This window comes from Ranitomeya imitator, chromosome 1 (genome assembly GCF_032444005.1).
Source record: "Ranitomeya imitator isolate aRanImi1 chromosome 1, aRanImi1.pri, whole genome shotgun sequence".
NCBI classification, from domain to species: Eukaryota; Metazoa; Chordata; class Amphibia; order Anura; family Dendrobatidae; genus Ranitomeya; species Ranitomeya imitator.
The window spans coordinates 1,145,618,750-1,145,728,631 of NC_091282.1; the positions used below are offsets into that span (position 1 = coordinate 1,145,618,750).

The 109,882-nt window shown below is 43.6% G+C and overlaps 1 protein-coding gene across 1 annotated transcript; it reads left to right on the plus strand.

The window, feature by feature from the left end:
- Positions 1-347: 347 nt before the first annotated feature.
- Positions 348-62,422, plus strand: KLB (klotho beta). The gene is made up of 5 exons (XM_069744599.1): positions 348-1,260; positions 53,510-54,020; positions 55,328-55,596; positions 56,784-57,927; positions 60,398-62,422. The coding sequence occupies exons 1-5, from the start codon at positions 526-528 to the stop codon at positions 60,802-60,804; spliced, it is 3,066 nt and encodes a 1,021-aa protein (XP_069600700.1). The 5' UTR covers positions 348-525; the 3' UTR covers positions 60,805-62,422.
- Positions 62,423-109,882: the final 47,460 nt, after the last annotated feature.

Genomic DNA, 109,882 nt, shown 5'->3' on the forward strand with positions numbered 1-109,882 from the left:
GATGAACAAAGTTAAAATCCCCCCAAAACCACTGTGTTTCATGTGGCTATATCACTCTTACTCTTAGCATAATTGGTGGGAATGCTATCAGCATAAGGCAGTGGTGTTCTGTGCAGAATGCACACTATATATACCTTGAATTGTGTGCACACAGTCTCATCGTCATTTTGCATACTGAGTCTTTTGGCATTTATAAGGTTAAGCATATGTAGGTATAGGAAAGTAGTGAAATATAGGTAACATCTTCCCCAGAAATATGAAAGCAAATGAGGTTGTGAAGGGCTGGTGCAAGGACACACCACCCCCTCCTTCAGCGACCCCTCCTGAGCTCACAGTTCAAGCTAATCATTGACAGGACTTTTACAATCCAGTTCTATAGAGCAGCTGAGATAAGACAGTCCTGCGCTTGGAGCAGAGGACAGCAGAGGGATCTCAGCTATTCTCTGCAGCAACTGAATGGAAGTCTCTCCATCCCTACACATTAAAGGAGCCCCACTATAACCAGGAGATCTGGAGTGGGGCACAATGGCTGAATTTTGGCTGAAGTGCTACTACTGGATCTTATTAGTTTTGACTAAAGAAGCCATCGGAAATCCTGGAGAAGGCATACAAGTCTGGCAAAGGCTGAGTCAAGTAAACCCTTTAAATGAAAGTCAGCTTTTCACCCATGGAACATTCCCTCCTGACTTTCTTTGGGGTGTTGGAAGCTCATCATTGCAGATAGAAGATGATCACTTCAGCAGGGGACCTTCTGTGTGGGATCAGTTTATGAAGAACCACCAGTCTTTGAGAGGCATGCCTTCCATGGACCTGCCTGCAGCCACCTCAGGCAGCTTCTCCAGCAAAGAGATGCCAGCTCTGGAATTTTTAGGGGTGAATTTTTACCATTTTTCAATTTCTTGGCCAAGACTGTTCCCACAAGGAAATGATGTCCCAAGTGAGCAGGGTGTGCGCTACTACAACAGCATCATAAGTTTGCTGATCAGGAAGGGCATTCAACCAGTGATCACCCTTTACCACTGGGACTTACCTGTACCCATACAGGAAAAATATGGTGGCTGGGCAAATGAGAGTGTCATCCACCTTTTTAATGATTATGCCAAGTTCTGCTTCCTAAAGTTTGGCGATCGGGTCAAGTATTGGATCACCATACACAACCCTTATTTAATTGCCTGGCATGGCTATGGCACAGGGACCAATGCCCCTTTTATTAGAGGAGACGATGCAGCTGTGTCTGCAGTGGCACATAACCTCATCAAGGTAAATTCCTGTATAAATGCAATAGTTCAATGTTTCTGTGCTTCTTACTGATCTCTACAGAGATGCTGCATTAATAGTAATAAAACTATATATATATATATATATATATATATATATATATATATATATATACCGTATATATATTAGGGTGATATGTGACAATGGAATTATATTCAGTTGAAGCTGTGTCCAGAACACATCTGAATTTCCACATCTGGTCATTTTCCATTACTACTATCTAGTGCACTTGTAAAAACCAAGTTATGGGAATATAAATTCGCACAAAATAGTTTTAGAAATGGTGCAGCATTATATATACATATATATATATATATATATATATATCTTTCGAATTAATCCAAAATGTAAAAAGGATGAGATTGGATTAACCAAAATTATTACTTCTATGTCAAGTTGATTTTATGTTTGTATACACGTCTTTCTGGTGAAATATGTAGTAAGACAACATGACAACCAATTGCAAAATATGTATTTTTATAATTGTGGTCTATTATAGTTTATTAGTATCCCCAAAAAATAATTTGCATAAGGGTATGTTCGCAGATGATGAATACACTTTTGAAGTTTCTGGATTTGTTAGCAGAAAGTGTGCAACAGTAGCAGCAAGAGTAGATGACATTTGACCAAGTCTCTTGCACAGGCAGCTAAAGAATCTGCAGTGAAAAGCTGCTGAGATCTACAGTCCACATCATGTCAGTTTATGGAGAGGATTCCCAGCAGACTTATGAGGGTAAAATCCTATGCAAATCCTCATTACAATCTGTGACAGATCCTCATGTAACACAAACTGATTTTGAGATGGATTGTGATAAGACTCTTGGCAAAATATGCTTTGGAAAATTAATTAGTTTGAAAGTATCCTAACATTTACTATATACTTGCCTTTGTCTTTTTTTGGGGGCTTAAAAGTATTTATATACTTTTTGTTAATTAATGAATGGCCGCAACTAGAGATGATAAATCTTTTGACATTTAAATTTGCCCGGTTTGACAAATGTTTCCCCTAAATTGTTTTACAGAAAATCAAATTGCCATGAACCTTAATATTTCAAAGCCTACGTGTAACACTCCCCAGGTCTCCTAGAACTGTATCCAACCTATTTTTAATTCTTTAACACAAACACAGCCTTAGTAATGTCAAAGTGACTTTACCATAGAAACAGATGGTAAGCTAGTAGCAATCAACAGCTCATTAATAACGCAATGAAATGGGAAACATTCCCAATTTTTACAAATTAAAAAGAAATGGTCTAAAAATTATCCCTCTTTGTCATTTGAAATCAGGCAGACCGTTATGAGCAGAAAACTGACAGTGTTGCTGTCAGAGGTAACATCATACTGCTGTGAATCAGACGAGTGCCATGCTATGTAGTCCATACTATCCTATGGTTCCTCATCACTGATACATTCATCAGAGGTAAAGAAGGACTATTGTGACCTGTGGTTGGTAGTACTCCTGCATGGATGACTGGTGGTTGTTCTGATTCTGCTCCTGATAGTGGCTCACACATTTTTAGTGGTGATGTTTTTTTTTTCTTTTACCATACATTTTGCATAACACTATAATTAACTGTATTGGTCTGGCATTTGCAGATGTAAAATTTGACTAGGAACATAGATCTGTAAAAAAAAAAATTGTTTATAACACACACACTTTGTGAGGTAGACAGTCTCAGTTAAATGTCTGGATTATGGGGAATTATTAGTTTACAAAAAAAAAAAAAATGAAAAAGTAATGGAAAATCTCAATACATATATTAGCACCCCCCCCAAATGTGTAGATATTGAGGAGAAAGGAGGATCCATTGCAAACAAAATACGGTATGTTTAAACATTAGCTTTTTAATGAGTTAAATATATATAATTTAGAGTTTTAAAAATTCAAGCAGATAGAACAAAAATAATCACAAAAGTAGTGCGCTGACATATATAATTAAGTTAATCAATGTTGTGAGAGTATTGATACCAGAAAACAAAATAAATATTAAATATTAGGTGACCAGAAAGACTCCTAAAGTGTTCAATTCAGGTTGTGCTAAATTTGGGGGTGTGCTAATATATGTAAATACAGAGGTGTTTTGCCTCTAACCTTCTTCATAGACAGTGTTTTAAGAAAACTCAATACAGTCACTTGTGAAAAACAAGAACACTGTCTCTAACACTGATTTCAGATTTTTTTCTGGAAAAATATTGTGTTTCCCCACTGCTGCTTTCTAAAACATTAAGAACTAAGAAAAAAATGTATAATTGTAATTTAAATGCAAGAGGACAGATGCCAGTTATACAATATACCTGATCAGTCACACTGAGTCTTGCACTGCAATTAGCACTTCTCCTGTCACTCCCCCTTTCAATTAAATGTGTATTATTCACAGACGAAAACACTCATCTGCTGTTGGACAACACATTGTTGTCTGGAATATTTGTCCAATATTTTAGATCTTTCTATCTCTATTGCTGAGCTGTGAGCTCTGATCTCCTCTCACTATCGTAGCGGCTGCTGCATTCCTTGCCTCAGCTTTTATACAGGCTATGATAGTCCCGCCTGTTGGCTTCGCTATACCATATGATGTGCATATGCAAAGCTTTATGGTGAAGCCTGCATGATCATGCCTGAGGTCATGTGAACTTTCTGTGGCTGATGCAATCTTCTACACTGTGCAAAATTGATTTTTTGGCGTGATTTGAGCAAATCAACTCACACATTGATCAAATTTGATGGGAATTGTGAATTTAATAAAATTAAATACAAATTCTATTCACGTCAAATTGAATCCCTCATATGTATCTGCAATCATTGAAATCTGCTTTATTAGCTGGAGTACACATTAGGCTACTTTCACACTAGCGTCGTGCACGGCAATATGGAACGGTTATCACAAGATCGTCCATCTCTCAGGCACATATGGCCATTGTTTCATTGGCCCTTGTTTCTATCGGATGTTTAGCATGAATGCCAGATGGAAACTGATTTTTTGCAATGGAGTTGTTCTCAATTGTCCGTTGTATTAGTTTTTGTGCTAGATACGTGCAGGTACCGATACAAGGGCTGGATCACAATATTTCGTGTAACATCATGATCTGATTCTGTGACACCGCTGGGGAGTAAATAAGGGGAAACTGATGGTTACTAAGCCTGATGCATCGGATAAATGTGACCCAGCCTAATCGGTATTTTTTACATGCAGCTCACATAAGATATGCGGGTAGGTAAACTGCTTTGATCATGTGGCCGTGCAAATTTTTTGGGGAGGTAATATTTATTCCCTGTGTTAACCCACAGCTTATTTAGGGCTTATACACACAGTATTATTACGCTTTGTGGACGCGCACATTATCCTGAACATATTTACATTGCATATTTACAAAGCTTAGTATCTGCATATGCAAAGTCCATTTTGCAGCATGACTTTAACCTTTAATTAGGGAATCATAGCACTATTTATTGTCTGTATATTAGTATTACAGAAAATAGAGGAGTGTCCTGATAGCATAGATCCAAATACACTATAAGGGCCCCTTTCCACTTGTGTGAGAAAAAAAACAGTCCGATTTACGGACCGAAAAATCAGATGTAAAGTGTGCGATTGTCATGCGAGTGTCATGCGAGTGTAATGCGATTTTTTAATCGCATCATCCGTTTTTACATCCGTATGCAATCCGTTTTTTTTCTCTGCAACTATTTTTATACAGTCATTTACAGGACTATTTACAGTGTTCTGTGCCACAGAATGGTAAGGTATCCGTAAAAAACGGATGGAATACGGATGGTCCGTATTCCATGCGTTTTTTTTCTCGCACCCATTGACTTGCATTGGTGAGTCTCGTCCGGTAATCTCAGCAATACGCAGCATGCTGCGATTTTTTCTCAGCCGACACAGATTTTTCTCAGTCCGATTTCGGCTGGGAAAAAAATCGCAAATGGAATGTCACCTATTGAAAAACATTGGTCCAAGTGCAATCCGATTTTTTATCGGATTGCACTCGTCCGTTTTTCTCACAAGTGGAAAGGGGCCCTTATTCTGATCATTATTATTATGGGTGGCTCAGTGATTAGCACTGCATCCTTGCAGTGTCGGAGTCCTGGGTTCAAATCCAACCAAGGACAACATCTGCAAGGAGGTATGTTCTACTCATGTTTGCATGGGTTTCCTCCCACACTCCAAGGACATACTGATGCGGGATCTAGATTGTGAGCCCCAATGGGGACAGCGATGATGATGTCTGTAAAGCGCTGTGGAATTAATGGTGCTATAAAAGTGAGTAAAATAAAAATGAATATTTTCATTAGTGATGAGCGAGTATACTCGTTACTCGAGATTTCCCGAGGACACTCGGGGTTCCTCAGAGTATTTTTTAGTGCTCGGAGATTTAGTTTTTCTTGCCGCAGCTGATTGATTTACATCTGTTAGCCAGCATAAGTACATGCGGGGATTCCTCAGCAACCAGGCAACCCCCACATGTACTTGTGCTGGCTAAGGATACGTTCACATTTGCGTTGTGCGATGTTGCGTTGGAGACGCAACGCACAACGCAAACAAAAACGCAACAAAACGCACGCTAAAACGCAGCGTTTTGCGACGCATGCATCCTTTTTTGCAGAATTTTGGATGCAAAAAAAATGCAACTTGCTGCGTCCTCTGCGCCCTACGCTTGCGGCAAAAAAAACGCATGCGTCGCAAAACGCAGCACAACGCATGTCCATGCGCCCCCTATGTTAAATATAGGGGCGCATGACGCATGCGTCGCCTCAGTTGCGCCCGATGCAGCGCAAATGTGAACGTAGCCTAACAGATGTAAATCATTCAGCTGCGGCGCTAAAAACTAAATCTCCGAACACTAAAAAATACTCAGAGGACCCCCGAGTGTGCTCGAGAAATCTCGAGTAACGAGTATATTCGCTCATCACTAATCTTTATAAATCACAACTCTCAGATCACTAGTTGGTGTTGTCCCTCATTGCACATAGAGTTCTCTCAAAATATCTAGGATGTTGTAATGTATCGACATAGTACTTGCGTCGATCCAAGCTGCTTTCTGCAGTTTATTGATGGTAGTTTTGTTGTTTTGATTGTTATTATAAAAACTATTATTATATACTAATCAGCCATAACATTATAACCAAGCTAGGAAAAATTTGTAAATTTGTAAATGTAAAAATCTGAGCAATTTTGCCACGGGCCAAATTCTGATCTTTAGATGACTGGGTAAGAGCATCTTCAAAACACCAGATTTTTTGGGTCTTCCCAGTATGCAGCAGTACAAAATAACAGATCTTTTGGGTCTTCCCAGTATGCAGCGATCAGTAGCTACCAAAAGGGATTCTAGTAAAGACAAGCTCGTGAACTTACAACAGGAACATAAACGGCCAACATTGTTGTAACCACCCATAAATTCCAGGACAGTCCGTAAAAATTGGACACTTTTTTTTTCCCCGTCCTTACATTTTTTTTAAGACGTCCGTGATTTTTGTGAATATGAACAAGCTAAAACAGATTATTTTGACTGTTGTTATCATCCTTCTACAGTTCTCAGTGAATGCAGCTGATGTCATATCAGAATTATCGGCTGCATAATGTATCACTTGTGATCATGATCATTTATCATGGTTTTCCAATGTGTCCATAAAAACTATTTTATGTCCATAATTTTTTATAAAATCCGGAAAAAATGAATGTCAACCTGACAATCCTGGCGGCCAAGGCTCGCTGATACATAGGGGGAGGTAGGGGTAGCTGGTGTGCTCCAATCCCATAGAAGAGCGTTGATACCAAATCTGTAAGGAAGAGAAGAAGTTTGACTTTCCGTTAAATTTCCGCTGACTCTAGCAGCCACTCCTGAAGCAAAATACTGATCAAATCTGCAATGTATGATAATGAGGGTTATGCGTTGTCATCTCTGCTTACAGTGCAATTGATTATTAATCTTTGTAACACCCACTGACTTTTGTATCCTTGACTTTTTGATCTTATGTGTGTTGTGCTTACTTCAGATTCTCAGTCCTTGTTGACTTTGTTAGAGCCAGTAATGACCAGTCTCACCGAATAGTAATGGTGATCTATGGAAACTGTTAAACAAGACTTGGTTTTTTTTTTCATCATACCGTTATCTAGTTGTTGTTTTTTTTCAGAATTGATGACCATCTAATATACTGTATATCAATGATCTGAAAATATTTGACTCTCCAGCGCTTGCAATGCTGGGAGTTGTAGGTTCACAACCATGATACCGGCTTATTTCCAGGATCTAGTATGTGTGAAGACTTCTTTTTCTTCTACATTTTTTCTTATCTCCGCTATTTACATGTTAAGACAAAGATCTTGTTTTTATCAGGAGGGGGTTACAAAATTGTTCATCCTGATTTTCCTGGTTCATAAATAGAAGGGCAGAGCCACAGTGGAGAGGCAAATACAGAAAAAGAGGAAAGAGTAGCTGCTTTTGTAACTCAAAGTAGATACATACGATGTTCACAAACCAGAGTCACATGCTGACGAGCTGCTCTTCATAATTCTTTCAATTTTCTGTAAAAAACTGAGAGAAGCAGGAGAATGTTGTCTCTAAATAATTTTTGAGTTTTAGTCGGCAGGAAGTGGAAAGTGCTTGGATACGTGGTTTCAAGGAGAGATCAGAGTCAAGGATTACCCCCAAGGCACCGAGCTTGCGGGACTGGGGAGAGTGAGCAGCCATTTACTTTGATGGATAGGTCAGTTAGTGGGGTCGATTGAGATCGGGGATAGATGATGAATTCTGTTTTATCCATGTGAAGTTTTAGAAATCTAGCAGAGAAGAAAGATGAAATAGTGGACAGACATTGTGGGATTCTGGTTAGTAGGGAGGTGATATAGGGTCCAGAGAGGTAGATCTGTGTGTCATCAGCATAGAGGTGATACTGAAAGCCATGAAACTCAATGAGGTGTCCCAGGCCGAAGGATAAGAGCAGGGGCCCTAGAACTGAACCTTGGGGGACATCGAGAAAGGGGTGAGATAATGAGGTGGTGTGTGAATGGAAGATGCTGAATGTCCGGTCTGTTAGATATTATGAGATCCAGGATAGGGCCAAGTCTGTGATGCCAAGAGATGAGAGCATCTGTAGTAAGAGTGAATGGTCCACTGTGTCGAAGGCAGAGGACAGTACCAGGAGAAGTAGGACAGAGTAGTGTCGCTTGTATATGGAAGTTAGTAGGTCATTGGTGAGTTTAGTCAGGGCAGTTTCAGTGGAATGATACGGTCGTAATCCAAATTGTAAGGGGTTGATGAGGGAGTGGGAGGACAGTTTTAAATGGACGTGTTGTTCCAGTAGTTTTGAAGCATAGGGGAGAAGTGATATGGGGCGATAGCTAGACAGAGAGGATGAGTCAAGAAAGTTCTTTTGAGGATGGGTGTGATTGACGCATGGGAAGACACAAGTTGTTAGTGACAGGTTGAAGAGATGGGTTAGGGTTGGGATGAAGACTGTGGTGAGGTTTGGGATCAGGTGGGACAGGACAGGTGGGACAGGATATGACAGGATCGGGTCAAGTGCACAGGTGGTGAGACGTGATCTGGAAAGTAGAGGGGAAAGTTGATCTTCCCTAATGGAGAAGTTGGTTTTCAAGGAGGAGGGCTGAGTAGTTATGAGGAGGGGCTGTGGGGACTTTAGGCAAGATCTTTGTCTGATGTTATGACTCTTCTGCCTGAAGAATGAGGCAAAGTCTTCAGCTGATATAAGAGAAGAGGGAGGGGATGCTGGGGTTGGAGGAGAGAATTGAAAGTGTTGAATAGCTGTTTAGGGTTGTGAAACAGGGAAAATATGAGAGATGAGAAGTATGTTTGTTTTGCTTCAAAGTAGTGCTGGACTTAAAAATAGTGAGGGACTGTTTGAATTCAATGAAGGGCTCATTGTAATGGGATCTTTTCCATCTCTGCTTAGCAACCCTGGAAGCCCACCCCTTCTTTAGTCAAAGCAAACAAAAACCTCAGTTGCATGCCATATGCAGGGTAGTACCACACAATGGTGGTCTGCCCGCAATAAAGATGCACACCAACTCCAAGAAAGTAGAGAAATATAGGAGAATACGGACTACACCAGTGAATAAAAAAAAAAAGTTTCAATTTTTATTAAAGTAGTTCATAACAATTGGAATACAACATGACACCTTTCGGAAAACAACAAGACCCATGGAGAGACTACTCACAAATCCATCAATATTGCACAAATCTCATGCATACTGTGATGCTAAAAAGTGCAAGAGTGCTGATAGATAAGTCAAGGTAAAAAACCACCTAGTAACATTCTTGAATAGAAAGGTAAATAGAAAGCCGAAATTGGGCAGGTTCTTTCCCAGACAAGATGTGTAGAGCCCCTGGCCAGGCGGTAATGCATATATGTTTATATGTATATATGTTTTGCGTGGGTTTCCATCAGGTTCTCTGGATTCCTCCCACACTCCAAACACATACTGATAGGGAATCTAGATTGTATGCTGCAGTGGGGACAACATCGATAATGTCTGTAAAGCGCCTTGGAATTAATAGTGCTATATAAGTGAGTAAAATAAAATAAATAAATAAGTTGTTCAGTATTATAAATAAATAATCTTTATTTTTATATAGCGCTAACATATTCCGCAGCGCTTTACAGGTTGCACACATTATCGTTGCTGTCCCCGTTGGGGCTCACAATCTAATGTCCCTATCAGTATGTCTTTGTAATGTGGGAGGAAACCGGAGTACCCGGAGGAAACCCACGCAAACACGGAGAGAACATACAAACTCTTTGCAGATGTTGTCCTTAGTGGGGCTTGAACCCAGGACTCCAGCGCTGCAAGGCTGCTGTGCTATCCACTGCGCCACCGTATTGATTATAAGCGACACATGCAGAAATCCCCACACTTACATACCTTGCATACTATCAATGAGGTTATTAATAGTTGCCTGAGGAATGTTGTGCCATGCTGAATGCGCTTGGGCACACAAATCTTCTAAATCCAGTGCTGGCAGCTCCCTTTGCAATTGCTGACCAATAACATCTCGGATGTGTTCAATTTAGACTTTTTGTATTGGACTGAAAATGAGCTCACTAATTGGAGCCAGTGTAGCATAGAGAGGGGATTGGTGGACTTCTATGCTACAACCCCGCACCACTGCTGCTCCCCTACCCGGTAAGCTACATAAACTGCAAGACGCACCTGTGACCCCCCTGACATGCTTGATCCTCTTGATAGGTTAACATTTATTACATTATTTTTTTTCTTATTTACCTCTTCTAAACTTGTGGTGAGTCTTATGGGCCATAAAATACAGTAGTTCCTAGATGCTTTGGAATGACAGAAAATTAGGCTGCTGGTAAATAATTTCTCAAGATATCTAATTCCACGGGAAGCCCAAAACGGCCGATCCACCATAGTTTTACACATGTGGATAGTTAGTTTTGCGCCAAAGTGGAGTTTTAGGAGAGATTGAGAAATTCCTCTCTAGCTTTTAGAAAATCACCTTCCAAGTGGTAGATACTGCCCTAACAGACATCTTAGGGCAGACCTGGGCAAGATGCAGCCTGCGGGCCGCATCCGGCCCGCCTGATGATTTTAAACGGCCCGCCAGCTAGCTGTCACTTGTGACAGGTGCCCCCGCACCGCTCGGCCAGCCGCCAGATGCTTCTGAGGAGGACCCCTGGCAGCTGGAGTGAAGGCCCCGAGCTCATACGCATCGACCCTGTACGTCACGTGCAATGTGAGCAGCAGAACCGGGTTGATCACCGGTTTATTGGTGGCGGCAGCCATCTTCCCGAGGCCGCGCTTGCGCAGATGGAGTGCTCTGCTTCACGGGGCTTCAGGAAAATGGCCATGGGAGGCCGCACGTGCATAGATGGAGATCGCGGCGGCCATTTTCCTGCAGATTTAGATCTCGGCTTCAGGAAAATGGCCGCAGTGATCTTCATCTGCGCATGCGCGGCCTCCCGCGGCTGTTTTCCTGAAGCCCCATGAAGCAAAGCACTCCATCTGCGCACGCGCCGCCTCGGGAAGATGGCTGCCGCCACCAATATTCAACCTGGCTCTGCTGCTCACATTGCATTCTGTGCCGATGCATGGAAGGGACCCTGCGCACACCATACCACACCTCTGCCATCGCCACACCACTGCTACAACCCCCCCGTGGACACCAGGCCGTGGCGTCGTCCACCTAAGCAGGAAGGGACCCTGCTCAGGTGCACGCCACACCGCATAACCCCACCTCTGCCGACACCATGCCTCCTGTGACCCTGCTCTGCCACCGCCAGCCCTCAGGTAAGATACTGTAAATTCGGACAATAAGACGGACCCCCATCTTATAAAAAAATATTTTTTTCTGCAATTTTCACCCCAAATTTGAGGTGCGCCTTATGGTCCGATGCATCTTATAGTCCGAAAAATACGGTAATTATATTAGTCCAGCCCTCTAAAACCATCCCAATTTCTCATGCGGGTCCCTCATAGGACCCGCAAGAACCCTATACATGGTTGTTCCTGCATTGCTAAAGTCAGTGTCTAACAACTAATAGGATGCTTCAAAGTAGTTGCACATATTATTTTTTTTTTTTTTTTTTTTAAATAGATTTTTATTGAAAGCGAATATGAACAATACAATTTATGCATTTTCCAGTATATTACAAAATTTTACATTTTCCAAACCCCCAACAATCCCAACAAAACCCAAACCTCCCCCTCCCCTGACAGCTCATACCCAGTTATACTTTGTTACCAGTATTGATGGCTCTTTGAGCCATTTGAATCACTTATGTCCGCTTGTTCTTTAGCACTCTCTTCCTTTCAGAGGCCCTCATCCTCCCATTACCCATACCTACTATCCCAGCTCGAGCCACGGAGACCACATTTTATCAAACGTTTCTATTTTCCCACGTCTTTTGTATACCCCCTTTTCCAAATTGAGACCATGTTTAACATATTTCAGGAATTCACCCCTTGTAGGCGGCTCATCCTTGATCCAGTTCCTTGCTATTACCTTCCTTGCCATATATAATAGCCTAGCTATTGCTATCTTCCAGATGTTATCCACTCTAATTTCCTCCACATATCCCAGTAGGCACACCATCGGATCTCTCGGCACTCTGCATTTATACGCCCCTTCCACACGGCTCATTACCACCAACCAGAAAGCAACCAGTCTTGGACATGTCCACATCATGTGATATATTCCTGCATTCTCAGTCCTACATCTCGGGCATTCAGAGTCAGCACGCAACCCCGCTCTGTGCAACACTTCCGGTGATTTATAGACTCTGTGCAAGATGTACAGCTGCGATAGTCTATACGGCTCGCTCAGTGACACTCGTGGAACCCACTCCAACACCGACTCCCAGGTTTCATCCTCCATTGGGCCTAAATCTCTTTCCCATTTCGCTCTCGCTTTTAGAGGGAAGTCTAGTAAATATGCATGTAGAAGGTCCTTATAAAGGGTGGTAATGACTCCCCTTGTGGACCCTTCCCCACATACGTATTCCAGAACTATGTCCTCCTGGATCTCAATACCACCGCCCTTGTTTTGCGCTTTAAAGGCATGTTTCATCTGAGCATATTGATACTCCCCAGTCGGTCTCAATCCAAACTCCCCCTGCAGCTGCGAAAAGGACTTTAATCCTTGTTGTTGAATTATCTGAGCCACCAAGTGGATTCCTTTGGCCTGCCACTCCGCCAGCACTCCAAGAGCCGCAAACTCAACCAAATTATTATTAAGCCATATCGGTGTAAATTTAGTCAGCCCCGTAACCCCCCGAATATGTCGCAGTCTGGTCCATAATTTATGTATCAAAAACATAGTTGGGTATAATTTCCCCAATACTCCCAAGGAGCCATCCTCCAGACACTGCGCCACCGGTCTTCGGTTTGTCACCCTCTCCATCAAGTGTTGTACCGCACTGGTAGACGCTCCCCGCGCCCAGCCCTTCAAATGCTGGCTCTGGGCTGCAAGAAAATATAACTCAGGATTGGGTAAAGCCAATCCTCCATCTTCCTTGGGTCGCTGAAGCGTCTCCAGGCGAATACGTGGGTACCGCCTCCCCCATATCAGGCTTCTAAAAAGAGCATTAATCTGCCGGAATTTCCCACGTGGAATCCAAACTGGCGCATTATGTAGGACGTAAAGTAATTTGGGCATCAGAACCATTTTAATGAGATTAACCCTACCCACCACCGATAGGTGTAATTTATTCCACGCATCCACTTTTGCTTTAAGGGCGCCCATGAGAGGAGTCAAATTCCTATACAAAAACTCTGTAACTGGGATCGAGATCCATATTCCCAGGTATTTGAAAAGGGATGCCACCTTAAGCCGCCCCTCTCCCAATGGCTCACTTCTGCTCTCCTCCACCCCATCCACCTCGAAGAGGACCGATTTATCCCAATTTATCCTCAATCCCGACAAGGCTCCAAATTTCCCAATGATCTCGATAGCCCCATTCAAGGCTTCATCCGGGTCCGCCAGGAACAGTAAGATGTCATCTGCATATAACGCGATCTTCTCCTCAACACTCCCATATCTGAACCCAGGAACCTCATCCGATTGTCGGATCTTAGCGGCCAGTGGCTCCACAGCTAAGGCAAACAGAAGGGGCGACAGTGGGCAACCCTGCCTCGTACCTCTGGCCAACTTTATAGGCTGAGAAAGTTCCCCATTCACTCTAATTCTAGCTGTTGGTAGTGAATATAACAGTTGAGTCCATGCCACAAATTGCGGACCAATACCCATACACTTCAACACCCGCCAGAGATATCCCCACTCCACACTGTCAAACGCCTTATGGGCATCCAAGGATGCAATAACCCTTCGGCCACAGTTGTCAGACTTCAGCTGTAGGTTCATATGCAGCCTCCGCAGATTAACCGCTGTAGACCTGTCAGGCATAAAACCAGACTGATCCGGATGTACAAGGCTAGCAATGACGCTGGACAAACGGGTAGCTAACACCTTGGCCAAGAGCTTGACATCGATGGTTAACAGAGAGATTGGTCGATATGACTCAGGCTTCCCCAGATCCTTATCTTCCTTCGGAATAACCACTATAATAGCCTCCCTCATAGATGCTGGGAGATACCCTTGGCATCCAGCCTCCTCCAGTACTAACTTTAATCTGGGAATCAGCACTTCCTCCAAACTTTTATAGATTTCGGCTGGTAACCCATCAACCCCAGGTGCCTTCCCATTAGCCATAGACTTCAGCGCCCGACTCAGTTCCTCCTCGGTGATAGGGGCATCGAGGCTCACCCTATCCTCCTCACTCAATTTCGGAAGACCCAGACTCTCAAGGAAAGTCTCCGTATCTCCGGCTGACTCATTGACCCTGGAGGAATATAAGTCCGCGTAAAAGTCCGCAAAGACCTTTATAATTTCAGGTGTTTCAGATACCCTGCTCCCCCCATCTGAAACCAACGAATGTACATACGAGGTACCACGCTGAGCCGCGGCTACCACCGATAGCATGTGTCCCACTGTTTCTCCCTCCTGAAAATAAGCCACCCTCTGAAACTCCCGCTTCCTTTCAGCTTTTCCCAGCAGAATCTTTTCCATACAATTTTGCGCTGTTCTCAACCTTTTCTCTGCCTCAGAAGTCCCCAGCACTACCATCTCGTCCTCTGCGGCTTTCAGCTCCTCCATCGCCACTCTCTCCGCCTCCCTTGTCCTCCTCTTACACCTACTAATGTCTCTAAATAGTAACCCTCTCAGGTACGCTTTCATTGCATCCCAAACAGTTAGAGCATCTGTACTCCCATCATTTAAAGCAAAGAATTCCGTCACCTCCTTCCCTATACCGTCCAAATCAATACTCTGTAACCAGTTAGGATGGATCTTCCATTCTCTCCCACTTGTGGTCCGTGTCCCCAACAACCTAACCTCCACCTCAATTGGACTGTGATCCGAAAAGGCCCTCGGCAGATAACGCACCTCTCCCACCATTGTGTCCAACAGGCGGTTACCCAGTGCCATATCAATTCTGGATAGCGTAGCATGAGCCGGCGAGTAGCACGAGTACCCTCTCTCCCCAACATGTCTAACTCTCCATAGATCAATCATGCCTATTTCACGCACATAGGTACCAAATGTTGTAGTGTGCCCCTCCGACCTATTCTGGGTGTTCTTATTTTTATCCCAAAAGTCATCACAGATATTGTTCAAATCCCCAATAATTAAGAGTGGTAGTGGTTCCCATCGTTGCACCTTCTCCAACACCTCCCTGATCTTCTTACTTGAATATGGAGGTGGAATATACATTGCCGCCACACACAATCTCACTCCATACAATATACATTGTATCACCACATACTGACCCTCAGCATCCACGCATACTTTCACCTCTTCATACTGCACTCCCACCGGCACCAACACTGACACACCTCTTGAGTACGTCGAAAAGGTAGAATGATACCCTTTCTGTATCCAACGTCTATTCAGTACGTCCACTTTCTCCTGTATCAAGTGCGTCTCTAGCAAGCATATCATAGAAGCCCGCTGATCCTTCGCATACTGCAAGCTCGCAGCTCTCCTAGATTTATCCGCCAGACCTCTCACATTCCAACTCAAAATCTTAAAGCGGTCCCCTATTATGTGACTCATCATCCTTAGTTATGTCAATACTCCCGGTTCTGAGCTGTCTAACTTCCCTCCCCACCCTCACCCCTACCCCCCCTCCCCCACACCCCCCAATACTATACATTCTACCTCTTATCAAGAGTGGGGCACCATCACCCATTGCGAACACTCTTGTTAACGTAACCTTCTCCTTCCGCCTCCCGCTACCGTTTATAACAGAATTCGGCGCAATTCTTAGAAGAACAATATAATTCAACCTGTATTAAATTACAACTGCAAGAAACTAAATAAACTTTTAGTACGCTGCACACCCTTCCTCCCTCGTACTTCTCCGCCGCATCAGCACACCCAGTACATTCCCTGAATAATACCCAGCTCCACCCTCCAACCTTCACATTTCAATTACCAATGTACTGTCAGTCCATCTCTTTTTCCCCTTTTTGAAAGAATTAAAATACCTCCCGACTAACCCACCCCACATTTTCAATCTCCTTTCCCTTTAAGCTTTTTAGCGTTAAGATCTATCCACTGGGTAGCGTCCTCCGGCGTCTGGAAAAAATGAATCTTATCCAGCGCTACCACTCTCAGTCGTGCCGGAAACATCATGGAGTATTGCACTCCCAGTTCTCTCAGCCGTCTCTTGATACCCGTGAACATCATCCGTTGTTTCTGTACCAGGGCGGAATAGTCAGGGTAAATAGCAACTCTTTGACCTCCAATTGTCAGATCCGTCATGTCTCTAGCTTTCCTCAGGATAATGTCTCTGTCTCTGTAGTTTAGGATTTTGGCAAGCATGGTACGGGGATTTGCTCCAGGGACAGGTGGTTTCGGTGGGACCCTGTGGGCTCTTTCTACCGCAAATACTTTTGTCAGTGCTGCATCACCAAAGGTCTCAAGGAGCCAGCTTTCAATATACTCCGTGGGATTCCTCCCCTCAATTTTTTCAGGGACACCCACTATACGAATGTTATTTCTTCTGGACCTATTCTCCAGATCCTCATTTTTTGCAGCCAGCTCCGATATTGCCTGAGTAAACTTCCTCTCCGCTTTCTGCAGCTGCACTATATGGTCTTCTGCCGTGCTCACTCTTTCCTCCACAGCCCCCACACGTTTGTCAATCTTCTGCAGGGCTGCATTTATCTGGGCTGTATCCCCCTTGACCTCCTGTAGCTGCTGGGTGAGGGATTGTTTGCATGCTGATACCAGTGCAAAAACATCTCTAAGAGTGGGCTCTGCTCCTGACTCCTTATCTTCAGATCCCCCTACTACCACTGCCATGTCACCATCCCTGCTCCCCTGTTGTACCTCCTGCTCCTCTGCTGGGCTTTCCTCCTCTCCTTCTGTGTCTGTGTCCACTCCGTCGTCCTCCTCTGCTTTTCCTGTGTTCCCTGCGGCTTCCACTCTAGCAAACTGCTGGAGCTTTGCCGCCGCCGACATTCTCTTCTGGCATGCCGCGTTGTCCTTCTCCGCCTTCTCCCTGGCGTCGGCGCCATCTTGGCCGGTCCCTGCCTCGCCGGCTCCGGCGTCTCTTTGTCTCCTCCTGGTCATGTTTGCCGATCTCGGGGCCGCCGCTATTCACCGCCGCACTCCCGGGACTCTCCTGCAGCCGGTAAGCGCTGTGAATCGCCGCTCAGCTGCGGCTTATAAGGATAAATTGAGCGTTAGCAGCGGGAGCGCTCTGTCACACGTCCGCTCACATGGACGTTCAGGCCACGCCCCGCACATATTATTTTAGATTTTTTATTTTTTTTGCATTAGTTCCATGAGCTATGAAAAAGGTTTGTAAAGCTACTTACAGAACAAACATGAGGTTAAAAACTCCCTCTTGAGACATCAGTGGGCTGCAAGCAAGATATCTCCTATCGGTGAACCTTGAGCGCACACCTGTTGTGTAAGAGCAGTTCTCATTGTAGTAAGCTCTACTTTTAACCATAGCTTATACATTGGCTCCAGAGGGCAATATCTACTACCTTAACCTTCTCTAGGTTTCCTGATTAAACTTTTTTAGATGAATGTTCTGGACAGGCTCATGAAGTGCCATTTTGATGCAGTATTTGGCTTAAAAGGTTATTCTCATCCTGATAAAAGGTTGAAATTGCAAAACAACCAACTTTCCAATTTTACTTTTGATTATAAATCTTCTCCATCCTCAAGAACAGACATTCACTGCAATCGGTGGCTAGTCTCTTAGGCTTGGAGTGCAGCGCTTGCAAGCTCTTTGCTATAAAGCAGCTTGTAACTCGACAGCCACATGTGTTTCACGGGCCTGTGATGTGTGGCTTGTGGCTGTGTGCCAGCTTGGTGCATTAGCACCAGGTGTAGCAAATGACTACAAAGCATTGATCTCTAGATGGTTACTTTTGTGTGTAGCCCTGCACAGAAGTGCAGATCTGAATGGGGTAAGATAGGAAACCTTGGTGTGATTTCAGTGGAAAAGCTTTGGCTGTCATTAAACCGGTAATGTGGGTTCTGATTGTCACTACTGTGAGTGGGACAGGTGCTGGATGTGGCTCACGACCCTCTTCCACAGCTGAATGTGGCTCTCAAGGTCAGAAAGGTGGGTGACCTGTGCTATAGAGCATGCAAGTGCTTCTCTGAAGCTGGGAAGATATCTGTACCAGTGCCCCTGCAATCATCCAATGCTGCAGAGACAAAGTTGCCTCTGCTTGTAGCTTTGGAGAGGGTACGTTATTGGCCAGCGGCACTGGTCTGAACTGTCAATCAGTAGTGCATTGCACACAGCAAAGAGGAAGCTGGGAGGCAAGGGAGCGATGTGCTCCTGAAGAATGTCCTGTGTGACCAAACCATGCCTTGCGAATCTATGATTCAGTCTTTCGACTATTTGATGAGTCTGAGAATTCTGGTGACTTTTGGGCTGAATCTCTGTTCTAATGACGATACACATGAAGTTCAACTAGTTTTCATGAAGCCACAAACATTATATATTTGTCATGCTAATCTCATTGATTCCAATAGGTTTCAATGTGAATGGGGTCTGTCAGACAGTCCCACAACATAGAATGAGGAAAGTTAGATTTTCTTTTTGATTTCCATATCTGGAAGTGTGCATGAGAGTTTTGGGGAAAATTATCATTCATTTAGTAGCCCTTTTTTTTTTATAACAGATCCTAACATTTGTACTGGATAAGTGATTAATGTCTGATCACTGAGTGGCCCACGACTGAGAATGGAGACACTGTCCAGCATACTACAATCGTGTAATCATGGCCAATTATACATTTATACAAGTACTAGATGGTGGCCCAATTCTAACGTATCGGGTATTCTAGAATATGCATGGCCACGTAGTATATTGCCCAGCCACGTAGTATATTGCCCAGCCACGTAGTATATTGTCCAGTCATATAGTATATTGCCCAGCCACATAGTATATTGCCCAGCCACGTAGTATATTGACCAGCCACATAGTATATTGCCCAGTCACATAGTATATTGCCCAGCCACATAGTATATTGCCCAGCCCATGTAGTATATTGCCCAGCCCACGTAGTATATAGCAATGTGGGCATCATATTCCTGTAAAAAAAAAAAAGAATTAAAATAAAAAATCGTTATATACTCACCCTCCGTCGGCCCCTCGGATCCACAACAGGCCTTTCCCGCTTGCGCCGCTCCGGTAACCGGTCCATGCTGCGGTCTCGCGAGATGATGACGCTGCGGTCTCGCGAGATGATGACGTAGCGGTCTCGCGAGACCGCCACATCATCATCTCGCAAGATCGCAGGATGGACCGGTTACCGGAGCGTCGCGAGTGGGAAAGGCCTGTTGTAGATCCGAGGGGCCGACAGACGGTGAGTATGTAACTATTTTTTATTTTTTTATTATTTTTAACATTAGATCTTTTTACTATTCATGCTGCATAGGCAGCATGAATAGTAAAAAATTGGTCACACAGGGTTAATAGCAGCGTTAACCGAGTGCGTTACACCACGGTCAACGCTGCCATTAACCCTGTGTGAGCGCTGACCGGAGGGGAGTATGCGTGCGCCGGGCACTGACTGTGGGGAGTAAGGAGCGGCCATTTTTTTCCGGACTGTGCGCATCGCTGATTGGTCGTGGCTGTTTTGCCACTACCAATCAGCGACTTGGATTTCCATGACAGACAGAGGCCGCGACCAATGAATATCTGTGACAGACAGACGGAAGTGACCCTTAGACAATTATATAGTAGATTTGCTGGGAAAACCTTTATAACCATACCTTGTACATAGATCACGCCAAGTTTGGTACATCTACGTGCTCCATAAAAATAGATAAATAGTACCATGTGCATTATTAATAATGATTATTATTGCATACCAGTAACATTATTATGTTACTGTGCAGATTACCTCTTCAGAGAGGGAGAGGACTTAAACTCTAGTGCCATCTATTGGAAGTAGTGATCCTAAACCAGAATCTCTATTTGCAGACACATGTTTCGGGGTGTTGCCCCTCCTCAGTGCAAAGCATGAGATCTGATTTGGCTGTTTGAGAGGTCTCTGACTGGTGTCTAAAGCGTAAAGTTTTTGTGGAGAGTGACATGTCTGACATACCAGCGTAAGGAGACTTATAGGCCATGCAATGCTCCTATGTTATGTTCCTATATTATGTTACTTTAATTAGTCCTCAGTGCTTCATTATCAAATAGACTAAACTTGATGTCCATTTGCACTGCGCAGTGGGCAACCTTTCACAACTGCTGACCGGCAACATGTTTTTAATAACCTTTTTACTGTACATAGCCGTACTGCTATCATTCAATGCACATATGCTGCCATTGTGCACATGATCTGCTGCATTTTTACACTGCGTAATAATCTTTAAACGAGCATTCCAAGGAATACTCCATCATGGTAATCGTGCAGTGTTACGGGCACCTTTAAGCAACATGCATTAGCAGAAAACATTCCCTAAGGCTGGGTTCACATTGCGCTAGGTGTGTCCGTCTAACGGACTCGTTTTTAAGTAGTAAAAACGCAATGTAACGCACATACTAACGCGCCCATAGACTTGCATTGCCTAACGCATCGTGACGCATCCCTAAATTGGTATGCGTTTGTCACATAACGTTTTTTTTCTGACGGACCTTCAACGCGGCTTGCAGCGTTCTCGGGTCCGGCCAAGCTAACGCACTACTAACGGAAGCGTTCATTCTGCCATAGAAGGCTATGGCAAACGCAGTCAGACGCAAATCATGAAAAATTTCCAAATAGGACCACACGTTTTAATAGCGTTTGAGGGTGGTCACATGTGGTCATTAATTTAAGATTCTTGTATGACTTTAACTTTTAACACAACATAACTTTTTACACGACATAAGGTAACTTTTTACACGACATCAGGTTAAACAACTTTTTACACGACATAAGGTAACTTTTTACACGACATCAGGTTAAACAACATAACTTTTTACACGACATCAGGAAGACTTTAAAATATTTTCACACGTATCTGTCTTGCCATGGAACCTGGCCTTCATGTGTGAAGTAATGTGCAAATTGATCACGAATCCTCATTATTTGTGATGTAGACCGAACTACATTCAATTCAATGCTACTGAGGTTCGACTCACAATCATCGGGGTCTACCACCTGGGGTTCATGTCTCGCCACAAAATTATGCAGACAGATGCACGCCTTCACAACACGGTCCACATTTTCTGGTTGCAGTTGCATGCAGGTTAGTAAAATCCGCCATTTTAATGTCAAAATCCCAAAGGCACACTCCACATAACGTCTAGCCCGGCTCAAGCGATAATTAAAAATGCGCCTGCTGGAGTCTAGACTACGGCTTGAGTAGGGCTTGAGGAGATTTTGTCCTAGTTGGAAGGCCTCATCACCAACTAAAACATAGGACAAACTTGGGCCTTCGGTCCCCAGAAGAGGTCGTGATGAGGGTATGTTTAAACTTTGGCTGTACAAACATCGGCCCATGTTGGAGTCTCTGAATACTCTGGAATCGTTAGTCCGGCCATAAGCACCAATATCCACAGCAACAAAACGGTACCTGGCATCCGCAATCGCCATCAATACTATAAACTGCATGCTAAACTGCATGCTCGCAAACGCCAGAAGCCTGACAAACAAGATGGAAGAACTAGAAGCAGAAATATCTACAGGTAACTTTGACATAGTGGGAATAACCGAGACATGGTTAGATGAAAGCTATGACTGGGCAGTTAACTTACAGGGTTACAGTCTGTTTAGAAAGGATCGTAAAAATCGGAGAGGAGGAGGGGTTTGTCTCTATGTAAAGTCTTGTCTAAAGTCCACTTTAAGGGAGGATATTAGCGAAGGAAATGAGGATGTCGAGTCCATATGGGTCGAAATTCATGGAGGGAAAAATGGTAACAAAATTCTCATTGGGGTCTGTTACAAACCCCCAAATATAACAGAAACCAAGGAAAGTCTACTTCTAAAGCAGATAGATGAAGCTGCAACCCATAATGAGGTCCTGGTTATGGGGGACTTTAACTACCCGGATATTAACTGGGAAACAGAAACCTGTGAAACCCATAAAGGCAACAGGTTTCTGCTAATAACCAAGAAAAATTATCTTTCACAATTGGTGCAGAATCCAACCAGAGGAGCAGCACTTTTAGACCTAATACTATCTAATAGACCTGACAGAATAACAAATCTGCAGGTGGTCGGGCAGCTAGGAAATAGCGACCACAATATTGTACAGTTTCACCTGTCTTTCACTAGGGGGAATTGTCAGGGAGTCACAAAAACACTGAACTTTAGGAAGGCAAAGTTTGACAAGCTTAGAGATGCCCTTAATCTGGTAGACTGGGACAATATCCTCAGAAATAAGAATACAGATAATAAATGGAAAATGTTTAAGAACATCCTAAATAGGCAGTGTAAGCGGTTTATACCTTGTGGGAATAAAAGGACTAGAAATAGGAAAAACCCAATGTGGCTAAACAAAGAAGTAAGACAGGCAATTAACAGTAAAAAGAAAGCATTTGCACTACTAAAGCAGGATGGCACCATTGAAGCTCTAAAAAACTATAGGGAGAAAAATACTTTATCTAAAAAACTAATTAAAGCTGCCAAAAAGGAAACAGAGAAGCACATTGCTAAGGGAAGTAAAACTAATCCCAAACTGTTCTTCAACTATATCAATAGTAAAAGAATAAAAACTGAAAATGTAGGCCCCTTAAAAAATAGTGAGGAAAGAATGGTTGTAGATGACGAGGAAAAGGCTAACATATTAAACACCTTCTTCTCCACGGTATTCACGGTGGAAAATGAAATGCTAGGTGAAATCCCAAGAAACAATGAAAACCCTATATTAAGGGTCACCAATCTAACCCAAGAAGAGGTGCGAAACCGGCTAAATAAGATTAAAATAGATAAATCTCCGGGTCCGGATGGCATACACCCACGAGTACTAAGAGAACTAAGTAATGTAATAGATAAACCATTATTTCTTATGTTTAGGGACTCTATAGCGACAGGGTCTGTTCCGCAGGATTGGCGCATAGCAAATGTGGTGCCAATATTCAAAAAGGGCTCTAAAAGTGAACCTGGAAATTATAGGCCAGTAAGTCTAACCTCTATTGTTGGTAAAATATTTGAAGGGTTTCTGAGGGATGTTATTCTGGATTATCTCAATGAGAATAACTGTTTAACTCCATATCAGCATGGGTTTATGAGAAATCGCTCCTGTCAAACCAATCTAATCAGTTTTTATGAAGAGGTAAGCTATAGGCTGGACCACGGTGAGTCATTGGACGTGGTATATCTCGATTTTTCCAAAGCGTTTGATACCGTGCCGCACAAGAGGTTGGTACACAAAATGAGAATGCTTGGTCTGGGGGAAAATGTGTGTAAATGGGTTAGTAACTGGCTTAGTGATAGAAAGCAGAGGGTGGTTATAAATGGTATAGTCTCTAACTGGGTCGCTGTGACCAGTGGGTACCGCAGGGGTCAGTATTGGGACCTGTTCTCTTCAACATATTCATTAATGATCTGGTAGAAGGTTTACACAGTAAAATATCGATATTTGCAGATGATACAAAACTATGTAAAGCAGTTAATACAAGAGAAGATAGTATTCTGCTACAGATGGATCTGGATAAGTTGGAAACTTGGGCTGAAAGGTGGCAGATGAGGTTTAACAATGATAAATGTAAGGTTATACACATGGGAAGAAGGAATCAATGTCACCATTACACACTGAATGGGAAACCACTGGGTAAATCTGACAGGGAGAAGGACTTGGGGATCCTAGTTAATGATAAACTTACCTGGAGCAGCCAGTGCTAGGCAGCAGCTGCCAAGGCAAACAGGATCATGGGGTGCATTAAAAGAGGTCTGGATACACATGATGAGAGCATTATACTGCCTCTGTACAAATCCCTAGTTAGACCGCACATGGAGTACTGTGTCCAGTTTTGGGCACCGGTGCTCAGGAAGGATATAATGGAACTAGAGAGAGTACAAAGGAGGGCAACAAAATTAATAAAGGGGATGGGAGAACTACAATACCCAGATAGATTAGCGAAATTAGGATTATTTAGTCTAGAAAAAAGACGACTGAGGGGCGATCTAATAACCATGTATAAGTATATAAGGGGACAATACAAATATCTCACGGAGGATCTGTTTATACCAAGGAAGGTGACGGGCACAAGGGGGCATTCTTTGCGTCTGGAGGAGAGAAGGTTTTTCCACCAACATAGAAGAGGATTCTTTACTGTTAGGGCAGTGAGAATCTGGAATTGCTTGCCTGAGGAGGTGGTGATGGCGAACTCAGTCGAGGGGTTCAAGAGAGGCCTGGATGTCTTCCTGGAGCAGAACAATATTGTATCATACAATTAGGTTCTGTAGAAGGAAGTAGATCTGGGGATTTATTATGATGGAATATAGGCTGAACTGGATGGACAAATGTCTTTTTTCGGCCTTACTAACTATGTTACTATGTTACTATAGAAAAGTATTTCTTATAGTTATACAAAAGGGAAAAAAAAAGAACAACTTTATTGACAGTGACAAACGCAGACAAACGGATACTTCGTAAACGGACATCAAAATGAAAAAACGCGATCACATGCGTTAACGCTAGCGTTACCGTGACAACGAATTTCACATATTTTTGCTCCTTTTCTGTACATGCGTTTAACGCATCCGTTTAACGCCATGCACTTGACGCAATGTGAACCTAGCCTAACAGTTTACATGGCTTTACCACTTGTATACAGACCAGGCTCCATATGTGTTTCTTCGCTGCAGTTTTTACTTTCTTATCTGAAGAAGGCTGTTATTTTTCTTTGTAATTAGTAGCAGGAACAAAGTGCAGATAACAAACTGTGAGGGTTTTGGTGTAAGAATTTACAGCTTGTGTCCCATTGAAGTTCATTTTGCCAGAGTTTACCAGAGAGATAAGATGCCACATTTTCTTTGCTCTCTTTTTTTCCCTGACCTGCATACCTTCCAGGGTCCCAGCTGTCAGATCCATGCATCATTGTGGCCATATCTAGGATCTTGTCAGTGAGCAATGTGCTAGTGCTACCATAGCTGGCATTTCCCTTGCGGCTATGTGTGGCAGAAACAAGCCTCTGAGCCAGTGAGCGGAGTAGGGCTTGTTCACACAAGTGTATTACACTTTTTTTTCTCATGCTGATTCAACATGAGAAAACAATCGCAGCTCGCTTCAAATGCATTTGATAACTGGATCACGCGCATCCATACAAATCTATGGGTGCTTGTGAATCTTTGGTCTGCACCCGGATGTCATCTGAGTGCAGTCCGATTACCGTGGACAGAGACAATGGAGAAATTAAGTTCTTAGTCTTCTCCTCACCTGTGATACAATTCTCTAATATGAGAACATTGGATCACACTATGGTGACACTTGGTTCAAAGTGTGACAGCGTTTGATCTGAGTGACATTAGGATAATCAGCCCAAGAGAATTGACGGCCATGTGACTTCAGCATAATGCTGGCTTTATGTACACTGCGTGATCTGCGGCTGAAAAAGCCGATACGTTTGTCAATTTGCGCCTGTTAATAACCTGTTTGGATAGGTCGACCACGATTACAATATGCACAGAGCGATCAGTAATAGATTGTTCTGTGCACATTGACTGTCATTGTCCTCGGTAGCACGTCCTAGTTACACAGAATAATGTGCTGCCAAGAATGATGATTTTAAGCAAGCTTATTCGTCGGGTGATTGGCAGCCTGTTTTCACTGGTTGATTAGGAAGCAATCATTTCTAGGAACGCTCGCAACAATCAACAAAGTGTAAATGCACCTCTAAAACTTTTGTGTATTACCAAAATTCCATGCTATACTATTTTTTGGACTATAAGACTCAGCGGATCATAAGACGCACGCACCTAGGTTTTAGAGGAGAAAAATAGAAAATAATTTGAAACAAAAAATGTGCTTAATTCTATACTTCTATCCCCCATCCTAGTATTTATATGTCCCCTATGCAGGTATACACACCCCCTATTTTCCTCCAAATTTTGGGGTGAAAAAAGTACATTTTATAGTCTGAAAAAAACTGTATATTAAAATTTGAGAGTCCTCAGTGTGGAATACACGTGTCCATGGTGTCTCATTGGCCCAACCAGTGTACCTACAGCAGGGAAAATGTCAGCTGTAATGGTAATGTCACAAGAGATCCAGGTTCTTTGAGGAAGGTAAACATTTAGCTTTGATAAAGAAAAGCAACATGATACTGATTATATATAGAATTTACTTTTTCTTTTTATATTCTCTTTCCTTATTTAAATAAAATCTATTTACTGAAACTTTGCATGCTTCATCATTATGCAGAAATGTAGCATAGGATAAGATAAGGGAGTACATTATAGAAAGTTTACCATAATTGTAAAAAGAAAAAGGAGATTGACTACTTGTGCAAATATTCTACATTGATCTTCAGTCGCTAAACTAAATGTTTCAAATTTGAACTCGTTGTTCTTAGTTAGCAATTTGATCGAAGTGTATAAGCCCACTGCCACGTCATGGTGATCTTTTTAAGTAGGTCCCTGTATTCTAAACTGTAACGCTCAGCTGGACATACAATGTAATAGTGGCTGCATATTTCACCTCTATGTTGGACTTAATTAAAGTTAACTCATTAAGTGCCAAATACTTTGATTGCTAATATCTCCGCAATGGAGAGGCGAAATAAAAAAAAAAAAAAACAACCACAAAGTTTTAATGCATCTAAAGAAGAAGAGATATATTATCACAATAATAATAATCTTTATTTTTTTATATTTCTTCTTCTTTAGATGGTGGCACTTTAACTTTACTTTTTATATTTCAGAATGAACTGTGTTAACAGTCAATGGTTTCTGGAAGTATTCCTGAGCCTGTGCGGTGATTTGCACAACCGGCCTATTTTTAATGCAGTGCCGCCTGAGGACCCGCAGATCACGGGGATCCAAAATTGTTTGTTGCTCTTGTACCTTGTGTATATGGATTTTTTGAGAATCTCTGAATCTTTTGATGATATTATGTTCTGTAGATGGTGGCATATACAAGGTTTTTGCAATCTTACATTGAGAAACATTTGTCTGAAATTATTCCACAATTTTTACACACAGTTGTAAAATTGATTGGTGAACCTCTGACTATCTCTCCCTAAAGGGAACGTCAAGTAAAGTACAGACAGTGTCAGGTCGGCGCTGTTATACTGATTAAAATGATACCTTGGTTGATGAAATCCGTCTTGTGGTTGTTGTCTAATTTTTATTTGCAGTTTTCAGTTAATGATATGCTCGTGCTCTGGAGTGACCTGTGGGGCGGCCTGTGGGTGAGACTTTATGTGGTGCTCTACTTACATATGTATCTGTATGGGTTTATGACAGGTTACTAAAACTTCAGTGACCTACCTCCTGTTTTACATACTGCACACATGTGTGGAGACTTTGTAAAAAAAATGTAACTACAGCAAAATGGCGCAAGAGGCAGCGCATGCGCAGTAGCATCGATTGCATGCCGATAGATGCTACTGCACAAGCATCACTACTAGCGCCATTTTGCTGGAGGATCAGTGACCTGTCATAAGCCCATAATGATGAATATGTAAGCAGAGCACCACATGAAGCCCCCCACAGGCTGCCCAGAAGCAAGATAATATCATTATCTGAAAACTAAAAATAAAGATTAAACAACAACCACAAGACAGATTTCTTCACCCCAGGTATCATTTTAATCAGTGTAACAGCGCCAACCTGACTGTGTCTGCAGTTTACTTAGCAAAATCCTGCTGACAGGTTCGCTTTAAGGGAGATACTGTTTGTATAATGTGCTCTTTTCATACACAGTCATTTAACTTAATTCAAAATTGACCCTCCAGTTGATTTTTCTTAGTGCCACTTACTTTTGCCAGTCTTTTGTTAACCTTGTCCCAACTTTTTAAAGATGCGCTGTTGCCATCAATTTCTAAATAGTTTTTTCTAAATTAAACTTCACTTCCACTACCTTCGGACAGGCCCTACAGCTAATGTCACGCAAGCCCCGGGAGGCCAGGTGCCGACATTGCCTGCACTGGAGCTGAGTAAATATATTATTATTTTACGTGGGGGAGATATAGAGATTGAGACGGGGTTGTCCGAGCAGTGGACATCCCCATTAAGGTATAATTACGTTATCTATATGTATAAAACTCAAGCATGAAGATCAGTGAACAGCCATGTGCGTGACATCACACAAACTTCATGTTATAAAGAGCTGTCACTATATTGGGCCTTCACATGGCAATATATTATAGCGAATATTCTCCTTTAGAAGCAATACTTTTAAGGGACAGTAATGCATCTAACGGATAAATCTTATTTATGTAGGAATACAATTTTATATCAGAAGTATGGCTCCATAGACTTCTAGGGGTGTTGTGATGCAATGAGTGACAACTTATTGTGTCATCAGGATATAATATTAATAGACATAAGCCTCTTACAAAAAATACCTTCCTCACTAGTATATTACATTGTTAAATCATGTGATTTTAATCTCCCAAGTTTTATAACATAAGTAATGTAACAATGCAAAATGAAGTAAGAGTCTTATTTTCCATTCGTTAAGGCATCACAGCGGTTTGCTGATAAGCCATTTCTAATGACCAACACGGAAGGTAATCTTCCTTAATTAAGCCTAGTGATTGTTGTTTTTTTCCTGGAACAATAAAAATCAGATTTCTCATAATGCCGTACCACCATGACATTTGCCAAATATTTTGGTTGTTATTTCTCTTTTAAAACACAGGTTTCATTTTCTTCTTTAGACTTATCATTAAAAACATATGCAATTATTCACCCATTCATCTGTGAATACACTTGTATTAGCCCAATAATATGCACACAGCTGCATTACAGATACTTGGTGTATAAATTCATAAATTGCTGCAGCGCACTGTATGTGCCAAGATGTATGCAATACTTGAATACGTGAAGTGGAAGCTGCTTAACTGTTATACAGCTCTGGCAAAAATGAAGAGACCACTGCACAGTTTTATGAAAATCAGCTTCTCTACATGTCTGACAGCCATTCCCTTCCAGTGTCAGTTGAATTCCAACCAGAGTACACCTCATTCTACTTAATGTGCTTCTGATTAAGTGATCACCTGAACCAAATCTTATTTAATGAAGGAAAGTCTAAAAAAAACCTGCTGTGGTTTTCACAATCCTCTTGCAATAGGACAAGCTGGATGGCAAAACAAGTGCTAGTAATATCCCCAAAGTAATAGAAATGAAAAAATAACTTTTATTCATGCTAAAGGAGTTGAAAAGACAAGTCTTCAGTGAGGAAAAGAAGGGCTCAATTCTGGCTTTACTAGCAGAAGGACACAGTGAGCGTCATGTTGCCTCCATCCTTAACATTTCTAAGACGGCAGACCATTACAACAAGGTCAAGCAGCAGACATTGGGGACAACAAAGCTACAGACTGGCAGAGGGAGAAAACGACTCTCCACTGACCGGGATGACCGTCATCTTATTCAAATGTCACTCAGCAACCGCAGGATGACATCAAGTGACTTACAAAAGGAATGGAAAATGGCAGCTACAGTGAAGTGCACGGCAAGAACAGTTCGTAACAGGCTCCTAGAGGCAGGACTCAAGTCATGTAAAAGGTAGAAAAAAGCCTTTCATCAATGAAAAGCAAAGGAGAGCCAGGCTGAAGTTTGCCAAAGACCATAAGGATTGGGCCATAGAGGACTGAAGTAAGGTAATTTTCTCTGACGAGTCTAATTTTTATCTTTGCCCAACACCTGGTTGTCTAATGGTTAGATGGAGACCTGGAGAGGCGAACAAGCCACAGTGTCTTGCACCCACTGTGAAATTTGGTGGAGGATCGATGATGATCTGGGGATGCTTCAGCAAGGATGGAATTGGGTAGGTTAATCTAAATCAAGCCACATACAAGGTTATCCTGGAAAAGCAGTTGATTCCTTCTGCTCAGGCAATGTTCCCCAACTCTGAGGACTGGTTTTTCCAGCAGGACAATGCACCATACCACACAGCTAGGTCAATCAAGGTGTGGATGAAGGACCACCACATCAAATCCCTGTCATGGCCAGCCCAAACTCCAGACCTGAACCCCATTGAAAACCTCTGGAATGTAATCAAGAGGAAGATGGATAGTTACAAGCCATCAAACAAAGAAGAACTGCTTAAATTTTTGTACCAGGGCTGGCATAAGGTCACCCAAAAGCAGTGTGAAAGACTGGTGGAAAGCATGCCAAGACGCATGAAAGCTGTGATTAAAAGTCATAGTTATTTCACAAAATATTGATTTCTGAACTCTTCCTGAGTTAAAACATTAGTATTGTTATTTCTAAATGATTATGAACTTGTTTTTTTGCATTATTTGAGGTCTGCAAGCAATGCATTTTTTTTGTTATTTTGACCATTTCTCATTTTCAGAAAATAAATACAAAATGTATTGCTTTGAACTTCGGAGACATGTTGTCAGTAGTTTCTAGAATAAAAGAACAATTTACATTTTACTCAAAAATATACCTACAAAGAGAAAAATCAAACAAACTGAAAATTTTGCAGTGGTCTCTTAATTTTTGGCCGAGCTGTATATAGAATATAGTTATGTGACACCCCAAGAATCCGGTAGTCACAGTGGTATTGCCCGCCTCCAAGGGAGGGTGATGCCATGCCTGGAAGTGAGAAGGAGTCCCCTTAGTAGGTAACACTAGCATACAACACTTTCCTGACTCCAGGCCAGAAGGGGGAGCTCTAGACCCAGTTTCAGGGTAGCTTCCCTATAAGTTCTGGTCTGGAGGAGGAGTTAGAGGTCATTCTGTGTGAGACAGTGAAGGGAGAGGAAGCGAGAGAGAAACTGGGAGTGGAGCTGCGATTGAGTTCACTCCCAGGATAAAGCGCAAGAAACCGGACATAGGAGTCCAAGGTTGTGTGGGAATTGTATGCCCTGTAGCAGAAACCGGAGGGCAGGAGATTGCAGGTCTTCTAGCAACAACTGACAACCGAAGGCACATCAGCGGATTAGAGCCCGGAGTCACCACGAGAATGGGACACTTGTAAAAAGGCTCAAGCTGCCTGCCATGAGGGTAGAGTTCCACCTAAGGGACAGATTGAGAGAGAGACTTGAGGAAAGCTAATGCATCAAGAACCTAGAATTCAACGCAGAAAGGAAGGCTTCCAACCTTACCTGGCTAGGGGGATTCCGAACCACTTCCAGGCTGCCCGGATTTCAAAGGTCACCTGTGACCTGTGCCCTGAACTGCAATTTCACCAGTAAAAGGTAAAGAGACTGCAAATCCTGTGTCCTCCAATTATTTCCTGCACCCCAACATCTACAACCCCTCATAGACTGTCCTGATAGCCCTGGGGCCTTCGCTCCACCTGTGGGGAGCAAAACCATATAAACTGCATTGCCATCGGCCCAAGGGGATCCCTTTAAGCAGAGTCGGCCATCCCTGGCCGAGTACCACAGGTGGAGTAACGAACATTACTACAATAGACTTTATTTGCCACTACACATCATCCCCTTTAGCTGGACCCCCAGGGCCACGGACTGGGTCACTGCCGCCGTGACTTCCCCTTTAAGAACTGTGCCGACCCAGTACCAAATAACCCACGGTCCTAGTAGGTGCTCCAGTTATAAAATGAAGGTACTTAGAGCACAAATTGACCATTTCATGAGACCCCACCAGCCATGACAGAAAAAAGTTTTTGATGGCACTCTAACCAGCTATCAGATTTGTTCAACTTGTCATGGCCGGTGGGAACACACGAAGTGGCTAATTTGTGTGCAAAGGAACTTCATTTTATATATAAGTATGTTCTATATAGCAGTTTAAATGTCACATATTCAATGTTTCCATAAATCTTAGCACATACAGTGTGATGCTGCACTGGTTTGTATATACAGCTCTGGCAAAAATTAAGAGACCACTGCAAAATGTTCAGTTTGTCTGATTTTTCTCTTTACAGTTATATTTTTGAGTAAAATGTAAATTGTTCTTTTATTCTATTAACTTCTGACAACATGTCTCTGAATTTCCAAGCAATAAATTTTTATTTTTTTTCTGAAAAAGAAAAACGGTAAAAATTAGAAAAAAAAAACCCAGTGCTTTCAGACTTCAAATAATGCAAAGAAAACAAGTTCATAATAATTTGGAAACAACAATACTAATGTTTTAACTCAGAAAGAGTTCAGAAATCAATATTTTGTGGAATAACTATGATTTTTAATCACAGCTTTCATGCGTCTTGGCATGCTTTCCACCAGTCTTTCACACTGCTTCTGGCGCAAAAATTTAAGCAGTTCTTCTTTGATGACTTGTGACTATCCATCATCCTCTTGATTACATTCCAGAGGTTTTCAGCGGGGTTCAGGTCTGGAGATTGGGCTGCCCATGACAGGGATTTGATGTGGTGGTCTCTTAATTTTTGCCAGAGGTGTACTTTATAGTCACAGAATCTTGCATCTGTTCATACTTGCTTCATCCTGTTACATTTGTGCTGGTCTTTTTTTTTAGATCTATAATTTAACTCGCATGAAAATCTATGGGTCCGTACTTCTCCATATGCCTCCAATTTCATATGTAGGTTTTAAAAATTGCCTTTCGGTAGTAACACGGCTTGCTTTGCATGTAACACCACAGATAACACAGTGATACAGTAGCTCTCTAAGCATATAAAATATACTAGATGTAAGGTCAATTTACACTACAAGATTATCATGAATAAGTGTTCCTAGGAATGTGCGTTTTACCATAATTTTGCCATCTAAACAGGCTATCGATCACCCAATGAATGTTTGTTCGTCAGGTGAAATTATCTTTTGTGGTGCACAACAGATCAAAGTTCTCGGCAGCGCATCATATTTGTGTAAACAGAATTTGCTCTGCCGATAACAGTGGCAGCTTTTGCGCACTGAACGATCTGTTACAGATTGTTAAGCGCTGTCTGCCTGTGTAAAAAGATAATTATATGACCGCCGATAGATAAATATTTACCGACTGGCGGTCGTTCAAGGCGACATTCCCACAATGAGTTACATAGTAACATAGTAACATAGTTAGTAAGGCCGAAAAAAGACATTTGTCCATCCAGTTCAGCCTATATTCCATCATCATAAATCCCCAGATCTACGTCCTTCTACAGAACCTAATTGTATGATACAATATTGTTCTGCTCCAGGAAGACATCCAGGCCTCTCTTGAACCCCTCGACTGAGTTCGCCATCACCACCTCCTCAGGCAAGCAATTCCAGATTCTCACTGCCCTAACAGTAAAGAATCCTCTTCTATGTTGGTGGAAAAACCTTCTCTCCTCCAGACGCAAAGAATGCCCCCTTGTGCCCGTCACCTTCCTTGGTATAAACAGATCCTCAGCGAGATATTTGTATTGTCCCCTTATATACTTATACATGGTTATTAGATCGCCCCTCAGTCGTCTTTTTTCTAGACTAAATAATCCTAATTTCGCTAATCTATCTGGGTATTGTAGTTCTCCCATCCCCTTTATTAATTTTGTTGCCCTCCTTTGTACTCTCTCTAGTTCCATTATATCCTTCCTGAGCACCGGTGCCCAAAACTGGACACAGTACTCCATGTGCGGTCTAACTAGGGATTTGTACAGAGGCAGTATAATGCTCTCATCATGTGTATCCAGACCTCTTTTAATGCACCCCATGATCCTGTTTGCCTTGGCAGCTGCTGCCTGGCACTGGCTGCTCCAGTTCTTTGTGAGTTTTGTATGCTGCTTATTTTTTTAAAAAATGCAAGTAACCTATTTTAGTTAATGGGTTCAGAAATGGTGCAGAAAATTTGTAACATCAAAAACTCATCAAAAGCTCATAGGCTAAAGCTGCAAATACAGTGATGTAGCCTTCCCTTAAGGCTCAGTGACGGTGTAATTATCATCCGTTTATAACAGCTCCAGGAGTATAAAAAATGGAAACCGACTGTTACAATCTGTTTCCTATAGCCTTCAATGTTTCAAAAAAATAGATGATCAATTTGCTGTTTGTTTTTTTTGCATAAATGTTGTATAGACTGCATTTTTTTTCTGGCTAAAAAGCATCAGATGGAAAGGAGGCAAATGGAATTTTTTTTATTGACTCTTTGTTTCCATTTAAAGGGAAACTGTCACCTTGGACATTTTTAAGCTATTAATATGGGCATACAGGTGATAGAATTGCTCAAGTCGTCCTACCTGTATGCCTCATAGCTGCGGTCTTGTTGTTGAGACATCATCTTTTAATCCTGTATGTTAATGAGTTCTTCCAGGCTCCAGGGCTTGCGGTGGCTGGACTAACAACTCTGCCTCCGGTGTCCATTTGCGTAGCTCCCCCTTCCCATTAGCGTCACAGGGTCCTGTGACGTGTACTGGTGGCCTGCACCCTGTAATGGCGCGATTATGCATACCTTTTCTGTCCTTCCATGGACACTTTCTTCATTGTTCTTCTGCGCAGGCGACTCACTGCTACTGTAGCAGCAATGACCCGCCTGAGCAGAAGAACACTGAAGCCATGGGGTGACAGATTCCTTTTAAATAAACCGAATGATTCCAAAAATGGAAATAGCTACAGGACATGTGAACACAGCCTTACTTGCAGTCCTATGTAACACCACAGATGACACACATTGATAATTCTCCAAGTAACATCAGGCAAGATTCACATAGGTGTACACTACCAAAATTAGGTATACAACATATACAAAAATCAATTAACCATACATCTGTGGAGATATACAGGTGCTTCTCACGAAATTAGAATATTGGGGCAGCATGGTGGCACAGTGGTTAGCACTGCAGCCTTGCAGCGCTGGGGTCCTGGGTTCTAATCCCACCCAGGACAACATCTGCAAAGAGTTTGTATGTTCTCTCCGTGTTTGCGTGGGTTTCCTCCGGGCACTCCGGTTTCCTCCCACATTCCAAAGACATACTGATAGGGATTCTAGATTGTGAGCCCCTTCAGGGACAGTGAAAATAATGTGTGCAAAATTGTAAAGCGCTGCGGAATATGTTAGCGCTATATAAAAATAAAGATTATTATTATTATTATTAATATCATCAAAAAGTTAATTTATTTCAGTTCTTCAATACAAAAAGTGAATCTCATATTATATAGAGTCATTACAAACAGAGTGATCTATTTCAAGTGTTTATTTCCGTCTACCAGGAAATTTTAGAACACTTCATGCTTCCCTCTGCCAACAAGCTTTTTGGAGATGGAAATTTCATTCACCAGCAGGACTTGGCACCTGTCCACACTGCTACAAGTACCAATACCTGGTTTACAGACAACAGTGTCACTGTGCTTGATTGGCCAGCAAACTTGCCTGACCTTAACCCCATAGAGAATCTATAGGGTATTGTCAAGAGGAAGATGAGAGACACCAGAACCAACAATGCAGACGAGCTGAAGGCTGCTATTGAAGCAACCTGGGCTTCCATAACACCTCAGCAGTGCCACAGGCTGATCGCCTCCATGCCACGCCGCATTGATGCAGTAATTGATGCAGAAGGAGCCCCGACCAAGTATTGAGTGCATTTACTGAACATACATTTCAGTAGGCCAACATTTCAGATTTTAAAATCATTTTTCAAGCTGGTGTTATACAGTATTCTAATTTACTGAGATAATGACTTTTGGGTTTTACTGGCCGTAAGCCATAATCATTAATAATAAACACTTGAAATAGATCACTCTGTTTGTGATTAGTTCATTTTTACTCCCATTGACTCCAATGACGTTCAGCTGTGTTTGGCGAATATTGCAAAAACAATATTCACAGCAGATCGTAATCTGAACCAAATTTTGAAAAATTTTCTCAACTCTAATTATAAGCACCAAGGTGATCCACTAGGTCTCGATTGATCGATGAGCTCAGAGTTAAATTGAATTTGAATGAGATGGAATCCCAACCGCTGTCCCTAAAATTAAAGGCTGGAGTCCAATTTCATTACAAGGCACTATTAAATCATTGTAAGTAAAAAACTAGGTGTTATCCGCACCATTGTTGTACCATCACACCATGATATATCTGGATCCCTGTGTCGGAAAAAATGTTATGGTCAATGGCCTATGTTTAGTTATTGAACAAAGGACTTGTGATGTTGAATAAACCTATATTAGAAACCTGCAGAAATTGACAATGTATCCTCATTGTGGGGTATACAATGAATTAAACACCCTAGTGGTGTATTAGAATTAATCAATCTTCAATTTGTGAAGACACCCTCATGGCATATTAGAGTCCATAATTCAAGCTAAAGGATACATAAGATTGGAGATTGTCGGCACTTCCTCTCCGTCGCTGTGTAGTGTTTGCGGCTTAGAGCAGGAGCGGCTAGATTGAATAACAGCTGCCGGTCGATTAACATGCAGTCAGAGGGAGAGACAGCGCGCTTACCGATCAAGCACACTGACTCCCTAGGGTTCCCTGCCCATGTCTCACAGTTAGAGACCATGCTGGGATCAGACTAGTGTGGTGTGAGTAAGTAATAGTGTGCTGATATCACGCTGAGATTAGGTTCATCTCTGGACTACACGCGTTTCGCCAAGGGAACCGGCTTTCTCTAAGGTACAGATAATGTGTTAACGGTACCTTCAGTCCTTTTTGCCTTCAGAAGATAATAATGCCCTTCTTGTGGCTAAAAACAGTACAGTTTGTCGGGATCACACTCAGTCGGAGCAGCCTTTGGAAGTGGGGAATCACCAGAAATAAATACACAAGACACGTCTTGTATAGTGTATCACTGGGAAGTCTCTGAAGCACGCCTGCCTTCAAGGTGCTACCCCTTCTTTATATAGTTGTTTCAGTAGGTTTAGTGGTTATACAAGTTTTGCATGTTTAAACAAAGAGACAAAACAGGAAAGAAAGAAAAGAAAAGAAAACAGTTTCGTGGGCGGCAGTTTCACAACAAACAGTACAAAGGCAATTCCACAGACAAGAAAAACAGGATTTCATACTATAGCTAAAATGTCCTTGAATGGACAGGTCAATATTTATCACAAATTCTTTTTTTTTATTTTTGTTCATTGAGGTAATCATTTTTGTTCTGCTCTTCACAATCCCCCCTTTGACATATTCCATTCAAAACCTTGTAGATCATTTTAGTCATTCTTTTTGTGATATTACAAAAAAAAAACTTTATATTCTCGCATCCATTACACAAAATTTATTTGTGCATACCGAGATACCCTTGAGTACAACCTTGAATAATACATATATAATTACAATAACCATAACTGTATGTATTAGGCTTTGCATAATCCCGGTAACCCACCCACCGATCCCTCTGAACCAATTGGCCGGGTTAAGAAAAGAAAAGGTATCTGACCACCAGCTATCCTTATTTTGGTCATTGTCTTTGTCATACTGATCCCTGAGTCGTTGTACGTCTTTTAATTTAAATCTCATACTCATAGTACTATTCGGGTCTATATAATGACAGCAGGTGGGTCCGATGATTTGACACATACCCCCTTGTGAGGCAGTTAGGTAATCCAATACCAGGGTATGTTGGTTAGTGACTATTATAAGCTGATTCTGTACAGCTATACTAGTATTTAATATGTCCAATATATCCCAAATCTGATCATCTAGATAATCCGTGGCTCTAACTAATTTATCCCACATCTGTGTTAACATAGGATAAATAAAAAATGGTACTAGCAATTTTGTTGGGAATTCCCATTTGTACTATATGCGGCCTCCCCGAGGGACGTGGTGAGTTATCTGCAGCTCTTTTATACAGTGTGTGCTTGGGCACGGCTTGCATATTCACTTGTTTATTTGAAATTATGAAAGTAGCCGGGGTTAGGCGTCCTAATGTACAAGTACCCTTTATACCTACGGGAAGCCATTTATATGCTCCTTCTCCGCATATCCAAAATGTACCCTCAGGCAGATCCCACAAAGCTGAGTGCTGCAATACCAATCTGTGAGCCAAATCCACAAAACTAGATACATTCTGAAGCATACACCAAGAGGGTTTTTGTCCCAAGGGGCTACAGTACCCGGCTGCGGGATTCCCACATACATGCATTCCGTTGACATACTCATTGGATTCATTACAAACCAGGTTCCCCGGCTTACTTGTACAACTGTTTGCATCACCTTGGGGGAACAACTCAGAATGTTCCCATTTTCTATTATGTATGTATCTTTCCAATACTGTAGGTTTGAAAGCATCAGAGGAAGGGGTGGTTGTACTGAAACTGAGCTGTAGATTTTCAGTGGGGACCTGTCCTAAATCAGTTAATCCAGTCTTATTCCTAGGTACCCATTTTCCTCCCTTGAATGCTAAATATTGTAAGTTGTCTATTTTTCCTGTAAGATTGCCCTGCCACCAAGGAAATTCTACCCATCCCACAATTGGTATGGCGATTGTAGTATTCCATAGTCTAGTATTTCCAGGTTGGTTGTTGGCCAGGTTGTCTGAACAATTAGGCCAAGCGAATATTTCTTCAGCTGACACGGGAACTGCTAGAAAAGGTATACTTGTGGCTGATACTGGTGAATGGGTACAGATCCAACAATCTGCCAGGGTTGCGTATTATTTAACAAGTCATGCACTAATTTTCTATGATGTTGTACGAATTTATTGTTCAAAGGGGCTAGAGAATTCAGTCTTTCCCATGCCTCCGTTGAGGTTAACATTATTAACATCAATATCATGAGTCTTATACTGCTTTTTTGCAATGGCTTGCATGTATCCATGATGCCTTTCCTTCAAGCTTGACTGCTGTTGGAGTTGTTAACAGGACTTGGAAAGGTCCGTCAAATCTCGGTTCCAGAGTCTTTCTGGTGTGTCTTTTCCCGTAGACTTGATCACCAGGTTCCAACTTGTGGCCTCCTTCGAGATTTTCTGGATCTGGAAGGGAAGCAAAAACATGCGAATGCACTTTAGTTAAACGTTTTTGTAATTCTTGTACATAAGCAGTTAAAGTCTCAGTATTCAACATCAGTTGTTGTGGAAAATAACAACCCAAATTTGCTGCTCTACCAAAAAGAATCTCATGTGGTGACAGCTTAGCCTTCCCCCTTGGGGTGTTTCGGATGGAATACAGGGCAAGTGGTAGACACTCGGTCCAAGGCTTTCCTGTTTCTGCCATGGCCTTCTGGATTTTTAATTTTATTGTCCCATTTAATCTTCCCACTTTACCTGAACTCTGTGGATGATATGGAGTGTGAAACTGGTTTTCTACTCCCAACATTTTCATAACATTCTGGAATATTTCCCCAGTAAAATGGGTACCCCTATCTGACTCGATCACCTCAGGCATGCCGTAACGGGGTATCAGTTCATGTGCTATTTTAATGGCAGTAGTTTTTGCTGAGGCTTTACGAACTGGATAAGCCTCTGGCCACCCTGAGAACATGTCCACACACACAAGCACATATTCGTATCCATTGTACCTAGGAAGTTGGATGTAGTCGATCTGGAGTCTTTGAAAGGGATACAGTGGTCTTACATGATGCTTGGTTGGGGTTTTAATGGCCTGACCTGGATTGTGTGCCAGGCATATAGCGCATGCAGCACACATGTTCCGAGCAAAATTACCAAAGCCTGGAGCCAACCACCTTTCTTTTACCTTGAGCGTCATACCATTTGCCGACACATGCGTGGGTAGGTGGAGGTCACTTGCCACTGCGGGGTACCAGGCTCTGGGTAAACACAACAAAGTTCCTTTTTTCCATAATCCTTGCTGATCTTCTGCCCCTTTTTTCTGCCACTGCCCTCGTTCTTCGTCGTCTACCTGTTTCTGAGCTTCCTTCAATCTTTCCTCATCATCTTCAGAGCTATCTAGTGTGTGGGCATGATGTAAGGGTTTACGTGCTGCCTGTTTTGCTGCCTTATCGGCTTTATCGTTACCCCTGGCTTCCTCGGTGTTGAGTCTCACATGTGCAGCTACCTTTATCACCGCTATTTCTTTAGTTTCTTGTGCTGCCTCCAGAATCTGTCTAATGAGGGAGGCATGTTTAACAGGTTGGCCTGAAGCAGTCATATAACCTCTGGCTCTCCATATTACGCCAAAATCGAAAATAATGCCATGTGCATATCTAGAATCAGTGTATATGTTTGCTGTCTGATCTTTGGCTATTTTTAGAGCTTCAACTAATGCCGTAAGTTCTGCTTCTTGTGCAGACTGATTAGCAGGGAGAGGTTCTGCTTTCAGCACTTCATGCTGAGTTACTACCGCATAACCTGTATGAAATTGTCCATTCATATCTGCATATCTACTGCCATCTATGAAAAGTTCAAATGTAGCATTACAGAGTGGCTTGTCACGTACATTACATAAGCCCTGAGTCTCTTGTTCCATTAATTGTACACAATCATGCATTGACTTTGATGGGTCAAAGGAGTTGGAGAGTGCAGTTTCAAAGGAGTTGGAGAGTGCAGTTTCCTCAGGTATGGTACCCCCCTCAGACTCTAAAGGGAGCAAAGACGCGAGTTTAAGAGTCTGAATCCTGGCAAAGGAAATGTTGGGCGGCAGTAGTAGGGAACATTGGAGACGGAGGTGTCTGGCCATTGAAATATGTTTAGGTTGGACCTGGTTAAGAATGCCATGTACATCATGAGTGGTCTGAACTAGAAGTGGGTGATCAAGAACAATCTCAGAAGCTTTATCTAATAACAGTGAAATTGCGGCTACTACTCTTACACAAGAAGGTGCGGCTCTAGCTACAGGGTCCAGATGAGCTGATATGTATGCCACAGGTCTCTGTTTGTTTCCATGTTTTTGTGTGAGCACCCCTGTAGCATGTGAGGATATCTCAGCTGCCATCAATTGAAAAGGTTTAGTGTAGTCTGGGAGTCCCAAAGCCGGAGCTGATACCAGTGCTGTTTTCAAAGAGGAAAATGACTTTAGCCTCTTCACTGAGTGAATATATGGTGTGTTGGCAATACAGTCATATAAAGGCTGCATGAGTTGACTTGCATGTGTGGCACCCCTAGGGGTATTTGCCACAAAAATAGTTACTGACACGAAACACAAATATTAAGATAGCAAAACTGCACTACCACCTCCGGCCAGAAGGGGGAGCTCCAGAGACTCCCCTTAATCCATTCTGGTCTGAGAGAAGAAATGGCAGTTGGGCTAAGGAGCTGAAAGTGAGAGGTCATACAGTTAAATCTCTAACAGCCCTATGACGGTTTCCAGGCCCAAATCACCGGCCTGAGGAGAAGAGGGACAGAGAAAAGGGACATTGTGAGAACCGGGTAGCATTAATCACTACCCAGAACAGGCGCAAAGACGGATACCGGATCCGTGGCTGTATTCATTATATATAATACAGCAACTGGAAAAACGTGAGGTGATATCAGCTTCACTAGGGCCGGACGCAGCAACAGATACAGAGTTCAGCGGTACTCCCAGAGGGGGTAAACCGATAAAAGGACTCGGGTTGCCCGTCGAACCAGGACCCGGAGGGGACAGATTGGGCCGGCAGCCAGTTCACATACAGCAGCAGGGCCACACAGAAATTGCGCACAATAAGAGGCGAAGACCCCGGCAGGGTCAAAGTAACTCAGAGTTCCCATACAGACTCCGGTGACAGGACTGGTTGTAAATCCTTTTATGTTAAAGTAAACTGGTTAAACGTTTCAGTGCCTCAGTCTTTCATTTGGACAATAGCCATCTATCCAGGATCGGGATCGTCACCACTGGGAGAACCTGCTGCTGATCAAGTAAGTGCCTGTCCCCTCACGATACCCCTTACACTGTGCATTGCCTGAGGCCACAGCACCGGGTCAAGCCACCTGTGACATCCCCCTCAAGAGACATACCCTATTGGTCCGGTGATGGGTATCCCGGTCTCCTGGGCGTCACAATTGGCGTCACGAACAGGATCTAGCCAGCCCGTATACCGGGTATTGTGTGCCGTGATTGGAGCCCAAAACTGTGAAAACTTGGATGAAAAATCTTGAAAATTGACTTTATTAAAGAAAAATCCATTCCCCATTGAAAACTATTGAAAGTGACTTTTCCCCATTGGTTATAATGGAGTAAAGATGGCCGCCATCCCCTGAGGTAATCACCTCCTAACCGTTAGGCACGAGACTGTTAATTGAGCTACGCCATCACCTGAGCCCCAGTCTAACTGAAAAACTTCAGAATCCACCATTACAGAGCGCGCGGCCGACAGGAGCAGCAGGGGGCGTGTCATTGTGGGCGGCACCAAGCTGAGCGCTCTGACATCAGAGCACGGGGAAAATCGATCCTGCTGCACAGCGGAACGAATCTACACTATCCCGACGGAAGCGGAGGACCGGAAGGGTCCGGATTAACTAAGGGGGCACAGTATGTCGCAGCATGGAGACGCCGCAGCATCCGGCGACGCTAATGCAGCTGAAAGACAGAGTGTCGATAGAGAGTCCGGTAGCACAGCGGTGCAAGGAGTGGCGCCCATCATGCCGGTGCTGATGCCATATACCCCGGGTGGCCCATGGCTTCCAATGTATGAAGGTGAGCCTAATACCCTTGACGATTTCAGAGAAAAGATGCTGGCCCATTTTGACATGTTCCCCGTGGGTGAAGTTCAGCGTGTTAGTCTCCTGATGATGCAGTTAAGTGGCCATGCTAAGCGAGAAGTCACAGCATGGGCAGCTGATCTAAAAGGCACTGTTGAACGCATATTTGCTGGATTAAAAGCTACATTTGAAACCACTGCTGGCAGCAAAGCTAAAGTACGATTCTTTAATTGCAAACAAAAAGTTAATGAGGGCGTGAGAGACTTTGCCTTAAACCTGCAGGAAGCCCTTAAATCACTTACACTGGCTGAACCCATTTTTAACACCGGAGCGGATAAACTGCTAAGAGATCAATTTATTGAGGGACTCTACACCCCTTCTCACCGGGGGCATGTGAGCATGCTTGTTTTTAAGAACCCTGAATTGACATTTGCCCAATTAAAGGAGAGCGTTATACGTCTCCAGCTGGCAGAGGCACCTCGGGATCAGGAGCCTGCGCAACTCATGGCAGAGGCTCCTCAACAACATGGAGTACCAGTGACATCAGCTATGTCCGGGGCCATTGCTAAGCCCCTGGAGCCCAGTACTAATGAGGCTTTTCAACAAAAGCTTGACTCTTTAACTGATGTTGTTGCTTCAATGGCTAAAACCATGCAGGAGATGAGAGGACCCAAGATGGAGTTGTCAAACCGTAGAGAAGGTGTTCCATGGATGAGACCCCGGAGATACCCGACATGGAGAGGACGACCCCGCGACCGCTACCAACAGGATGGACAGCCCATTTGCCGCCGTTGCCAGCAGCCAGGCCACTTTGCACGAGATTGTGATTTAAACGGGAATCCCCTGGGAATGCGGGCCGCTTTGCAGGAATGAACTTTCAAGGCCCAACACCCTGGCACGACAGGTACATCGGAGGACGACCCATTATCCCTATCGTGCTGGACGGAATGCCCCTCAACGCTTTGCTGGACACAGGTTCCCAGATTTCATCTATACCGTATATCCTTTATAAGAGGTACTGGGCTGATGCAGATATTGATAAAGGGCCCTCTGATGTTGAACTAGATATATGGGCCAGTAATGGTAAGTTGGTACCGAAACTAGGATTCAGGGAGATGACCATAAAGATTGGTAAAGTAGAATTGAAGAAACATGGTATAATTGTTGTTGATGTTGACCGGCGGAACTGTGAACCAACTGTATTGATAGGAATGAATGTGTTAGAGAACTGCTTTTCCGAAGTCATTTCTGTCTTACAGCAGATTGCTGAAACTGCCCAATCCTGCCAGCAGAGAGTTCTCCATAGGGAAATAAAAGTATTGATGTTAAGGCAACAGGTAGAAGTTGCAGGTGGAGAAATCGGCAGTGTGAGGGTAAGTGATCCAACGTCTATTGTAATCCCACCAAAAACAGAAATGCTGGTATGGTGTAGAGCAGCCATTGGTACTAAGGGACGAGATTATCAAGCCTTAATAGAACCAGTGTACACCGACAGCAGGCCCACTATACTCACAGCACGAGGGATAGTCGAGGTACACCGGGGACGAGTGCCAGTACGACTTTTGAACTGTGGAGAGGAAGAGGTCACTTTGCCAAGGTATGCTACAATGGCAAAGCTATATACTGTTGACAACAATGCCATCACAACCATTGAGCCCTTAGAACCAACCTGTCAGGTGGAAGGCAATGGCTCAGACGGAGAATTGGAGGATTGGTGCCAACAGCTACAAGTGGGCATAAATTCAACACCTACCCATCAAAAACAAGGGGTGTATAGGCTAGTGACGGAATATGAACAAGTCTTCAGTAAACACCCATTGGACTTCGGACGGATAGAAGGGGTAGAACACACAATCCCCACCGGTGACCATCCCCCAATAAAAGAAAGATATAGACCCATACCGCCCGCTCACTATCAGTGTGCAAAAGATATGCTGAGGGAGATGAAACAGGCCGGGGTAATAAGAGACAGCTGTAGCCCCTGGGCGGCCCCTCTAGTGATTGTCAAAAAAAAGGACGGAACCATGAGAATGTGCGTAGACTACCGGAAGATTAATAACATCACCCATAAAGACGCCTACCCCTTGCCTAGGATAGAAGAGTCCTTAACTGCTTTGAAATCTGCTAATTATTTTTCCACCTTAGACTTAACAAGCGGGTATTGGCAAGTCCCTGTGGCTGAGAGAGATAAGGAAAAGACGGCATTCACCACACCAATGGGTCTATGTGAATTTAATCGCATGCCGTTCGGACTCTGCAACGCATCCGGTACCTTCCAGCGGCTGATGGAATGCTGCCTCGGACACAAGAACTTCGAGACCGTCCTCCTGTACCTAGATGATGTGATCGTCTACTCAAAGACTTACGAACAACACTTAATAGACCTGGCAGAAGTGTTCGAAGCCTTATCCAGATATGGCATGAAAGTCAAGCCATCCAAATGTCACCTTCTCAAGCCAAAGGTACAGTACCTGGGACACATCGTGAGTTCGGAGGGAGTAGCACCAGATCCCGAGAAAATAAGCGCCATAAGGGATTGGCCAAGACCTACCAGCGCAAAAGAAGTGAGACAATTCCTGGGATTGGTGGGTTACTATCGCAGATTTATAAAAGGATTTACCAAGTTGGCAGCACCCTTGCAAGACACCTTGGTAGGGCAGAGGAAGAAACCTTCAAACCGAAACCCTCCTTTTCAGTGGAACGACGAAAGGGAAGACTCCTTTGAACAACTAAAGAAGGCACTAACCGGAGAAGAGGTTCTGGCATACCCAGATTACCATCAACCTTTCATCCTCTACACCGATGCCAGTAATGTGGGACTAGGAGCGGTGCTGTCACAAAAGCAAGAAGGTCGGGAGAAAGTCATCGCCTTTGCAAGTAGAAAGCTCCGGCCTACTGAAAGAAATCCAGAAAATTATAGCTCCTTCAAATTGGAACTACTGGCAGTAGTTTGGGCTGTGACTGAACGTTTCAAACACTATCTGGCCGCTGCAGAATTTATTGTCTATACTGACAACAATCCGTTGACCCACCTGGACACAGCCAAATTAGGTGCGTTAGAACAGCGATGGATAGCCCGGTTATCTAATTACAACTTCAAGATCAAGTATCGAGCAGGTCGCAAGAATGGAAATGCCGATGCCCTATCCCGGATGCCACACTTGAGAGATGTAGAAGAAGAAACGGGGGAGCTTGAAGAAATTGAACTACCAGCCTTCCATCATCCCAAGGCAAAACATCATCAGTCAAGTACCTATCAGAAACAACAAGAGGTGAATTTTAATCCGTTAGCACACCATAGATGGGCTGACACCCAAGACAGCAATCCGGCTGTGAAGTTGGTGAAGGAACTGTTAACTGAGCAAAGTGCATATCCCGATGAGGATGCCCCAGAAGAGACGCATCAACTCTGGAAAGAGAGAGGCAAAATGTTCCTGTATCAAGGGAAGCTCTGTAGAAGGTACACCAATCCGAAAACACATGAATTGGTTTGGCAGATTATCGTGCCTAAACAAGATGTCAAGATGGTCCTCGAAGCTTACCATAATGGTGCTGGTCACTTTGGTTGGAAAAAGTTAGAAGTACTTCTAAGAGAAAGATTTTATTGGGTCGGGATGAGAAAATCAATCGAACAGTGGTGCAGAAATTGTGGCCCGTGCAACCTCAGAAGAAACGATCAAAAGAACCAAAGAGCACCACTGCAGCCCATAATCACCAAACAACCACTTGAACTTGTAGCCATAGACCACGTGAAGTTGACACCAAGCCGGTCCGGCTATGTCTATGCCTTGACCATCGTGGACCATTATTCACGCTTCTTGGTAGTAGTACCCGTAAAAGATCTGACAGCAAAAACAGCAGCCAAAGCGTTCCAAACATACTTTTGTAGACCCCATGGATATCCGGAACAGGTTCTCACCGACCAAGGTACAGCCTTTGAATCAGAGATCTTCAGAGAATTCTGTAATATGTATGGTTGCAAAAAGATCCGGACGACGGCCTATCATCCACAAACAAACGGCTTATGCGAGAAGATGAACCATATTGTAATAGAACTACTAAAGACTTTACCTGAGACAGAAAGGAATCAATGGCCAGAGAAATTGCCTGACTTGGTGGATCTGTATAATCATGTCCCGGTGAGCTCCACCAATTGCACCTCAGCTTACCTTATGCGTGCAAGACCCGGCCAATTACCAATCGATCTAGAAATGGGAATTCTGAAACCAGACGCAGAAGTCCAAGACTCCAATTGGGATATCATACGGCAAAAGCAGTATCGCCAAGTGCAAGAGAGTGTGGAAAGAAGCCTTCAGCAAACTAGAGAAAGACAAGAGCGAACTTTCAACCAGAATGCTCTAGCGACCCCATTAAGACCGGGTGACCAAGTGCTCAAGAGAAATCGTCGAACCAATAAACTAGACAATCAGTGGGAAACCGTACCCTACACAATTTTACCAACAAGAATGGATAATCCTAAAATGTGTCTCATTAGCAAAAACGGGGGCTTAACATCTGTACTAGTGTCAAGAGACAATCTTAAATTATGTCCAGAAGCATTGAAAGAGCCAGAAGTTGTCCAGCCAGAACCAGAAGTTATTCAACCCATACAGGTTCAACTAGTAAAGGAAAAAGAAGAGGAAATGTATCACACCTGTATAGGAGACTTTCCCAGAACCCTACTAACATACCATGGTGCAGTAGTGGTTCCCATGGTGGCCTTTTACCCAACACCAGAAGTCCCAAGACAGGAAGAGGCTGACCCCGTACTACAGGAGATTCCAGGCCAGGAAGAACAGATTCCTGATCAGAGTGATCCCATTCACGGTGGACTTGCCAACTCCATAGTCGTGGAATTATCTTTAGCAGAGCGGGCAGATACTACATCCGCAGTAGACAGTAGTACACCACATGAAGAGATACCGTTATTACGTAGATCACAGCGTAGTACCCAGGGCCAATTACCGGCCAGGTATGCAGATTACCAACTATAAAGCTCATAATGTGAATTGTATATATGTTATGCCATATATAGTTAAACAGAAAATGTAGTATAGTCATTGTTATCAGTCTGCAACGTTTAAGCCCAGTACCTACATAGACTTGTCTGTATGAACTTATTGCATATTCTTGAACTTTTTATCAGCCCGGAGGCACTAAATCAAAGCTCCGGAAAGACTGCTTTTTGAACTTTGCTTTTTGCTCTTTTTGAACTTTCTTTAGACTTTATATTGGTAACTCCGTTGGAAAAATGGAACTAAATTCTTGGACACAAAGTGCAGTGCCTTTCCTAGTACCTTCAAGGATAGAACTGTATTAATGGACGCTATTTGAAGTGACTTTTTACAGAACTCTATTTTTGTTTCCTTGAGTGGTTTTTGTAACTTTTCATTTTTAAGACTCTGTACATATTAATTGTTATTTCAAAATGTTATCGTCCCACAGTCCCGGAGTACTGTTCTTAACTAAGGGGGAATGTGGCACCCCTATGGGTATTTGCCACAAAAATAGTTACTGACACGAAACACAAATATTAAGATAGCAAAACTGCACTACCACCTCCGGCCAGAAGGGGGAGCTCCAGAGACTCCCCTTAATCCATTCTGGTCTGAGAGAAGAAATGGCAGTTGGGCTAAGGAGCTGATAGTGAGAGGTCATACAGCTGAATTTCTAACAGCCCTATGACGGTTTCCAGGCCCAAATCACCGGCCTGAGGAGAAGAGGGACAGAGAAAAGGGACATTGTGAGAACCGGGTAGCATTAATCACTACCCAGAACAGGCGCAAAGACGGATACCGGATCCGTGGCTGTATTCATTATATATAATACAGCAACCGGAAAAACGTGAGGTGATATCAGCTTCACTAGGGCCGGACGCAGCAACAGATACAGAGTTCAGCGGTACTCCCAGAGGGGGTAAACCGATAAAAGGACTCGGGTTGCCCGTCGAACCAGGACCCGGAGGGGACAGATTGGGCCGGCAGCCAGTTCACATACAGCAGCAGGGCCACACAGAAATTGCGCACAATAAGAGGCGAAGACCCCGGCAGGGTCAAAGTAACTCAGAGTTCCCATACAGACTCCGGTGACAGGACTGGTTGTAAATCCTTTTATGTTAAAGTAAACTGGTTAAACGTTTCAGTGCCTCAGTCTTTCATTTGGACAATAGCCATCTATCCAGGATCGGGATCGTCACCGCTGGGAGAACCTGCTGCTGATCAAGTAAGTGCCTGTCCCCTCACGATACCCCTTACACTGTGCATTGCCTGAGGCCACAGCACCGGGTCAAGCCACCTGTGACATCCCCCTCAAGAGACATACCCTATTGGTCCGGTGCTGGGTATCCCGGTCTCCTGGGCGTCACACATGTATGATCCACTGTCTACAGTGTGAAACAATACCTAGGAAAGCACGCAGCTGTTTGTGATTCCTGGGTTCAAGCATGTTACGTATGGCTTCCGTACGTTGAGGTGTGAGGTGTCTGATGCCCTGTGATATGCAGTGACCTAAAAACACGACTGTTTGTTGACAAGCCTGGAGTTTCTGTCTATTTACTTTACAGCCTTCTTGCGCTAGGAAAATTAAGAAATTAACAGTTGAGGTAACTGCCGTCTGCTCATCAGGGCAACAAATAAGTAAGTCATCTACATACTGTAGAATGACTACTCCTGGTTCTGGGATGAAATTTTTTAGCACGATCTGCATTGCTTCAGAGTACAAAGTTGGTGAGTGTACCATACCTTGTGGCAATCTTGTCCATGCTAATTGTTTACCCTTGAATGTAAAGGCAAACAAATGCCAACAGTTCTTATGTAGTGGCACAGAAAAAAATGCGTTTGATAAGTCAATTACCGTAAAATATGCAGCAGTGCTGGGAATTTGAGACAGTAAAGTATGAGGATTCGGTACCACAGGGGTGACCGGTGCCAAAACCTTACTGATTTCCCGTAAGTCGTGCACCATGCGATATTTCACCATAGTTTCTTTGGAGGACACTTTCTTTTTAACAGGATATAAGGGTGTATTGGCGGGTGACCTGATTTCTACCAAAACACCTTGTAACACATAATCCTGAATTTGTTGAGAAATCGCCTGTTCTTGCTGGGCGCTGATGGGGTATTGCCTAAGCTGAGGTAATATAGTTCCGGGGCAGTTTCTAACAGTATAGGAGCTACTGATAAAAATCCTACATCAGTGTCTCCTTTTGCCCTTAGGCTGTCAGGAACCCGAGACAAGTCAATTTTTGCTTGTTGAGTGTAAATTTCGGGAAAATCCTCCATTGCCTGTATTCTAACATATGGTTCCAGAGTTTCTGCATCTTCAGGGATGGTCAGCATAACTGTGCCATCTTCTCTAAAATGGATGTTTGCATGCATTTTACTTAAGACATCAGTACCCAACAAGCAGGTAGGTGCACCTTTAGCAAATAAAAATTTGGATACAAAAGTTTTAGGGCCAAAGCTCACATTTAAAGGTTTTGTAAAGGGCAACGCCTGAATTTTACCATCATACCCTTCTGCATATGTAACCTTTGAGGATATATTGTCAGGATATGGTAAAAAGTCCTGATTTAAAATGGAGGATGTTGCTCCCGTATCTATCAGAAAAGGTACATTTTTACCCTCAACTTCAACTTGTATTATTGGTCTTCTAGAAGGAAGAGAGACCTGCATAACTTTCAGTCATTCTGAGCTGTCTGTTTGATCAGGCACTGGGTTATTTATCCTATTTTTGGGTACAAAGGTTCCTGAATCTATATCTGCTTTTCTCTTCCTACATTCCCTTTGGAAATGTCCTGGCTTCTTACAGTAATGACAAGTAAACTTTTGATTAGCAGAGCCAGTATTAGCCTGTGCAATTCTTACTGGCTTAGAATTTTCTCTTAAGTCCATTTCTATCCCTACAGCTTTCTGTCTAGCCAGGTGTGGGTCTTCCAAGGTTCTCCAATCAGGGGTTGCGGCCTTAAGCTTTTCCTTCACTTTTGGAGACAATCCATCTATAAAGGTTTTTGTAACTAACCTCATCATTCCTGGAGCGGTTAGATCCATGCCTTCATCTCTGAAATTATTTTCTACACTTAGATAATATTCGTCTACTGATTGTCCAGATTTCTGAGCCACCACTCCCGTTGTTCCTCTCTGCCTCTGTCTCTCCCTCATGAAAACCATTAAGTGATCTACAAATTGTGTACCTGATTCTATAGTTTGTAAGGCACCATCTCCTGCTTGGGGCCTATGTACCTGTAGATTTGCTAATAGCTCCTGGAAGAGTCCAGGAGTCATTTTCATTCTACATAATTCTTCTCCATCTGCCCAAACTCCAGCGTGAGTCTGCATAATTTGCTGTATATATTGTGCAAATCTAACTGGACACTGGGTGGGATCTGGTGCGTTATGCAAGAGAGACATGCCTTCAGCGGGGGACCAAGGGAAATATTGTCGAGTTTGGTGATATCTAGTTCCCATTACTCCGTCAGCACCAGGTTCCCTAAAGGGTCTTGGTACTACCCTAACAGGGGCAAGTACAGCGCCATGTCTAGGTGTACCACAGGCTAGGCAATCATTTCTCCAGTCTGGATTTTGTTGTCCATAGTGCGGACATACCCATCCTCCTGGTCCGGCTAAACTTTGAGGTGGTGTTTGGAGAAAAGATGGGGCATGTGGGTTAAGGTATGGGGGTGGGGTATTTTTAGATTCCACATTTTGTTTTTCTCCACAGCCTGTGGGTCTAATACACCACTTTTTACTCTGTTGATTATATGTCCATCCCTCATTTTCTGCTACCCTAGAGACATCAATCAATGCTTGGATCTGATCTATCCATTTCTTGTCTCTGATTATGCCTTTTTTCCTTTCCTGAATTCCTTCCCATAGTTTTCTACTAAAAGCTTCTGCCCTAGTAACTCCAAACTTACTAAAAATCTTTTTCAGCCCCTTAGTGGCATCTTCACCACTTCTCTCCTTTATGATAGTATAGATATCTAATTCTTCTGGTTCCGACTTTGTTTGCTTATTCCCCATTTTCTTATCCTGAGCTTTCTTGCCCTAGGTGGCGTTTGGGTATGAGAATACCTCGTTACCTTCTTCCTAAGGAGCTAGGATGTCTTTTTCTTGCCCTAGGTGGCGTTTGGGTATGAGAATACCTCGTTACCTTCTTCCTAAGGAGCTAGGATGTTTAAACTGTGTTGATGTAAGAAAATCCTGATTCCTACACCTATAGCAAACAACACAAATGCAACCAGACAGAAAAAGAAAAAGAACATACAACGTATCTTGTCCCAGGCTAATTTATCTGTCCTGGGCTTATACTATCACATACAACGTATTCTTGTCCCAGGCTAATTTATCTGTCCTGGGCTCATACTATCATACACTTATCCGTCACCAGGTTTTTGTCAAAGACAGGATCAGAGATTGAACATAGGCGCGGAGGTCTCCCCGAAAGGACGCAACCACGTTGCCCAGTGGGACAGTCACTTCTTCTGTTTCAACCCCCTGGGCGGCTTATAGGGCTATTCCCAACTTCCACACACCTTCTATTCACATTCACTCTCATTCAATGCCGTACTCCGTGAGGTGATCAATTCCTAAATAGTTCAAGAACCCGAGCTATAGGTATCCTCCTCTACTAGAACTACCCGCTAAAGAACACGACACAGAAAATCTTACGGACAGTGCAGGGCAGATATAAGAGATCTAACAGTGTCTCTTACCTGGCCAGGTTTTTGTTCATCTGCCGTCCATTATCCCAGATTCTCTTTTCGTTCGTATTCTGCCGGTGTTCTTGCAGGAATACACAGACCTCGGGTCCCTGTTCAGGCGCCAGGAAATGTCGGGATCACACTCAGTCGGAGCAGCCTTTGGAAGTGGGGAATCACCAGAAATAAATACACAAGACACGTCTTGTATAGTGTATCACTGGGAAGTCTCTGAAGCACGCCTGCCTTCAAGGTGCTACCCCTTCTTTATATAGTTGTTTCAGTAGGTTTAGTGGTTATACAAGTTTTGCATGTTTAAACAAAGAGACAAAACAGGAAAGAAAGAAAAGAAAAGAAAACAGTTTCGTGGGCGGCAGTTTCACAACAAACAGTACAAAGGCAATTCCACAGACAAGAAAAACAGGATTTCATACTATAGCTAAAATGTCCTTGAATGGACAGGTCAATATTTATCACAAATTCTTTTTTTTTATTTTTGTTCATTGAGGTAATCATTTTTGTTCTGCTCTTCACAAGTTTGACGTCCTCCATCGCACCAGACTTTTACAGGATAAGCACAGAGAGCTTTATCAAGCCTTACAACATGATTGCATAACCAGGTTCTTCTCCATAATGAAAAGATACTCATCTATAGATTGCTGTTTTTCTTTCTTCTCCTCAATGCAGAGCTGTATACTGATTGGTTTGGTGAAAAGCTTTTGGCCTTTTTCTCACTGAACATTGCCTGACTTATTAGTATCTTTTATGGCAACTGGTGGTGTCAGTGATAAAAGTGTTCCCAAGACCTGTATGCAAATGGGTGTCTGTTCCTTTAGGAGGCAATAGAGAGACAACACTTTCTTTGACAGCTAATTTGCATACCTGATATTTTTAATATTCATAGTAAGTGAACAAAAAAAATCATTGTTGGATTTATTAATTTCTTCAGCCTAATTTCCACATGAGGTTCACCCTATGATGCATGTATTTGCTGTTTTGATTAATAAAGCTACATTTTTATTCTAGGCTCATGCTGTGGTCTGGCATACCTATGACAATCATTTCCGACAATCTCAAAAGGGATACTTGTCCATGACATTGGGCTCCCACTGGATAGAACCAGAGAAAAAACATATTGACTCATCAACAATTAACATGTGTCAAGAATCCATGGATACTGTACTTGGGCGCTTTGCAAAACCTATTCATATTGATGGGGATTACCCGGAAAGTCTGAAAACAAAATATGAATCCATCCTTCCCGTATTTTCTGAGTCAGAAAAAGCTTCTATTAAAGGAACAGCAGACTTCTTTGCATTCTCCTTTGGACCCAATAACTTCAAGAGATCCAATGATTCCAATAAGTTGATCCGTGCCCTAATTCATTTAAGAGGGGTGTTAAACTGGATCAAGATGGAATATAACAATCCCAAAATCCTGATAATGGAAAATGGATGGTTCTCAAACAGCAACATCCAAACTGAAGACACGACGACGGTCTACATCATGAAGAAGTTCATCAATGATATTCTACAGGGTGAGTAGATATCCATTGACCTCAGGAACATCTATTGTATTAAAAGATAACCTGCCAGAACTTTTCCAACCATGCCATACTATAGGGGAGTACAAATCTTCTGGTCAAGTTTTTATTTTGTAGCCTTCTGGTATATTATGGATTAGAGCCACCTTGTAGTGTAATTCCTGTGGCCTAGGTAAATTACATTTGTCCAACCATTCTTGTCAGGTGCCTTAGTTTGGCCAAATTACTTGATCTTCGAAAATATCATTGAGAATAAATGTAGTAGAGGTGTCCATGCTCAACCCCTTATCTATTCAGTCAGAGCTCTTCAGAGCCTTGTTTTCTGGTTCATCGGGGCACCCCCAACTATCAGGGAGTTATCCCCCATCCAGCATATAAGGGGACAGTATCAAATCTGAATGCCAACCCTTTAATGCTCTGCTCACACTAGTGCCAAGGCTTCTGTTTTGACAGCTATGATAGTTCTGTTTCCTAAAGGGTTCCAATAAATTCTAGAAGATTTATAATGAGGTTTATCACCTTTCCTTTGGTGAGTTTCATCTTTGATGTCAAGAATAATGCAGAAGATGTAGACTTCATATTTTAGAGGGAACATATTGCATCTAGATACTCTATTTACGTGCTATATAAAAGTAATCTGCAGGTAAATACTGTTTAACTGCTTACTGAAAGAGGTTCGCAGGGAGAAAATTAAGTTGTATTATTCCAGTAGACTCTTGCTTTTGGCACTTTAATTAACAGCGATCTCTATTTTGTGTATGTGAAGAGTAAGCTGTCAGTCAAAGTGCAGAGCAGTCATTACGGCCTCGCTCACAGTATACAGAGTCATGACTGTTACAGCTTCCTGCACCGCCCCAATGACTGGAAGCCAGCGGATACTTGGAGATTAAAAAGTCATTTTTTCCCTGTAGCTGCTACTCCAGTGAGACATTTAAGCAGTGTTTAAATGCTGTTTACCTACAGATTACCCCTATAACTGCAGGTAAATAGCATTTCGGATCTTGACAAGTTCCCTTTAAGTCATCAAAAGTACAGGAACCTATTAGCATAGTGTGGAAGGAAGAGAGCCTGAACAATAATAATGATGACAATAGTGATAACTTTTTCTGTTTCACACATTTAGCAAATAATCACATGGGTGGCCGATTGTACAAAGCAAGCCTGCAGGAAAGTCATACGTAGGAGAATTTGTGTCATTTTGAAATTATATACAGGGCTCTGACAATGTAAACACAATGTGAAAAATCTTGCTTTTTACCTCTTAATTAACATTTTTGTTTGTTTTTGTGGACTGTTTACAGCTATTACTTATGACAACATACAGGTCTTTGGCTACACCGCCTGGTCCTTGATGGACAGTTTTGAATGGCAAGAAGGCTACAAGATTAGACGTGGATTATTCTATGTAGATTTCACCAACAAGAGCAATGCAATAACTCCAAAATCTTCTGCATTATACTTCAAACAAATCATACAAAAGAAAGGTTTTCCAGATGGCGCCCCAGAATCAGAAATTCGTGGACAGTTTCCCTGTGACTTCTCCTGGGGAATAACAGATTCTGTACTAAAGGTAAATATAATCAGAAATGATACTATGGCAGTGGAGATGTGTACAGAGTCTTAAGCCACCCACACCCATTAGACTAATGTGAGTTGTACCTGCCGATACCGACAGCTTCGGCCAACAGTCTAATGTGTAAGAGGGAGAGGTCCGACTGATGGTCAAGGGAGATGTCGTTTGCCATGTCCGATTTCAGACTACTGTTTTTCCAGACAAATGCCACCGACCGGCGTGTCAATCGGCGGCTTACTCATAAAGAGCACAGGAGCGCTCGACTGAACGAGCACTCCTGTGTATGGGAGAGTCGGCTAAGATGGCTGTTCTTGGGTCGACAGCCACCTAATGTTTATATGGTGCTTTAACTGTATAAACCTTGTATTTTTTCAGGCTGGTCCCCATAGAAGTTCATAATTTCTTCTGCATATTGCAATACCATAGTTTTGCATTATATAGTACAAAAGATGACAGGCTCAATTCCCCCTACGGGATTCGGGGCTAAATAAAAAAACAAAAATAATTTAAGAAATGTTTTTAAAAAAAAAGTCTGAAAAAAAAGTTTAAATCACCCCCCCCCCCCCCGTTCCCTATTTAAAGCACAGTAAATAAATAAAAATATTTGGTATCACTTTGTCCATAAAACAATGATCTATGAAAATATAACATTAATTAACCCATATTGTAAATGCCTTTAAAGAGAAAAAAAGTGAGGATTACATTGTATGTACCCCAACATGGTATCGATAAAAACATCAGCTTGCTTGCTAGAGGACATCAATGAAAAGTAAAAAAAAAAAAAGTTAATGATCTCTGAAAATAGTGACACAAACCAAAAACAGTTTTTGGTTTTACAAAATTCTGAATTCATGTTAACTACTAAAGTATAAAAAATATAATTTGATATTGCATTAATCAAACTAGCTTGAAAAAAATCATGTTGCCTGGTCAATTATACCTAAATGCCATATAAAATTACACCCCAAAAAACCAATGTTGGAATTGCTATTTTTCACCGTGTCACCTTACTTGGCATTTTTTCCCATCTCAGTACATTATATAATTAATTGAATATTGTCATTCAAAACTATAACTCATTTGCAAAAAAAAACAAGGCTTCATACGGCTACGTCGAAAGAACAAAAATTAGTCATTGCTGTAACTATCTTCTCTTAAAATGTTACTTTCTTGTTTCTTCACAGGCAGAGCTGGCCCCATCATCTCCTCAGTTTGTGGATCGTAAATTGTACGTGTGGAACGTTACAGGAGATGGCATCCTACATGCAATAAAAGGAGTGGAGCTGAAGACCCGGGCGGCCCAATGTACTGATTTCATTACCATCAAAAAACAACTAGCCCTACTGAAAAATATAAAAGTCACATATTATAGATTCGCTCTTAATTGGTCTATGATTATGCCAAAAGGTGACTTGTCCTCAGTTAACCGAGAAGTTCTGAGATATTATCGGTGCATAATAACTGAGGCCTCCAAACTTGGTATAAAGATAATGCTAACGCTTTACTACCCAACACACGGATCTATAAGTCTTCCCGCACCATTGTTAGGAAATGGAGGCTGGTTAAACCGAACCATTACTCAAGCTTTCAGTGATTATGCTAAGCTTTGCTTTCATGAATTTGGTGATCTGGTGAAACAGTGGGTCACGATTAATGAGCCAAACCGTCTAAGCCAATATTACCACACCAGCAGTAACAACACCTACCAAGCCGTGCACAATGCACTCATCGCCCATTCCATAGCATGGCATTTGTATGACAAGGTTTATAGACCTCACCAACATGGTCAGATATCCTTGTCCTTACATACAGACTGGGCTGAACCCGCAAATCCCTTCCTGCGTTCCCACACAGAGGCAGCAGAAAGGTTCCTGCAGTTTGACATTGCTTGGATTGCTGAGCCAATCTTTGGTTCAGGTGATTATCCTATGCTCATGAGGCAATACATAATCACCAAAATCCAAAAGCGAATGTCAAAATCTTCTTTGCCCTATTTCACAGAAGAAGAGAAAAAAATGGTGAAAGGAACAGCAGATTTTTTGTCCTTGAATCATTTCACCACCAGATTGGTGATTCATGAGCCAAAGAATGATAGCAGATTTGAATCGGATCGAGACATTCACTTTCTGTCAGATGCAACACGTCTCACATCGTTCAATGGACTTGCTGTCGTACCGTATGGGATTAGACGTCTTCTGAATTGGATGAGGAAGAACTATGGAGACATTCCTATCTATGTGACAGCAAATGGAGTGGATGACAAAGCATTAGAAGGCGATGAACTTAGAATATATTACCTACAGAAGTACAGCCAGCAGTTATTACAAGGTGGGTGGCTAGCCACATAAGTAGACTACTTAAAGTGCTACAGAATATAAGTCCATGTGTGAGCCATCTTCTGTATAAAATTCACATATTTTATTAACCATTCTTCTTTTATCATATAAAAATGGAGGCAAATAGAATACTATGATGTGCGGTCATTTTATTTGGTGCCTCTCTAAAGGGGCATTTATACTGCAAGATAATCATGAAAATGCTTATTTCATGACTAGATGGTGGCCCGATTCTAACGCATCGGGTATTCTAGAATATGTATTTATGTATATATATAGCAGCCACATAGTATATAGCACAGGCCACGTAGTATATAGGAGCCATGTAGTATATAGCAAATACTACGTGGCCTGTGCTATATACTATGTGGCTGCTATATACATACATATTGTAGAATACTCGATGCGTTAATACAGGCCACGCAATATATAACAGTGGCCACGCAGTATATAACACAGCCACGTACTATATAACACAGCCCACGCAGTATATAGCAGCCACGCAGTATATAACACATGCCACGCAGTATATAGCAGCCACGTAGCATATAACACATGCGACGTAGTATATAACACAGGCCACACAGTATATAAGACAGGCCACGTAATATATATCACAGCCCACGCATTATATAGCAGCCACGTAGTATATAACACTGCCCACGCAGTATATAGCAGTTACGTAGTATATAACACTGCCCACGCAGTATATAACACTGCCCACGCAGTATATAGCAGTTACGTAGTATATAACACTGCCCACGCAGTATATAACACTGCCCACGCAGTATATAACAGTGGCCACGTAATATATAGCACAGCCCACGCAGTATATAACACTGCCTATGTAGTATATAGCAGCCACGCGGTATCTAACACAGCCCACGTAGTATACAGCAGTGTGGGCACCATATCCCTGTTAAAAAAATAATTAAAATAAAAAATAGTTATATACTCACCCGGCGGGATCCACCGAAGCTCCGGCGATACGCGCACGGCTGTCGCCATCTTCCGTTCCCAGGATGCATTGTGAAATTACCCAGATGACTTAGCGGTCTCGCGAGACTGCTAAGTCTTTTGGGTAATTTCGCAATGCATCGCCGGGAACAGAAGATGGCGCAGGCACGAGCGGCTTGGCGGACTATGGAGGGTGAGAATAGCAGGTTTTTTGTTTTTTTATTATTTTTAACATTAAATTTTTTTACCGCATAGGCAGCATCAATAGTAAAAAGTTGGGGACACACAGGGTTAGTAGCAGCGGTTACGGAGTGCGTTACCCGAGGCATAACGCGGTCCGTTACCGCCGGCATTAACCCTGTGTGAGCGGTGACCGGAGGGGAGTATGCGGGCGCCGGGCACTGACTGTGGGGAGTAAGGAGAGGCCATTTTCTTCTGGACTGTGCCCGTCACTGATTGGTCGTGGCTGTTTTGCCGCAACCGATCAGCGACTTGGATTTCCATGACAGACAAAGGCCGCGACCAATGAATATCCATGACAGAAAGACAGACAGAAGGACAGACAGAAAGACGGACGTGACCCTTAGACAATTATATAGTAGATTATTATGCCATGTAAACAAGCTGTCGGTCACTCGATAAATGAGCAAAATGCTCATTCATTTGGTGAAATGATGTTTGGTGCACACAAAAGATCATTGTCCTCAGCGGTGCATTGCCCTGTGTAAACAGGACTCGCAGATCTATGGCAACCTATGCACACTGATCGCTCAGTGTGTATCGTTTGCTTGGTCTGCCTGTGTCAACAGACCATTAAATGACCGCCAATCTGGAAAAGTATATTTTAAAGTTGCAGATCTCTCCAAAAGTAATAGCCCATGTCAGGTTGTCTTAAATCTGACTTGGCGAAATAGCTTCCAGGGAGGCACATAACGACCCTCGTATATGATTCCTCTTACTGCCTCACAGTGCATGTAATGTAGTGTGAGTGTATTAATTTACGGGTGTGTCCAGCGCCGTTCTGTTCACCTTCTCAGTGACGTCACCGCAATTATAACTAACAGCCTCACTCTATGTGTGAGCTGGAAGTCTATTTTACAATGAAAGCCTATGGAGCCTTATTCTGATGCGCCATAGGTTTACATTATAAAAATTATTGTAGTTGTAGTTTTGCAAACACTGGACAACCACAGATTGGGGAACACTACTCTACAGGATAGAAGACTGAGTGCATCTAAGAATCACTTTAGAAAGGAAAAGCATTCCAAAGTTATTGCTACAAAAGCAACTCCCTTTTAAAAATGGCGCAACGTAATGAAGTCCAAAATGAGCCTCATCATTAAGGGGCAAGGTCAATAAGATTTTTAAAAAAAAAGTAAAAAATATTCTCAAATGTAAAACTAAAAGCAATAGAAAACTATGAAAACGTTCTTATTGCTCGTATATAAACATGGTTATAAACATGGTAGCACTCATCTTATTCTGTCTTGCAATTTTTTTTCTAGCCTACCTAGAAGATAACATCAACTTGAAAGGATACTATGCATTCAAGCTGACTGATAAAACTAAACCGCAGTATGGATTCTACAACTCCGCAATTCACGACATGAAAGCCAAGGCATCAGTGAACATGTACCGAGCACTGATTACCGCCAATGGTTTCCCACTGGACCAAGTTTTGAATTCTTGCAAACTGCAGAGTGAAGAAAACTCATGTTCATTCTGTACATTTCTACAGCAGAGGAAGCCTCTGATCTTTTTCAGCTTCTGCCTGTTCTCCACATCCACTCTTTTATTAACTGTTACAATAATCCGAAAGTACAAACGAAAAAGGAGAAAACTTCATTCGGTTAAACACCAGCATAACGCTTGTTTCCTCATTAAAAAGAAAGATAGTTTCAGCCAATACTAATTTTGGATAGGACCAAATATTGACTATTTTAGCCTAAATTCACTCCATTCGTTAACGACGTACAGTAGAAACTTTCACGTGATCCTGCACATTCACAGGAGCAACATCTCTTCGTCATATTTATATATCCCTTTACTTGTTTTGTCGAAGCAGGACCCCGATGTTCTAATACGGATCCTACACAGAAATTAATTTATGAACTGAAATTTTATTGTACATTTTCTTTATTTAAAAAAAGAAAAAAAACTACCTTTCCAAAATGCGTTTTTTATTTTTTGTTTGATTTGTAACTTGATGTCTAACAGATTGGTAGCACTTTTTATGAAACTGCTGTTATGTAGTGTGAATGCTGCTGGTCTCATCGCTTGAGATGAGGGGAGACCCCTTTTTTACCCTTAACCTTACTTATAGCATTAATGACAAGGGTGGTTTATGATTTATATACATTCTTTAATCATTTTTAGGCCACTGACAAGCTTTGGTTTAACATGGATAAATCGATATGAGTGGTTGCTAGACTTTGGTTTTGCTTATCTTGTGGTATACAAAAGGTTCAGACAGGTCACAAAAGCTGAGAAGCCCTAAAAAAAAAGAAATTACTTTACAATTTCTGTTGTTCCTAGTCACGTGGATTAATTAAATAGCACAATACCACAATAGTAACAGTATAAAAATGTGGCCATTAGATGGTTGGGGTTGAGGGCATTCGAGTCTTTTAGTCTGTGGGCTTCAGAAGACTAGATAAAGCCTAGTTTCCAGCTCAGGTAAACTGGACTAACGACAATGATATATTAATGCAGTATTGGATGAGCCTTCTCGCTTTATAACAGGTTCTGAAGTTATGATAAAGTTAGATGATGAAGGCTCTGGTCACATCTAGTTTGGGGAATTCGTTGGCTATAAGTTGGAACTATTCTTCCACTTAAACCTCTGACATATGTCACTGTATGGCCAACCATTCGCATAGTCTGCCTACAATGATATGATTAAATAGAACCATTGTGCTTGTCTATACAGTTAAAAAAAAAAAGATATAGTCAAAAATAAAATTCATGTAGCCTCCATCAGGTTAGTGAGGGTCTTCAACTATCTTCAACATATGCACTATTAGCTAATGAGGGCCTTCAACTGTATTCGACATATGCACTATTAGCTTTTCTGGTAAATACTCCAAATGTGTTACCTAACAAGTGATGATACACTTATGTTAAAATTAGGTTAAAAGGATTATTCAAGGCATATAATATTAATGGATAAATCTAGTTATATGTCCTTCTAGCTAGGATAAGTCATCAATATCAGATTGGTTGGGGTCCGATCTGATACTGATGATCTATCCCAATGATAAGTTATCAATATTAAATTCCCGGACAAGCCCTTTTCAGTAGGAGTAACATTACCCATACATTTTGACTATATCAATTGTATAAAACACTACTAATTGTGTACAAATTCCTAACCGATATCATACAGATTCCAAAGAACACTGTCCGCAGCTTACAATGAGTCCACAATATTCTTCATTGATGACTCTGATTTTGTAAAAATCTTTGAGGAAATAAAGATTGTGCCAGGCATATTGGAAGAATTTTTCTTGGCTTCACCGTTTGTGTCAATTAAAAAAAAAAAAATTACAAAAAGGACTAACATTGTCGCTAAGACTTTACTGGAAATGTCCTTTCATTAAGATGATATTGGCTGGGATTAGTTCTGAATTCTGGATGTTTATGTTATATTTGTGTGGTTTGGAGCGTGGGTATCAAATGAGGATACCTGCAAAGAGAAAGAGGTTGTTGAATACCCACTGAAGGTGTTTCTTTTATGATAAATTTTACCTATTCGTTATATGTACATTTGTCAATAACATACAGGTCTCTAAATACATCTGCAGTAAGTACATATCTGGAGGCTCCTAGACCCCATGCGAAAATTTGTAACCTGTCTCCGAGTAGCATAATTCATATGTACATAAGGGTTTCTGGGTTGCCTCAAGCACCAAGGTCCAAAACTGCACCACAAAATAATGTGTGGGTGTGTATTGCTATTGATAAGTGACTTTTATTGAAATTGTAATTCCTACCATTACTTTAGGGTTCAATTAAAATGTTTGCCAAAAAGAGAGACAATAGGAGAATATTATAGCCTCAGCCAAGCTTGGACTGGCACACACCAGAACATGTAAAAACTCTCAGTGGACCCCCGTGCAGGAGCAAGTTACTTACTCCTTAATATGAGCAGTAGTTGGCCTAATACATTTCATTCACTATATAAAGACAAAAACAGCATCTCATCATTCATTATTATTGTCTAGAAGCATAGGTAAACTTGTAAAATACAAAAATGTAATATTGGCATGTAGCTGAACAATGGTCCCCCAGAGTCAATGTTAGTGGTGGCCCTTGCCAACCCAGTCTGTCTAGTCTGACATTGGCTTTAGCCATCAGCAATACAACAATATTTAGCCAAAAAATTATTTTAACAAGAATGACACATCTCTAATTATTGGGTTATTTGGTTTGTGTGGAAAAAGTCATTGTGACGTATATTTTTCATATCTAGTGGGATACTCTGTCAAGAACAGCGCTGTTTTTCAACATCGTGAAAAAAAAGATGTGAAGATATAAATTTCTATGTACACATATCTCTTACTTACTAAAAGTAGTAGAAGGCAAAAGTGAAGGAATTAACCATGGTAACCAATCAGGACCCGCCTCATTATTTAAAGGCCTTTTGAGAAACTGGGGCTATGTTCTCACTGAGGTTTTCTGATGAGTTTTTGAAGCACGTCTGCTCCAAAATCCTTCTTAAAACACTTGGCAAAATCATCCTATTCATTTCAGTAGGAAATCCATGTTGCATTCTATATGAAGAATTTTTTAGGTGCCATTTTGTTTCCAGTGGACCCTCTACAAAACACTTGAAAACCTCTTCACTACTGCTTCAGGAAAAGAAAAGCTACTAAAATTCCCAAAAAGAAGCATCTCCTTAAGTAGTTTCATCTTGAAAAACTTTAGTTTGAACATAGCCTTAAGCCACCACTTCATTGCTTAGCACGGGCAGCTACCCAATTTAATTCTTGCACCAGTGTTGATGAATTTCCACCAGTGTGGATTTATAGAATCAACCCTGATTCCAAAACTGTAGTCGTGAAATATATTATTTTTTCAATTAAGGGGGCTTGTCTGGTCAAGACACAAGCTTATCCAAAGGACTGGATATGTAAAAAATAATAAACTCATTAATACTCGCCTACTGGCGCCAATGTGGATCCAGCGCAGGTTGCTGCTTGGCCTTAATGGATGGAGACATCACTCTTCATACAGATGTCAGACCGCTACCGCGCTTCCTTTTATGATGAGCGTTTCTGTGTATCACCTGACTGTTGTAGCCAATCTCAAGCTAAAGCTGTGTGTCAGTTAGTTGAACCGTAACTTCTCCTCTTCCTTTACCTAGTTTCCTGGGCAAGCTTTTATTTTGCCTGGACAACCCCTTTAACTCAAATGTCATAAGCTCAGAAAACAGCTCAGCAGATTGATCAAACCCTTCAAAGGCAAAACAGTCTTTACCATCCACAGCAACCAATCACAATGCAGTTTTTATTTTCCCAGATCAGTTTACAAAATGATAGGTGAGTTCTGATTGGCTGCTATGGGCAGCAAAGACACATTTTTTAATTGTATTATTTTTTTTTAGAAAAGTAATATTTTCTAGATATTGCTGGTGCATATGATAGTTCCCTTGTGTTTTCAAGGGAAGAGGAGAATAAGCTGCTGGTAGAAAAAAAGATAGTTTATTTAATTTAGGAACAAAGAATCAAACATTTTGAAGTCAAACATAGTAGAGTTATCTATTCCCTGACATCTAGTTAGGAGGAGGACAATATGCTGCGGACATATCATTGGTGCAGCTCCACAGGGGCCCAAAAGGTAATGGGGCCAACACCACCTCCAAATCAGCAAGTATCTCCTGTCATAGACAGAATCATTGTAGGGCAAGGGCCCATATACTATTCTTGCACAGTGGCCCTTTTCTATCTGTGTCCGAGACTGGCTCTATATCCATGAGATAGTTGGCTGATCACTACAAAATTGATAGATTTAAATAACCTTCCAAATACCGTATATGAACACCTCTAGGCTTTTCCTTACAAAGTAACTTCCCTTAGTAAAGAAATTCTGTGTGTGACCCTAGGGCTGTTTCAGACATCCGTGATCGACCTGATTGACGTGATCGTGCTTGCCGTACACACCTGACCTGAGCGTGACAGCTTCATAAGAAGAAGCCTGTACATTGCGATCCGACATCGGACCGATTATCATGGACATCTGAAACAGCCCTAACGCTGCCCATTGTGATTCAGACTTAAAATTTTTGATATATGTTATTTTATCATTTGTTGGTGTTTTTTATGTTGATGTGGTATCTGTAAGACTGTGTTTACCATAAGAGTTAAATAAAATAGCAATATCTGAATCACTTCCACGCTCTCATCCTTTGTTCTGATTAATTATTATTATTATTACTATTTATTATTATAGCGCCATTTATTCCATGGCGCTTTACATGTGAGGAGGGGTATACATAATAAAAACAGGTACAATAATCTTGAACAATACAAGTCACAACTGGTACAGGAGGAGAGAGGACCCTGCCCGCGAGGGCTCACAATCTACAAGGGATGGGTGAGAATACAGTAGGTGAGGATAGAGCTGGTCGTGCAGTGGTTTGGTCGATCAGTGATTACTGCAGGTTTCGATGGTAGGTGAGAGTCTGATGTTGTGGTAGAGAGTTCCAGAGTAGAGGTGATGCGCGAGAGAAATCTTGTATGCGATTGAGGGAAGAGGAGATAAGAGGGGAGTAGAGAAGGAGATGTTGTGAGGATCGGAGGTTGCGCAGTGCGCAGGCGCCGGGAAAGGTCAGAAAGGCCCAAAGCCTGCGCACTGCAGTACTTTGCTCTGTCCTCAACAGGGCAGACAAAGTACGCCTGCGACGGAGCTGCAGCGTGAAGACAAGAAGAGGACGTCATTATAAGAGGATGGGAGACCCCGGACCGGACCGCGACGCCCATCGGACCGGACCGCAGCGGGACCGCCCCTGGGTGAGTATAATCTAACCTCTTTTTCTCATCTTTCAGGATACATCGGGGGCTTATCTACAGCATTACAGAATGCTGTAGATAAGCCCCTGATGCCGGTGGGCTTACATCACCTTCGATTTTGGGGGTGACAGGTTCCCTTTAAGCTGCAATTTGGCTCTGTCACTAAGGGGTTAATTTTTGTGTGCATATATTTCTTATGAGCATATATTTGTGTTTCTTAAGATACTTTGTGATACCATGCCTGAGGAAGAGACCTAAGAAGTCTGAAAAGCTTGCTTTGTAACATCACTTATTATATTTTTGTTAGGCATTATAATGTATCATAATCTTGTAGTTATCTTGTTTTTCACACTGAGACCATTATTTTTTCAACTGGCTAATAGGGTACCAAACTTTTTTTTTCTCTTTAAATTTGCATAGTTGTGATAACCTTCCCAGGTCATCTCATCTGATAACACCACCTACTGGTAGCAGGCACATTGCAAACATCACCCTAGATAAGATAGCCCCCTGTAGCAATGCACAGAACAGTGCAGAGGTTGGGACCATATCTCTTCATCATCTGCCAGTCAGGAGGAATTCCAACCAGGGAAACTAATAAAGACATCTCTGCTGTGCAGGTATATCATGGGGGTAGTAGCTCAGTGATGTCTGCTGGTCATTCTGCTATAGGGTTGTATCTGCATTGTGTCATGGCAGAGAAGATTTATTACAGGACTGCTTCAGTCGTAGCTTGAATTTTTGGTTGATGGGGTTGTAAATTTCTCTGGTTGACTGATGGAATTCCAATTTAGGTATATGACCCAATGACATTCCTCAGATAAGAGGCTCAAGATAACATTGTGCTTATTCCTCTGAGGTTTTAGTACAAAAGGTGGACTGCTAATGTACATAGTGTATGCAAAGGTAATAGATTTCTTAACATGGCTGCACACTAAAAATCGAGCCATGGAGTTCAAGTCGAAATTCCCAAAATTTGCAGGTCCACATGAAGTTTGAGATTTGTTTAGTGATTCGCAGAAAAGATTGCCCGGCACTAGAGATGAGCGAATATATTCACGTGGAATTGAATTCTACTCAAATATTACAAAAATCTACATTCGCCAAAGTTCAGATTTTTTGTAATTCGTTTAGGGGCAGATTAATGAAAATGGAGGCTGGCACTTTGCTGTAACCGTAAAGTGCCATCAAAAGGTTAAAAAAGAAAAATAATTATACTTACCTACCAGCTCACCTCTCCTGCTTCATCGCTCTTCACCGTCCTCGTCACATCTTCTTATCACTGCCGCTGAGTGTTGAATCCCATCTAAGCCGGGTCTTCCAGCTCTGATGAGGTCTGGGACATTTCCACGCATGGCGCAAAAGGCCACAGAGCACGTTCTGTGCTTACGCAAAAAAGTCCCAGACCTTATCAGTGCCTGAAGTCTTTGTCTAGCATGAGTAGGCCTGGGAATAAGAAGATACGCCAAGGACTAGATGGGGGGATGGTGAAGAGCGGTGGGGCAGGAGAGGTGAGTGGTGAGGTGAGTACAAGTATGTTTTTATTTTTTACATTATATGTATTTTTCTCTGGGGTCTAGAGAGGCTCCAGTGCTTATTAAGAGTCATTCAATTGGCAGAGAATCATTTCAATGGAAAATCAATGCGATTTGGTGGATTTAAATTCTGTCAGATTTGCTCATCTCTTCCCAGCACCATTTACCACATTGCTGAAGTATTGTTTAGCAGGCTAATGTAGTGGATTATCATACCTTGCACAGTGGTGGTCATGTTAGGAGGTGGCGGAGAACCTCACGTGCTTTCTCTCTCCTGGGAACTGTTTACACAGTCATCTGCGGCACGTCATGGCTTATTAATATAAGTGTGGTTCTCTAATGTCATTGATGTAATGTTTACATATTATGATGTTATGTACTGTTTGTAGCATAGGGTTAGAATAGGAACTTAGGTAGTATAGGACAGTAGTGGGGTAGAATAGAGAGGGGCATGTTAGAGGTAGGAAATAGCATAGAATAGAATAGGAGACAGGCAGCACGGGGGTTAACTAGATGGGAAGAGCAGTACAGAGCAGGGACTTGTAGTTGGGTTGCTTTCTGGTTTCAGTCAGTGGCACAGGCAGGACACCTGAGCAGTGAAGGAGCAGAGGACTGCAGCCATAGGGATCTCTGTAACCCCTTTCCCATGTACAGCACCATGGAATTAATGGTGCTATATAAAATAATAATAATAGGGATAAAGATGTTGTAGCAGAAGGGGCCCCAGGCTGCAAATAGTGCAGACGGGCACCAGTCCGTTAGGACCATCTCCCAATTAGGATCCGGGGTCTATGACCGGGGGCAGGAACCGCAGTGGAAGCGTTCCTGGCATCTCTTGCAACAGGAGACCGACGAGGGGTTGATAAGGAGCTGGTGACGGGAATGAACAGGAGGGACACAGATTGTCCAAAAGATATGGCCAAGATTGCCGGGCAGAGGAAGCTGCTAGAAAGAACAGGGCTTGTCCAGAAGACAGGGAAAGAAAGGAAGATGACTCTCTATGTGATGTGTGCTGCCAAAGTAAAGGCTGTTGTAGTGTATGTGCACATGTAGAAAGCTCCTCTGCGGATTTTTCTGCAGCGGATTTGATAAATCCGCAGGGCAAAACTGCTGCGTTTTTTCCTGCGGATTTATCGCGGTTTCTATTGCGGATTCCGCTGCGGTTTCCGCTGGGTAAGTGGAACAATACATGTCATTCTGAATGTAACAGAAGTCTCTCTCCCTCTTTCTGAATTTATTCACCGCAAATTGAATATCTAAGGAAAATTTAGCAAAGTTGTCGAATTTGAATTTTAGCTGATCCGCTCATCTCGACCGCACACTCTCAATTCTTTGCTTCATTCTTGAATCTCTCTTTTTCTCCAATTATACATAGAGTCCTAGACAGCTTAAAGGGGTATTTTCATGATGTACCTCCCGGTTTATTGGCAGCTGTCTGCTTCTGAAGATTTACAGTTTGAACCAGCAGCATGGTCGCACCACTAGTCTGAATTGAACGCTTTACCATGCTGCTAAGCAGAGTCAGTTTGCCTCTGCAGCATGGGGAAAGCTCAGAGGAATCTAAACTTGGCCTTATCCGGTAATCTAATTACTTAACCCTACAACTTAATTGCACCATGCACTCCTTGCTTTAGTAATCGGCCACTTTGACACTGCAGTAATCTAGGCTGCACACTGCAAAATTAAAAATCCCTCTGTTTTTGAGAACGGAGAGGATTTATTATAATGAGTAAACAAAGTTACTTGTTTTTACTGCTACTTTTCAATTTTACCTATTTATTTAACTTGAAACATCCCATTTTATTGCCCATCAGTGCCTCCTGGTGTACTGATTTTTTTCCTGATCTTTACAGAAATCCCTGGTACTGTAGATATAGGATTAAGGAAGGACTTGATCATTTTTCTATTTTGTTCTTTCATTCTTCCCTCACCTTCTTCCAAGGGCTTCAATATTTTTTTCATTTTACCACTTACATAGCCATGTGAGGGCTATGTTTTTGCAAGCCGAGTTGTAATTTTGATTGATATCAGTCACTTTACCATATAATGTATTGAAATAGTGTATAAGAAAAATAGCAAATGTTGTGAAATGCAACTCTGACATACTTTTTGGATTTTTTCTTTTTCCTGCGTTCATATATATCTCACAGGTGCTTCACACAAAATTAGAATATCATCAAAAAGTTAATATATTTCAGTTCTTCAATACAAAAAGTGAAACTCATATATTATATAGAGTCATGAGTGATCTATTTCAAGTGTTTATTTCTGTTAATGTTGATGATTATGGCTTACAGCCAATGAAAACCCAAAAGTCATTATCTCTGTAAATTAGACTAATTAACAAAAAACACCTGCACAGGCTTCCTAAGAATTTAAAAAGATCCTTTAGTCTGTTTCAGTGGGCTCCACAATCATGGGGAAGACTGCTGACTTGACAGATGTCCAGAAGGCAGTTATTGACACACTCCACAAGGAGGAGTGCAAAGTGTAAAGTGCTGCGGAATATGTTGGCGCTATATAAAAAAAAAATATTATTAATTCTTATTAGGGTAAGCCACCAAAGGTCATTGCTAAAGACGCCGGCTGTTCTCAAAGTGCTGCATCCAAGCATATTAATGGAAAGTTGAATGGAAGGAAAAAGTGTGGTAGAAAAAGGTGCCAAAGCATTCGGGATAACCGCAGCCTAGAAAGGATTGTTAAGAAAAGGCCATTCAAAAATTTGGGGGAGATTCACAAGCAGTGGACTACCAGCACACACAGACGTATCTAGGACATGGGCTACAAGTGTCGCATTCCTTGTGTCAAGCAATTCATGTCCAATAGACAACGCCAGAAGCATCTTACCTGGGCCAAAGACAAAAAGAACTGGACTGTTGGTCAGTGATCCAAGGTGTTGTTTTCAGATGAAAGTATATTTTGCATTTCTTTTTTAAATCAAGGTCCCAGAGTCTAGAGGAAGAGTGGAGAGGCCACAATCCAAGCTGCTTGAGGTCTAGTGTGAAGTTTCCACAATCAGTGATGGTTTGTGGAGCCATGTCAGCATTAGAGACTTTAGTGAGTCAAGTTTCAGTAAATTGTAAAGAGTGGAAAATGGATTGTAGAGGGTCAAAAAGAGAGTTATCTGAGAGTTAGCAGATTAGATGGGAGTAGACCAAGCGTTACAGGAGTTTTGGAGATGAAGGGAAGATTAGAGATCGGTCTATAGTTAACAGCACAGTTTTAGCTGAGGGACGTATGCTGGCATATTTAAATGAGGAGGAAAAGATAGCAGAAGAGAGAGATGTTGAATATTTTTGTTAGGTGAGTGGTGACAGCCGGGGAAATGGACTGGAGGAGATGTGAGGGAATAGGGTCACTGGTGCAAGTAGTACTGCAAGAAGATGCAAGGCGCCTGATCATTACTTCTTCAGTTACTGGTTCAAAGACAGAGTGTGGCCTATATACAGCGGGGGAGGGAGGACAGTGCATGGTATGAAGGGATTGGGAGAAAATTTCCTGTTGGATATGGTCAAGTTTCTCTTTTAAATAATTGGCCAGATCGTCAGCGTGGTGGTTGGGGCCTGCACTCTTGGATTGTGCAGGGAATGGAAAATGTCAAAGAGACATTTAGGATTCTTGGATATTGAGGTAATGAGGGTGTTGAAATAGGTTTGTTTGGAGAAGTGAATGGCAGAGTTGTATGTTTTAAACAAACTTAGAATTGATGAAATCTTAGGTCAGATTGGATTTTCTCCACATTTGGTGCAACTGGAGCACCGCTGTAGGAAACTTGTTTGCAGCATGTGCCAGGTTTTTCGCCGTCTGTGCCGAGTTGTTCTATGTGTAGGAGGTGCTGCTTCATCCAGGGCAGTGTTTCATTATAATGTTTCAGTGTAGACTTCGGACATGAAAGAGAGATATTGGGGCCAATAATAACTGCAAATTCTTCATATGTTTTTGGGCGTTAATGGCACATATATTTCTATAAGTGGGGAAAGTGGGGGTGCCCTGAGAGGGGTGACAGTTCTTGACAGAGAATGAAAGAAGGTTGTGGTCAAAGAGTGGGAGTGGGTTGAAGGTAAAATCATACACTGAAAAGAGCCAAGTGAAAACCAGGTCCAGCATATTTACGTCTTCATGTGAAGGAGAGTTACTAAGCTATGAAAGGCCGAAGAAGGAGGTTAGAGATAAAAGGTGAGGGGCAGATGGGGAGAGGGGATCATCAATGGGGATGTTAAAGTCGCCAATGATGAGGGTGGGGATGTAGCAGGATAGAAAATGTGAAAGCCAGATGGGAAAGTGATCAAGGAACTGATGAGAGGGACCTGGAGGATAATATACAACTGCAACTCGAAGGGAGAAGGGACTGCAGAGTCTGACTGTGTGGACCTCAAAAGAAGGGAAGATAAGTGAGGGTAATTGGGGAGATAACCTGAAAAGTAGGAGCAGACCAGCATCTTCATCTGGTCTGTTGTCAGATCTTGGGGTATGAGAGAAATGTAGGCCACCATATGATAGCAGGAGTGGCGATGGTGTCTGACTGCTGGATCCAAATTTTAGTAAGAGACAGAAAGTTAAGAGACTCAGAAAGGAAGAAGTCATGGATGTAGGAAAGTTTGTTACATGCTGAGCGTGAATTCCAGAGGGTACAGTTAAAAAAGGCAGAAGGCATGCAGGGAATATTATAGAGATTTATTCGGACTCCCATGACAGCACTACGGGAGAGAGGGGATCCGCCCTTCAGGAACAGGAAACCTACAGATACAAAAGGGCGGCACCTCTCCCCCTGCATCAGTTGGTTTCCTGTTCCTGGAGGGACAGGATCCTACAGATTTCATCTCGTAAGGAGCCCAGGCCGGCCGGTCGAATCTGGTAGCGGGGGGGTCTCCTACCTCGACCGGTGCGGAAAGTCCTGGAGACGCCACGGTGGTCCAGGCTGGACTGCACGTCAGTGGCGTTGGCAGCAGGGAGCAGGGTCCGGAGGATTCCTTGTCTCCGGAAGCCGGCGTTGGTAAGTTTCATTTCCCCCCCCTGAGCAGACGGCGGCAGTGAGGTGCGGTGGTGTGGTTGCGGCGTCGGAAGTGGACGCCGTCCGGAGCACTGCTGGGCATTCCCGGCGTCCTGCATCGCTCACTGAGCGTTTCCGGAACGCTGGGGCGCCGGGGGTGGAGCCGGCAGGCGCTTCCGGTTTGCGGGTTGACTGCGCATGCGCGGTCTTTCCAAGATGGCGGCGCCCATGGTCCGGTCGCCGGTTCTTCTGTACTACCACCGCTAACCTCCCAGCTGCAGCCTGATCATCAGGAACCAATGGGGACACGCCAGATGGCCTGCTGACCGGAATACAGGGGGATATAAGCAGGTGTTGGCGATAGAACCCTGCTTTTGGCCACAGCTTCATCATGGCAGATGATGGTGAGCAGCAGCCTCAACTTCTGGATAAAGTACGGCAGGAAGCCGTGGGAAAGGATATCAGAAGTGACCAGTCCAGCCGTAAAAGCTCGTCCAGGCAAGGATCTAGAGCTTCGACTGGCAAGGAGCCCCCTCGTGTTCCGGTACCTTTCTCTTTCACGTACACTGGTAAGTGATCTACGTGAATGTTCACTCAGTGACGCGGGCCCCTTATACTTTGTCATTCTAGGGGAAGAGAAGTGCAAAGTCGAAACATAAGGAGTGTGCCCTATGTGAAGTTCCCTTACCAGATTCCTACCCTAAAAAATTGTGTGCCTCCTGTATACAACAGATGGTGAGGTTTACAGGAGTGGAAGGGTTGAGTGACATCAGGCTAGATAGATGGTATCTCCCTTATTGTCCTCCCCTAGGTAGCGGAAGAATCTGCTTCTACGGCTAATCTGCGTGAGATGATCCGTACAGAAGTAAGGGAATCCCTGCGGTCTATGTCCCAGGCGGGAAGTTCAAAACAGAGAGCCTCGGTGATCTCTGATTCGTCAGAGGAAGATAAAGAGGAAGGTTCTTATCGCTCAAATCTCTCTTCCTCGTCATCAGAAGAGGAATCTGGCCGATTCTGTCTGCCTCTGGACCGGGTGGATAAGTTAGTCAAGTCGGTCAGAGGTACGATGGGCCTAGAAGAGCCTAAGACTCAGCTTTCCCGTCAGGAGCTAATGTTCAGCGGCTTGGAACACAAGAAACGCAGATCCTTCCCGGTGATTGATAAGATTCAAGACCTGATTCTCCGGGAATGGAAAAAACCGGAGAAGAAAGGTTCTTTGCCACCGGCTTTAAAGCGCAGGTATCCCTTTGAAGATACGGATGTGGATACCTGGGACAAGGCCCCTAAATTAGATGCGGCGGTGGCGAAGGCATCTAAGAAAGCAGCTTTACCTTTCGAGGACATGGGGTCCCTTAAAGACCCTCTTGACAGGAAGGCGGAGATCTTCCTTAAGGGTACGTGGGAGATGGCAGCCGGATCCTTGAGGCCAGCAGTGGCTGCGACTTGTACAGCCAGATCCCTAATGGTCTGGTTGGAACAGTTGGAATCCCAGCTTAAAGAAGGCGCCTCCAGGAATTCTATTCTAGGTGCGCTTCCAGTGATTCAGGATGCTGCGGCTTTCTTGTCGGACGCGTCGGTGGACTCGGTCAGAATGGCGGCCAGAGCAGCAGGACTCTCCAACGCGGCTCGTAGAGCCTTATGGTTGAAGTGTTGGTCGGGGGATATCCAGTCAAGATCCAAATTATGCGCTATCCCATGTAAAGGGGAATATCTCTTTGGGCCAACCTTGGATGAGCTGCTCGAAAAGGCTGGAGATGATAAGAAGAAATTTCCTAATTTGTCATCAGCTTCTTACCGGCGTCCATTTAACAGAAGGAGATTTGGTCGTGGAAGGAAGCGCGCATCCTCACCCTCTAGAGAAAATTTTAGATGGGAGGATAGACGCAGGAGAGGTACGGGTTACATGTTTCGCCGTTCCTCAAAAGAACGTAAGAAACCAGACCAATGACTAGCAATCCCTGTGGGAGGGAGATTGTCAACCTTCTCTTCCGCTTGGACTAACATCACGAATAGTGTCTGGGTCCGAGGTATTGTATCGGAAGGCCTAAAATTGGAATTTGTTCATTGGCCTCGTGATAAGTTTATGTTAACCCCCTTGCGTTCCTCCACTATTGAGCAGACGGCCTTAGAGTCAGAGGTCATGACTTTATGCCGTAAAAATGTACTGATTGAGGTTCCGGAGTCAGAGAGAGGAAGAGGATTCTACTCTCCTCTTTTTTTGATTCAAAAACCAGACAAGTCGTTCAGGACTATTATCAATCTTAAATCCCTTAATGAATACCTGGTTAATAACACGTTTAAAATGGAGTCAATCAGTTCTGCAATAAAGATGTTGTTTAAACACTGCTTCATGGTAGTTGTGGACTTAAAGGATGCATACTATCATGTTCCTATCCACGAAAACTTCCAGAAGTTTCTACGTGTGGCGGTGTCTATGGGAGGTATTGTTCGCCATTTTCAATTTAGAGCCCTTCCCTTCGGCCTCTCAACGTCTCCCCGGGTATTTACTAAAGTAGTTGCGGAGGTTATGGCGCACTTACGTGAATCCGATATTCTCATTGTTCCTTATCTGGATGATTTCCTAATAGTGGGGAACTCAGTAGACCATTGCCTGGCTCAGGTTAAAACAGCTATATTTAAACTGGAAAATCTGGGCTGGATCATAAATTATGATAAATCCCGATTGCAACCCCTAAAGACCCAGAGGTTCCTAGGGCTGCTGTTAAATTCCGAGTCCCAACAATGCTGTCTTCCGCCTGATAAATTGCTTCATATCCAACAACAGGTGTTAAAAGCAATTAATAAACCATCCATGACCCTTAGACAGGCTATGTCTTTGTTAGGTTCCCTAACTTCCTGTATCCCCGCCGTCCGTTGGGCCCAGTTCCACTCCAGGCCTTTACAGTTTGACGTACTACATTATGATAGGGTCTTACAGGGTTCCTTGCAGGGTCAGATGACATTGAGTCCAGGGGTTCTTACATCTCTTAGATGGTGGCTAGAGGAAGACAATCTGTCAGCAGGAGTTCCCTGGGTGACTCAGGTGACTCGGGTAATCACAACAGACGCCAGCCCCACGGGGTGGGGGGCACACATGGGTGACGTGGTAGTCCAGGGTCTATGGGACCCCCAAATGTCAGCCTCTTCCAATCAGAAGGAGTTGATGGCAATTGAATTCTCAATTAAGGAACTCCTCGTGTATCTACAGGGTCACCATGTCAAAATCCTCTCCGACAACCAGGTGGCAGTGGCCTACGTGAATCACCAAGGTGGAACACGCTCCGAGTTCCTGATGGAAATAGCGGACCGCCTGCTCCGGATAGCGGAAGACCATTTTCTATCTTTAACAGCAGTGCATATAAAAGGGAAGGAAAATATAAGGGCGGACTTTCTAAGTCGAAACACCTTAAGACAAGGAGAATGGTCTCTGAACTCAAAAATCTTCAACCAAATTGTCCGCAGGTGGGGTCATCCAGAGGTGGACTTATTTGCCAGCAAGGACAACAGAAAAACGAAAATATTCTGTTCCTTGAATCCCAGGGAATATCCGCTGGCAGTGGATGCCTTCCTGATCAGATGGGATTTCCGATTGGCATATGCGTTCCCCCCGCTAAACCTGTTGCCTCTGGTGGTCAGAAAGATAAGGGAGGATCAAGCGAGAATCATACTGATCGCTCCGTTCTGGCCCCGAAGAGCTTGGTTCTCCTGGCTCAGGACCATGTCGGTGGAAGACCCCTGGGTACTGCCGGACATCCCGGACCTACTTCATCAAGGTCCGATCAACCATCCACAAGTGAAGGGTCTCCATTTGACGGCATGGTCTTTGAGAGGTCACTGTTAAAAAACAGAGGATTTTCTCCAAATCTCATTGATACCCTTATGAAGAGTAGAAAACTCATAACAACTAAGATCTACTCTAGAACTTGGAGGAAGTTTCTGGCCTCTTCAAATTTTAATATCGAAGAGGGTTTACCAATTAACCAGATTCTAGAATTCCTGCAGAGAGGGCTAGAGCTAAATCTATCCACGAGTACGCTAAAAGTACAAGTATCAGCCCTAGGGGCCCTATTTTCTTGTAACATTGCTGGTAATTATTGGGTATCAAGGTTCATCAAAGCAGCTAGTAGGTCCAGACCTATACACAGGAATAGGTCAATGCCTTGGGATCTCAATCTAGTCCTCTCTGCTTTGACTAAAGAACCGTTTGAGCCTTTACATTCAGCCTCACTTAAATTACTATCCCTCAAAACAGCATTTTTGGTGGCAATTACATCTGCTCGTAGGGTAGGAGACATACAGGCTCTTTCTAGGCTGTCCCCCTATACAGAGTTTCTACAGGACAGAGTAGTCCTCAGACCAGATCCAGCTTATTTACCTAAAGTGGTCTCAGATTTTCATAGATCTCAGGAGATAGTTCTACCATCATTTCTCCCTAATCCTTCTAATTCCAAAGAACAGTTACTCCATACGTTAGATGTTAGGAGATGTCTCTTAGAATATATTTCAGTCACTGATGCTTGGAAGAGAGAGGAGGCTTTGTTTCTATCCTTCCAAGGTCCCAGGAAAGGTCTTAGAGTGTCAAAGTGCACGTTAGCGAAGTGGATTAGGGAGGCTATCTCTCTGGCTTATACTGCAGGTGGAGGTCCTGTTCCGCAGAATCTGAGGGCACATTCCACCCGGGCCATGGCTACATCCTGGGCTGAAAGATCTGGAGTTTCCATCGACCAGATATGTAAGGCGGCTACGTGGTCATCCCCTTCCACCTTTTTCAAGCACTATAGGTTGGACTTGGGGTTCTCTTCTGATCTCACCTTCGGGTTAAGGGTGCTACAGGCTATAGTCCCTCCCTAAGGTAGTTTACATCTCTGTAATTCTCTCGTAGTGCTGTCATGGGAGTCCGAATAAAGCATTAAGCTACTTACTGGTAGCAGCATTTTTCGGAGGCCCATGACAGCACCCTTAGTTCCCTCCCTATTCACGTGGGGGTTGCACTTCCTATAATGTATATAATGAGATAGATAGATCTCACGTGTGGTATATAGTTCAATATGATGGATTATTTTTGTACATAAACTGTATATAATGTATGTTTGTGTGCTACTAACCGCGGTAGTCCTCTCAGGCTCTAATATACAACTGATGCAGGGGGAGAGGTGCCGCCCTTTTGTATCTGTAGGTTTCCTGTTCCTGAAGGGCGGATCCCCTCTCTCCCGTAGTGCTGTCATGGGCCTCCGAAAAATGCTGCTACCAGTAAGTAGCTTAATGCTTTTCAGGGTTTCTGAATGTAGTATGTGAGGGGTTCGACTTACTAGTACAAGAAGGGTTGGGGATTGGAGAGATATCTCCTGGGACTAGGAGAAGGAAGATAGAAAGACTGAGCAGATGGGTAAGTGATTTGTGAGAATGTGTGTTGTACATAGGAGAGGAGATGAGATGGGCCGAAATGGATGGAGTGCAAAGAGTTTGTACAAGAACGGTGGATGTGAGTGAATGCAGCAGCCAGGATATAAATAATACAAATACATATGGTGAATATTTGTTGCAATCCAAATGTTCTGGAAGCAGGTTTCTTTGAATGTCTTTAACTGTCAGGCACTTTGAAGAAAATGCAGTTGCAATAAAATGTGCATAAATGCTTCCCCAAAAGCTCTGTCTGAATGTATAGGATGTTTGTTTTTAGGCCTATCACTAATTTGAGTCCTTAACAATCAATTAACTAAATTAAGACAGCAGGAAACAATAAATTTAGAGATAAACAAACAAGTTTGCAGGCCAAAATGGATCATAAAACTCTTTGAGCTAGTGGGATGACCTTACAGCATCAGGAACCAGCTCAGTAAGATGAATGAAATATATTCCATTAAAATATTCTTGCAGAGATGGAAATGAGGTTGCAGGATATATGCAGTAGATGAATGAAATATATACTTGCATGAAGAGAAAAGAGATGACTGTCAGATTCATGCCATTTTTAACTAAGAAGAAGCTAGATGCGAAAGGCGCGTTGGGTCCTTTGCTACCACTCAGGTTGTATTTAATAGCCTTTCTCACCATGGTTATGTCTTGTTTTAACATTGCTTCAGACTATTAATGTGGTTGACTAATGGCGTTAGTACATACCGTCTGTACACACTAGTGTAATGACACCTTATTTGCACAGCACTTTATGATTACCGTACATACTTGAGTATAAGCCGACTCAAGTATAAGGGTACCGTCACACAGTGCAATTTTCATCGCTACAACGGTACGATCCGTGACGCTCCAGCATCGTAACAATATCGCTCCAGCGTCGTAGACTGCTGTCACACTTTGCAATCTACGACGCTGGAGCGATAATTTCATGACGTATGTGCGATGTGAAGCCGTTGGTTACTATGCGCACATCGTATACGATATATGTTACACCATGCGATCATGCCGCCACAGCGGGACACTAGACGACGAAAGAAAGTTTCAAACGATCTGCTACGACGTACGATTCTCAGCGGGGTCCCTGATCGCAGGAGCGTGTCAGACACTGCGATATCGTAACTATATCGCTCGAACGTCATGAATCGTGCCGTCGTAGCGATCAAAATTGCACTGTGTGACGGTACCCTAAGCCGACCCCCTTAATTTTGCAACAAAAAACTGGGAAAACTTATTGACTCGAGTATAAGCCTAGGGTGGAAAATGCAGCAGCTACCGGTAAATACCAAAAATAAAAATAGATACCAATAAGAGTAAAATTAATTGAGACATCAGTAGGTTAAGTGTTTTTGAATATCCATATTGAATCAGGAGCCCCATATAATGCTCCATACAGTTCATTATGGCCCCATAAGATGCTCCATATTAAAATATGCCCCATATAATGCTCCATGCAGTTCTTTATGGCCCCATAGATGCCCCATATAATGCTCCATGCAGTTCTTTATGGCCCCATAGATGCCCCATATAATGTTCCATGCAGTTCTTTATGGCCCCATAGATGCTCCATATAATGCTCCATACAGTTCTTTATGGCCCCATAGATGCCCCATATAATGCTCCATGCAGTTCTTTATGGCCCCATAGATGCCCCATATAATGCTCCATGCAGTTCTTTATGGCCCCATAGATGCCCCATATAATGCTCCATGCAGTTCATTATGGCCCCATAGATGCCCCATATAATGCTCCATACAGTTCTTTATGGCCCCATATAATGCTCCATGCAGTTCATTATGGCCCCATAGATGCTCCATATAATGCTCCATGCAGTTCTTTATGGCCCCATAGATGCCCCATATAATGCTCCATGCAGTTCATTATGGCCCCATAGATGCCCCATATAATGCTCCATGCAGTTCTTTATGGCCCCATATAATGCTCCATGCAGTTCATTATGGCCCCATAGATGCCCCATATAATGCTCCATACAGTTCTTTATGGCCCCATAGATGCCCCATATAATGCTCCATACAGTTCATTATGGCCCCATAGATGCTCCATATAAAACTGTGCCCCATGTAATGCTCCATACCGTTCATTATTGCCCCATAGATGCTCCATATAAATCTGTGCCACATATAATGCTCCATACCGTTCATTATTGCCCCATAGATGCTCCATATAAAGCTGTGCCACATATAATGCTGCTGCTGCAATTAAAAAAAAAATGACATACTCACCTCTAGTTGCTGCCCGCTGCTCCTCAGCGTCCCGTCTCTCCACACTGACTGTTCAGGCAGAGGACGGCGCGCACACTAATACGTCATCGAGTACTCTGACCTGAACAGTCACAGCAAGAGGACGGGAAGATGGAGTGGCGCCCGGCGGGTGGAACGCGGACAGGTAAATATGAAATACTCACCTGCACCGGCGCGGTCCCTGGCTCCTTCTCCCGGACAGATGGTCTCCGGGCACTGCAGCTTCTTCCTCTGTCAGCGGTCACTGGTACCGCTCATTACAGGAATGAATATGCGGCTCCACCCCTATGGGAGTGAAGTCCATATTCATTACTTTAATGAGCGGTACCACGTGACCGCTGAACAGAGGAAGAGCTGCGGCACCCGAAGACCATGGGACAGGCAGGGACAGCGCCAGGAGCAGTTGAGTATGTGACAGTCCTCTCTCCCCCTCACCCGCCGACCCTGCCGCCGACCATGACTCGAGTATAAGCCGAGAGGGGCACTTTGAGCCCAAAAATTTGGGCTGAAAATCTCGGCTTATACTCGAGTATATACGGTAAATAAACAATAGTAATGACTAAAAACATTACATACCAACCTTATAAAGTGTGATGTGTTCGGGACCAATGAGCCTGAGAAGCCAGCACAGCTATATCTTCCTTCCTGAAGCTCTGCAGACCAACTGTGGTATCAGGTTTCACACAGCAGCTAGAGCCAGGAGACTATTTGGGGGGGGGGGTTCCTGAAAATCTGGTGAGAAGGGAGAAATGAAAGTAGAAGAGCTGCGCCTGTCAGATCCATTGTTCCTGACGGAGGGTTAAAAATGACTTTTGGCAATTGTTTTGAAATAATTATTTTCTTCTTATATAGTCTGCACCTTATCTAACATGGACTTCTTTTCCATTTATAATTTAAATATACTAGCTTGCCAGTACAAAGATTACTGTTTGAAGCATTTATATAGTGTAGTATAGTTATATTTAGTATTATATTTGTTTAGTGCATGTGTATATACACTTTTTAGGACTTGGTCCTTCACTATTGAATAGTATACTTACCATATTTGATTTCCTCAAGCAATTCCCTATTATAGGTTAGGCTACTTTCACACTAGCGTTTTTTGCCAGACGTCGCAATGCATCGTTTATGGCAAAAAACGCATCCTGCAAAGTTGTTTGCAGGATGCGTTTTTGCCCCATAGATTAACATTAGCGACACATTGCGACGCTTTGCCACACGTCGCAACCGTCGTGCGACGGTTGCGCATTGTTGTGGTGGACCGCCGGGAACAAAAAACGTTACATGTAACGTTTTTTGCTCCTGACGGACCGCTTTTTCCGACCGCGCATGCGCGGCTGGAACTCCGCTCCCACCTCCTTGCACCTCACAATGGGGCAGCGGATGCGCCGGAGAAATGCATCTGCTGCACCCGTTGTGCAGTGCGTTAAATGCTAGCGTCGGAATCTCTGCCCGACGCATTGCGACGGGGAGATTCCGACGCTAGTGTGAAAGTAGCTTTAGGCTTGTTGGAAGGGCTGTTTTTTTTTTTCTCTAATGTGTTCTGTATCAGTCTTTGCATATATTTCCCCCTATTTTTACGTATTTTTCATTTTATGTTTTTGTCTGTACCAATATAGAATGTTTTGAACAATTTGATTGGGCCTGAGCTTCCCTTCTTCATACTGTAGTTTTTTTTTCTACAATCACGGTATGGATTTAATCAGCATGAAAATACCTGTAGATACAAGTCATTCGTTTGAGATAGAAAATTCTGATGACTGTTTTTTTTCTAGTAAACATTTTGAAAACATCTATGTACAATGTTGAGTAATGATGGTTTTTAATATTTAATCCAAACAAATACAATGTGGGAGGGTTACTAAGCCAAATATGGCAGAACTATAGCCCCAAATTGACCGCACTTGCTGTGCCCCACATTAATTATGTGTTTTAGCCACTTTTTTAATCCCACTTAGCAGGGGTGCTTAGTTTAGCAGGAAGGAGTATGGTTTAGTGGTTTTAAATGCGACACTGTTGAACTAAATTGGGCCAAAACGTTGGAGTAGAGTATTACTTCATAATTAACCAACTAATAAGTGGCGTAAAGTTAGTCAAAATTGTCTACAGATTCTCTGAATTAAAAGGAACCTGTCAGGTGATTCATACTGCTCAATATACAGGCAGCATATGTTTTATGTTAAGCTATATGTGGTCAAGGAATCTCGGAAGTATCATTTGCCACAGAGTGCCTCCTCCTGAGTGACCCAAGTTACCAGCAGCATTACATGAGGTTGTGTGTAGGCACAGTGACACTGCATGGTTTTCCAGAGATGTCAGTATGGCCGATGGCTGCCATCTGTCAGGAAATTCCTAAACAGTCCATAAAAATAGTGTACTTTATTCCATAGTGATATATTTTTTTAAACTTGATAAACTAGGGAGCAAAATGTGGGCCCTGTTTTCTAAGGCACTTGCACCCGGCATTACTATATTATAGAGGGGTGATTTAGAATTTAGAGGGTACAGAGAAACACAGAGTAGGTGCAGTAATAGGGTCACATACGGCAGCAGCGGCTCAGTATTGGGGTATTGGGCAGTAATAGGGACACATACGGCAGCAGCGGCTCAGTATTGGGGTACAGGTGCAGTAATAGGGTCACATACGGCAGCAGCGGCTCAGTATTGGGGTATTGGGCAGTAATAGGGACACATACGGCAGCAGCGGCTCAGTATTGGGGTACAGGTGCAGTAATAGGGACACATACGGCAGCAGCGACTGAGTATCGGGGTATCAGGTGCAGTAATAGGGTCACATACGGCAGCAGCGGCTCAGTATTGGGGTATCAGGTGCAGTAATAGGGACACATACGGCAGCAGCAGCTCAGTATTGGGGTATCAGGTGCAGTAATAGGGACACATACGCCAGCAGCGGCTCAGTATTGGGGTATCAGGTGTAGTAATAGGGATACATACGGCAGCAGCGGCTCAGTATTGGGGTATCAGCAGGATGAGGGGTTTGTGCAGGTTGGGAATAGATGGTGATGGCTGGAATGTGAGAAGTGAAACGTGTCTTTGTTGTTTTCTCTGCAGACGAGTTGTAGCTGGAAGAATTTGTCATGTCGGTCTGGGCCAGATGGAAAAGACGGGAAAAGTGATGATTCCATCATAAAGAACGTCAATGGTAAGTCATTATCTATAACTGTGCAGTGATCCCTTATATGCTCTGTAGGGCTAGTATCTACCACTGACCATATGGCGGTAATATCCATGTTGGTCGTTATATAGAGATTATTTTCAGTAACAGCACGGTTATCTGCTGAGGTTCTCCTCCACTATTAGGGGGCGTCATCAAGTTGTAATCATGGTTACCTGGTTAGGGGCCCACTCAGAAGCTTCACCCCCCTGGACCTAAACCCTAGCTACGCCTCTGAGCCATGCCCATATAGCAACTAGATTGTTTTCAGCACATATCATGCTGAATAAAACACTTACTATATGGCTTTCACATCACGCAGGATAGCAACCTTTGTGACACATATCTCCCCAGATGTACGGCACCAGTGACCCTGTCACATATTCCCTCCTCTGCCAAAAGCCGAGGGCTTTGGCACCTTCGGACACCAAACAAGGAATTCGGGAGAGGGCATCTGAGTTCCCTTGTAGCTTCCCGGGCCTATGTTCTATGTGGAACCTAAAATCCTGGAGGTCTAAGAACCATCTAGTCACCCAAGCATTCTTACTCTGTTTCTCCCTTAACCATCTCAGAGGGGCATGATTGGACATGAGTTTGAACTTCTGGCCTAGTAGATGTTTACACAGAGCCTGCTTCAGCTCCTGGAATGCCATCTCTGAGTCAGTAGTGCATTTAAATATGGTCTACTTGCTACTCTTAAGAAGATCCGTCAACGGTGCGGCGATTATGGAAAAACTTACCCCTTCCCCTTACTGTTGGGGTTCCTCAAGGATCAGTCCTAGGCCCCCTCCTCTTCTCATTGTATACTGCCCCTATTGGACAAACAATCAGTAGATTTGGTTTCCAGTACCATCTATATGCTGACGACACCCAATTATACACCTCTTCTCCTGTTGTCACGCCGACCTTTTTAGAAAACACCAGGGATTGTCTTACCGCTGTCTCTAACATCATGTCCTCCCTCTATCTGAAACTAAACCTGTCAAAAACTGAACTCCTCGTGTTCTCTCCCTCTACTAACCTACCTTTGCCTGACATTGCCATCTCCGTGTGCGGTTCCACCATTACTCCAAAGCAACATGCCCGCTGCCTTGGGGTCATCCTTGATTCTGACCTTTCATTCACCCCCCACATCCGATCACTGGCGCGCTCTTCTTACCTGCATCTCAAAAACTTTTCTAGAATTCGCCCTTTTCTTACTTTCGACTCTGCAAAAACTCTTACTGTTTCACTTATTCATTCTCGTCTGGACTATTGTAACTCTCTACTAATCGGCCTCCCTCTTACCAAACTTTCCCCGCTCCAATCTGTCCTGAATGCTGCTGCCAGGATCATATTCCTCACCAACCGATACACCGATGCCTCTACCCTGTGCCAGTCATTACACTGGCTACCCATCCACTCCAGAATCCAGTACAAAACTACTACCCTCATCCACAAAGCACTCCATGGCTCGGCACCACCCTACATCTCCTCTCTGGTCTCAGTCTACCACCCTACCCGTGCCCTCCGCTCCGCTAATGACCTCAGGCTAGCATCCTCAATAATCAGAACCTCCCACTCCCGTCTCCAAGACTTTACACGTGCTGCGCCGATTCTTTGGAATGCACTACCTAGGTTAATACGATTAATCCCCAATCCCCACAGTTTTAAGCGTACCCTAAAAACTCATTTGTTCAGACTGGCCTACCGCCTCAATGTATTAACCTAACGATCTCTGTGTGGCCTATTTAAAAAAAAACAAAAAAAACTATTGCCTATTTAAAAAAATAAATAAATAAAAACAATCAGGTTCCTCGCATCATGTTCTCATTCACTTTATGCAGTTAATAGCCCTCTGTGTCTGTACTGCTACACACTTAGGCAGTTAACTGGTTCATGCAGCTTTACATGAACACCCGAGCCTTACACTATGGCCGGTCCGAATAACTAAAGCAATTGTTACCATCCACCTCTCGTGTCTCCCCTTTTCCTCATAGTTTGTAAGCTTGCGAGCAGGGCCCTCATTCCTCCTGGTATCTGTTTTAAACTGTATTTCTGTTATGCTGTAATGTCTATTGTCTGTACAAGTCCCCTCTATAATTTGTAAAGCGCTGCGGAATATGTTGGCGCTATATAAATAAAAATTATTATTATAATTATTATTATAAAACTTGGGATGAACCACCAGTAATAGCCCACAATACCAAGAAATGCCCTCACTTGCTTCGTGGAAAGCAGTTGCGGCCACTTCTGAATCGCCTCGATTTTATTTACCAACATTTTCATTTAGCTCCTTCCGATGACATAGCCTAGGTACTTGGCCTCTTCCTTCCCTGTGGCACACTTTTTCAGATTTATGGTGAGCCCCACACTTTGAAAAGCATCCAGAACCAACTGTACCATTGGCAGATGACTACCCCAGTCAGGGCTAAAGATGACAATGTCATAGAGGTATGCTGCGGCATACTTCTTATGCGGAACCAGGATCCGATCCATCGCTCTCTGGAATGTGGCCAGGGCCCCTGCAAACTGAAGGGCATCCTGGTGTATTGAAAACACCCATCAGGCGTTGAGAAGGCTGTCTTCTCCTTGGCACTCTGGGACATGGAAATCTGGCAATGGCCTTTTGTCAGGTCCAGGGATGCAATGTACCTCACGGGTCAAGTCTCTCAATGAGTTCATCCACACAAGGCATTCGGTACACATCAAAACTAGAGACATAATTCACCGAACGATAGGACTTGACCATCCACTTTTCGACTCCTCTATCACCCTGTGGTCTAGCATCCTCTTCACCTCATTGGATATCACATCTCTCCGTGGTTCCCGAATTCTATAGGGCTTGAGGTTCACCCTTATGTGTGGTTCTGTCAACACGTCATGCTCGACCACCTGCGCATGCCCCGGCAACTCTGAGAATAGGTTCCGGTTCCTCTGCAAAAGCTCCCGACACTGTTGCCTCTGGGCCGGCGTCAAGAGTCTCTGCAATGGTGATATCGGTGACTTTGGGACTGGCTCCCAGGCAAGTGGTGTCCAGCGATTCTCGGTCTCTTCAGGGTTTGAACAAGTTTGCATGATAAACCTTGTGCGGCTTCCATCGCTCCGGCTGGTGTACTAAAGTAATTAACTTTACCCAGTTTTTTCACCACCTCGTATGGGCCTTGCCACTTGGCTAGGAATTTGCTCTTTACTGTGGGGATAAGCACTAGCATACGGTCTCTTGACTGGAACTGCCTCAGCCTTGCTGATCGATTATACACCCTTGGCTATGCTTCCTGTGCCTGGAGAAGATGATCCTTCACAATAGGCATCACTTTTGTCATTCTCTCCTGCAGCTGACTGACATGCTCTATGATGTTCCGGTGTGATATGACCTCAGTTTCCCCACTTTTTCTTGGCGATGTCTAGGAAGCCTCGTGAATGTCGACCATACAGGAGCTTGAACGGTGAGAAGCCAGTAGAGGCCTGGGGAACTTGCCTGATGGAGAAGAGCAAAAATGAATACAGGTAGTCCCAGTCTCAACCGTCTTTCTCAATTACCTTTTTGAGCATGGCTTTCAAGGTTTTATTAAAGCATTCTACTAGGTCATCGGTCTGTGGATGGTACACTGAGGTTCGCAGCTGGTGCAATCTGCAGAACCCTACACAGTCCTTTCATTACTTTGCTCATGAAGGGGGTTCCCTGGTCTGTCAAAATCTCCTTCGGCAGGCCTGTCCTAGCAAAATTATGGACAAGTTACCAGGTGATAGTTTTAGCTGAAGAGTTCCTTAGGGGTACTGCTTTCGGGTACCCGGTTGCATAGTCCATGACCACTAGAATATATTGGTGCCCTCGTGCAGAATTAACTAAAGGATCTATGGTCCATGGCAATTCGTTCGTACGGGATCTCTATTACCGGTAACGGGACCAGAGGACTTCAGAAGTGAGAAGAGGGAGCGGTTATCTGGCAGGAGGGGCAGGACCTACAATAATTCAGGATCTCCTGGTACCATTCTGGCCAATAGAACCTCTGCAATATTCTCTCCTACATTTTCTCCACCCCCAGATGTTCTCCCAAAACATGTGAATGGGCCATGTCTAGAACCCTCCGCCGGTATGGCCCTGGAAACAACAGCTGCTCCACTATTTCACCTCCCCTCAGTGTAGTCACTCGATACAACAATTCGCTATTGACTGCAAATTGTGGGTACCTGGTGTCAGCCCCCCGGCTCTTGAGCAACCCCATCAATCAGAGACACATTTTCAAAGGCCCCTTTCAGGATAAGATCCCACATTTGAGCATTCCCCATATTTTCCCCAGAAACCCCCAGCTCAGGAACCTAGGTCTCCCTGGTCACCGATTCGTGCTGATCACCAGCTAGGACACACAAGGGGAACTCCTCCACCTCCGACTGGGATGGGGATTCATCATGATAGGGCTGGCTCCTGCCTGAGACACTGGGCACTCCTGGTTTCCCCAACAAGTGCCAGAAGAGGCTGAAGTCCTGCCCAAATATCACGGGGTGGAGTAAGTCTCATGGAACGCTGTACCTTGACTCATTTTAACCTACACTCTGGCAATAGGGTAGTCTTTGGCATCCCTGTGGATACACCATACACCCACATGTTTTCCTGGGATCAAATGGTGGGGAAGAATGGCTTTTATCAGGGTCACCAAACTCCCAGAGTCTAAGAGTCCTGATACCAGTATTCCGTTTATGGCCACAGGGCATGACTGCGGCCCCTCTCCGGGCTGACAGTCCACACTGCAGGCTGGGCAGGCATAATACAAGCAGCGCCTGCCTAGGCTACCATCCATCTGCTTGGCAGACATAGGACAAAGGATCGCTATGTGTCCAGGACCGTGACACCGCCAGCAGATCAGGTCTTTATCAACAGCCTTTGATAAACAGCCTTCAGCGGCTCTTTGGGACCTCAGACTCCCCTAAGTGGTGGATCTGTTACCCCTCTTTTGGGACTTGGGCTCCCGCTGGGTATCCCAGTATGGAGATGTACCATCCTCTGGCTTCCTCGGGGACCTCTCAAACACTTGGTACCTTTCTATGAGGTCCACCAGGTCACCTGCATTCCGGGGGTTTCCTTGGGAAACCCAGGTCTGTACCGGCTTGGGGAGCGAGTGAACAAATCTGTCCTTGGCGACCCGCTCGACCATCTGGGCTGGAGTGAGTGGAGGAGTCCGGCTGCAGCCATTTCTGTCAAACATTTGTGAGTGGGGAGAGTTGTCACCACGATACGCCCAGTGATGAACCCTTTAGGCTCTGACAGACATAGTGAGCCCTGAGTGTGCCAATAGTTCCGTTTTCAACTTGGCACATTCCCGGGAATCCTGCAAGGCCAAGTCAAACACCACCACTTTTCATGAATTTAACGGGTGGCTGTAGCCACACCTTGTCCTGCCCTGACTGCTTTCTAGCTCTGACCATTTTGGCAAAGCTGCCTAAAACTGGAGTGAAAATGACAAAAGTCGTACATTTTTTGTATAAGTGTGCATACAGAGATAGCTGTCAATCACTGATAGGACCACCTACCAGAAAGAGCAGAGGTTAACATGATGAAAACTCAGGTTATACTGAATCTTTTCTCACAAAACTATATATCCAGCTGCTCTACAACATGGTGCCTACAGATTGGACGGCATTTTCATGGTGACAGATTCCCATTAACTCTTAAGGTACCTTCACACATAACGATATTGTTAACGATATCGTTGCTTTTTGTGACGTAGCAACGATATCGTTAATGAAATCGTTATGTGTGACAGCGACCAACGATCAGGCCCCTGCTGGGAGATCGTTGGTCGCTGAATAAAGTCCAGAACTTTATTTCGTCGCTGGACTCCTGCTGACATCGCTGGATCGGCGTGTGTGACAACGATCCAGCGATGTCTTCACTGGTATCCAGGGTAAACATCGGGTAACTAAGCGCAGGGCCGCGCTTAGTAACCCGATGTTTACCCTGGTTACCATCCTAAAAGTAAAAAAAAGCAAACAAACAAACAGTACATACTTACCTACAGCCGTCTGTCCTCCAGTGCTGTGCTCTGCTCTCCTCCTGTACTGGCTGTGAGCGTCGGTCAGCCGGAAAGCAGAGCGGTGACGTCACCGCTCTGCTTTCCGGCCGCTGTGCTCACAGCCAGTACAGGAGGAGTGCAGAGCACAGCGCTGGAGGACAGACGGCTGTAGGTAAGTATGTACTGTTTGTTTGTTTGTTTTTTTTTACTTTTAGGATGGTAACCAGGGTAAACATCGGGTTACTAAGCGCGGCCCTGCGCTTAGTTACCCGATGTTTACCCTGGTTAACGGCATCGTTGGTCGCTGGAGAGCGGTCTGTGTGACAGCTCTCCAGCGACCAAACAGCGACGCTGCAGCGATCCGGATCGTTGTCGGTATCGCTGCAGCGTCGCTTAATGTGAAGGGGCCTTTACTGAAAGGGTAAGATGTGTCTAATTTGGGAGGGCATGCTACTTAATTAATTAGATGCACCTTACAAGTGCCAGAGATGTCAGAGTACTGGGATCAGAGACTAGAATCAGAGACAGGAGTTCAGCTTTGGTTAAACTTCCAAGTTACGCAAACATTTTGCAATTTTTTAAGGTGTTTTACGCTGGAATTCTGCCGTAATCATCTTAACGAATCAGACCCATAGTTCAACAGCTTTTGTAACATTACAGATTTATAAATATTTACAATATCATGTTTGGTTAGTAGGAAAAAAAATCAATATGCTAACTGAAGAGATATGATTATGCAAGGAAATTAACAATTAAATGACTTACTCCCCCGCAGATTTTATTGCTATTTAAGGTTTTTACACAACTTCCTTCTATGCACTTAAAGCATGGTTGCTATGATCCCATCAGAATGTAAACTGTATCTTACCTGACCTGCTGCTCACCTGACCATTTCAATATGTCACAAGCTAATCCCCATTCCATGGAAACAGGACCAAAATGAGTAATGGAAAAAGCTGAACATTGTATTTGTGAAAAAGAAAAATGCTTTTAATCTGAAGAATGGTTGTAATAAGCCAAACTAATGTATTTGTCAGATGCCTTATAGCACCGACACTTCTCTAACATACATTGATTGTATCAACTCTAATTATTACCTAGTAACGTCTCACTCACCTCTGCATCTCAAGCTGTCATAGTTCTTTATAATAATCTTTATTTTTATATAGCGATAACATATTCCGCAGCACTTTACATTTTGCACACATTATCATCACTGTCCCCGATGGGGCTCATAATCTAAATTCCTTATTAGTATGTCTTTGGAATGTGGGAGGAAACCGGAGTGCCCGGAGGAAACCCACGCAAACACGGAGAGAACATACAAACTCTTTGCAGATGTTGTCCTTGGCGGGGTTTGAACCCAGGACTCCAGCGCTGCAAGGCTGCTGTGCTAACGACTGCGCCACCGTGCCGCCCATACCATAGTTAAATGTCTAACTTTATCCAAAGGGCACATATTAATCCTGCACAGATCCTATATTCAGTGAACCTAAGAAACAGATCTTAGAATTGGAAATGTTATTCTTGCAGCGTCTAGAGCAGGTTTACGTTGTATGTGCTAGAGAATCTGAATCCAGTATTAAAGCTATTCGCAAGCCATCGCCACGATACCCACTGAGTGTTAATGAATATTAAATTAAAGGATATTTTTAATTCACACTGGATTTTTCTGCCAAATTTTCTATTTTTAATACTTTGACTAGGCAAGCCAATAGGCCGGTCAACATACCAGTACTATACAGTTGCTACCAGTGTGCTGCATCAGTATTTCATGTATTGATGCCTGGTAATCAGTGGTACTTTTTGCACTGTACCCCGCCACCGGGTGCTGAAGACAGCTCTCATCATTCTCCCCTGCTCGCACTGCGCTAAGCGCGAGCAGGGGAGAATGTTGAAAGTTGTATTCAACTAATAACAGTGAGAGCAGGCAGCGGCTGATGGGCGGTATTCATCAGCCACCACCTGCGCTTGGGTTCCCTTGTATTTTTGATTACCAGCCAGGCAAAAGTGACAGCTGGTCAGTAAGGCTGGGTAGCAAGCATAAAAGGGTCCCCACTGCTATTTCTTGGCTGAGGGGGCAATATTCATGGCCCCTTATCAGGTGGTGAATACAAGCCCCTAGCTGTCTGCTTTAACAAGGCTGGTTGTCAAAAATGGGGGGACCCCACACCGTTAATTAAAATTATTTATTTAATTAATTAAAAAACCGCATGAGGACGCCACTCTTCTTGATAATCAGCCTTGATGAAGCTGACAGCTGAGGGTTGGAGCTCGCAGCTGTCAGTTTTGCCTGGCTGGTTTTCAGAAATACAGGGGAATCAACATCATTTATTTAAAAATGTATTTGTTAATAGCGCAAGCGCCGTCTGATGAATACTCCCTGTTAACAGTTGAATACAATGCTCAATATTGTTCCCTGCTGGCTCTGATAGCAGCACGAGCAGAGGAGAATGATGAGAGCTGTCTTCAGCACTCGGTGCCAGGGAACAGTGCAAACAGTACAGCTGCTTCCCAGGCGTCGGTACGTATCACACTGATGACACACAGATGTCATCCTTGTTTCATCATTGCGCATGTGTGCGGGTCATTTTGCAGCCCATGCTGCTATTAAAAAACAGACATGTCAGCGTGTTTTGCCCACGGACACATGGTCCCTGGTAAACACCCTGACAAGTGCACACTGGCATGTGTAAGTGTCTCAAATATGTGTGAAAACTGTCACCAAACGCAATTGACACACAAACATCTGAACATCTGAGAAAGACCTTATAGAGTGAATAATTCCAGTAGGTGACACTATAAAAAGTTTACTTCCTTCAAAAGGAGAGCTAATTTGCATGTTTGTTTTATTTTTGCTTTACTTGTGAGACTCTTTATTTAAACCTCTGTACTATAGCTGTATCTTCTTAATAAGAACTAGTATCCCCCAAAGATATTTCAGGTATTGTTTTCCTGCTGAACGAACTATGTTGCATTGTTAAACTGCATTTACACTGAAGGATAATTGTGAATTGCAATATGTTATGTGCATCATTCATCGTTCTCTGCCGCACATCATCCTACGTAAATAGGACTCGCATTGACAAGAACAACGGCAGCCTGTGCTCACTGAGCAAACTATTATAAATCGCTCTGTGCACACAACTTACCGCAGTCTGCCTGTGTAAACAGGTGATTTAACGACCAGTGGTCATTTAGTGCGCGCCGACTGGTCCATGTAAAAAGACCCAAAAGGTGCCCATACACATTAACCTTCGACCGGCTGAGTAGGTACAATTGTAACTATCCGTTTTAAAATTGCAATAACTTTTTTTTTCGAAAAGCCGTAGAGGGCTGAAATTTCGTGACATCTCTGCAGTTTTGGTCCAGAATATATTGGCCAAATTTCAATAAAATATATATGAAGGTACAATTGTACCTCTGCAGCCTGTTAACGTTGTAAAATTATGCAGCCTGACGAAGGTTAAACTAATGTCAGCCAAACCCACTGATTATGACAGATTCGGCTGACAATCTAATGGGTATGGGGGCACCGGCGACTGATGGTTGGGGAGATATTGGTCACACATGCCTGATTTTGGACTGATCACTATGTTATTCTAGAGATAAGCCAACAAAGTGGTGACTTTCTCATGAAGAGCACAGGCACACTCAATTGAGTGAGCGCTCCTGTGTTTGGGAGAGTTGGCTAAGACGGCTGTCGTCCAAATGATCGGTCAAAGTTTTGCTGACAGCCATCTAGAGTGTATAGCCAGCTTTACTCTGTGGGGCTTTTGTAAATCAACTATTTTTTTTTTCATTCATAGCTAGTCATCTTATGCCAATCATCTCAGGATAACCTGAGCCAAGAGAGGAGTTGATGAAGGACACTTCTCTTCATTTTCAATAAATATTATGAGTCTTCAGTCTGTTATTGATCTTTGGAACAGCGGTAATCTCATACGTCAGCAATGTTATATAAAATAGCCTTTGTTAATCCCCGCAGGGAATGTTTTCTGAAGTACACAAAAGCTGAGAACATTGTGTTTACAAAGCAATTTAAGATTACAGCAACTTGGTACCAAATGTTCAGTAACACTTCAGGGGATTAGATTACCACATTAATATTCAATTAATTGGGAAAAACAAAAGCATAAAACTAAGCCTGAATTGTGGAACAGATGTAATTACATTTGATATACTGAATATGATCATATCCTTTTTCAACCGGTTACTAGCTGTAAGTAGATGAAGGTGGTTGAAATGTTCCCATATCCATGTCCTGAGTATTCCTGGAATGGTGGAGACACTGAGACAGGTAGCATAAAGTGACCATTTCATAGGCATACATTGTTCTCCAACATAGTGTGCGATCAGCTGCGCTATAGTTTACAGTGGTACTCCTGGGAGATAAAAATGTCTTATTATCTATATCTTTATAAACTATGAAGGCTTAACCCCTTCATGACCCAGCCTATTTTGACCTTAAAGACCTTGCCGTTTTTTGCAATTCTGACCAGTGTCCCTTCATGAGGTAATAACTCAGGAACGCTTCAATGGATCCTAGCGGTTCTGAGATTGTTTTTTCGTGACATATTGGGCTTCATGTTAGTGGTAAATTTAGGTCAATAAATTCTGTGTTTATTTGTGATAAAAACGGAAATTTGGCGAAAATTTTGAAAATTTCGCAATTTTCACATTTTGAATTTTTATTCTGTTAAACCAGAGAGTTATGTGACACAAAATAGTTAATAAATAACATTTCCCACACGTCTACTTTACATCAGCACAATTTTGGAAACAAAATTTTTTTTTGCTAGGAAGTTATAAGGGTTAAAATTTGACCAGCGATTTCTCATTTTTACAACGAAATTTACAAAACCATTTTTTTTAGGGACCACCTCACATTTGAAGTCAGTTTGAGGGGTCTATATGGCTGAAAATACCCAAAAGTGACACCATTCTAAAAACTGCACCCCTCAAGGTGCACAAAACCACATTCAAGAAGTTTATTAACCCTTCAGGTGCTTCACAGCAGCAGAAGCAACATGGAAGGAAAAAATGAACATTTAACTTTTTAGTCACAAAAATGATTTTTCAGCAACAATTTTTTTATTTTCCCAATGGTAAAAGGAGAAACTGAACCACGTACGTTGTTGTCCAATTTGTCCTGAGTACGCCGATACCTCATATGTGGGGGTAAACCACTGTTCGGGCGCACGGCAGGGCTTGGAAGGGAAGGAGCGCCATTTGACTTTTTGAATGAAAAATTGGCTGCACTCTTTAGCGGACACCATGTCACATTTGGAGAGCCCCCGTGTGCCTAAAAATTGGAGCTCCCCCACAAGTGACCCCATTTTGGAAACTAGACGCCCCAAGGAACTTATCTAGATGCATAGTGAGCCCTTTAAACCCCCAGGTGCTTCACAAATTGATCCGTAAAAATGAAAAAGTACTTTTTTTTCACAAAAAAATTCTTTTAGCCTCAATTTTTTCATTTTCACATGGACAACAGGATAAAATGGATCCTAAAATTTGTTTGGCAATTTCTCCTGAGTACACCGATACTTCACATGTGGGGGTAAACCACTGTTTGGGCACATGGTAAGGCTCGGAAGGGAAGGAGCGCCATTTGACTTTTTGAATGAAAAATTATCTCCATCGATAGCGGACACCATGTCGCGTTTGGAGAGACCCTGTGTGCTTAAACATTGGAGCTCCCCCACAAGTGACCCCATTTTGGAAACTGGACCCCCCAAGGAACTTATCTAGATGCCTAGTGAGCACTTTAAACCCTCAGGTGCTTCACAAATTGATCCGTAAAAATGAAAAAGTACTTTTTTTTCACAAAAAATTTATTTTCGCCTCAATTTTTTCATTTTCACATGGGCAATAGGATAAAATGGATCCTAAAATTTGTTGAGCAATTTCTCCCGAGTACGCCGATACCTCATATGTGGGGGTAAACCACTGTTTGGGCACACGGCAGGGCTCGGAAGGGAAGGCGCGCCTTTTAACTTTTTGAATGGAAAATTAGCTCCAATTGTTAGCGGACACCATGTCGCATTTGGAGAGCCCCTGTGTGCCTATGCAATGGAGCTCCCCCACAAGTGACCCCATTTTGGAAACTAGACCCCCCAAGGAACTTATCTAGATGCATACTGAGCACTTTAAACCCCCAGGTGCTTCACAGAAGTTTATAATGCAGAGCCATGAAAATAAAAAATAATTTTTCTTTTCTCAAAAATGATTTTTTAGCCTGGAATTTCCTATTTTGCCAATGGTAATAGGAGAAATTGGACCACAAATGTTGTTGTCCAGTTTGTCCTGAGTATGCAGATACCCCATATGTGGGGGTAAACCACTGTTTGGGCGCACGGCAGGGCTCAGAAGGGAAGGCACGCCATTTGGCTTTTTAAATGGAAAATTAGCTCCAATCATTAGCGGACACCATGTCGCGTTTGGAGAGCCCCTGTGTGCCTAAACATTGGAGATCCCCCACAAATTACCCCATTTTGGAAACTAGACCCCCAAAGGAACTAATCTAGATGTGTAGTGAGCACTTTGAACCCTCAAGTGCTTCACAGAAGTTTATAACGCAGAGCCATGAAAATAAAAAAAAAAAATTATTTTCTCAAAAATGAATTTTAGCCCGCAATTTTTTATTTTCCCAAGGGTAACAGGAGAAATTTGACCCCAAAAGTTGTTGTCCAGTTTCTCCTGAGTACGCTGATACCCCATATGTGGGGGTAAACCACTGTTTAGGCACATGCTGGGGCTCGGAAGTGAAGTAGTGACGTTTTGAAATGCAGACTTTGATGGAATGCTCTGCGGGCGTCACGTTGCGTTTGCAGAGCCCCTGATGTGGCTAAACAGTAGAAACCCCCCACAAGTGACCCCATTTTGGAAACTAGACCCCGAAAGGAACTTATCTAGATGTGAGGTGAGCACTTTGAACCCCCAAGTGCTTCACAGAAGTTCATAACACAGAGCAGTGAAAATAATAAATACGTTTTCTTTCCTCAAAAATAATTTTTTAGCCCAGAATTTTTTATTTTCCCAAGGGTTACAGGAGAAATTGGACCACAAAAGTTGTTGTCCAGTTTCTCCTGAGTACGCTGATACCCCATGTGTGGGGGTAAACCACTGTTTGGGCACACGTGGGGGCTCAGAAGGGAAGTAGTGACTTTTGAAATGCAGACTTTGATGGAATGGTCTGCGGGCGTCACATTGCGTTTGCAGAGCCCCTGGTGTGCCTAAACAGTAGAAACCCCCCACAAGTGACCCCATTTTGGAAACTAGACCCCCAAAGGAACTTATCTAGATGTGTGGTGAGCACTTTCAACCCCCAAGTGCTTTACAGAAGTTTATAACGCAGAGCCGTGAAAATAATAAATACGTTTTCTTTCCTCAAAAATAATTTTTTAGCCCAGAATTTTTTATTTTCCTAAGGGTTACAGGAGAAATTGGACCACAAAAGTTGTTGTCCAGTTTCTCCTGAGTACGCTGATGCCCCATGTGTGGGGGTAAACCACTGTTTGGGCACACGTGGGGGCTCAGAAGGGAAGTAGTGACTTTTGAAATGCAGACTTTGATGGAATGGTCTGCGGGCGTCATGTTGCGTTTGCAGAGCCCCTGGTGTGCCTAAACAGTAGAAACCCCCCACAAGTGACCCCATTTTGGAAACTAGACCCCCCAAGGAACTTATCTAGATATGTGGTGAGCACTTTGAACCCCCAAGTGCTTCACAGACGTTTACAACGCAGAGCCGTGAAAATAAAAAATCATTTTTCTTTCCTCAAAAATGATGTTTTAGCAAGCAATTTTTTATTTTCTCAAGGGTAACAGGAGAAGTTGGACCCCAGTAATTGTTGCGCAGTTTGTCCTGAGTATGCTGGTACCCCATATGTGGGGGTAAACCACTGTTTGGGCACACGTCGGGGTTCGGAAGTGAGGGAGCACCATTTGAATTTTTGAATACAAGATTGGCTGGAATCAATGGTGGCGCCATGTTGCGTTTGGAGACCCCCTGAAGTGCCTAAACAGTGGAAACCCCTCAATTCTACCTCCAACACACCCCTAACCCTTATCCCAACTGTAGCCGTAACCCTAATCACAACCCTAACCCCAACACACCCCTAACCACAACCCTAACCCCAACACACCCCTAACCCTAACCACAACCCTAATTCCAACCCAACTCTAAGGCTATGTGCCAACGTTGCGGATTCGTATGAGATTTTTCAGCATCATTTTTGAAAAATCCGCGGGTAAAAGGCACTGCGTTTTACCTGTGGATTTACCGTGGATTTCCAGTGTTTTTTGTGCGGATTTCACCTGTGGATTCCTATTGAGGAACAGGTGTAAAACGCTGCGGAATCCGCACAAAGAATTGGCATGCTGCGGAAAATACAACGCAGCGTTCCCGCGCGGTATTTTCTGCACCATGGGCACAGCGGATTTGGTTTTCCATATGTTTACATGGTACTGTAAACCTGATGGAACACTGCTGCGAATCCGCAGCGGCCAATCCGCACCGTGTGCACATGGCCTAATTCTAAAGGTATGTGCACACGCTGCGGAAAACGCTGCGGATCCGCAGCAGTTTCCCATGAGTGTACAGTTCAATGTGAACCTATGGGAACCAAAAATCGCTGTACACATGCTGCGGAAAAACTGCACGGAAACGCAGCGGTTTACATTCCGCAGCATGTCACTTCTTTCTGCGGATTCCGCAGCGGTTTTAGAACTGCTCCAATAGAAAATCGCAGTTGTAAAACCGCAGTGAAATGCGCAGAAAAACCGCGGTAAATCCACGATAAATCGGCAGCGGTTTAGCACTGTGGATTTTTCAAATCCGCTGCGGAAAAATCCGCATAGGACCAGAATACGTGTGCACATACCGAAACCCTAACCCTAGCCCTAACCCTACCCCTAACCCTAACCCTAACCCTAGCCCTAACCCTACCCCTACCCCTAACCCTAGCCCTAACCCTACCCCTACCCCTAACCCTACCCCTAACCCTACCCCTAACCCTACCCCTAACCCTACCCCTAACCCTAACCCTAGTTCTTACCCCAACCTTAGTGAAAAAAAAAAAAATTCTTTATTTTTTTTATTGTCCCTATCTATGGGGGTGACAAAGGGGGGGGTCATTTACTATTTTTTTTATTTTGATCACTGAGATAGGATATATCTCAGTGATCAAAATTCACTCTGGAACGAATCTGCCGGCCGGCAGATTCGGCGGGCGCACTGCACATGCGCCCGCCATTTTGGAAGATGGCGGCGCCCAGGAAAGAAGACGGACGGACCTCGGGCGGCCAGGTAAGTATAAGGGGGGGAGATCAGGGCACGGGGGGGGCGTCGGAGCACGGGGGGGTGGATCGGATCATGGGGGGGGGTGGATCGGAACACGGGAGGGAGGATTGGAGCACGGGGAAGGATTGGAGCACGGGGTGAGGGATCGCTGTGCGGGGGGGGTGGATCGGAGCACGGGGGGGGGGGTCGCTGTGTGCGGGGGGGGGATCGGAGTGCGGGGGGGTTTGATTGCAGCACAGGGGGTGTGATTGGTGCACGGGGAAGCGGACAGGAGGACGGGGGAGCGGAGCACAGGACGGAGGGGAGCGGACCACAGATCGGGGGGGTGGGGGGGCGATCGGAGGGGTGGGGTGGGTGCACATAAGTGTTTCCAGCCATGGCCGATGATATTGCAGCATCGGCCATGGCTGGATTGTAATATTTCACAAGTTTTTTAGGTGAAATATTACAAATCGCTCTGATTGGCAGTTTCACTTTCAACAGCCAATCAGAGCGATCGTAGCCACGAGGGGGTGAAGCCACCCCCCCTGGGCTAAACTACCACTCCCCCTGTCCCTGCAGATCGGGTGAAATGGGAGTTAACCCTTTCACCCGGCCTGCAGGGACGCGATCTTTCCATGACGCATATGCTGCGTCATGGGTCGGAATGGCACCGACTTTCATGACGCAGCGTATGCGTCAAAGGTCGGGAAGGGGTTAAAGCAAACATGTCAGACATTGTCAGGTTGGCAATGTTAAACTGACTCAAATGATACCTGGGGTGGAGAAATCCGTCTTGTGGTTCTTGTGTAATCAGTGTTAGAAATTTTCAGTCAATAAGAAGCCCGTGCTCTTGGGCAGGACTGTAGACAGAGTCTGATATTCCTGCTCTAGGCCATAGAAACACCAAGGAAAGACCTTTCCACAGGCTGCCCCTAAGCAAACACATGTTCCTCATCATAGAGACTGACTGTTGGTGCCTCGGGGCGGCCTGTGGACAGGTCTTTCCTTGGCTTCTCTGGCTTAGAGCAGGAAGATAAGACTCTGCCTACAGTCCAACCCTGGAGCACGGGCATATCATTAACTGAAAAGTTCTAACACTGATTACACAAAAACCACAAGACCGATTTCTTCACTGCAGGTATCATTTCAATCACTTTATCAGCACCTAGAGGGTAGTGTATGTAGGTAACTTAGCAAAATCCTGCTGACAGGTTCACTTTAAATCCATAATGCTTCTTCTTGTCATCACAGTATCTGCTATTTTGAACTATTTACTGTGACGGAGATGTATCTGCTAAGTTCCTGTGACGTCCGTGCTGGGCCTGTCCTTTCTACTCTTGCTTCGCTTGTCGGCCGATGCAAAGTGACTATTCCGAAGCCCTATTTTATCCTGAGACTTCATAGCCGTGGGGATAAATTCTATTAATTTGTGTTACTTCCTCATGTCCTGGGTGGAGCTCCTTATTATTTAAAACACTGAGAATCAGTTCCCACACACAGTCAATAGGTTCTGCTTATCTGATATAGGCATATTCTTTGCTTTTGCTGTGGTTTCCTGATTTACCCCGATCTCTGACCTCAGCTTGTATTTTGACCACTCTCTTTATTTCTGATTTTGCCTCTGATGTGACCTCTTGGTTTTGACCCCGTATGATGACTCTTCTTGCTGCCAGCTTGCTTCACCAAATGGCAGCTGACTTTGTGGCCTCAGCCTAGGGGGTCCTTAAGAAAATCCATTTCCCTGTACAGGGATTAAAGGGTAAAAACCAGGGCAACCTCTGTAATCTGGTAAACAGAGTGGCTTGTGCTTAAAGGGAATCTGTCACCCCAAAAATCGTATATGAGCTAAGGCCACCGGCATCAGGGGCTTATCTACAGCATTCTGTAATGCTGTAGATAAGCCCCCCGATGTAACCTGAAAGGTAAGAAAAACAGGTTATATTATACTCACCCAGGGTAGGTCCCGCTGTGGTCTGAGTCCGATGGGCATCGCCATCTGGGTGCGGTGCCTACTAGCTTCATACGATGACATCCTCTTCTTGTCTTCCCGCCACCCTGTTGTCTGCTTCCTGCCGCCCTTTACTGTATATTTCTTGTAATTATCTAGTGCGCCCTTAAGGCAATTAAACCATAAATTAATTTTGGGCTGATCCTTTTGTTCTGTTTGCGAATCTTAGAATACCCAGCGTGGGTAACAGGGCAGTCTCCCCGGCGGCTATTTGCTCTAGGTGCAGTTCCCTTGTTGACCTGAGAGACAAAGGGGGTGCCAGAGAGCTGTGTCTGTGTAGTTTTGTCACGGATTGGTGATGTGGGAGGAACCAGTTTCCCTCACACCCTGTTTTATTCCTGGGACTTCATAGCTATGAATTAGCAGCAGGCAGAGTACAAAATTGTACAGGAGCTCAGGCTTACTCAGGGGGCGTGGCTTGCATTATGAACTCATAATCCACGCCTCCTGATATGTGACTGCATTGAAGATGTTATCAAGGGGTTGGCTTGTGCTAAATGTAGAGATGAGCGATCTTGTTTGGAAAATGTTTGCCAATCTCAAATTCGGCACGACCGTTGCACATTCGGATTTGTGTTCAGATTCCCAAGTTGTTTGCTTAAAAATCTGCAAAAGTCAGCCAAAGTTCAATAAACGACAGAGTTCACTAAGGGCTCTTTCAGATGTAATTGTTTCCGGTAGCAGCATGGGCCGCAAAACATTCTACACACATGCACACTGATGACACACGCATGACACCCCGGGGTCATCAGTGTGACATATATCGGCGCCTGGGAATCAGCGGTACTGTTTGCTCTGCTCCCCGGGTGCTGAAGTAAAGACAGCTCACATCACTGTCCCCTGCGATCAGCATTTTGAGGGGGCAATGTTGAGAGTTGTATTCAACAGCAATAGCACGTGGCTGCTGATGGGAGTATTCATCAGCCGCCGCCTGTTCTATAAATAAATAACTAAAAAAAAAAATTGTGTGGGTTCACCAGAATTTTTGATAACCAGCCAGGAAAAACTGACAACTGCGGGCTGCAACCCTCAACTGTCAACTTCAGCAAGGCTGGTTATCAAAGAATAGAGGGTCCCTTCTTTATTTTTTTAAATAAAAAATAAAATAAAAAGCCGTGGGGTCCCCCCATTTTTGACAATCAGCTAAGCTAAAGCAGACAGCTTTATTGCCCCCAGCCTAAAAATAGTAGCTCCAATTAGATGTGCCAGTTCTGGCATGTTACCAGACTTTTCCAAGTTGCCTTGTAACGTGGCAAGTGGGGTTCATATGTATGGGGTTGATGTCACCTTTGTATTGTCCGGTGACATCAAGGCCACAGCTTAGTAATGGAAAGGCATCTATAAATTTGGGATCCCCCCAAAAAAATTACATAGGGTCCCCCTTTATTTAATATCCAGCAAAGGCTAAGCAGACATGAAGCTGATATTAACAGCCTAGGAAGGGGACATGGACTAAAAACATCAGCTCTTAGCCGCCCCAGAAATGGTGCATCCATGGTGTGGTGGCAAGTGGGAATATATTTGGGGGTTTGATGTCACCTTTGTATTGTCAGGTGACATCAAACCCAGAGGATAGTAATGGAGAGGCGTCTATAAGATGCCCCCGTTACTAACCCTGTAGTCATATTGTATAAAAAAAAACACACAGAATAAAGTCCTTTAATTGAAAGAATGACACAGACTTCTTTAATGAATATAAATTAAACCATACTCACAGTTTTCAAGGGTGGCGTCTTGGCACCATCCAGGCTGAGAGCCACTGAGGAATGAGCTGCTGCGAGCACAGCATCAGTGACTAGCGGTGACATCATTCAGTGACTAGCGGTGACAGGCAATGCACAGTGTAAGGGGTATCATGAGGGGACAGGCACTTACTTGATCAGCAGCAGGTTCTCCCAGCGGTGACGATCTCGATCCTGGATAGATGGCTATTGTCCAAATGAAAGACTGAGGCACTGAAACGTTTAACCAGTTTACTTTAACATAAAAGGATTTACAACCAGTCCTGTCACCGGAGTCTGTATGGGAACTCTGAGTTACTTTGACCCTGCCGCGGTCTTCGCCTCTTATTGTGCGCAATTTCTGTGTGGCCCTGCTGCTGTATGTGAACTGGCTGCCGGCCCAATCTGTCCCCTCCGGGTCCTGGTTCGACGGGCAACCCGAGTCCTTTTATCGGTTTACCCCCTCTGGGAGTACCGCTGAACTCTGTGTCTGTTGCTGCATCCGACCCTAGTGAAGCTGATATCACCTCATGTTTTTCCGGTTGCTGTATTATATATAATGAATACAGCCACGGATCCGGTATCCGTCTTTGCGCCTGTTCTGGGTAGTGATTAATGCTACCCGGTTCTCACAATGTCCTTTTTCTCTATCCCTCTTCTCCTCAGGCCGGTGATTTAGGCCTGGTAACAGTCACAGGGCTGTTAGAGATTCAACTGTATGACCTCTCACTATCAGCTCCTTGCCCAACTGCCATTTCTTCTCTCAGACCAGAATGGATCAAGGGGAGTCTCTGGAGCTCCCCCTTCTGGCCGGAGGTGGTAGTGCAGTCTTGCTATTTTAGTATTTGTACTTACTGTCAGTAACTATTTTTGTGGCAAATACCCCTAGGGGTGCCACATTCCCCCTTAGTTAAGAACAGTACTCCGGGACTGTGGGACAATAACATTTTGAAATAACAATTAATATGTACAGAGTCTTAAAAATGAAAAGTTACAAAAACCACTCAAGGAAACAAAAATAGAGTTCTGTAAAAAGTCACTTCAAATAGCGTCCATTAATACAGTTCTATCCTTGAAGGTATTAGGAACGGCACTGTACTTAGTGTCCAGGAATTTAGTTCCATTTTTCCAACGGAGTTATCAATATAAAGTCTAAAGAAAGTTCAAAAAGAGCAAAAAGCAAAGTTCAAAAAGCAGTCTTTCCGGAGCTTTGATTTAGTGCCTCCGGGCTGATAAAAAGTTCAAGAATATGCAATAAGTTCATACAGACAAGTCTCTGTAGGCACTGGGCTTAAACGTTGCAGACTGATAGCAATGACTATACTACATTTTCTGTTTAACTATATACGGCATAACATATATACAATTCACATTATGAGCTTTATAGTTGGTAATCTGCATACCTGGCCGGTAATTGACCCTGGGTACTACACTGTGATCTATGTAATAGCGGTGTCTCTTCATGTGGTGTACTACTGTCTACTGCGGATGTAGTATCTGCCCGCTCTGCTAAAGATAATTCCACGACTATGGAGTTGGCAAGTCCACCGTGAATGGGATTACTCTGACCAGGAATCTGTTCTTCCTGGCCTGGAACCTGCTGTAGTACGGGGTCAGCCTCTTCCTGTCTCGGGACTTCTGGTATTGGGTTCGGTGTTGGGTAAAAGGCCACCATGGGAACCACTACTGCACCATGGTATGTTAGTAGGGTTTTGGGAAAGTCTCCTATACAGGTGTGATACACTTCCTCTTCTTTTTCCTTTACTGGTTGGACCTGTATGGGTTGAATAACTTCTGGTTCTGGCTGGACAACGTCTGGCTCTTTCAATGCTTCCGGACATAATTTAAGATTGTCTCTTGACACTAGTACAGATGTTAAGCCTCCGTTTTTGCTAATGAGACACATTTTAGGATTATCCACTCTTGTTGGTAAAACTGTGTAGGGTACGGCTTCCCACTGATTGTCCAGTTTATTGGTTCGACGATTTCTCTTGAGCACTTGGTCACCCGGTCTTAATGGGGTCGCTAGAGCATTCTGGTTGAAAGTTCGCTCTTGTCTTTCTCTAGTTTGGTGAAGGCTTCTTTCCACACTCTCTTGCACTTGGCGATACTGCTTTTGCCGTATGATATCCCAATTGGAGTCTTGAACTTCTGCGTCTGGTTTCAGAATTCCCATTTCTAGATCGATTGGTAATTGGCCGGGTCTTGCACGCATAAGGTAAGCTGGGGTGCAGTTGGTGGAGCTCACCGGGACATGATTATACAGATCCACCAAGTCAGGCAATTTCTCTGGCCATTGATTCCTTTCTGTCTCAGGTAAAGTCTTTAGTAGGTCTATTACAATATGGTTCATCTTCTCGCATAAGCCGTTTGTTTGTGGATGATAGACCGTCGTCCGGATCTTTTTGCAACCATACATATTACAGAATTCTCTGAAGATCTCTGATTCAAAGGCTGTACCTTGGTCGGTGAGAACCTGTTCCGGATATCCATGGGGTCTACAAAAGTACGTTTGGAACGCTTTGGCTGCTGTTTTTGCTGTCAGATCTTTTACGGGTACTACTACCAAGAAACGTGAATAATGGTCCACGATGGTCAAGGCATAGACATAGCCGGACCGGCTTGGTGTCAACTTCACGTGGTCCATGGCTACAAGTTCAAGTGGTTGTTTGGTGATTATGGGCTGCAGTGGTGCTCTTTGGTTCTTTTGATCGTTTCTTCTGAGGTTGCACGGGCCACAATTTCTGCACCACTGTTCGATTGATTTTCTCATCCCGACCCAATAAAATCTTTCTCTTAGAAGTACTTCTAACTTTTTCCAACCGAAGTGACCAGCACCATTATGGTAAGCTTCGAGGACCATCTTCACATCTTGTTTAGGCACAATAATCTGCCAAACCAATTCATGTGTTTTCGGATTGGTGTATCTTCTACAGAGCTTCCCTTGATACAGGAACATTTTGCCTCTCTCTTTCCAGAGTTGATGCGTCTCTTCTGGGGCATCCTCATAGGGATATGCACTTTGCTCAGTCAACAGTTCCTTCACCAACTTCACAGCCGGATTGCTGTCTTGGGTGTCAGCCCATCTATGGTGTGCTAACGGATTAAAATTCACCTCTTGTTGTTTCTGATAGGTACTTGACTGATGATGTTTTGCCTTGGGACGATGGAAGGCTGGTAGTTCAATTTCTTCAAGCTCCGCCGTTTCCTCTTCTACATCTCTCAAGTGTGGCATCCGGGATAGGGCATCGGCATTTCCATTCTTGCGACCTGCTCGATACTTGATTATGAAGTTGTAATTAGATAACCGGGCTATCCATCGCTGTTCTAACGCACCTAATTTGGCTGTGTCCAGGTGGGTCAACGGATTGTTGTCAGTATAGACAATAAATTCTGCAGCGGCCAGATAGTGTTTGAAACGCTCCGTCACAGCCCAAACTACTGCCAGTAGTTCCAATTTGAAGGAGCTGTAATTTTCTGAATTTCTTTCAGTAGGCCGGAGCTTTCTACTTGCAAAGTGCAAAGGCGATGACTTTCTCCCGACCTTCTTGCTTTTGTGACAGCACCGCTCCTAGTCCCACATTACTGGCATCGGTGTAGAGGATGAAAGGTTTATGGTTATCTGGGTATGCCAGAACCTCTTCTCCGGTTAGTGCCTTCTTTAGTTGTTCAAAGGAGTCTTCCCTTTCGTCGTTCCACTGAAAAGGAGGGTTTCGGTTTGAAGGTTTCTTCGTCTGCCCTACCAAGGTGTCTTGCAAGGGTGCTGCCAACTTGGTAAATCCTTTTATAAATCTGCGATAGTAACCCACCAATCCCAGGAATTGTCTCACTTCTTTTGCGCTGGTAGGTCTTGGCCAATCCCTTATGGCGCTTATTTTCTCGGGATCTGGTGCTACTCCCTCCGAACTCACGATGTGTCCCAGGTACTGTACCTTTGGCTTGAGAAGGTGACATTTGGATGGCTTGACTTTCATGCCATACCTGGATAAGGCTTCGAACACTTCTGCCAGGTCTATTAAGTGTTGTTCGTAAGTCTTTGAGTAGACGATCACATCATCTAGGTACAGGAGGACGGTCTCGAAGTTCTTGTGTCCGAGGCAGCATTCCATCAGCCGCTGGAAGGTACCGGATGCGTTGCAGAGTCCGAACGGCATGCGATTAAATTCACATAGACCCATTGGTGTGGTGAATGCCGTCTTTTCCTTATCTCTCTCAGCCACAGGGACTTGCCAATACCCGCTTGTTAAGTCTAAGGTGGAAAAATAATTAGCAGATTTTAAAGCAGTTAAGGACTCTTCTATCCTAGGCAAGGGGTAGGCGTCTTTATGGGTGATGTTATTAATCTTCCGGTAGTCTACGCACATTCTCATGGTTCCGTCCTTTTTTTTGACAATCACTAGAGGGGCCGCCCAGGGGCTACAGCTGTCTCTTATTACCCCGGCCTGTTTCATTTCCCTCAGCATATCTTTTGCACATTGATAGTGAGCGGGCGGTATGGGTCTATATCTTTCTTTTATTGGGGGATGGTCACCTGTGGGGATTGTGTGTTCTACCCCTTCTATCCGTCCGAAGTCCAATGGGTGTTTACTGAAGACTTGTTCATATTCCGTCACTAGCCTATACACCCCTTGTTTTTGATGGGTAGGTGTTGAATTTATGCCCACGTGTAGCTGTTGGCACCAATCCTCCATTTCTCTATCTGAGCCATTGCCTTCCACCTGACAGGTTGGTTCTAAGGGCTCAATGGTTGTGATGGCATTGTTGTCAACAGTATATAGCTTTGCCATTGTAGCATACCTTGGCAAAGTGACCTCTTCCTCTCCACAGTTCAAAAGTCGTACCGGCACTCGTCCCCGGTGTACCTCGACTATCCCTCGTGCTGTGAGTATAGTGGGCCTGCTGTCGGTGTACACTGGTTCTATTAAGGCTTGATAATCTCGTCCCTTAGTACCAATGGCTGCTCTACACCATACCAGCATTTCTGTTTTTGGTGGGATTACAATAGACGTTGGATCACTTACCCTCACACTGCCGATTTCTCCACCTGCAACTTCTACCTGTTGCCTTAACATCAATACTTTTATTTCCCTCCGGAGAACTCTCTGCTGGCAGGATTGGGCAGTTTCAGCAATTTGCTGTAAGACAGAAATGACTTCGGAAAAGCAGTTCTCTAACACATTCATTCCTATCAATACAGTTGGTTCACAGTTCCGCCGGTCAACATCAACAACAATTATACCCTGTTTCTTCAGTTCTACTTTACCAATCTTTATGGTCATCTCCCTGAATCCTAGTTTCGGTACCAACTTACCATTACTGGCCCATATATCTAGTTCAACATCAGAGGGCCCTTTATCAATATCTGCATCAGCCCAGTACCTCTTATAAAGGATATACGGTATAGATGAAATCTGGGAACCTGTGTCCAGCAAAGCGTTGAGGGGAATTCCGTCCAGCACGATAGGGATAATGGGTCGTCCTCCGATGTACCTGTCGTGCCAGGGTGTTGGGCCTTGAAAGTTCATTCCTGCGAAGCGGCCCGCATTCCCAGGGGATTCCCGTTTAAATCACAATCTCGTGCAAAGTGGCCCTGCTGCTGGCAACGGCGGCAAATGGGCTGTCCATCCGGTTGGTAGCGGTCGCGGGGTCGTCCTCTCCATGTCGGGTATCTCCGGGGTCTCATCCATGGAACATCCTCTCTACAGTTTGCCAACTCCATCTTGGGTCCTCTCATCTCCTGCATGGTTTTAGCCATTGAAGCAACAACATCAGCTAAAGAGTCAAGCTTTTGTTGAAGAGCCTCATTAGTACTGGGTCCCAGGGGCTTAGCAATGGCCCCAGACATAGCTGATGTCACTGGCACTCCCTGTTGTTGAGGTGCCTCTGCCATGGGTTGCGCAGGATCCTGATCCCGAGGTGCCTCTGCCAGCTGGAGACGTATAGCGCTCTCCTTTAATTGGGCAAATGTCAATTCAGGGTTCTTAAAAACAAGCATGCTCACATGCCCCCGGTGAGAAGGGGTGTAGAGTCCCTCAATAAATTGATCTCTTAGCAGTTTATCTGCTCCGGTGTTAAAAATGGGTTCAGCCAGTGTAAGTGATTTAAGGGCTTCCTGCAGGTTTAAGGCAAAGTCTCTCACGCCCTCATTAGCTTTTTGTTTGCAACTAAAGAATCGTATTTTAGCTTTGCTGCCAGCAGTGGTTTCAAATGTAGCTTTTAATCCAGCAAATATGCGTTCAACAGTGCCTTTTAGATCAGCTGCCCATGCTGTGACTTCTCGCTTAGCATGGCCACTTAACTGCATCATCAGGAGACTAACACGCTGAACTTCACCCACAGGGAACATGTCAAAATGGGCCAGCATCTTTTCTCTGAAATCGTCAAGGGTATTAGGCTCACCTTCATACATTGGAAGCCATGGGCCACCCGGGGTATATGGCATCAGCACCGGCATGATGGGCGCCACTCCTTGCACCGCTGCGCTGCCGGACTCTCTATTGACACTCTGTCTTTCAGCTGCATTAGCGTTGCCGAGTGCTGCGGCGTCTCCGTGCTGCGACATACTGTGCCCCCTTAGTTAATCCGGACCCTTCCGGTCCTCCGCTTCCGTCGGGATAGTGTAGATTCGTTCCGCTGTGCAGCAGGATCGATTTTCCCCTTGCTCTGATGTCAGAGCGCTCAGCTTGGTGCCGCCCACAATGACACGCCCCCTGCTGCTCCCACCCACCACGCTCTGTAATGGCGGATTCTGAAGTTTTTCAGTTAGACTGGGGCTCAGGTGATGGCGTAGCTCAATTAACAGTCTCGTGCCTAACGGTTATGAAGTGATTACCTCAGGGGATGGCGGCCATCTTTACTCCATTATAACCAATGGGGAAAAGTCACTTTCAATAGTTTTCAATGGGGAATGGATTTTTCTTTAATAAAGTCAATTTTCAAGATTTTTCATCCCAGTTTTCACAGTTTTGGGCTCCAATCACGGCACACAATACCCGGTATACGGGCTGGCTAGATCCTGTTCGTGACGCCAATTGTGACGCCCAAGAGACCGGGATACCCAGCACCAGACCAATGGAGTCTGTCTCTTAAGGGGGATGTCACGGGTGGCTTGACCCGGTGCTGTGGCCTCAGGCAATGCACAGTGTAAGGGGTATCATGAGGGGACAGGCACTTACTTGATCAGCAGCAGGTTCTCCCAGCGGTGACGATCTCGATCCTGGATAGATGGCTATTGTCCAAATGAAAGACTGAGGCACTGAAACGTTTAACCAGTTTACTTTAACATAAAAGGATTTACAACCAGTCCTGTCACCGGAGTCTGTATGGGAACTCTGAGTTACTTTGACCCTGCCGGGGTCTTCGCCTCTTATTGTGCGCAATTTCTGTGTGGCCCTGCTGCTGTATGTGAACTGGCTGCCGGCCCAATCTGTCCCCTCCGGGTCCTGGTTCGACGGGCAACCCGAGTCCTTTTATCGGTTTACCCCCTCTGGGAGTACCGCTGAACTCTGTGTCTGTTGCTGCATCCGACCCTAGTGAAGCTGATATCACCTCACGTTTTTCCGGTTGCTGTATTATATATAATGAATACAGCCACGGATC

Coding starts and splice junctions, on each gene's coding strand:
- KLB (XM_069744599.1), top strand. CDS start 526: ATGGCTGAATTTTGGCTGAAGTGCTACTACTGGATCTTATTAGTTTTG. Junction 54,021..55,327: donor CATCAATGATATTCTACAGG/GTGAGTAGATAT, acceptor GACTGTTTACAG/CTATTACTTATGACAACATA. Junction 55,597..56,783: donor TAACAGATTCTGTACTAAAG/GTAAATATAATC, acceptor GTTTCTTCACAG/GCAGAGCTGGCCCCATCATC.